This window comes from Stigmatopora nigra, chromosome 4, assembly GCF_051989575.1.
Source record: "Stigmatopora nigra isolate UIUO_SnigA chromosome 4, RoL_Snig_1.1, whole genome shotgun sequence".
NCBI lineage: Eukaryota > Metazoa > Chordata > Actinopteri > Syngnathiformes > Syngnathidae > Stigmatopora > Stigmatopora nigra.
Window position 1 is genome coordinate 2,411,764 of NC_135511.1, and position 134,836 is coordinate 2,546,599.

The following is a 134,836-nucleotide window of genomic DNA, read 5'->3' on the forward strand; positions in this document are numbered from 1 at the left end:
ACAAGATCGTGACTGAGCTGGCTTGCCAATATGAGAGGAGTAGCTCAAAAATATACACCATCCTACACAAAACGTTGCATTAAAGGGTATCAAGCCTTCCAAAGGACTAACCATCATTTTCAAGATGCGCACTGACATTCATAACGAGATGGAGAGCCTTCTTTTAATGTGAATAAAAGATAAACAATTAGCGGGACCGAGTCGATAAACTGCGAAATAGACAGCAGAATCTTCATGGACTTGAAAGCAAATTAAGCATCTCAAAATGGCGAGTCTCCGACACTTGCTGAACCCTTTGAAGCGAGTCGTGGTTGGTACGATAATTTAAAAAAATGAACTGGGATACATTCGGTCCTGAGGGATGGAGAAGCAACATTTTCCGACTCGAGAGCCGGCGTGAAATACATTAAAACCATTGGTTCGGTTATCACACAAGAAGGCCTAAGTTTAGTGTAATGTAAAACATGTTTAAGTGTGTGTGTATAGTAATCTAAATTCATTTAAGTTCAATTTAAATGTCTCGGGCGCGTTGCCGTCCGTCAAGTCTTCTGTCCTTTCTCTCTCGTCCACTCACCCCACAGTAAGTCTGCACAAAGTAATGTCACATTTTAGTATTAAAGATCATAACCATTAAATAGGTATTTGTTACTTTGTGAGTAGGTGGTGAATTACAACAAATAAAAATAAGTTTTTCCATTGCAATATTCTGATTTTGGTGTTTTTTCAGAGGGTGGGAACGGATTTATTTGCATTTAGTTTTTTCGTATTTATTTTCTATTGGAAAAATTGATTTGAGATACGAGTAAATTGAGGTCATATCTCAAAGTATTACTGTGCTACATCTGCAGCCAGGTACCCAGTTGGGAAATAGAGAAAAAGCGCAATTGCATTACTTCTGGACAAATTACAGGAGCGCAAAAATAGATTTTAGAAGTGGAATGTTGTTAAGATTAGGTTGTTATTGGTTTCCATTGCTTTCTCCTTGGGTTCTGATATTCGTTCCCCTACTCTTGTTTGTTCCTACTGTCTTGCCATTGCGCAGCTGCAAGTCATTTAAAATCTGTTCCTTTTTTGTCTATTTAAACCCCGCTGATTATTATGTAATTTTTCGGATCATCTGCCTTATTTCCCTTGCCATGTGTCTGCGCTACCTCGTTCCTCGATTCCCCGTGTTTTCCCTGGTCCGGTTTGGTTTTGTGATTTGATTTCTAAGTCTTGGTTGTTTTCCAAGATCCTGCCTAAGTTACCGTAAAACATCTATTTGAACGGCACTTCTAATAAAACGCCACCATAGTGGATGAATTGAAAAATAGAATGGCACCCTCGAATTGAAACGCACCATCTATCTGAACAGCAACAACAGTCACTACGGGAAAAGTTTGAAAAATACAGCAGCATGCTGGTGAAATCATTTTTTCTCAACCTGAGAAGGTGGTCAGACGGCGAGCGCCTCCTGGCCTGGGATTCATACCGTTGTCACATTAGCGATGCCACCAAGAGGCATTTGAAGTAGCTCCATATTTGTGTGGTCGTGATTCCAGGATTCTGCACCAAATATATACTGGCTCCCGAGGTCTACGGGAACGCCCCTTTCAAGGCCAAAGTCCTACAGTTCCACGAGAACTGGATGTTGCACGGCGAGAAGAGCTACACCAAATTGGGCAACATGCAAGCACCAAGCGCTTTCGACGGCTCGAAGGATTGCCAGATCCATTAGTTCAGATCAGACAGCCCGATTCAGACTTGTTTGCAACTTCTCCAGCAAGCGCGAGCCAATGCTGGCGACGTTGAATGTGAACTGACTGAGACACTCGACGCTGAAAGAAATATCTGAATCATATATTATATTTTGTCCATCAGTACTTATGAAATAATTCAAAATTGTCTTTTAGCTTCCTTTCATTGCTTCCCCCCCTGGTTGCAATGCTTCCAGATGTGTGTTTTCATATTGAAGCATTTAACCATTTACATTTCAGCCATTATTTGTTGCCAGGGTCAGAAATCTTCCTCAAGGCCTTCACAATCAGTTCGGCGGGCTCTGCTGCATTAAACAAGCGCCGATAATACTGGTGCTTTAACCAATCAGATTTCGAGTTGACAACACCACAATGCCTTGTCGCAAGCGTAGGGATACGTCATCGCTTTCACCAACTTTTGATGTCCAAAGCTACCAAACTGTATCTGGAGCGAGCTGCACAAGCCAATATATTGTTGTGTTGATTTAAAGCCATTTTCAAGACGGACCTTTCAAGATTGTTAAAAAAGGTTAGACAACTCCAAAGCAAGCAAATCAGTCACAACCGGCAACAAACATTTTCAGCACTAAATCGAATAAAAACGTATGCCAGAAATACAACAGGACAGGCTCGAATTTCAGCATTAGCTTCAATGGTGATAGAAAAGAAGGAAGAAATAAAGGAGGATGGATATTGTGTACAGTTAAAAAGATTTTTTGTTGAGTAAAATATGGCTATATTCCTAAATAATTTTTGAATTGTATGAGTTTATTATTGATTATTTTTTGTGTCCTAGCTGTAGATGCAGTAGAGGTTTTATAGCTATAAAATAGTTTTTGAGGGTTGAATTGAAGGCGTCGCCAGAAAATGCACGGACCGCCGCTGCTTACCAGTAATCTCCTTGTATTTGTGCCTTTTGTTAAATAAATATGTATATGTTACCTGGTTTCTCTTTTCATCCATAAAATTTACCGTATCTCAAAATTCTAACCAGCTAGTTGAAAAATAGAGCGGCACCCTCTAATTGTACGGCACTACGGGGGTGAGTTTGAAAAATAGAACATCATGCCGTTGAAATTGAGGTTTTATGGCATTAAAGTTTTGTTATGAGCACTACTTCTCTCGTCCTCGCCAACTTCCCTGAGGTTGAGTCATATTCCTCGTATCCTCGCCCCGACATCTCCCCAAAGACCTAACAATTGTATTAACTCCACCACTACCGTTCACAGATGGTGAAATGGAACGTTATACATGTTCCAGTTTGTTGTTATTTTGTCAAATGCTCAAAATAAAAATGACGTAAAAAATCTGATTTCTTTATTGCTGTTCTTTAATTTCATAAAAGCAATGAAACATAATTTGTTAATATTATAATGAAGTTAAACTTGAGGCGGCATCATACAACAGAGCAGTCAGGTAGTGAAACGTTCTCTAAGGAATGCATTCCAGGCAAAATGAACTTTTGATCATGATGCATTTGTAGCCAAGTTAGTCATTTTGATAGTGTTATGTATTCAAATGTAGACTCTCACCAGACTATGACCCTTTTGACCCAGAGTGGCAAACATGTCAGACACAAGGATAAAGAAAAATAAACTGTTAGAATCACACCCCACAGTGACCTGCCAAAACAGAACGACACACAAAAACACACAATTATATCATACGACTCGAGAGCCACGTGTTCATCACTTCTGCTTTGGATTTTACTCACATTGATCAAGTATCTTGTTTGTCATGTCACTCAAATTTTGTTTGTAATCACACTTAGGTTTTACTTCCTTACTTGGTCCTTGTTTTTTCTTTTCAAAATAGGTGTTTTTCTACAAGTTGCAATAGACGTTCCCAAGTTTTGCCTGGGGCTGGTATCGTGCCGTTGTTCTCAAGCCCCTGAGTGGGGGAGAACGGTTTAATTGCCAAGACTACCTAGCCATAGCCCCGTGACTACCAGGAGAAAAAATATTGTCCAATCACATTTACTTTTAAATTCCCCAATCTATGTGAAGTAATTGGAATAGTACTGTAAAAGAAATTTGGTATCATTGGAAAGGTCTGAATGTCCTCTATCGAGCACAGTTAATGTGATTAAATGCACTGGAGGGAGGGGGGCATATTTATTTTTACAAATGTCCTCTACAGAAGATGAATTTAAACTACTGGTAGTTAGGAGGTTAGGAAACAACTCCCGAGATGGAAGTTTCTTCTAAACTGAAACACGCCCACTGATATTCAAATTAATGCACACTTTTGCCTGCTGGAAAGAAGATATAAGCTGGGGTCAGATGTCAAAGTGATGTTCTTGCAATAAAGCTCCAGTGGACAGGCATGTACCACCCTGATTCTCAGTCTCTCCTCAGCAATATATTCTACCGTATTGTACTTTACTACATTTATTTTCTCTAGAATCCCCTTGGGTATTTCAAACAATAGATGTTGAGAACTTGGTTCATTTTGAATAGAATATATACATTAGCTTGAACTTGTCCAGACAGATTTGACAAGCAGGCTTTAAGATACACAAAGTGGTTACATAACTGTGAACAGCATTAAATTGTCTCTGAAGCCACGAGAAGAAAGATATGTGGCTTGAATGGAGTACAGAAGATATAGGGAACGTTTTTAGCTGGACGCCAAGTTGGACACTGGAAACTATTAACAGAAACTGGGAGATAATGTGGAGAATGCATAGCTACTTCAGTCAGTCAAGCTAACAGTATTATTGTTGAGCTGGTTAGCCAAAACTTTAAGTTAAGTGCTGCAAGGTAGTAGCTTGCCAAGCTAAAGGATGCTAAAGTTGGAACTAGTAGGAGCTCTGGTATGCTGCGGACAGGCCACATTTTGTCATGCAACAATGTTTCGCTTATGCTGCACGCGTCAGTAAATGCATTTTTTTGCCCAGACCGATCTTTGCATCAACAAAAAGAGAGAGAGAGAGTGAGAGAGAGAGCGAGAGAAGGCGAGAGAGAGCGAGAGAGAGCGAGAGAGAGTGCGAGAGAGCGAGAGAGAGCGAGAGAGAGAGAGAGAGAAATTATTTTGATTTATTTTTTTCTTCATCTGACTCATTTTTCAACTAGATTAACACATTCTCCACAAGAATTCTAATAGAACAGCAGGACTGACAAGAAGTCGGACAGGCGAAGCTTATCGGTCAGCATCCAAGATGGTCAGCAAGGAGGTGCCGGTCCTGATGTCACAAACTCTCCGGGCACGTGTAGATGTGCCGCGGAGCCGATGCACGGTGTTTTCCGATGTGACCCCCTCTCCAGAAACCTCGCTGCAAGGCGGCAGCAAGGATCGTATCTTGGGTAGCCATCGCTTGCGAACCCTACGTGCGTTGGTGCACATATCCGCTGCGATCACGTTCATCTCACTCTCCTTGAAGTTTGGAGCAAAGTTCTGACAGTAGACTGGACACAGAGCAATATTGTTAGCATTGCATTGATGAAGATAGTTTGTTAGCTGTGTTGGGATTTATTCATTCATTCATTCATTTACTCATCTCATCTCATTTAGTGATACTGCTTTATCCTCATGGGGAGTGCTGGAGCCTTTCCCCACTGACTTCGTTCCAGAAGCAGAGGACACCCTGATGTGGTGGCCAGCCAATTGCAGGGCACAAAGAGAAGAACAACCATTCACACCCACACTCATACCTAGGGGCAATTTTTAGAGTGTCCAATCTTCCTACCATGCATGTGTTTGGAATGTGGGAGAAGAATTTCGGAGTACCCGGAGAAAACCCACGCAGGCACAGGAGGGCCGACCTAGATTTGAACTCAGGACCCCAGAGCTGTGAGGCCGACGTGCTAACCAATCAGCCGACTGGCCGCGCATGTCATTTATTGTGACACAATAATATATTAAATTATATTTAATAATGAATAATTAGAGCTGCCTCGTGGTGTAGAGGTTCACTTGCCTGACTACGGTGCGGGCAGGCGCGGTCTCAATTCCGGCTGGTGGCGGTATGATTCGCAGTGTGGATGGTCGTTTGTCTCTCTGTGTGCTCTGCGCTGCGACTGACTGGCAAACAGTCTAGGGCAGGGTTAGGGAACCTATGGCTCGGGAGCCTCATGTGGCTCTTTTGATGGGTGGATCTGGCTCTCCGCTAACTTGTGAACTAAAATATGAAAACCAGATACTACATCTAGAGCTGCTTTAATCTTCATTTTCTTCGCATTAGACTCTTCTGGAATGCATACTGTCATTTGTTAGCAACTGCATAAGAATGTGAAAAGTAGTTTTTGTGGTGAAATTACCAAAGTCATAGGCACACATTTAAATGTATTTTGACTTTTAAATTTGGAGAATGGCTCTCAAGGAATAACATTAAAAAATATGAATTGTTTATGGCTCTCTTCGTCAAATAGGTTCCCAACCCCTGGTCTAGGGTGTAGTCTACCTTTCGCCCGAAGACAGCTGGGTTAGGCTGCGGCAACCCCCACAACCCTTTCGAGTATGGGCGGTATGGAAGATGATTGAATAGCTAATATAGTAATAAACTATGATGAAAATAAAATCACAACATTTTTTTTTTTTAAATTAAAAAAAAATTAAAAAAAATTGTAGTGAATGTATTTTAAATGAATGATTTTGTGCCTATAGAAAAACGGTGCAAGAAGATGTGGCACGGAATACGACACATTACCAATTACAATGACAATAATGTGTCTGTTAACGCAGATGCCTCACTAGCACAGGAACTGAACCGTTTCTTTGCCCGCTTTGAGACTAACAAATCATACCCAGTCTCAACAGATCCACCACCACCCTGCAGCAGTACACTGAAGCTTCGGGAACATGAAGTGAGACAGGTAATGCAAACTGTGAACACCAGGAAGGCTGCTGGCCCTGACCGAGTACCTGGGAATACCAGCCTGGTCACAAGCTGTTCCAGCTGTTGCCCTCTGGCAGACGCTAAGGTAAGTGAGGAGACAGTGAGGAGGTAAGTGATCTGTTGTTTGCTGGCATCTGCTAAGCAAACGTTTTCTGCAGTCGCCGGGATTTGGTTGTGCTCAGGGGAAGCTTGGGTTGAATAACTTTATAACTTCATGTGATGTCTTTACGCGATGTGTCCATCACAGCAGATTGACAACGAGTCTGAAATGAACCACCGGGATCTCCGTGGATAGTAATTATATCATAGATTAGGTAATTTAGGAATTGTTCTATTATTTACCTTAGCAGGATGTGATTCTTATATTTTATATTTTGGCCTTTTGCCGGGAAAGCGCACTTTGTGGAGAAGCACCACCAATTTCGTCATATGCAGCTGGGTATGATAACAATTAGGCTTTTGACGAGTCAATGATGATGACAAAGCCTATGTCTGATTATTAATATTATTATTTTTATCTAAGATGACGCGGTTCAAGCGGGAGCCGGTGGGAGTAGCTCTGTACACTCTTATGTTTTTCATGTTTTACAGCCCTTCTATCTTTTTTTAATTACATTTTAATATTTCTTAATACATTCCTTTTTACTTTACTTTGTACTTTATACTTTTTACTTTAATGTTTTTACAACTTTCCTTGTTCTGTTAGCCTGGCTTAGTTTGGCTACTTAATTTTTGGAACCAGCCAGCCATGCCTACACTGTCACACATATGGGACTAGCTGTTACAATACGCAGCAGAAGGAGCAACACCTCGGTGCCGCCGGAGTTTCGGAGCTGGACAAAAGTGCCGGGAGAAGAGGCAATGCTTCAGACCAACCATTCCATCGTGGGATAGGATGGAAGAGCTGTCGGCGCTTACCAGCAATGGAGTCGAGGAGTTCTGCCCTGCTGCTCTTTTCTTCAGCTTCAGACTACTGAGGAACTGTGCGGATAAGCTTGGAAGAGCGACTCTGCACATTATCCACCTTGGTCACAGTCTGCAGAAGTTCTCCATCTCGTGGAACACTTCCTGTGTGTGGTTACATTTTTTGTCCAACTTTGCAACGTCTTTTGGAGTCCGATTTAGCTACCGTAACCAAAATGGCGCTGTTTAAGCGGCAGCCGGCGGCCGCGGTAGCTCCGTCCACTCTTGCTCGTTTTGTGTTTTTTCTGCTTTTATGTCTTAATGTTTTGATGATTTTATTTACTTTGATTTGCTTTGTACTTTGTGCTTTTCCTTTGCTGTTCTGTTTAATCACCCTCTTGCTACTGCCACAATGTAATTTCTCGAATACGGGATGAATAAAGTTATCATAACAAATCCAATTATTATTATAATGTTCAACGGGACACGGACGTTTGGTAGAACGGACGTTTGGTAGAACAGACGTTTGGTAGAACAGACGTTTGGTAGAACGGACTTTTGATAGTACAGACTTTTGGTAGAATGGACGTTTTGTAGAACAGGTTCAAATTAAGCTCTAAAACCAGCTCTCAAAATTGTAATCATGAGGGAGAGTGAGTTTACTTTCTAAATATCTACTGTTGAAACCAGCTCTCAAAATTATAATCGTGAGGGAGAGTGAGTTTAATATCTAAATATCTACTGTTGAAACCAGCTCTCAAAATTCTTATCATGATTGGAAGGCAAAGGGCTTCACAAATGGGAACGAAATAAAAGACCAACTAAAGGTTTCGTTAAGAGGGGAGAGATTTGTTTTTCTCGAAGAGGAAGATTTCGTTTTAATGGCAACTGCCAACAATCTCGATTTATTGGCAAAAAGTATGCACTAGTTTTGTGACGTACGTTCGATAGTGCGCCGGACAACCATCAACTATATACAATCCATGCTCTCCTTGGAGAAAATCATACGGTTACACTGTATTACAAAATCAAAAACTTAAGGAACATATAATATATTTTCTTAGATTAAAGAGGGGCGTGTTATGGAGCCAAGTTCAATAACTGCTGATTTATAAAAGAATCCAATAAGTAGTATAGAAAATAATTTTCCAAAGTCTAACTCATCAGGATGCTTTTTCCATTTCAGTCAATGCCTTTGGAGTAAAATTCAAGCATGTGGCCTACAAAATTGGTACAATGACCCAATGAATACTTTACTCATTAAAAAAATTACAGCACTGGCGTTTGTCCCAACGGAGGATGTCATAGACGCATTTATTGAATTGACTGCTTCAGTAGACGCGGATACAGATGAGGTCCTAGCAGACTTTCTCCTCTACTTTGAGAATTTGTGAAAGTTTGTATTTGTAATTTTTGTACAGAATTTGCAAAAGTTATGTCAAAGTTCAGGGCTAAAAGTATACTAAGACTTTTATTTGTTTGATAAAAATGACCATCTAAAGTATTTCAACATTGCAAGTTCTCCCAGAGAGAATGAAAGTTCATTGGATGCCTATGACAGTCAATCACAGCAGGCGATGTGTTAAATGAATGCTCTTATGAAGGTACATTGGACGCTTGAGACCGTCAATGCCAGCAGCCAATGTGTTAAATGAGTGCTCGTATTGATATTTTGATATTAGATATTTAGATGTTAAACTCACTCTCACTCATGATTATAATTTTGAGAGCTGGTTTCAACAGTAGATGTTTAGATATTAAACTCACTCTCTCAAGATTATAATTTCGAGAGCTGGCTTAAACAGTAAACTCTCTGTCATAATTTGAACCCATTCTACCAAAAGTCCGTTCTACCAAGCGTACGGGCGACCAAGCGTACGGGCGACCAAACATCCGGCGACCAAACATCCCATCAGGATGTTTAACATGAGACTCTTTGTCGCAGATATTGGCAGGGATGGCCATCGACTTAGCGGTCGTCATCCTGATAAGGCCAGGAGTCGTTGCGGAAGCAGCCGTAGAATGCTCCATCCTGACTACCAAAGGAGAATGACGAATGATTCCAGGAAATGGTCAGGTCACATTTGAATTAGGTAAAAAGTGTGGCTGTCTTCCTTATCCTGCGCAAATTTGTAAAAAAAAGTACACTGTAAGATAAAAATTGTGCACCACTAAAAAACCTGTGGATGTGCTTGGTACTCCACACAGTAAGGCCTTAGTTTTAGGACTGGTTATAAATAGATTAAGGATCTAAATTTACTCATATTTATGTTTGTCTGTCTGTGTGAATGCTAATAATAATAATAATCGGACATAGGCTCTGTCGTCATCATCAACAACAATGGAAGTAGTGCTAGGAAGTAACATAGTCAGGAACACTGACTCTTTCCAAAGTGAATTAAAAGGAGGATAGAAGTACAAGGAACAAAGAATTGTCCACGATATACTAGTAAAAGCCTGAATGGACACCTTTAGCACGTCCCGGGTTTCATACAAATAATTGGGTTTTAAATGGAAGGAAGATTAAAATGTAAATTTAGACTGACAGGTATACTACTCACTAGGAGCGATAAAAAAACATTAGTGTTGCAATTTTTAGAAAAATATTCCTCAAGTTACACCAAACAATGCGGATTGCAGGGATTTTAACTTAAAACTCATTAAACTTTAATTAGGGACAACTCAACTCAGCAGACAAAAATTCTGCAGGTGACAGTAAATTCGACAACAATTGAGGATGAAGACTTATTGGGAATAGAATTTATGTGAGGAGATTGATTTGCTTGTAATGTGATTGTCTATAAAGTGGGAAATGCATAGCGGTGTCGCAGACCTATGTGCGTATTTTGAAAAGTGATTATGGGATCGCATCAAAGTGTCGATGTGTGTTTTATCGTGTTTTGATTGTTTGTTGTGAAATGTTGTGAATTGTGCTGCGTAGAAAAGTCATATTCAGATAAAAGATGCTTTGGGACTATTTGGCAAGTTGCCTTATGTTGTTGTCACTCGGCACCTCCCCTTTGGCTTGAAGTCAGCTGGGATACGTTCCAGCACCCCCCGTGACCCTAGTGAGGATAATAAAGCAGTTACTTTATGTACTTTAAAGGGAAAATCATCGCACGTGTTATTTCTGAGATAATGTATTAATCAGATCAATATCATAAGGAAGTTAATATGCCTGTCTTTGTAAACGCAAAATATCAATTTATTTAATTTGAAAAAAGAAATAAGTCTATCTTGATGAGATCTTGATTCTTTTTGACTTTTCTAGAAGTTTAAGATGTTGTTGAAGCCAAATTGTTTTTAACGTCAAAATATCACTTTTTTTCTCGATGGTTCATGTTCCTGCAATAGTTGTCATTTTCGAACAAGGAATAGAAAGAAAAAAATCTAAGCAGAATTTTGTTTCATTTCATAATCACAAATGAATAATTTCCTTTCAAAAAGGAAGTAACGTAAGCAGAACCAGGAAGTGGTCCAGACCAGCATAGTGTTCACCAAGTCTCTAGGTGCAATAATAACATGAGATACACATTACGCAGGTATCAAGGTTGATATTTTAACGATCGACCACAAGACCTTCGATCAGCCTTAAATACTATTGGGATGTGTTGACATGGTAAACGCTTCAAATCTCTCAAGGCTACTCAAGTCTGGCCAGTTAGAGCACGTTTATTACTGCGGTGGGCTGGTGAAGCCATGAGTGAGCGAGTGAGTTTTTTCATCTTCTATGCAAGATGCGGTTGATTTTATTTCTTGAATTTAATTTATAGACATCAAAATAAATGTTGTTTCGCATTTTATCTGTTTATATTTTCTCTATTTCGAAATAAATGAACATATCGGCCACATTCCCTTGCGTTGTGGCATCATGGCTTAATGGTGTTTCATCTTTGTCATCTTGCAGTTAGGTGCATGTCGTCTTTTTATGCGCATATAAGCTGTAGCCTCGATTCAGCCATCATTTTTGTCTGACAAATGCGGCTTATATTAGAGTAAATACAGCAAATACAGAACTTGGATCCATTTCTTTGAACTCTCTAATGGCCTAACATCACTCAAACAAATATGTTTTGGTGGTGTTTTTCAGTCAATTAGCAACATGAGTCCCCTTTTTTGGGGGAATCCTTAATATGGTGGAACCCGATAAATTGAATTAGGGTTAGCCCAGCACTGGATAATCAAAGTATCTACCAACTGATCTAAGGGTATGTAAATGTTAAGTAAATGATTGGTAACAAAATCAGCCACCTGTCTGACTTTTCTTACAAGTCTTACGTTTGACGTTGTTCAGCACTCGGTTGTCCAGCGGCTTTCGGCTGGGATCGTTGGTGGAGGAGCGGATCCCCGTCCCGCAGCTATTGGCCAGGGTATTTCTAAGGATGTCACCGTAAGCCCATCAGTGCGTGACAGTGCAAACATTTCCTGTGGCTGAGCTAACCTGTCAAAGAAAGTTGCCAGCAGTCTCCTGAGCAGGACCTTGTGTTTAACCCCCGCACAAAGGTGACAGTTCATCAGCTGACCGCGCGTCATCAACACACCCGAACCTAAACTTGCCCACACACAGAAGACTTAGTCACCGTCTTAGTAGTGTTGCACCAATACTATTTTGGGTCTTTTTGACACCAGGATTAGTGCTTGTGCGTGACCGGACATTTCGTTGAAAGACAATTCGTCGCGGACTAGGGGATAGTGCAGGCATGGGCAAACTGCGGCCCGCGGGCCACATACATAGCCCGTTAGGCTTTTTAATCCGGCCCGCCGACGTTGTCCAAATGATGTTTTTTTTGAAAAATGTATTCATTTATTATTATTTTTTCCCAAGAACGCGCCGGTGGGAGTAGATCTGTCCACTCTTATTTGTTTTTTTTGTGTTTTACAGCCGCTCTATAATTTTTTTAATTACATTTAAATATTTCTTATTACATTCCTTTTTACTTTACTTTGTACTTTATACTTTTTACTTTAATGATGAGTGATGAGTTGTTCATACTTAAGTCTTTTTTCTGTTTATGTTTCATATGTACTGTTAACGGATGCAGTTTTTTATAAGTATCGTATCTTGTGCTGACCTGGCCCATCTGTCAAAATTTTAAAGTCAATGTGGCCCCCGGGCCGAAAAGTTTGCCCACCCTTGGGATAGTGGTTAAGGTTAGTGGTTAGGATTAGGGTTAGGGGATAGTGGTTAGGGCTAGGGTGATTATAATTTTCAGAGAGATTACCTGGTTGATCACTTTCAACAAATTATTCATGCAACAAAACAATTGTTCGCGAGGAAGCAATCGTTCGACAAAAACGCTCTTCGACTAAATATCCATTCGACATATCATTCGGCGACATGTCTGTTTGACGAACTGTTTGCCGACGAACTGTTGGGCGAAGAAGTGTCTGGCGATGAATATAGTCCGTCGAAAAATAGTCCGTCGACGAAATGTCCGGTCGACGAACTGTCTGGCGAGAGGGAAGTGGGATAATATATGTTTTGGTTTTATTACTATATTACCGCCTAGTTCCATTAAACGCTTGAATTAAAATCTGTGGATTGATATTAAAATGAAGTATCTTAAATATTATTTCTCAACTCATTTTTAAAAGAGTATTTTACAATGATATTGAGTCAAAACATCTGGTATTTACTTATATACCACTATTCAAGTTGATAGAACTCCAATCCATTGGAAGTGGGAGAGGTGGCAGCGAATAGACATTTGTTGGTTAACTCACTGCAAGTCCTCCTGCTTGAAATGGATTGGACGCTTGCAACTGATACATTTATTTCAATTTACGACTGATGCATGAAAAGACCTTACACCGTCCCGACCAACATGGCATCACGGCAGCCATCTTGGTAGCCATCTTGGTGATGTTCATTAAAATGATCAAAATAATATTAAACTGCTGCATAATTCCTTTAAAACCATCAATTAAAGTATATGTATTGACATGAAAATAACTTTTTCAAAAGACTAAATTATTAATGTCAAAGTTCTTTTTCATGGCAGCGTCTATAGCTGGTGCCCATCTTGGCTCAGACGATTGGCATTTGAAAGGTAGATCTCGAAAAGTACATATTGTGCAACATCTGCACGATATTTTCTTATGACTTCCCATACATATGGCATCATTTTATTGGTATTGGTGCAACACTACTTTATCGTATAGTGGTACCTATACTTACAAAATTAATTGTTTTCAGAACTTGTTTCGTTACCTGTATTTTTTGGCAAAAGAGATTAGTATTTTTTATGTAAATTATGTAATTAATTCCAAAATACTAACCAACTAAACCTTTTAAAAATTATCAGTGTCCCAATTTTGTAGGAAAGATGTAGGAATCACACGAGAGAAAATTGCACGGAAATGATTAATTATTGCATAAAAATGAATAAGAAGCTTGAAAAAAATTATATTCGTGCAAATGCATGTATAAGGAGTTAGCTAACGTTAGGCAACACACAAGGGACCATGAACACACGCACATGAACACATCAAAATACAGTCAAATGTCTACTTTAATTAATTGTTTCCAGAACTTTTTTCTTAACTTGACAATTTCATCTTTAAATGTAAATTATCTCATTCTTTCCATGGTCCTCACACAACTACCAACTAAACCCTTTAAAATTGATCAGTGTCCCAATTTTGAATGAAACATGTGAGGAAACAAACAAAAATGAGAGAAAATTATAAGGAAAGGATTTATGTCTTTAAATAAAGTATGTCTTAAAATAAATAAAGCATATGAAAATGTGCCCTGCACCGTTGAAATAGTTCCCTCTGGGGCCGTTATTATAGGAGACACATGCCCATCTTCCCATACATTTTAGACTTTTACCGGTGCCCTGTGTGTGTGAAAATATGTGCCACATTCCATTGGAGCAGTTTTTGATCCGCTTATTAAGGGGAATTGCAATCAATAATAAGGGGAGCATTTAGTCGAGACGGACCGTATGTAAGAGAGAATCTTGAAACATGAATAGTGGTTGTTGTGAGACAGCCAATTGAATTGAATGCTTTCATTATCATTATATGAGATAGAATGAGTGCGATGAAATGAGAGCCCCGTAGAGGGTAGCGAAGTTCTAAAATGAGAATAAATGCATCAGCGACAATATTTTAAAAATAATGGGTAAGGAAATGCGGTGCTCGGACGTTTGGTTGCTGGTCTTTTGGTCGCCGCTCTGTGGTCCCCGCTCTTTGGTCCACGTTGGTCGCCACTCTTTTGGTCGCCGTTAGGGTTATGGTTGTTAAATTTACTTAGATATTAAACCCTAACCCTAACGGCGACCAAAAGACTGGCGACCAACGGGGACCAAAAGAGCGGCGACCAAAAGACCAGCGACCAAACGTCCGGTCACGGGAATAGCATTTACTTTTTGGGGGATTTCATAACTTGGATCTTTTTCGTATCTTGAGTCACTCATTTGGATATAAAAGATTTTGTAGCCTGAAAAATCTGTATCTGGAGGAATTCATAAGTAGAGGCATGACTGTAACTTCAATTTATGAATTCCAAACAACATAGCATAGAGAGAAGTTGCAATCTCAGTCATAGATGGATAACAGAGCCCTCTTCTTTATTTTAGTTGAATCAGTAATTTCATATAAAGAACAAAGTTGCTTTAACCACACTAAAAAAAACGGAGGGTTGTTTATGAGAGAAAGCCAATGTGAGTATGAGGAGATCGTCAAGAAGGATTTAATGCTACTGCAACAATTTCAATAAAAAATAACGGCTACAGGAAATGTATTTAAGTTTTGGAGGATTTTATAAATTGAATCTTCTTTTTGTATATTGAAACAGTAATTTCATATCAAAGGTTTGCGTAACCTGAAAATTTTGTATGTAGAGGTACCACTGTATTTCAAATGTTGCTCAGCATCCAGTTTTTGTAGCTGTTTCTAGCACCCACCTGCCACCAACTCAAGCTTCTCTCCAGGTTCACCCTCAGCGTAGAGTGCGGGGTGGCACCGATAACCGATTTGACTGATCAGACTGGCAGGGAGCGCCACGTTGTCTCCGCCCATTATCGAACAGGTGTGCTGCTCGCCAGTCAACTGCGGACGTAATGTCTCCAGCGTCTCGGCACCTGTACTGACAAGACAAAACAAGAACAGAAGAGACAACGTTTTCTTTGAACCTACCCACTTTTCATGTCGGCAACACTCATGGGAAAAAAATATTAGAAATTTGCTTTCAAATGAATTGCACAAACTATAAATATTTAATTTCTGTGTTTGGCTTTGTATTTCACCTTTGAAAGCCTTTTTTCTTTCTGTTACCAAAGATAAAGTCCAGAGAGCTGTTGACGGGACAAAAGCTACCTATTTTGAAGCTGAGAGAAGAGTGAAAAATGAGCCGAACTATTGCACAAACATCACCACAGCCACTACAACAAAAAATAAACTACTGGCGTACTGAGCATAAAATAATCAAAAAGGAGTTGATGACAGAAACATAAAATAATCCCTCGAATATTGCAGAAAATTTAGACAAGGCCGCGATAATCGAAAAAATGCAAAGTAGCATTATCCCTATTATTAGTACCATACCACATGCCTGTACAAAAATACAAGTGAACAAGTGCAATTATCAAAAAGTGTATTTATCAAATATTAATGTTATATGCATATGAGAAAAGTGTGATGTATAATTATGGAAAATAAATCTTAAAAGAAATAAATGGAAATAATTTAAGTACTGGGCAGCCTGTGGTTAGCGTGTCGGCCTCACAGTGGGGGACCTGGATTCAAATCCAGGTCATTCCAACTGTGTGGAATGTCCATATTCTGTGTGGGTTTTCTCTGGGTACACCGGTTTCCTCCCACATGCATGGTAGGCTGATTGGAGACTCTAAATTGCCCCTAGGTATGAGTGTGAACATGAAGGGTTGTTTGAGTATTTTTGCCATGCTGACCACCAATTAGGTAAGCTCCAGCACTCGGCTCCCTAGTGAGGATAAAGCGGTTGAGAAAATGAAAAAAATGAGAGACTTTAAGTAGTGTATTTACAGAAAAATGAATTCCTTTTCGCTTGATCTAAATAATTTTAAAAAAAAGTTATTTAGAGCTTTAGTCCATGTCCTCTTCGTCAGGCTATGGATCAACAGGAGGAGCTTCATTTTGCGAGAGGTTTTTGGCGCACAAGGAACATGGCAACAAGACACTATCAAGACGTTTGGCAAATTCAATGGCTCCAACCATGTTGTCATCAATCTCTTGAACCCGTAGTTGCAAACTGTGTGCCATATTGAAGATCTGCAGATGTTTAAAAGTAAGACCACTATCTCCATCATCGTCCTTATCGTTTTCCAAAGCCTCTTCTTCACTCCTCGATAGGATCATTTTGACGAGGTCCTCGTCAGGAGGGTGGGGGCTTTCTGAGTCAACTGTTGGACAACTTGTAATTTGAGGCGTGGTATTAAATAAACAAGTATGCTAACTTCTGAGAGCAGAAGGCTCGGCTTGGAGCATGGGACGCAGACCACGTCTGACGGCTGAACCTCTCATTTTGCAAAGGCTGACAAAGAAAGCTCGAGCTTGTCATCTGTACAGGTCAACAGTCGTATTTGGGAATAGGTGAAAAGGTTCAACTCAGAGTGTGAAAAATGAATTGCATTCTTATATTTAATCTTGCACCCTTTTGTACTCTGATGTATTAAAAGTTACTAGAATAGAATTTTATTTACACCTATTCATTCTATCTGCCTCAGTGTGTGTTCCTGTGTTTGAGTTTATTGAAGTGTTGGCTAGTAGCCCCCAACATTCTGGTGCCCGAAACCCGGGAGGATTCGCATCTTGATTTTGGATCGCGAAAAATTAATCCAAAAATCTGACGTCAGCTGTCTCCCCATTGAGGAGAAGGGTTGATAGGTCTGAAAATACAACTCCAGGAGCAGGTTAAGAACGAGTGAGATCAATTTAAATAGGAAATAGGTTTATTACCGGACTGCAGGATGGTTGGAGAATGCTCCGACAGCTGTGAACCTCTCACAGCCTGCCTTCCTCGCAATTCTCTCTGAATGAACAGAACTCAGTCTTTTTATAGGAACTAAAGGGTAATATTTCTAAGACAGTGATGTAGGACAGAGCTTATGTAAACAAAACTTTGGGCTAATATGGTTAGACATTAGCAGGTTTAAGTTGTATGCGAACACGGTATTTTTATAGCACACACAAACTGCCGCAGCCTATCTTGTATTGCGCGTTTCGAACAAACAGTTCCAAAGTGAGTTGGCCATATTCCACAATACAAGGAAACAATTGCAAGGCCAGCTAGTTAGCTATCTTATAATTTGTAGTGCGAACAAACAATTGCAAGGCCAGCTAGTTGGCTTGTCCTACATTCCACTGTCCTAACAAACAATTGTACAACCAGTTTGGCCACATTGGCTGGACATGAACAAACAATTATTAAACCAGTTGGCAGGTCTACCCCAATAGGGTGATCGATTCTCCGCTGTCCAGAAGAAGGAAGCGAATCCATCCCACCGGACGCAGAGCACATCTGAGCGGTAAGGCACTTTTAAAAAAAAAATGTAGAATCCAATCCAGCATGAGTCCTCGTCTTTCTAGAGAAGGAAGATGGTCCATTCGTCTGAGAAAAAGTTGCGTATATCGTTCCCTGTGTGTCGGGGAAGCGTTCTCGGTGTGTCAGAGAAATACGTAAAGGTATACAGCAGGATCAAAGAGAGGATCCACAAATTCTGGTTTGAGAGAGTAACCAGACAGAGGAGGAGGCCGCACCAGACAGAGACAGAGGACCATTCACTCACACTCATGCCAAGGGGCAATTTAGAGTGTCCAATAAGCCTACCAGCCATCTCTTTGGAATCTAGGAGGATACCGGAGTACGCAGAGAAAACCCGCACAGGCCCAGAAAGAACATGCTAACTCTACACAGGTAGACCGACCTGGATTTGAACCAAGCGTGCTAACCACTCAATCCAGCGGGCCGCGGTGCCAATAACCTTTTGTAATTCAAGCAGAGAGGAACTACTTTCACTGTGAGAACAGTACTCAAAGCAGTTGTTCTTTTTAATCGAACCCTAGGGTTTCGGTGAGTCAGTCTCAGGGGTTCGAAAAACTGTTGGCCAATCAGTGCTGTGAGGAATTCATATTTTTAGAATTTGAAAAAAAATCTAATTTTATTTTAGACTTAAGTAGGGTTATGTGAATATGCATATGAAACTGGTGGGGTTCGGTAGATCCAACAAGATAAAGAATCACTGACTTGAGGTCTTAACATTTCTTTTGATAGATACACTATATTTATATATACATTACAATATACATTACAGTCTTCTAAATTCCTATATCTATAACCTTTAATAAATACACTTCTTGCTAATTGTATAGTCGTACCTCTACTTATAAAATTTCATAAGAAGAACAGTATTTTATATGCAAATTATTTAATTCATTGCACGGTCTTCAAAAAACTACCAACTGAACCCTTTATAATTAATCAAAGTATCCCAATTTTGTAGAAAAGCTGTGAAAACAGAAATATGAGAGAAAATTATCATAAAATTATTTAATAAGCCATTAAAATGAATAATAAACACGCAAAATCTATTCACGTTGTGTCAGGAAGCTAACATTAGACAACAGACAGAGCACACAAACACATGAACAGACATCTAATAAACTTAAAATTAAGAATTCAAAACAACATTACATACCTGTCAACCTCTGCCGATAACCGCCGATTATGATTCCCCGTATAACCCCCCAAAAAACCTTACAAACACCGTACGACGCATGTTTACTCGCGGTAACTCCTTTCTTACTAGGTGGCTCCTCCATGCTTGCTTCCACGATATTTACTCTATGTATATCTACGCATGCGCATGGCATCCTTTATCGATATTGCCGTACGCAACGCTAAAAAATACATACGATTGAGGATAATTTTTGCTGGTATACCGTGACAATAGTAAAGATCGATGACAGTAGCGTCCTTGGCTACCAGCCTACGAGACTATCTGGATTTTAGCCAAAACGGTCTTGTTGAGATCGTTTTTCATAAATATTGGCGATTTAAAAAAACAAATCCCCGTACAAAAGTCGGTGTACGGCGTACATGATTTGAAATGGTAAAAAAACGTATAAAATACGTCTAAAACGTACAAGTTGACAGGTATGACATTAAATTGAACTTTAAATCTTTTTCATTTTACGTTATAGGATTTCTTTAGCATCTAATTTTTCACCCATTTTATTTATCACCACTGCTTCTTCCTCGTCAGCCCGAATGGCCAACCCGCCACTTCTTCATGGGCTGGATCGGAGGACCACCAGATCGACGAGCCCACCTTTTCCTCATGGGCCGGACCGGATGACCGCCGGACTGGCTGGACTATAATTCAAAGCCTCACCGCGCGGTCCCCACCTGGTGATTGGGATGTCTTGTTTTGTTTTCGGTGGGATGTCTAGAATCCGTCCCTTAGGTGGGGCGTCATGTTAGGATTTAGTTATGTTATGCTTTTTTCCCTGTGTGACCTGTACATATGATTGCGCCTGGTGTATTCCATGCTTTCTACCTACTGTGTTACCCAGGTGTTTCTGATTGTCTCATCAACCCATGTCTGTCTATTTAAACCCTGTGTGTTTTTCAGTCCTTGTCAGATCGTCTGCATTGCTCTGCTCTTCTACCCATCCATGATCCTCGGTTCCCCTTGTTTCCTGTCAGGTTTGGTTTACAATTTGATTCCAAGAGTCCTTGTTATTTTCTGAATTTCCTTGCCATGTTTTATTGTAGTTTTGTGAACACACCTTCTGTCCTTGATTACTACCTCACATTTGGGTCCAACTATGCTCCTCACTTCTGCCACAAGAAGACCTGACATGCGGCTGGACTTACCGCGGTTTCCGGTGTTGTTTGGATATATTCCCAAGTGCTCCGTCTCGTACTTCACCGGGGGATGCGAAGGTGGAGAGTCTGTGGGCAGGCTGGATGCTTCTGAACAAAAGTGCCCCCTGCTTGTAAGCAAGTAGGACTCCAGGCCCAGGACCAGGCTCCCGTTTGGACCTAGGTAACAAATAGCGCCCCCTGGGGCATTTTGAAGCTCCCTTGCAAAGTCCAACCTGAGGACACATGGTATACCAGTCACAAACTGGGGCTAAGTACAGTTGTACCTCTGTTTACAAAATTAATTGGTTCCAGAAGTGAGTAAAGATGTACTTTATATGTAAATTATCTAATTCGTTCGACGGTCCTTGCACAACTATCAACTAAACCCATTAAAATTTGTCAAAGTGTCCCAATTTTGTATGAACGATGTGAGGAAACACACAAAAATGAGAAAAAAATATCAGGAAATGCTTTATTAAGGTCTTAAAATAAATAAAGCAAATAATATATAAATATATATATATACACATACACACACACACACACATACACACACACACATATATATATATATATATATATATATATATATATATATATATATATATATATATATATATATATATATATATATATGTATATGTATATATATATGTATATATATATATATATATATATATATATATATATATATATATATATATATATATATATATATATATATATATATATATATATATATATATATGTATATATATATATATATATATATATATATATATATATATATATATATATATATATATATATATATATATATATATATATATATATATATATATATATATATATATATATATATATATATATATATATATATATATATATATATATATATATATGGCGATGACGATGATGATGATGATCATGGTGATGATGATGATGATGAATCAGACTGAAACAGTTTAAATATTGTGATGATGAATTTGGCGGCATATTGGATGAGTGGTTGGTGTGTTCAAATCTAGGTCGGTCCACCTGTGTGGAGTTTGCATGTTCACCCCGGGCCTGGGTGGGTTTTTTCTGGGTACGCCAGTTTTCTCCCACATTCCAAAGACATGCATGGTCGGCTGATTGGACACTCTAAATTGCCCTCAGGTATGGGTGTGAGTGTGCATGGTTGTCCATCTCCTTGTGCCCTCCGATTGGCTGGTATGAGTGTGAGGTTGAAGGGTGTTTGTTTCTTTGTGCCCTGCGATTGAGTGGCCACCATTTCAGGGTGTCCGCCTCTGGCCCAGAGTTAGCTGGGATAGGCTCTAACACCCCCTGTGACCCTAATGAGGATAAAGCGGTTCAGAAAATGAGATGAGATGAGATTTTCACACCTAAAAGGCGCACTTCAAACGTCTGAATCGGTCAGTGCGCCTTGTTTGTGCACTAAATTCATGTATGATCTTGGCTGCTTGAGTGGCTGGTTTTATTTCTTGCCGACACATTACTTATTGTGATCAACCGAGCATACGTTCACCCGAAATCTAGCCTCCCGGTGTATTCCAAGCGTTACAGTAAATCAATTCAAAACATCCCAGGGGTGCGGCATGGCATTTGCCTTCCGTTTGCTCATAGCGGTTATAACCCTCAAAAACACTCAATACTCAGCATATTAGAGCTATACAGAGGAAATGCCTAACGTGAATGACAACAGAATGCGGGTGTGAAATCTTGGAAAATGGACTGAAGCCATGGATCGAACACAATTCAATAACAAGGAAGAATGTTGGATGGGCGCCACCATAGGAAGTTCCTCACAAAGAGAGGCAGGCAGCGAGTTACGTGACGATTTGGAATGGATTTTTGATGCCTGGGCGAAATTACCGGCGAGCACAGTAGTTTGAGCACTTGTCAAAGAAAACACTATTACGAAACCCCACGACGAATACGCTGACCCTGACAATGTTGTTACCCAGCCCTTTAAAACGAAGCGCCCTTATGTATTGACAAAAAAACAGAAAGCACAGTCTCAACTGAGACTGCCCCTTTTAGGGCGGTGCGTTTTATAAGTGTGAAAATATGGTGCGTATGGATATCAGTGGTGTGCCGTCAGGGCCTTCAAGGCCTTCTCTGCTGGCCTAAAAAATATCTAAATCACAGACTGATGTTAATTATATTTTGTCCATGAATTCAATAATTCCAAATTGTCTGTTAGCTTCCTTTCATTGCTTTTACCCCTGCTTCCGGTTGTGTGTTTACATATTGAACCATTTAACCAATCCCATTTCAGCCATTATTTGTTGCCAGGGTCAGAAATCTGCCTCAAGGCCTTCACAATCAGTTCTGCAAGCTCTGCTGTATTAAACAAGCGTCGATAAGACTATTGCGTAAACCAATCAGAATTCGATTTGGTGACACCAAGGCCTTCTCGCAGGCGTAAGGATACGTCATTGCCTTCTCGCAGGCCTAGGGATATGTCATCGCTTTCACCAACTATGATTGGCTAATCATAGAGAGTGGATTAGCCAGAGTTACCAAACTGTATCTGGAGCGAGCTGCACAAGCAAATATATTGTGTTGATTTAAAGCCATTTTCAAGACGGACTTTTCAAGAAAAAAAAGTTGGACATCATTAAGGTCGGACACCTCCAAAGCAAGCAAGCCTGTCGCAACCGGGAACGAACATTTTCAGCACTAAATTGAAAAAAAAACGTATGCCAGCAATACGAAAGGACAGGCTCGACTTAGCATTAGCTTCAATTGCGATAGAACAGAAGGAGGAAAAAAGGAGGATGGATATTGTGTACAGTTAAAAAAGATTTTTGGTGAGTAAAATATGGCTATATTGCTAAATAATATTTCAATTGTACAAGGTTATTATTGATGATTTTTTATGTGTCACAGCTGTGGCTAAAGTAAAGTTTTTGAGGGTTGGATTAATTCCGATAGAAGGCGCTACTAGAAAATGCACGGACCGCCACTGATTTATCTATACACACCATATTTTCACACCTACAAAAGGACCCCCTGCTATGGTTGTGCTAGCATGACACACAGCAAAGCACATAGCATGCATGCTAGCGTATGTTTTAAAAAGGGCAACAGGAGCAAAACTGAGGTAGATTTTGTTTTATTTTTGGAATGTGTCTGCAAAATTATAAGTCAAAGTATTCAAACATCTAGAAATATGTTTAAATCCTCATCTTGTGTATCCAACATAAATAAAAAAGTTCAGTCAAATGGGCGAGTTTGGCAACAATGCTGGGTTCCAACTCATTGTCAGAGTCAAGAGTTGTCACCGTGGGGTTTCATAATAGTGATTCCAGCTTTAACGAAACCTCAAACTACAGTGCTCGTCGGCACTTTGGCCCAGGCATCGACAATCCATTCCAAATCCATGGCTTCTGTCCACTTTCCAAGCGTTTACACCGGCATTGTGTTGTCATTCACGTCAGGCATTTCAGTTCCTCTGTATAGGCCTAACGTGCTGTTTCTTTGAGTATTGAGTGTTTTTGAGGGTTAAAAGTGCAACGAGCACAGAGATGTCAAATGCCTTTCCACTCTTGAGGGATGTTTTGAATGGAGTTACCGCAATGTTTGGAATATGCGGTTTTAGGGTGAACATCCACTGGGTTGATTGCAATATGTAGTGTGTTGGCAAGAAGTGAAACATGCACAATAGTAGTCAAAGTCAGTCCAGGAATGTTGCTGCAATCTGACCTTACGTCCTGCTCTTCCAAAGTTGTTCCCATGTTATATATAGGAGATGTGTCCTGTCGTTCCTCTTTTATACGGCTCACAGTGATCATCAGGTTTTCTGGGCATACCGATGGGGAGCCTGACCTGAGGTCTAAGGATCCCAGCTCCTCCGTTGAGGTGGTCTGTCAACCAAAAGAAACAGGGTTATCCAACATCTAAAGGAGCTCTCAGCCATCTTACTGATACTAATTACATCATGTGTTTTCAGACAAACTACCAGAACAAGGTTCCTGATCATCCTGAACTTAAACCAATAGGATTTCACATACGGAAATCAAAGTCATGATCTCACCCCATCTCACCCCAAAACACACACACTCTGAGTGAGATTTATGCAAAATTATAAAAAGCCATTTCTAGAAAAGGAATCACGTGTATTTAAATCACTGAATATTTTTTTCTTTCATTACAGTCATACCTTGAGATTAGTTATTTCGTTCCAGGACCAAATGATCAAATCAACGTTTCCCATAGGAATGAACTAAATACAAATTAATTTATTCCCAGCCTCCGAAAAAACACCAATAAACAGGATTTTACAATGGAAAAACATTTTTATTGGTTCTAATTCACCATCTACGAACAGAGTAACAACTAACTAGTGGTCATGATAATTAATACTAAAATGAGATATTATTCAGTACAATGCAGAGTTCGCGGAGGAGAAAGGGAGACAAAGAGAGAAAATTGATTAGAAATCCTAACGGGCCATATATGGCCCGCGGGCCGAGGTTGAAAAACATGTACACACACATCCGGGGGTGAGGCGAGTGTGCGAATCCCGCGGCAGCGAAACGTCCGTTCGTCCAAACGTCCGTTCGCCAAAACATCCGGTCGCCCAAACAAACGTCCGTTCATCGAACTGTCCGGTCGACCAAACGTCTTTCGGCGAATCGACCGGTCACGGGGGCACTGGTTATTTTTTTTAAATAATTATTGTCATGAAATTAAAAATGAATTCACACTAAAATATCCCCAAGTAACACTCAAACTTCGATTTTTTTTCATACTAAATAACGCTAGCTAGCTTTGACTGCTCTTGACAGCAATAGACGTCCAGTCCAGTCCAGACTGGGAGTATTAACATCGCTCAAGCGCTGTGTTCGAATGCCGCCAGCTGTCTCAGTGAAACTGTATTGGGCATCTAATGCAATCAGTGGCAGTGAAACATGATCAATCCTTATGTTGTTGGTTCCTCACACCTATCAAAAATACTTCATGCATTAAAAGGGTTGCATTAAGCTGCAGGACTGCTTTTCCCGCACCAACTGGGAACTTTTCGAACACAACAACCTCCTGGACTATACGGAAACTGTACTCTCCTGCATTAGAAACTGCATTAAAAAAGTTACTACAGACAAACGGATACGGGTTTTTCCTAACCAAAAACCCTGGATGACCAAAGAGACACAAGCACTCATCAAATGCCGTAACACCGCCTTCAGATCGGGGGACAAGAGAAAGTATAGAGCTGCCAGAGCAGAGCTGAAAAGAGGCATAAAGAAGGCCAAGGCAGCATATACTAAGAAAATCGAGGAGCATTTAAAAGAAAATAACCGAAAGAAGATGTGGCAGGGAATACGACATATCACTAACTACAATAACAATTCTGTCTGTAAACGCGGATGCCTCACTAGCGGAGGAACTGAACCATTTCTTTGCCCGCTTTGAGACTGACAAATCAGACCCAGTGACAACACTCCCACTACCACCCTGCGACAATACACTGGAGTTTTGGGAACAAGAAGTGAGACTGGAAATGCAGTCTGTGAACACCAGGAAGGCTGCTGGTCCAAACGGAATACCTGGCAAGGTGCTCAAAGCCTGTGCTGAACAGCTGGCTGGAGTCTTCACAGACATTTTCAATCGGTCCTTGCAACAATCCATCATTCCTGCCAGCCTGAAATCTGCCACCATCATTCCTGTCCCCAAAAAGCCAACCATCGACAGCTTGAACGATTACAGGCCTGTTGCTCTCACGCCTTTGATCATGAAGTGCTTTGAAAAGTTGGTGGCCTACCAAATCAGAAATACAATCCCCCCTCAGTTGACCCTCACCAGTTTGCTTATAGAGAAAACAGGTCCACTGAGGATGCTATCGCCGTGGCTCTACACACAGCACTGAGCCACCTGGAGCACCAGGGGAATTATGTGAGGATGCTCTTCATTGACTATAGCTCAGCCTTTAACACCATTAAGCCGGACATTCTGAAGGACAAACTCTCCCACCTTGGACTTTCCTCCTCAATCTGCTGCTGGATAAAGAACTTCTTGACTGCCCGACCACAAACTGTCAGACTGGGTCCACACCTCTCTTCCTCCATTTCACTGAGCACTCTTCTGTACTCCCTGTACACATACGACTGCACACCAGCCCACCAGTCAAACTCCATCATCAAATTTTCCGATGACACCACTGTGATCGGATTCATCTTAGGCGGGGATGAGTCGGCTTACAGAGACGAGGTCGACAAACTGTCTCTTTGGTGCTCTTACACTAAATACCACAAAGACTAAAGAAATAATCCTGGACTTTCGCAAGCACAGCATAGACCTGGCCCCACTCCTCATTAACGGAGTATGTGTAGACAGGGTCCAATCCTTCAAATTTCTGGGCATCCATGTCACGGATAGGGTCTCCTGGTCTACAAACACCACAGTGGTAGTGAAGAAGGCCCAGAAACGACTCCACTTTCTCAGGGTACTGAGAAGGGACAAATTGGACACCAAGCTTCTGGCAACCTTCTACAGAGCCACTGTGGAGAGCATCCTGACTTACGGCATTACAGTGTGGTATGCCGGAAGCACGGCAGCAGACAAAAAAAAGCCATGCAGAGGGTGATTAACACTGCCCAGAAGATCGTTGGCTGCTCTCTGCCATCACTGGAAGACATTGCCAACCCCCGGTACCTCAGCAGAGCCGGGATCATTGTTGGGGACCCATACCATCCTGGACACGGCCTGTTCCAGTTGCTTACATCTGGCAGACACTACAGGTTCTACAAAGCACGGACAAACAGGCTCAAGGACAGCTTTTTCCCCAACAGCCATCATGACTCTGAGCCTGCAGCAACACGAGACGTGATGACAACACAAATCCCTTCTATGAAATTAAGTCGCAGTGAAGTAACAGGAAGGTCGTTTGGCGTGGATCTGCCTTCCACAGGCTGACTAAGGGAGGGCAAGTAAGAAGACGGTGAGAGGTAAGTGATTGTGAAGTTGCTTAAAACAGGAGTCTTAATATAATGTGCATTTCTAAAGAACATCCTGTCTATAATCGCTGTCTTAATCTTATGCTCTTTCATGATGTCTATAATATCTTCTCAACTCGCCTCAGTGTTCAACTGTTGTATTTTTCCATGATGCCTACAATCTCAACTTCCGTACTTTTCCATGACATCATGCTGAAATTCAATAAAGGCATCCTTCACCTTGAAAAGATAAGAGAGAACCACCGAGCCGAGCGCGAGACACCACCTCGCGCCTCGACCTCTCTTCCGCCGGCCGGTGCCTTTAAAATATAACACAGTCTCTGCCTCGTTTTTCCTTTGTGCACGGTTGGTAATTACGTTGATCTGTTACTTCAGACCCAACAGTGATCCATCTTATTCTTGTTGGCATCGGTGAGGCAACTTGGAGGCGGAAAGCTAACAAGTATGAATATGTCATTAATGGGACTTGCCTGGGAAGACGAACTTGTGGAGAAGCACTATCCAATTTCGTCATACGCTTTGCTGGGTATGATGACTACTAGGCTATTTGTCAAGTCAATGGTGACGACAATGCCTATGTCTGATTTTCACTTCATTTTCAAAAGAACAGCGATATAAAAATCCATTTTTCTGTGGCACTAATCACAGCTATTTTGGATACATTACTAATTGTTACTTTTCCGCAGGAACATAGTATTTGAAGGTTCCATGCCACTGTGCCATGTTGAAGTGTTTAACTAGTTTTCACTGGATGTATATCAATATTCAATTATTGATGCCTTGATGCGCGTACCTTGACCAGCACTGGAGACCTTCCTCATAGCAGTGAAGTTCGATTGAGAGAGCAACAACAAATCATTATTGTGGTTATTTCTCTCCGTGTTTCAAGTGTAAATACAGAGAGCAACATTTGGAAGCACCGCTGGGATTCCTGTTCAGATGTCCGGGGTCCATGAGTTGCTCACTGAATTCTGAGCCAGCTAAATCCCCCCAAACATTACAAACCAGTTAGATTGCAGTGAGGAGAGGTGTTGCTGTTTGAGAAGAACTGGAAGTTGGCGGTTGAACACATCATCTGAGCCCAATCGGAGATCATCAGAGCGACAGTAAAGACTACGGGATGAAGTCATGTCTGAATTGATGGAACTGAAAGATAAAATATCAGATATGAAGTATGAAGTCAAAAGGGATGCAAACGAAAAACAGGGATAAACATTGGGAGACTCCAATAACCAAAGATACCTTGTCCCAGCTACGAAATGCTGCGGACTCTCAAGACCCATCCCCAGCCAAGCCATTGCTGGCGCAAGGACTTCAAAAGAGCTGGCCAAAAAGGTAAACAAGGCCAGAGGGATAAGCAGACATTCTCGAGCCTTGCTCATCAAATTGAAAAGGGACTGAATTGTCAGGCCTCAGACCAGACTGGTGGCTGGTTGCGCCTGTCAACGTATCACAGGCTCAGCCCCTAATGACTGGAGTGATGCCAGGTGCAAGTCATTACCCAGCAAACAGTTTTTAAGGCCACCAGAAACTTGGCACTAGGTTTCATATTTCGTTGTGAAATCATTGCGCCTACCATCCACAATTGGCGGGCTTTGTCGAACGAATAGATGGAAATACAAGGTAGAAGAAAATGGATGGAAGAAACAAAAAGGCCATGGACATAGTGTATTGATTTAGTAAAATTATATATTAACGTCACAACTTCAAATGGATTAACCTCATATGAAGTCCTGTTTGGGAGACCTTACAAATTACCATTATTCACTACACAATGGGAATTGGATGATGAGGCAAATCTAGCAGACTACGTGAGAAAATCTTGAGAAAAATGCACCCAACTTAAGCTACCAGAGGGAGATTTTGTTTCTCAACAGGAAACGGATGAAGTGACGGTGATTCCTGGACACTGGGTGCTGCTACGCAGCATTAAAAGGAAACATTGGAGCAACGCGAAGTGTGAGGGTTCATGTCAAGTGTTGCTAACCACGCCAACAGCTATCAAAGTAGCTGAGAGGGGAACACGGATGCACCTTTCCCACACGAGGAAGGTTGTCTCAAGTGAAACGATTCAAGGGGAAAACTCCCTAAACAAAAACAAAAAGTCATGTTGAAAAGAATTATTGCTCTTGGGGCAATGAGATTAAAGATGATTGTGATTCTATTCCTCTCCACAGTAGGGCTGTTTTTTTCTCGTTGAAGAGAAGGGCGGAGGCGTTTCAATTGAGGATACACCTTCTTACGGGAGGATAAAGCGAGCAACATTTACATTTACATTTGATTAACATTACCTACTAAATCAAATTTCCAGACATGCATTTGAGATTGAAAAATATATTTGGACTCGGCAACATCCCTGTTGCCATACGAGGGATCAACCTATGGAGGGGAATATGTGAAGTACATAACAGCCCAAAACAGAGCTTGTGAAAGCCTTGTTGCAGAAACTGGTCAAGATTGGAAAGCTTGGACTGACATATTAACTTGTGGAATTTATTTCTGAAACAGGGATTTCCCAAACGGGGGATAATTGGGTGCTGTTAATGGAGTGTAAAGAAGAGGCACAAGCACCATGTGGAGCTCCTTTTGTAAAAGGGTGGTCTCAGTTGAAACATTGAAGGGACGGGTAATATAACCTTTCTGACTTAAAAAAATGCGGGAAACACCCCAACATTGATTGGAAAGATTATTGCTCAGAAAGCAATACCATAAAACTATAGGGAACTCTTTTATATTGGGTTTGACGTCTCCATATGCAAAAGGTGAAAGGGTTTCAATTGAGACTAAACCATCTTACAAAGGGTTAAAACAAACTACCAGACAAGGGAAAATACGATCGGAATAACAAGTCCCTCAATCACCATTCTTTGGGGAAAGTGTTTTTACAAATGAAAAACGTGTCCTACTTGTACAGAAAATATTGAAAATGTCTATCCTGTTACGCAGTACATTGCAAGTCAACTTTTCCACTGTTTAATCATTTTACTTGATTAAACCTTACAGGGACTGGTCTGAAGCTGGGGGCGATAAATGAGACGTGGTGTGTCGGCGTTCTAAAACAAACTGCACCCCTGATACCACGTTCTGACCTATGGTGGTGGTGTGGTAGAGATAAATTATAAGACTCCTGCCGAAACACGGCAGGACTATGTGCTTTGGTCTCACAGCTCTTACCAGTGTCTGTTTTTCCATCTACAGTGGAGAAGATGCAATTGGCTGCTCAGAAATCTGGTGTGGTGAAGGGTCCCTCCCGACATCGTCGAGCGGCATGGAGGGAAGGAGATCCAACATACATAGATGCGATTGACATCCCCCGGGGCGTACCAGATTAGTATAAACTAGCTAATCAGATCGCAGCAGGATGGGAGTCCCCAAACAAAAATGTGGATAGGATAAATTGCCTGCATTACAATGTCCAAAAACTTGGAAATTATACTGAACAGGGATTTGTGGCCATAAAGAAGCAACTGGCAGCTTCCAGTCTGATGGCGTTCCAGGATCGCATAGTAGTGGATATGCTTCTTGCGGAGCAAGGGGGTGTGTGTACAAAGTTTGGAGAACAATGTTGCACCTTCATACCGAACAACACGTCACCCGGTGGGTCCCTCACCAGGGCCATTAGTGGCCTGCAGACCCTAAACCGCAATATGAAAAAGTATTCTGGAGTAGAATTATCCGCTTGGACAGACTGGTGGGATAAGACCTTTGGAAAATATAAGGATTTGGCCATATCTGCTGTGTTTTCTGTAGCCATATTTGCTACTACCTTGACATTGTGTGGGTGTTGTCTTATCCACTGTTTGTGCTCCTTGCTAAGCCGACTTATAACTACTGTAATTGTTTTGATTTATGGCCTTAAAGCTGTACGAGAAACGACTGCATGTTAGAATAATCTGGGACGGAGACGGTAGGTCGGGATATATTCTCATCAGAGAGGCCAATTTAATTAAATGTCAATAATTGAATCTGATGTCTGCCTGCAGTGTTTTATAATTATGCTAAAGTATGATTATTGATGAATCTAACAGTAGCCATCCACAAGATTCTGGCAAGCTTCTGGTTGAATTTTAGACCAACGCTTCCGACAGAATTGGTGCAGTTCAGTTAAATTTTATGGTTTTCTGACATGTTAGACTTGTTTCTTCAGCATTATCCACAAGTTCTCAATGGGGTTTAAGTCAGGACTTTGGGAAGATTCGGAAACCTTAATTCTAGCCTGATTTAGCCATTCCATTACCACTTTTGATGTGTTTGGGGTCATTGTCCGGTTGGAACACCCAACTGCGCCCAAGACTCGCATCTTTGGGATGACTTTAGGTTATCTTGAATAATTTGAAGGTAATCCTCCTTCATTATCCCATTTACTCCCTGTAAAGCACCAGTTCCATTGGCAGTGAAACAGCCCCAGAGCATAATACTACCACTACCGTGATTGAGGTAGGCATGGTGTACTTGGGGTTAAAGGCCTCACCTTTTGTCCTCCAAACATATTGCTGGGCATTGTGGGCAAACAGCTCAATTTTTGTTTTGTCTGCCCACAGAACTTTCCTCCAGAAGGTCTTATATTTGTCCATGTGATCAGCAGAAAACTTCAGTCGAGCCTTAAGGTGCTGCTTTTGGAGCAAAGGCTTCCTTCTTGCATGGCAGCCTCTCAGGCCACGGAGATGCAAACCACGCTTGACTGTGGACACTGACACCTGTGTTCCAGCAGCTTCTAATTCTTGGCAGATCTGCTTTTTGGTGATTCTCAGTTGAATCTTCACCCTCCTGACCAATCTTCTCTCAGCAGGAGGTGATAGCTTGCACTTTTTTTCCTGATCGTGGCAGTGACAAGACAGTGTCATGCACTTTATACTTACAAACAATTGTTTGCACTGTTGCTCTTGGGACCTGCAGCTGGTTTGAAATGGCTCCAGGTGACTTTCCTAACATGTTCAAGACAAGGATTTGCTTTTTCAGATCCACGCTGAGCTCCTTTGACTTTCCCATTGTAGCATTTGTGGGCGTTTACATCCAATGAGCCCCATTGAAATGGCCTCAGAGAAGTCACCAGCTGTTGTCACTCATAATCACTCACAAGAAGTTAGGAGGTCATGCTATGAGGCTCATTACACTGACACTGACACGGTATGTATATTTTTGACCCAGCAGATTTGATAACTTTTTCTGTTAACCCAATAAAAAGCCATGAAGGAACCAAACTTCATGAGTGTTTTTTTGTGACAAAGAAGTCTGTTCCAATCACTCTATCAGAGAAAAATCTGAGTTGTAGAAATAACTGGAAACTCAAGAGAGCCATGACATAATGTTCTTCACAAGTGTATGTAAACTTTTGACCTCAACTGTATATGTTGCTTCACATCACCTCAAATCTTCAACCTGATTTAAATGCACTTTTTGAAGCTTAACAAAGGTAAGATATTTCTCGCTAAACAAGAAAATAGAAAACAAATAAACAAACAATAAAAAGGCCTTGATTACTTGGCATTTGAAAAAATATGTTGTTACATCATTACTGGCATCCAAAGACTGTGATATCTCAAAAGAAAGTTAAAACCAAAAAGCACTTTAGTGCTAATGTTACTGAAAGAGTCACAACTGTTGCTTAATTATTTTCTGAACTTCTTTATCCTCATTAGTGTTGAGACGGGTGCTGGAGCCCATCTGACTACCCAATCAGCCTACCATGCATGTTTTTGGAATGTGGGAGGAAACGAGAGTACCCGGAGGAAATCCCACACAGGCAAATGCAACCTCTACACAGGTGGACCCACCTGGATTTGAACCCAGGACCCCAGAGCTACAAGGCTGACACGCTAACCACTCACGCCAGCAGGTGGCCCTGAAATAGAGATAAAATCGGTAAATGGGGTCAATTTCAAACTTTTGGCTCGGCTCTCCGCAAAATGTTCTGCTTGTGATTTGGCCTGCCGGAAAAAAAAGAAATGCCCAGCTCTGAGTTAGTCAAAGTTCCTGGTCTTTCCATGGTTCCAACTTTGACACGTTACAAAAATTCACATGATGCAGACTCTCTTTTGAATACATCAACCATTAGAAATAAAACACGAAAGATGCCCCATGCCAAATGCCCTAAATCAATACATTATCCAAAATATACAGTGAGGTCAGAATGACCCAAAATGTGTAGGAAGTGAGTCAAAATCAACAGAAGGTGAGCTATAGAAGTATCTAAAATTAAAAAGAAAATTCCTCAAAAGTAGAATGGGTCAAATGTAAACGGACATGAAGTCAGACATGTATGCCAAAGAGAGCAACCATGGAACACATCCTGGACTTCAGACAGAACAGGGCCGCTCTGCTCTGCTGATCTCACTTGGACTACTTATTTATTCATACATTATTTACTTATTATTTAATTTTCTGATTGTTGTCTTTTGTGCACTACATGATGAAGGCTTTAAATCTCATTAAAAACTTGTATAATAACAATAAAAACATTCAATTCAATTTAAAGTTTCCCCAGAAATTGTCGATCCTTGTGAGACTAAGTGGGCCATGATGGCTCTTGATTTAATCTTACCTGCGAGTCACAGCAGTGTGGAGATGAGGGCATGATCTTTGTCTTCATGAGTTCTATGCTCCGCTCTATGATGTTCTGAACTTGCAAGTACCCAGCTGTGTACATGAGGACCAGCTGTTCACCGGCGACCATGTCGAGACAGCCGGTGTAACAGAAGGTCAGGATTTGACCAAAACAGGAGGGAGTCACCGAGGACGGGAGCTCGTACGTAGACCGGGACCACTCCAAGGACTCGGACGAGTCTGCGCTGAAGAGGTCTCGGAAATAGAGCGAAGACGCGGCCAGGACGGCCCGGTGGGCCTTGAAGACCTGACCCTGCACCAGGATGGAGACGTCGCAGTGTAGTCCCAGAAGTCTCTGTTGATTCAGGCTCATCAGAACATTGGCGCCGAAGTCGCCAACCGTTACTTGAAGACTGGCCATGATGGAGGCAGGTTCAGGTAGGCCCGGTCCAGATCCCGGGGTTGGTGTAGCTGACTGCGGGTCTGGCATCCATGTCATGCTGGCGGCAATCCGAAAAAACAAAAGCAATTGAGGAGTCTGTCGTTGGTCAGTACAGTACTCTTTATACCAGCAGTCAGGAACCCTTTGTACCGAGAGCCATAAACAGTTCATATTTTTAAAAGTTATTCCTTGAGAGCCATTCCAAGAATTTAAAAGTAAAAATAAATACATGCAATTTTTGGAATTTTAACACTTTTAAAGCACAATAAGTATATAAATCTGTTTGCTTATATCGTTACATGGTTACTAATGAATGTGAGTATGTGCAAGGGAGCAGCACTAGAGTTAGTGTCGGCGTCATTGTGGTGTGCCAACACGAGGCACAGTAAGAATGCAACAACTATTAATGGATTTTTTTTTAAATCGATAATTAAATTAGTTGTCATCGAATCTATTATTGCCGGCACCTATCAATGTGGAGAATGGGTAAGCATCTCCTTAAATGATGGATGGTGTACAAATAGCATGGCTCTGGATAGACACTGTTTCCGGACCTCAAATTCATGTCGATGAGATGCAGACCCTTCTTTCTGCCCGAGAGCTAACCATCATTATCATGGCTGCTGTTTAAATACCACCGGATGCTAACATAAGAACCGTCCTCTCTCTCCTAATTGACACCATAAACAATCACGCCTATGCGAGTGGCACCCACATAATTACAGGAGATATTAATCAGGCAAGTCCCAACACTGTTTTGCCGAAATTTACCCAGTACGGGGAATGTCCAACAAGGGAGGATAAACTCTCAATTATGTTTACTCTAACGGCAAGTGTGTGTACAGAGCCATTCCACTCCCACACTTTGAACGGTAAGAGCACCTATCACTGTTCACGGCCCCTGCATATACCTCCGTCAGCTGACAAAGCCCAAAATCCGAAGCATTATCAACTGGCCTGACGGGGCTCTCCCCCGACTCCAAGACTGCTTTGAACAGAAACAGAGGGAGACTTTCCACCATGAGGAGCTTGGCACATTCATAGTACTGTCTTACATTAAGTACTGGATGGCTATGGTAACTGTTGAGAAGACCATCCAGGTGTGCCCAGACCGGAAATCGTGGATGACTAGCCATGGCAACTCGACAACCCTCAAATGATGTGGAGGGGCATACAGTCCATCATACAGTCCAAGGGCTATGATACCACTAATGCAAACTCAGGTGCTGTTATGATCTGCAAGCTGATGAAAGATGGATCCACACACTGCAGGAAAGAAAGAATCGACGTTATTAACAAAAACAAGTATTTATTAAACAAAGGGAGCAGGCAGGACGGCCCGGTGGAGAAAGTGGTTAGCTGGTCGGCCTCACATTGATTACTTGCTGATCGTTACTGCATGCGTCAGGCATGCTCCTGTATACCTCCTGCAATGTTCTTGTGCATGTCCATACGTAACTTCCTGCGTGACACACCATGTCACAGCAAACATTGCTACAAGGTATTTTTCCCCATACTCCGGTTCTGTTACGTTTTGGGATATTCAAGCCCTTGTTGTTTTGGAAGCCTTGTTTGAGTCATTAAAAGCTACTGTGATGAGGACAGCCCATCTCATTCTATCCTGCTTCCCAGCAAATGGGTCTAACTCCCCCCGATTGCGCCACGGCATCTCGGCGCGATCATAACACTGGGTTAAAATCCAGGTCATGTCCATCTGTGTGGAGTTTGCATGTTCGTCCCGGGACCGCGTGGCTTTCCTTCGGGTACTCTGGTTCCCTCCCACATTCCAAAAAACATGCAGTCTAGGCTGATTGGACACTCTAAATTGGCCCTAGGTATGGGTGTGAGTGTGCATGGTTGTCCCTCTCATTGTTTTCAGGGTGTACCCCGCCTCTGGCCCGGAGACAGCTGGGATTGGCTCCAGCATCCCCCCCGACCCTAATGAGGATAAAGCGGTTCAGAAAATGAGATGAGATGAGGTAGCAGGCAAAAACGCGAATATCAAGAAGAAGACCGATGATGTCGCTGCCATTGAATCTGGCAATTGTCTTGTTGTCGAAGGCCGCTGTGGGTGCATGCAACCGATCCCTCACAGGAACTTTAACCAATGGGATTTCTGCAGAAAACAAGAAACACCTGACAACAATTCACTGATCGCACTTGTAGGACACCAGATTGGTTAAAAGGTGTTCTCTTTATGGGTTGCAATGAAGACCTGCACCCAATGCGGCCCTTTGTGGAATAGAAAAATGCAGCGGCTCTCCCCGCCCAAGTTGCTGTGCTGCACATTGCATAGACCAGACCTGGGCAATCAGGTCCTTGAGGGCGGCTGTGGGTGCAGGATTTTGTTCCAACCAATGCAGCATAGAGAATTTAATACATTCGATTTCTGCAGAAACAAGAAACACATGACTGCTGACTGCAATCCACTGATTTCACTTCTAAGATAAAGATTGGTGGAAAGGTTTCCTCTTATAGGTTGGAACGAAAACCTGCATCCACATGGCACTCTTTCTGGAATTAATTGCTGAGGTCTGGCTGGCAGAGACTGTTCTTCTCCCAGAAGAACTGCCGCTTTCCTTAAGATAAAATGACAACGTTGCTTGGCAATTGCTTGTTCATCTTGTATCAGTTTTTGTAAGTATAGAAACATCGTTGTCATAAGAAAGTTGCCCCGAGTTTGGTCGTTGTTATGGAGAATTGACACTGATTAACCAGACTTCGCCCAAAGTTTGGTCGTTGCCATGGAGACTTGCCATTGATTAATCAGACTTTGCCCAAAGTTTGGTCGTTGCCATGGAGACTTGCCACTGATTAATCAGACTTTGCCCAAAGTTTGGTCGTTGCCATATAGACTTGCCACTAATTAATCAGACTTTGCCCAAAGTTTGGTCGTTGCCATGGAGACTTGTCACTGATTAATCAGACTTTGCCCAGAGTTTGGTCGTTGTCATATTAACCATACTATGCCCTGTTTTCCTATATTAAATTGATGCACTATTCATTCAGAGAGTTGCAAGGACTACAGACTGTGAGCGGTTCACAGCTGTTAGAGCTTTCTCTCCTATGCTGCAGTCTGGTAATAAACCTATTTCCTATTAAATTTATCTCACTCTTTCTTTACTTGCTCCTGAAGTTGTATTTCAGATCTATCATCGTTGTTCGTTGCTCAAAGCTCTCACCTTCCGAGATGCAAGACTGCAAATTCTCGTGTGGAGGAAGTTACCCTGACTCCCAGGAATAAAAAAAAATGAACCAGCATTGTACTGGATTTATGCCATAGACACGCTTGTGAAGCTGACATGACGACGGGACGTCAACACACTGTATGGAGCCACATGGAAGGAGACTGATGATGACATGCTGGAATCCTTTGAATTTGGCAATCGCCCTGACTATGGCAAGACAACAACAGCAATATTTGTACAAAAAAGTGCCTCTCGAATCTGACAAATAGGCCTTGGACTAAACAGGGCTGCTAACTACTTCAGAATTTCAGGAGTTTCTCCGGAAATGCAACTCAAACTCAGGGACTCCGGAAATGCAACTCAAACTCGGGGACTCCGGAAATGCAACTCAAACTCAGGGAGGCCGGAAATATTACTCACCTATACTTTTTTTAAACAACCATTTCAGAAAAGTACCAAATTTCCAATTTAAATGCCTCAAAATTTACACCATCGCTATGACTTGCGCCATCTTGATTCAACTGCACTGTAAACTGGAAGAATTCGCTAACACGAGTGCATTGTGAATCATTCGAGATACAAGTTCTGATGAATGATTTTCTCGTGCGACTTGAGCGTGGCAATCGATTCAGAATCGCTTTAAAATTTTTGATTTTGTTTTTTTACAGAGGGGAAGTAAGTATTATTAAGGCTGACTAAACCACCAGTCTTTTGTTTTAAAACAAATCCTATCATTTCCGGGGCTGTTCTAAAGGAAGTAGGCGTACACACTACTGGTAAGTCTTATCAATATGCCTCCTCAGAATAAGCGCAATTCGGATGAAATGTTTAAGAATCCAGGCACTCACAGAACTTTATTGCTTCTTATTCGACAAAATATCCCATGTTGAGGTCAACTCCAAATGGAACGATATTTGCACATTGCACAACAAGCAACTTCAGCGTGACAAATGGTGGAATTACTGACAGTAAAACCCATATAGAAGGACCCAAACATAAATATAAACTTATTTTCATTATGCTGCCCTTGTCAATAGTTTTCAAAAATACAATGTTTCAATTAATGTTAAAACATGGTAATGACAGTTTGATAAAAATTATGCTACAATTATTCTTTTTTACATTTTATATTGATTTTGCTAGAAACGCCTTCACTCTGGAAATACTCCGGAAATGGGACAAGGGTACTCCTAAAATGGGGTCCATGGAGGTTAGCAGCTCTGACAAAATATCTAATAACTTGTTTTTTATTATTTAAATCAAACGTAGAGGAACTCTTTTTTTCACTGTGAGTAAAGTACTAAAGTATTAACATTTTTTTTCATTTATAGATGGTTGGCCAGGCGGGTTGAATGGTTAGCACACCAGCCTCACATCTCTAGGGTCCTGGGTTCAAATCCAGGTCCAGCTTCCACCTCTTCAACTTGCTGCCCTCTGAAGGCACTACAGGACCTCACCTGCCAAAACAAACAGACTCAGGGACAGTTTTTACCCAAGATCCATCACCTTAATTAAGTACTGTCACTGAACTAAACGTAAAATGCAATAACACTGCCAGATGCATATCAACACAAAAGTTCTCAGACTTTTACTCCGGTCTTAGCACTGCAAATTTTTATCGTGCAATTTTTATACTTGCACTAAAACACCATAGTTTCCTCACGTGCTGCTAACCACTTGGGTCACTGATTTTACTTCGGAAGATAAATAAGATTTAATATGTGGGAGTATTAGTCAAAATACCACAAAAAAGGTTTTCTTAAGTTGGGAAACTCCTTGGCCAAATCACTGATGCGTGTAGGAGAGACCATAAAAAACGAGTATAATAAGAAAGATGAACACAGGAAGGCCCTGTCACGGACTAAGCAAGAGGAGAAAGCAAGACACTGCCTTATCGTCTCAGACGGATGCATATCAGATAAACCAGTTCTCATCATGGATGACGGGATGTTAACGGCCTGCAAACGAGTTGGAGGAGGATGGGTCTTCTTTTGTTCTCAACTAATGCTTAAAAGACAGAAACTTTGGCATTCTATTACATCTCTGCTAAGGCTAAGATAGAATAGATTCTTCCAGTGTGCTGTTTAGCGCATAAGAAATTCTTCGGCTTAGAAAAAGTGGCTCTTGCTCTAGTTCTTATATGGAAATGAACACGTACGGAACCTTGAGAAAAGTTAACAGGTGATCTTAAATGCAGGGTTCCAAGACCTGACTTCATCTTTAATGGATACTATAAATCTTTTAATGCCAACTTATTTATGTGTGCACATTATGGTGGAGCTTCCAATCTCATTGTACTTATATAATGACAATAAATGCATTCAATTGAATTATGCTCTTCCTAATCAATGGTTATCAATGAGAGTGTGTATGCAGATACGTTTATTGAAAAAAAAATATGATTAAAGCGGGCGGTAGAGGTAGTGTGACATGATGCTCTTATTGGTGCGTTCGGGACTCGGCTATCTCACAAGTGGTTTCCATATTTTACCTCACAGGTTAGCGGAGAGACATAGGTTTCCGAGACCTGCTCTAGACTATAGTGTGCCAACACGACTACAGTGATGTGGAAATGTGACCCTGCTTTTGGTGCGAATGGCATTCAGCTCTCTCTCTAGTAGGTTCCACATTTTAGCTTACAGGTTAGTGGCGAGCCATACACACCCATCAATAGAGACATTTATGGATTGTCAGCCATAGATCCCAAACCCCTGCGCTATACTGTATGTGGCCATCAATGAAAGCTCACGGACTACTTAACTCTTTCAAGGAGCAACTAAGATTTTTTTTTAACATTCACACAGCAGTGAACTAATTGACGACCATTGACGACATTAGCCGTTCAATCAATTTTGACAGGGAAGGAAAATTTAATTCAATTGAATATTGTCAGTATCAGGTATAATGAGATGTAAAGGTTCACCATTAAGTTTACAAATAACATCAACACAAATAAAATAACAAAATGAATAATAAAGAAATAATCAATAATGAAGTAGTCAACATAATAAATAGGAAAGTGTACAAATAACAACTAACAAACAGATAAATAATCAATATATGATAATAAACAATAAATAGGTGACCTGGCGACTGAGTGGTTAGCGAGTTGGCCTCACAGTGGGTGACGGGTTCAAATCCAGGTCGGTCCACCTGCGTGGAGTTTGTATGTTCTCCCCGTCCTGCATGGGTTATCTCCAAGGACTATGGTTTCCTCCCACATTCCCACATGTGAGCGTGAATGGTTGTTTGTCTCCTCGTGCCCTGCAATTGTCTGGCCACCAATCAGGTTGTCCTCCGCCTCTGGGCGGAAGTCAGCTGGGATAGGCTCCAGCACCCTCCTCGACTCTAGTGAGGATGAAGCAGTTTAGAAAATCTCATCTCTGAATCGGTAGCTAGCCTATTGCAGGCAACAAGGAGACAGACAACCTTGCACACTCACACCCATACCTAGGGGCAATTTAGAGGATCCAATCAGTCTACTATGCATGTTTTTTTTTATGTGGGGGGGAAACGGAGAATCTGGAAGAAACCCACGCGGGCCCGAGGAGAACATGCAAACTCCACACAGTTGGACCTGGATTTGAACCCAAGACTCCAGAGCTGCGAGGCAGGCGCGCTAACCACTCGGTCCACCTGACCATTCGGTTCAGAAAATGAGATGAGAAATAATCAATAAGTAGTCAACATAGATAGTCAACATGAATAAGTGCTCACATAAATAGTAGGTACAAAAAGTGACTAAAGTGGTTAGCAGCTTATAGAGTTCAAGAAAGGAAATTAGCCGCAACTCACTTCTTTGCGGTTGCCGTGTCGCACTTCCTAGTTTTGCACCAATCGCACGTCATTAGGCGGGACGAGCGGTGGAACGCTGATTGTTTAGCGTCGCGACTGCGCTTTCTGCTGTGTCGAGGTCAGGCTAGTCCGAGTTTGTAGTCCAGCTTAGTCCAAGTGATCAAAACTATTAGTCCTGGACAGTTTGCTGCTGTGCTTGTGTCGAGGATGCTCACCTCTCTCCTCGCCGTCGCGGCACAGTCTTACTCACACACACGCGCTCTCATAACGCTGTGTCTCGTGGCTTGTGTGTGTGTGTGGGGGGGGAGGGGGGGGGTGCAAACAGACAAGAAGGGGGGCAAGGGTAGGGATGGGTCATTTGAGGACAGCGAGGGAGCGTGAGCCGCCATCAACTTATCTGGCTAACTGTCCTGCAGTTGATGTCAGGGAGGCGGGGAGTTTAATACCTATGCGTGTGCGTGCGTGCGCGCGTGGCATGACTAGTCTAATCACACAGCACTGCATTGCAGCAGAGACATTTGGCACGCGGACCGCATAAGCGCACACGCAGCAGTGGATTTGGTACCCATCTCATCTTATCTCATTTTCTGAACCGATTTATCCTCATTAGGGTCGCGGGGGGTGCTGGAGCCTATCCGAGCTGACTCCGGGCCAGAGGCGGGGGACACCCTGAATCGGTGGCCAGCTGATCACAAGGCATAAGGAGATGGATATTCATGCACGCTCACACCCATATCTAAGGGGATTTTAGAGTGTCCAACCAGCCAACCATGCATATTTTTGGAATTTGGGAAGAAACCGGAGTAGCCGGAGGAAACCCAGTCAGGCCCGGGGAGAACATGCAAACTCCCCACAGGTGGGTGTGACCTGGATTTGAACCCAGGACCCCAGAGCTGTCAGGCCGACGCGCTAACCACTCTCCACCGGCCCACCCGCAGAATCTGGCACTCCCGAACCCAAATTTGCCAGAATTCCTCTCTAAATATTTGCTCACCTTTGACATCTTTAGGGTTTCCTTAGCTAAGCAAAGCTCTTTCATTCATCTTCCACACCGCCCATCCTCGAAAGGGATGCAGGGGTTGCTGGAGCCTAACCCAGCTGTCTTTGGGCGAAAGGCAGACGACACCCTAGACTGGTTGCCCGTCAGTCGTAGAGCACATAGAGAGACAAACAACCAACCGCACCCTCAATCATACCACCACCTGTGGGAATTTAGCCTGCGGCTGCCCGCACCAAAGTCAGGCAAATGAACCACTATACATCACGTGGCGGCTCAAAGCTCTCATATATACATTATTGACGATACTACGTAGAATTAGCCAAAATCATGAGGTGAGCAAAAAATCAACAAGAAATTACCCAGAAATCATTAGGAAGTGACCTGAACATGCCTAAACGTACAACAAATTGCTCCAGAATGAATAGGAAGTTCCTCCAAAATAAACAGGTAAACCGTGACCGGACATTTGGTCGACGGGCGTTTGGTCGACGGGCGTTTGGTCGACGGATGTTTGGTCGCCGGACGTTTGGTCGCCGGACGTTTGGTCGCCGGACGTTTGGTCGCCGGACGTTTGGTCGACGGACGTTTGGTCGACGGACGTTTGGTCGACGGACGTTTGGTCGACGGACGTTTGGTCGACGGACGTTTGGTCGACGGACGTTTGGTCGACGGACGTTTGGTCGACGGACGTTTGGTCGCCGGACGTTTGGTCGCCGGACGTTTGGTCGCCGGACGTTTGGTCGACGGACGTTTGGTCGACGGACGTTTGGTCGACGGACGTTTGGTCGACGGACGTTTGGTCGACGGACGTTTGGTCGACGGACGTTTGGTCGACGGACGTTTGGTCGACGGACGTTTGGTCGACGGACGTTTGGTCGACGGACGTTTGGTCGACGGACGTTTGGTCGACGGACGTTTCGTCGAACGGATGTTTGGTTGATGGGTTCTTCACCGGAATTTGGTCGAACAGGTCTTTGGTCGCCGGGTTCGCTCCCTGTCAAATTATAATCATGAGAGAGAGACAGAGTTTACTGTTGAAAGCGATCAACCAGGTATTCTCTCGCTCTAAAAATAATAATCACATGAGAGAGAAAGAGAGAGTTTGCAATTGCATTGACAATGTAAGAGCATTGATATCTAAATATCTAATATTAAAATTATCAATAAGAGCACTCATTTAACCCATTGGCTGCTGCCATTGACGGCGGTAGACGTCCGATGAACCTTCATTCTCTCTGGGAGAACTTGCAATGCAGCAGGGTGTTGAATATCAAAAATATCAATAAGACCACTCATTGAACACATCGGCTGCCATTGACAGCGGTAGACGTCCGATGAACCTTTATTCTTCTGGGAGAACTTGCGTCGACGAAACATCCGGGTACCCCCGTATACGACATCAAACCGCAGGTAATGACATGGAAAATGCCCCGAATCACAGCGAAATGGTGACCGGGAACTTACCCAGAATCCTTGGTTGGTGGGATGAACTGTCTTTTCTTCTATCAATAATTGAAATGAGTTTATCATAAGGAGACATCAAATCCATTGGAAAAGGGCCCAGATGAACGTGTGCTCATTCGCAGCCAACCCTCCTACTTACAATGGTTTGGATGTACAACAGCCTTACAAAATTACCATATTTTGCCGATTAATATACCCAGGTATATTAAATGATTATTGCTTTTTTGAGCCTCCCGTTTGTGTGCCATTTAATGTACCCCTGACGTTTAATAGGTGATGCGATGTATCCATAACGGCAGAATGCCAAATCAGAGTCTGAAATTAACACTTAATTGGGTCTTTTGTCGAGAAAACGCACCTTATGGAGAAGCGCTAACAATTTCGTTATACGCAGTTTCTGGGTATGATGACAATTAGGCTTTTGTTGTTGATGATGACGACAAAGCCTACGTCTGATTATTATTATATTATTAATATTCCCGGGTATATTAAACGGCAACTCAGCTTTTTTGGTAAGATTTGTATGGTGTTCATTGGGGGCATAATTATAGATGCTTAAGTTCCTTAAAATTTCCTAGTCAGACTTTTTTCAGCAGTAAGTAGTTTTAACCTGAGCAGCAAGTAGTTGTAGTCTGCAAAACGTTGATGCACCCCATCACGGCACAAAGAGTGCGTAGTGGATCGCATCTTCCCATGTATGAGCCATTTAATATACACCTCCCGTTTAATGTATATAAAATGGGGGGGGGGGGATATATTAAACAACAAAATACGGTACCCGGTTTCCAAGATTTGTTTCATAACTTGGATTTTTCATAAATAGAGCAGTCAGTATTTAATATGTAAATTCTCCAGTTTGTTCCAAGGTCCTTAAAAAAAATACCAACTGAACCGTTTGAAAATTTTGTATGAACGATGGGAGAAACACACCAAAATGAGACAAAATTATAAAGGGCTTTATTAATATATTAAAATTATTAACATGCAAGAAAAAAACATTTTCTATTTGTGCAGGTGCATAAGTATGAAGAGGAAGCTAACATTAGGGAACAGAAAATAAATAAATAAATCACACAATGTGATAATGTGATAAGATTTGCAATGTCCATAGCAAAAAATCAATGGAGTGAATGGTTATTTCTGAATACTTCTAAATATGAAATATCCATGTAATCAAAAGCTTTGATGCGAACCATTTTGTCCCAATATATGAAAGAACAACTTGTACATTTACTTATACATTTCCAATGTTATTTTGAAATGGACATGGTAGAGTTGCTTTCCCATTGACTTTCACCGAACACCCCACTGGCCTCCCATTCCAAGAGACGCTGCGTCTCCATGATGTCGGAAAGAAGGTTAGATTATGTAGCTTGGGTGATAGGTTCACCAAAAAGCATTTCCAGTGTTCTCTGCCTCAGTCCCAGAGTCAGCTGGGATAAGCTTCCACACCCCCCATGACCCTAATGAGGATAAAGCGGTTCAAAAAATGATTTATTTTTCTCCCTCGGTTATCGCGGATATTGGGGACCGGGACCACCGGCGATAAGTGAATTTCCGCGAAGTAGGGATTCCCCTTCAAAAATGCTTAATTTGAATTGAATTCCGCAATTTTTTTTTTTTTTTTTTTTTTACCCCCCTGTATACAGTACACCATATAGAATACGGGTAGAGAGAGTGAAATTATTGTTATAACAAAATAACTGTAAAATATGTTGTTTCAATGTAATATTTGTATTATTATTATTTTTTTCCCAAAAAAATCTGCGAAGCTCTGAGTCCGTGATAGCTGAACCGCGAAGTAGCGAGGGAACACTGTACACGTACAAGAGTCCTCTGGTCTATAATTTATAGAATGCAGTTCATGCTAGACTTCCAAGAATCTTCATAACTGCCACTTGCTCGTTTTTTAAACTTTTTTTCTGATGGTGGCCGGCCTCAGGGGAAAAATTATGCTTACTCTTGTCCAGCTTCTCAGTTCTACACCATAGGGGCTCCGTATTTTTTTTATTATTATTTCAACAGTCCCCTGGTCATCTGTTGAGTCACAATGTAACCAGCTTGGATGCATGGACAATATACATGTTATATTTAGATATTAGTACATATGTATTTTCATATGCTTATAACTGCAGTATTTGATGAATACACTTCATGATAATTGTGCTTGTGTACTTGTATTTTTGTAGAGGCGTGAAAAAATGTATAATAGGAATAACAGGGTTCATCCTTCTTCGCAGTTTTTCAATTATTGGGGCCATGTCAGGTGTACATTATCCGTGATATTCGAGGAATTACTGTATTTTTTTTTTGCATAGCCTGACCGCCAGCAGGAAAAATATCATTAATAAAAGAGCAAGCGGCAGTTGGAGATACGTGGAAGTCTCGCGTGAACTTTATTCAAAAAATTCTAAACCAGAGGAAACTTGTACACATACTTGTCAATAATTTGACTTAATGACAGGACTATTTTGCTGTCATATCTCCATATGTAAATAAAACTTGATTTTGCTGAATGGAAGTGTGTACATGACCACAGGCCCTCCCGTCTACATTTTGAGGATCGCAATCCGTGCGAGACATACAAGTATCTCAATAACTGCTACTTGCTCAATTTTTTAAAATGTTTTTTGATGCTGGCGGCCAGGCAAAAGATACTATCTTGATAACTTTAAATCTGTAAGTTTGTTTCAATCTCATTTACAGCACATTCTGTTAGCTGCAACAATTTGCAAAAGTTGGGAAGTTCTGTGTAAAAATGTTTCAGTCATTTGACTGTGATCTTCACCTTTATTCAATCAGTAAATGTTTGAACATGAATGTGACCTGAATATGCCAGTGTGGTAAGGAGTTTATTTTATATTTGCTTCAAAATATTTGATGGGTCCCCACCTCCACAGTTGATTGCAGGTCTGAAAATGTCCATATGACATTAGGCTGAATATTGTACTGATTTATGTTCGTAAATTATGCTTACGTTGGCATAAAAATGTACTTTCAATTAACCCAAAAAATATTATTTCTATGTGCATGCTCGTTTGTTGGAGAAATGCAGTTGTGGCCTGATTAAATGTCTGACCCCTGGCCCCGTTCCTAAGGTTTGATACAATCTCAGTGCTTAATATTTATGCATTTACACAAGTTATATTTTCGCAAATTGATGTCTTGTGCCACACGTCACTGTCGGGACCAACTACGCTCCGGCGCTGAAAGATGTTTGGAATACAAGAAGATTGCTTTGGGTTGTATTTCTGTACAAGGTTTTCTCAACCATGAAGGAGCAAATCTAATTCTTTTTATATTTCACATGACTTTAACAGCCAGGAAGTAAGTAGCTGCTGGAGCCGGAACCCTGCCTCATATTCACTGAACAGAAGAATGTCGGAAAATCCAAGTCAAACAGAGACGAAAAAAAGGATGATGGGAGAATAAAGTCTTCAAGATTTAAGTCATAAGATGACAAGAATTTGTAATACTTCAAAATCAAAGTCGTAATATTACGAGAATAGTCATACGTTGTAACATTGAGGAAAGTGCATATATCTGATAGGTTCACCAATAGGTATGCCCAAATCCACACACAAATAAAACAGACATCTGAATCATCTCATCATGTCTTGCAAGAAAGAATCGATCCTCACGGGCCTTCGGACAAGATCATTCTGCCGAATCGACGCATCTCTTGCTTATTTATTACATAAGATTTACAACACGCATCTCAGTTCTCAAAACAATTGAAGGTCCGCTGAATTTTCCCAAGGGAGCGCTGTGAACAACACTGTCAGAAATCAAAACAATTGAAAGTCTTCCGGATCTTCCCAAGGGAGCGTTGTGAACCACACTTCCAGAAGACGATGTTTCTCAAAACAATTTTGAGATCTCCAGCTGGAGAGAGGAGCGACCTTCCCATTGTTTGTGACGGTTCCAAGCAGATGTACTAAAAATGACTTATATAATGTTAATAAGCTAAGTAAATCAAAGTGTTCTTCATTGCGAGCAAATATATAATAAATGTGAGACCAATGACCCTAACAATATCTTGATGAAATATTCAGAGAATAAGGTCTTAATGTTACATAACATGAGAAATTTAACTCAAGAAAATGACACACTGCAAGATTCTGAGATTTAAGTTGCAATATTACTAAAATGAAGACATTGAAATCCAACAAGTCACAATATTATGAGATAAAGAAATACACCGTATTGTCCCCACTATAAGAGGCACCATAACTAGCACTAAAACTCTCTCAAAAATAATGGTGCGCTTTATAATCAGATGCCCCTTATATATGGATCAATATTGGATAATTGTAGTATGACATTGCCTTTAGTGCAGCATCATTTAGTGGATGCATAACATAACCAAACCACTACTTTTAGTATTTAATTAGCTTTATAATGCTACCAATCATTTTTGGAAACAAGTTTTAAAATAGGCCGTCTATTGAAAGTGCACTTTGGGTGCGGCGCATATTGCGGCAATTACATAAATAGAAAAAGACTAAAGTCGGGGCTACGGGCATGCTACTATTATGTAGTATTTTAAAATTAAATATGTAATATGTACCTCTTTGAAATATTACAAGGAAAATCTCAATTTTACCTAACAATGTAAAATCATTTAAATTACATAATATTACATGTAAAGAGCCACCTTGTGTTGTAGAGTTTCACTCGCCTGACTTAGGTACAGGCCCAATTCCTGCTGGTGGGGGTATGATTGGGAGTGCGGATGGTCATTTATCTCTGTGTATCCTACGACTGACTGGGTGGAGAACAGTCAGTAGTCTGCCTTTCGCCCAAAGACAGCTGGGTTGGGCTCCAGCAACCCCCGCAACCCTTTCGACAATGCATAATATGGAATATAAACTAATTACGAGATAAAAGGGGTGATCACATATCACACAGAAAAGATAGCAATGTTACTTAACATGAGTTTACATTACGAGATTAAAGTCCTCATGTTAGGAGAATAAATGCGGCAAAACCATGAGATTGAATTCCTTAAACTCCTAATTTTATAGTTAAGAAGTGTAAGTTTTGTTTCACAGAGTGTCTGACTTTTGGCCTACACACTGTCTGGTCTGTGTCAATAGAAAACTGCTGTTGGCGAGAAAAGAGCTGTAGCACGATGGTGTAACTTCGCGGTGAACACAGTTTTGTGTTAATTATTGGAAAATTAAACTAACAAAGAAACCCAACCATATTAGAAAAAACATGAATCTTACAGACATTAAATATTTGTGAGTTTTATCGGTAACTTCCGTTCAACTCCGGGAGTTCAGTCTGAGTTTTTTTGTTTTTTGTTTGCTTGTTCCTTTTCCATAATTTTTATCGGAAGAGGAGGTAGCTGCGCGGCAGGCGTCCGTCTTTACTGGAGAGTGCGGCCTGGATGTGGTCATAAGACGGCAGCTCTGTCAAGTCACCCAAGGCGGCCACGGCCGGCTTGCTGCGCAACATCTTGGCCGTCACTCGCTTGATATCGCTGGCCTTCACGGAGCCTACGAAAGATAAAAAAAAACAACAGCAGCAGCTTTGCTTAGTAATGTGGCAATGTCCAATATGTATTCTTTAATAAAGGTTCTGTAAGCTTTATTAAACTGAATAAATTGTTGGATAGGGCCAAAGTATGGACTTGTAAACAACCCGGACAAATTTGAATTATGTTTTTAAAAAGTGGAGGTGCTCGGCGCAGCAAGCTCTATTTAAAATAAATAAATAAATCCATCCTCACTTAGGCTCCGGATAAAAATGACAGCCACCGCCCACTGCGGAAGACAGGGAAGAAACGGTGGCCTGACTTCCACCATTTTTTATCGCCTGTCTTCCGTTTGCAAGATTCAACATGAATTTTGACAACTTTTATATACTTAATATAAAAAAACTGCATCACCTGAAGCTGCAAAGTGGTGAGAGATGAGAGTAATGTATTAATTTTAACATAATCAATATAAAATAAATGGGAGCACGCCACGCATTGCCTTGAATAATGAACTCTGGGTTGCGGTGGTGGCCCGGTGGAGCACGTGGTTAGCGCGTCGGCCTCACAGCTCTGGGCTCCTGGCTTAAAATTCAGCTCATGCCCATCTGTGTGGAGTTAGCGTGTTCTCCCCGGGCCTGCGTGGGTTCCCTCAGAGTACTTCGGTTTCTTCCCACATTCCAAAGACATGTATGCTGGTCTGATTGGACACTCTAATTTGCCCCTAGGTATGGGTGTGAGTGTGCGTGGTTGTCCGTCTCCTTGTGCCCTGCGATCGGCTGGGCACTGATTCAGGGTGTACAACGCCTCTGGCCCGGAGACAGCTGGGATAGGCTTTTATGAAGATTATATTCCCTTGCAGTGAGCTTAATGTACAAGGCAACATCTTTTTCCACTCACTTATGAGGGCACAGAGTTCGTGCGGCAGCTTCCTTTTTCCCGTGGAAAGGACCTGGCGGCCAACATCCTCAAAGATGACCGGCCGGGCCTCTAGGTTCATCATCAGCATGGACTTGAGCTGTGTCTTGGCACGCTCCAACTCCATCTAGACCCCGTGTGCATCAGTTCATTGGTAGGAAAAAGCTATTTAACATTGTGGCGTGCACTGGCAAAGGCACAAGGGACCGGCACTCCTGCATACCTCTCCCGCCGTTGCTGTCATCTGAATGAACTCCCGTGTGATTATCTCTACCATATCACGAACCTGACGGGGGTCAGCACTGGCGTGGATGCACAGCAGGCCACTGTCCTCGTAGCTGTGGTGGTACGACGTGGCGTTGTACATCCAGTGATGTCTACCCGGAACATGCCAATACTTGAGCGGCAGTGGAGAAACGTAACAAATTTGTTCGGGCGAGTTGTTTTTGAGCTACCTGTTGAGGACGTTGAGGTAGAGGCGTGTAAACATGCCTTTGCCAGGACCGCCTGCCGAGAAGGAGCCGCCGCCACCCATCATCATATTGAGCACCGCCAGCGGGATGAAGTCGTCCTCCTGACCACCCACCAAAATATGAAGGAAAAATAAAAAAACTTGTCATTAGTTGACCAAAAAAATGCATAAGGAGCAACATTTAATTTTACTTTCTAAAAACTAAACAAGCATAGGCAAAAGTCAGTAATTTTTTGAGAACTTTTCCCCGTTAAATGAAGTTTATATATCTATATCTATCTCTATCTCTATCTCTATCTCTATCTCTATCTCTATCTCTATATCTATATATCTATATCTATATATCTATATATATATATATCTATATATATATATCTATATATATATATATCTATATATATATATATATATCTATATATATATATATATATATATATATATATATATATATATATATATATATATATATATATATATATATATATATATATATATATATATATATATATATATATATATATATATATATATATATATCTATATATCTATATATATCTATATATATATATATATATATATATATATATATAAAAATAAATACACACACATATATATATAAATAAATACACACACACACATATATATGATTTGCTGAGAATCTCAATTCAAATATTAATCTCAATGTTTTCTATGCTAGTGTAAATTACAGTATCTAATGTTATAACTACTTTTTTTCTTCTGTCATTATAGGACTTACTGTTATGACTACTTGGCCAAGAATAATTGCCCTTGTTATTCTAAATGAAAGTTGTTATCTGTAACTTGTTATTCTAAATGAAAGTTGTTATCTGTAACTTGTTATTCTAAATGAATGTTGTTATCTGTAACATGTTATTCTAAATGAATGTTGTTATCAGTAACGGGCCATATATGGCCCGTGAGCCGAGGTTGAAAAACTTGTACACACACGAGGGTGCGGGGCGAGCACGTTGGCAAAATGTCCTTCGGCTAGATAGTCGGTCGGCCAATTATTCCTTCGGCTAATTCTACGTTCGGCCAGATGCCCCTTCAGCGAGTTGGCCTTCGGCCAGACGTCAGTCGGCTAAATGTCTTTTGTAAAGTAGACCGTGCGCCCTCAAATTGGTCGTATGTCAAGGTACCACTGTACTAATTTTTTTCCCCGTGCCATTGAAATGATCAAAAACGTATAAAATACACGAAAAACATACACGTTCACTGGTATGACGTATCAACACATGCATGCTCAGACGTCTCGCAAACTTGTGTTTTCAGCCCTCCCCTTATATGTGATTATGGCCCTTGAATGTAATAAAACACCAAAAAAGACGTGTTAGGTCAGAAACGTGTTGGCTTTCTCATTGGCCGTTCTCCTTGCAAGTAAAAATTCCAGAAGTCTGTCTTTTTCTCTTTATCTGTGCTTGAATTTGGGAATGTCTAATGGCGAACCTGACAGTAACCATGTAGGACAGGGTGACGATAAAAATAAATAAATAAATAAACGTACCAGGAAAGAACAGGTCTCTAGCCCGATCATGATGTGTGTGAGTTCAGGAATGGGCGTAGGTCCGAGGCTGACGTCCGACATGTCCTTCTCCATCTAAAACATTCACACACACAAACACACAAGTCACAAATTTCTCACTTACGCCAACGCCCCGAAAAACAATCATTGGATTCACCTTGACGATACCACCAGTGTACTGCGCCATAGATCGGTCGACCGGTGGCGGGTCAGAGTTACCCCAGACGGGCCGAACGTCCAGTAGGTAGCGGCGGGCGCAGTCTACCAGCCGCTCGTGCTCCACACCCACTCCAGCTAGCACCATGCGCTCGGGAAGGTAGTAGGCAGACAGATAGCTGTGAAGTATCTCCTTGTCGATCTTGTCCACATTGTGCTGTGGGCAGAAGCGTGGAAGGCCCACCGTGTTGCCCCGATACGCCGCCTGCCATTACAGCCCCCCAAAACAAAAACACGAAAACACTTAACTAGTAGACTGCCATTGATAGCGAGCAGCATGTTTCTTCCATTTGTTCTTTGTGGAATGGGAGCAGACACAAAAACGGCAGATACCAAATGAACACAAAAAATGAAATACTAAAACAAAACGCAAGTACAGTAAAAATCTAATGAATGCCAACAAATAAAACAGTTTCACTAACAGCAAAGAGACTGAAAACCAAGTGGATAAGCAAAAGACCCAAACACATGAAAAAATAGTAAACAAAGCAAAAATCCAACTAATACACCCAAAAACCCCAGCAACAAAAATAGGAGAAAAAAAAGTACAAAAAAAGCCTCAACACAAAAAAAAGTAATGTCGCGCTCATTCAATGACAAAGAAATAAATACCGTATTTTCACAACTATAAGGCACACAAGTCTTATATTTTCTCCAAAATAGCACTCGTTATTGACACTGCGTCTAAAAATATGACGCACCGAATAGTCGTGAAAATACGGTACACGCCCACACACACACACCCACCCACACACACTTCCCAACTTTCTAATCTTACTTTTTGGAAATGGCCATACGTGAAGTAAAATTACACCTTATTTTTGTGAAGCTGAGAATAGTATGCTGGCCAAAGTTAATTATGTATTCAGTTGACCATTTTATTTATTTTATATTGCACAGTAACTTTTGGATTGATGGCAAATTTATAAAAATAAAAACGCTTATCAAAAATTCGGCAAGTTTTATCCTTTCCTTTACATAATGTAAGGAGATTGTCTTTTTTTGCACAAAAAACAACAAAAATACTTTTTAAAATGATCATATTTTATATTTTTTTAATTAAAGGGTGTGTATGGATGTCATCGTTTACCTTCAACATGCACAAGGGACTAAAGATGGAAATATATTTATATAGATATGAATGTTCATTAATGTGTGCTCTCCCTTATTAAATAAATCAAACTCAAACTTTCATAATTTGATAAAGAGGAAAGTAGTTTATTCATAGTTTGAAGTTTCAAATTTGAAAGAAAAAGATGTGTAGTTAGTGAGATTATCAATAGAATAATATTTTTTTAATCAAGATAATTTGTGTCATATCGCCCAGCTCTAATTTGAAGTTGTCTAAACGGGTGTTTATGTGCACGTAGTCGTGTGCTTTGTCTGTTGCCCAAGTATAGCTTCCTTTTTACCCGTATGCCCTACAAGAATAAAAAATGTTTTTGCATGCTTCTGATTCAATTTAATACATTACATACATTGGAGGGGGGCTGAATCCCATCTCATTATCATCATAGGGGGCCAAAATGAAGCCGGGATGCGGTAAGTCTCTATAGTCTCAACATCAAAGGAACAAACAACTCTTAACAAGCAGCTTTGAAAGTCCTTTGTGTCGGCAGCACACTTCAGATCTTGATCAGAGCCTAATGATTGTTAAATGAGTCGCAATACTAAATCCAACCAAAGCTTCAATGAACTCAATATCTTCCTCCCCGTGGGAATGTGCGGGGCTACAGCACCATCATGCCAACCAGCTTTCCACGTGCACATGGTAGTTTGAGCATGAATTTTATTAATTTTTTTCTGAAAATGGTTTTTATGTTGGATACAAAAGAAAATACCGCTATGTACTGAAACTATAAACTTTGGGCCGTGAAATCGTGAGGGGTGCTGTAACTCTTTTGAAAATGCAATCGTAACCAATGGATGACCAGGTCTGTTTGTTTACGTCTCCTAAAATTATTTTGCAACACAATTAATGTGTTATCCGATCACTCAGTTATTCGAACTGAGTGATCAATACTCGAATGAGTTATTTCAATCGATAGCTGCAATCCTATATCAAAGTACCGTGACAACAGTACGAAAAACACTCACAGCGTGAATCATCTCGGTGAGTAGAGGCTCAGGGTCGGGACGCATATTCAGGTCCTCCAGCTCGAAGCGAACCGCCATCCTGGTCATCTCCATCTCTTCGTCTAGACGTAAAGGCACAGTCACAAAGAGCGGCCGGCAGCGCCCATCTCACAGGCAGCCACTCACCCAGCAGGCGAGGCTGCAGGACGGCGTCGGCCAAGAGGCTAACGACCGTGTCCAGGCCCTTGACCTCGGCCGATACTGCGTACATGGTGGTATCCCTGGAACGTGGTCACTAACACGTTTACAAACACTCCGTCGACTGTGTTAAAAATTGACTGCCCGACGATACCTGGACGTTTGGCAGTCGCAAATCCCGCCATGCTTTTCGAGCGTGAGTAGTATCTCATCTTTACTCCCATACTGAGCTGTGGACTACAAACAGGGACAGAAAAACTGCATAGGTAAACTGTGTGTATATGTGTGTGTGTGTGATATCAATCACTTCACAAAACGTTCACTCAATATCATACGATTTTAGATTCACGTTTTACAAATGGAGGTTTTCAGCATTTTCTTGGCGTGTTTTTGGAGGCACAACGTCCCATGTGAACAGAAAAAAACGTGTACCGTATTTATTCGAGTAAAATGCGGAAAATTCTGTACCAAAAACTGAACGGAGTTCAGGTGCGCATTATACATGAAGCCCGCTCCGCCACAGTTGTGCATAATGAAAGATGTAGAACCTGTCTTTGGCCACCAGATGACGACAATCTATCTTCTTTAACAAAAGCCAGCCCTCTCCAAATAGCGTTCGGCAAGTTTATAGGGGCAATAGTAGGAATGAAATTTTTAAAAAGTTGCTCCAGGGAAACAAGTCCACCCAGGGCGCACTTTCCTTTCTCAAGAAGCATGGAATCAATTGTTTGGCGAATCGGATGATGATCAATAAGACTTTGAAATATTCTAAATATTATGATGATGAATTTGACTTTAAGCAATTAAAATTGTAAATTCCAATTGAGAATTAAGTTCCCATTAGTAGTAGTTTGGGTTTCTGTAACATAAGTTGTGAGTAAATGTTTTGTTCTGGCAACATGTGTTCAGTGTTTTCCAGTTGCCAGTACTGGTGTGAGCTGAGGAAAAACTATTTTTTAAGAATTCCCAATTTTTTTTGTCACATTTTATGGGTACGCAGTAAACAGACAGGTGCGTGTCATACTCGAACGACTACAGTACATCAATATTTACACCCACACTTATTCTAGATTAAGAAAATACTTACGGAAAAAGCTAGTTTTTCCAGAAAGTGAGCGATTCCGCTGGGGTACTTTGCTTCATGTCTGGATCCAGAGTTAACCAACACTACAAAAAAAATACATTTGGGCTCATGAAGACCGGTCATGGGAGTAACGTGAGTTGCAGCAACGGTCGCCAGTGCTTACGTCCGACTGTGCAGAATTGTCCAAATTTGTTTTGCGAGGCCACCTTCAGCCCATTTTCTAAGGTGGTGATCCTAGTTTCGTACTTTTCATGCCCGTCCACAGAAGCAAAGACCGGTTTGGGGATTCCAGGCAGCGGAGAAGACAGCGAAATGTTGGGGTAGCCGCCACCGCTGCTGTACTTTCTGTACGCCACTAAACCGAACCTGGGTAAACAAAAACTGACAGTAAAACTTCTTTCACGGAAATTGCTATTCTCAAGAATTACCTGTTTTGAGTTGTAGCGTGTGCACTTATTTTATGCAATATTACCATGTTTGAAAGTATATAGAGCACACTTAAGGGTAAAATATATTCTTCTTCATACATAGTGTAGGAGTACTGTGCAAAACAATATCCGTTTGACGCACGAAAATGGCACCTGCAGAGTGTGAGGCACGTGGAGCAACATGGAAATCGAACTGCACCTCAACATAAACAAGTCCATGGTTCGCATGTAGAGGAAACTGGAAAATCAGGTTCGACAAGTCCAAAACCAAAAGCTAAGTTTCCATCGACGTAAGGCGAGTTTGGCGTAGTTGAAAGACCGACCTAGAGTGTTTTAATTGAGATGGATGCGAGGAGATGTGTGGAAAAAGCCATCCAGTCACAATCCCTGCTAATCTGTGGCTCCATGCGCGCCCATCCCAGGTCCGAAATGTCCTGTATATTAACTCCGAGCTAGCCATCATTCCAGGAGGCTTGGCAAATGAACGCCAACCGCTGGACAATGGCACAAACGGCACAATCAAAATAAAATTGCGAAGGGGTTGGGAGCAATGGATGTCTGATGGCATACACAGTTATACAAAGACTGGCACGCAGCGTCTGCCGCGTTAAGGCCAAGACAGACTGGAGGCAACATTGCTTGCATTCAATTCATTTTCTGTGGCAGAACTGCGATGTGGCGAAAATTGCATCCCTCTCACAGAAAAGTGGCACAATAAAAATGATGTGCGCGTGTGCAGTTGTACTTGAACTCACGAGACTGCGATGTTAATACACTAATCACTCATTTTTCCTGAAACTCTGCATTGTATTAAATGTCCCATTTTATAATTAAACATCATAACAACTAGGCATTTGTTACTGTTAGTAGATGGTGAATTACAACCAATAAACACACGTTCGTCCATTGTGATATCTTATCTTATTTTTGGGAGTTTTTTCAGTTGATTTGAGATACGAGTAAATCGACATACAAGCTCAATCTCAGAACGCATTAAGCTCATATCCCATGGTATGACTGAATAATGTATTAATATCTAAATAAAATAAAAAATATATAAATACTTTAAGTACCGTACTGTCAGTGAAAATAGTTCCTCTCTGCTTGAATTTAATAATAAAAAACAGATAATTGGAGCTTTAGTCCAAGTCCTCTGTCAGATTCGAGACATTTTTCTTGTACAAATATTGCTGTTGTTATTTTTATCTTGACTTTGTCAAGACCAGGGGTGGGGGAAAACTATTCCACAGAGGGCCGCATTGGGTGCAGGTTTTCATTACAACCCATAGAATACCTTTTCACCAATCTGGTGTTCTACAAGCCCGATCAGTGGATTGCAGTCAGGTGCTTCTTGTTTTCTGCCGAAATCTCATTGGTTCAAATTTCTTTGAGGGATAGGTTGCAACAAAAACATGCATCCACAGCCTTCGAGAACCGGTTTGCTCCCCGCAGGTCAAGACGATAGTCAAAACTCTCTATGTTGCAAGGTTTGGACAAACGTAGCGAAATAATCTAAACATAAATACACACACACTCACACACCCAAAATCAAGTTTTATAAGGATTATAGAGGAATGGATTATTGTTATTAGCACTTATTTCGTTCAATAGCTCCCAAGACATTTGACATACTGACACAAAATGTACACAAAAGATAGGTAATTACCTTTGATTTAACGAATACCTTTTAGATTTTCAACAACCCAGTCTATTTATTAAATATTAATTTATTACTATTATTAGCACCTAATATCTTCAATAGCTCCCAAGCAATTTGACGTATTGGCACCAAATTTACATAAAGGACAGGTAATTAACTTCTGTTTAAGGAACACCTATTGGTTTTTCAATAACACATTCCATTTAGTAATTGTTAATGTATTATTCTGTTCAACAGCTCCCAAGCCGATGGACGTATTGACCCCAAATTTAAAAGATAGGTAATTACCTTGTAAAATGCTTTATATTCACAGGTTTAATGAGGACTGTTATAATTAGATACAGCCATATGGGGAATGCAAATGTTTTATTAGAGTAAATATTTCCAAGGAACAATGTGACCATAATTATTAAGGGTTTGTTTTCTATTTATATAATGTTGGTCACGATTTCCAAGTTAATAGTTTATAAGGAAAGGTTTCTACATATCAATTTAAATGATGTTGTTTAGATTTTTTCCCCAGACTTCTGATTGGTGTTGTAGGCTAATTATTATTTTTTTGCCTTTTTCTTTCCCTCTTCTTTTGAACTTTACTGACTTTGGGTTCATTTTGCCGTTGGTAACACTTTTACAAAGCTAATTCATTTATCACAGTAGGGATGCCCATTGGTGTTTTTTTCCGTGACTGCCGGGACAGGCAGATGGGGATCCCAAACTAGACATTTGCATTTATCCAAAATGATTTGATATGCAAGTAACTAAATTACCTGGCAATGAATTTCTGAAATGAACTAAAAATTGTTTTAACTGTTGATGTTGAAGTGGGTAATGGGTAGCAGTAAGCACATATTTAATTTATGCGTAAATAATGAACAAATATTGATGAAGAAAGTTTTATAGGAGATGATAGACAAACTACAATGACTGTACTGTTTTTATTTTTTTACAAAAAAGCTAATAGATTGGGATATTTTTAATTTCAAACAACTGAGTTTAATATGCAACACGATATACATTATTGAATGAATTGGGACTTCTTGATTAGTATGCATTTTACATGTAATGGGCTTTAATTGCTCTAAAAGGGCACAGATAAGTAGTTAGGCTTAAGATATTAAACCTGACGAACAAGGGGTGGTTCAATTTTAGTGGTTTAATTATATTAAGAATTATAACTGTATACATTTGTTTCTAAATATTAATTGATGTGAATGTAGCTATGGCAGAGAACGAGAAAGGTGTTTTCCTGAGGAGAAAGCAGCCCAGTTAGCCTTTTGTATTTTTCCTATTTTAGTATGTTTAGTTAATTTGTGTAATTGCAGAAAATAAAAAAAATAAAAAAGTTTTCGATCTTAACCAGAAAGTAATGATCAAAAGTAGAATACCAGCTAGTATATTTAATTTTGACTGATTCGACATTTAGATTTTCACAAGATATAGTGATGGAATAAGTAAGATTGTTGTGATTTTTGTCTGTTAATGAGTTAAGACAATTTGAATTAAGAAACACGCAATTTTTATTTAAGTGACCAGACATATTATTCTCCAAAATTTGAAATGTCATGTACTCCATTATGACCAGTGATACAAAGGAGAAATGGATAAATGAAGGAATGTACTTTGTTATTGTGTTATTAATATGACGAAAAGGACTGTTATTTTTGTGCAACAATGATTTGTTACATTACATGTTATAGGAAGACAGCTGCAGTTTTGGAAGGGTACGACACTGTTAGAATACAATTAAGAGAGATTGATGTTTTGATTTTATTTTTCGTATGAGATAAATGTTATATATTCTTTAGAGTGTGCATTTTTAATCATTTGCTTACTTTTATGCTAAAGGATCCGAGGAGTGGAGGATCTTGTGTTTTTTCACAGATATGCGTGCGTCTTGATTAGTAGTTTATCTATCTCGAAGCAGACTTTAATACATTTGAAACGTTATAATATTTGCCCGCACCAGTTTTAGCGTAGCAACGCTGACAATTGTTAATTAGTAAAGATAAACGGCTAGCATTTCAGACGACGACACATACATGACATACGCTACGCGTGTACCTGGCCGCGTATGTATTTATACGCTTGATCAAGTGGGTTAGTTACCTTTGAAAGCGATTCCATGTTCTACAGCGGGACATGTGGGCCGCCATCTTGACTTCCCCGACGACTAACCTGAACTCTGAACTGGGATGGCTTTCTTCTTCTCCTTGAGGAGAGTTGGCGGCCAATATACTGGCGCATTAGCGCCCACTATCTCAATTCACAGGCCATAGCAACTACTTTTCCTAAAATCCTTTCCTCTCGTCAAGTGCAAAGTGTCATTTTGTGTGGCCTGGGAAAGTAAATCATGAGTGCCGACTTTCTGTTTTAAGATCAAATTAAAATGAAGAGTATAGATGTATATTACATTTCCCGATGTCACCCCTTTTAAATCAATAATTGTAATTTTTCAAACATTTTTTTCTGTTTGTAGTTTAAAAATCCTTTTGAAAAATCTAAAACTATATGTTTTTAAAAAGTTCAAATAAACATTGTTTTAGATATATACACAAATGAATATTCAGGGCTTTTTATCCAGTTCTTTTAATCCATTTATATAAAAAAAATCTTATTATATCTAAAATGTTCCGGCCCACGTGAAATCAAGTTGACGATAAAGCGGCCCGGGAACCAACCCGAGTCTGGCACCCTTGCTCTAGTGCAAGGGTGTCAGAGTCGGGTTGGTTCATCGGCCGTGTTTTACAAAATGATTTTTGAACTAAAAACACAGAAAAAAATGATTACAAAATTACAATAATTTCTTTTAAAAGGAGGAAAATCAGGAAATTTGATATACATCTCTACTCTTCATTTTGATTTAATCCTAACAGAAAATCGGCACTCATTATTTACCCTCTCGGGCCGCACAAAATGATGCAGCGCGCCAGATTTGGCCCCCGGGCCGCCACTTTGACACCTGTGCTCTAGTCCATCATCTCATCTCATTTTCTGAATCGTTTTATCCTCATTAGGGTCGGGGGTGCTGGAGCCAATCCCATCTGTTTACGGTCCAGAGGCAAGGGACACCCTGAATAGATTCCTCTAGTCCCGTGCCATTAAAAAAATCGCATTTTAAGTAACTATGTAAAAGAGAGTTGCAACACTTACTGATCTCGCTGCTGGGTGGTGACGTGGTTCACGGAGTCCCGCAAAGTTCTAAGAACAATCAGTCATTAGATTGGAGTAGAGGATCTCTAAACTCATCTCATTTTCTGAACCGCTTTACCCTCACTACGGTTGCAGGGGGTGCTGGAGCCTATCCCAGCTGAGTCCATGGCAGAGGCAGGAGACACCCTGGATTGGTCGCCAGCCGATCGCAGAACACAAGGAGACGTACAACCATGCACACTCACACTCATACTTAGGGGCAATTTAGAGTGTCCAATCAGCCTACCATGCATGTTTTTGGAATGTGGGAGGAAACTAGAGTACCCGGGGAAACCCACGCCGGCCCGGGTAGAACATGCAAACTCCTCACAGTGGTCAGTGTGCTGAGGGAGTTTATCTGTATGCCCAGACATATAAAAAACTACAGGGAAAATTATTTCACAAATTTCCATTAAAACATTATTAAAAAGACCATGTGGAGGAGGAATGATGGGAGGATCATACATAGTATGGTTGTCTATCTCTCTGTGTGCCTAACAGCTGACTGGCGACCAGTGTAGTGTGTAGTCTGCCTATTATTATATAGTCAACTGTGATAAGCTCCAGTAATTCCCGCAACGCTTGCAAGGATGCGCATTGATGAGTTGAGAACGAAGTCATCTGAAAATGATCCAAAATGTAAAAGAAATAAAAGCATCCCTACATAACTTTCCCGAAAATTGCATCTTATAGTTTTAACTGTAGTCATTGTTACTATTACTCACTACTAGAGATTGAGCATCTGCTGTTTTGGTTGAAGCCACTTCGTTTGATGTCGTCTTCAGGCTGAGCTAGCGTGTCGTGTTTTACCTTTGTTCCTCTTTAATTAAAATTCACACTGGGGCGGCAGAATCCCATACAAATGGCTGCATTTGTGCTTCCAATTTCCATGCTATTATGCAAAACAAATCAGCGGCCATCTCCATTTTCAAGGTGGCGACACAGACCAGTGTGACAAACAATTCTTTTGAAATATTTCTTCCTTCTTTAAAATTGTTACATCTATAAATGTGATGAACCTGAACACTTCTGTAACTGGGCTAAGGATTCTGAAATATGTCCTGTCCAGGGCCCCTCTCAGATGAAAATTGGAAGTGACTGATTTATTTTAAAGTGTATTTTCCTTCGAACTGATATACCACATCTTTTAACATTTTGTTTCAACTTTTTATTTTTCTAGGTGTACACAAGATCACTTCCAAAACTTGCTTCTTCATTCGCTGTTGGCTTTCAATGAGCACCCACAGTTGTGTGTGTGTGTGTGTGTGTGGGGGGGGGGGGGGGGGGGGGGTGAAGGGGAGTGGGGGGGGGGGGGCTTTGGGATTCATGTGCGGCAGCTGTTTATTGGCACGGTCTCAATGAGAGAGTACATCAAGAGCGGACACACACACACACGGGAACGTTATCAGAAATTAGTAAGTATTGAAATACATATCGACTTTATTTATTAAGATGACCAATGCTAAAATAAACACTCGGTGACTTGCAGGCTCTTGAGCACACTTGTCTTGTGAGTCACCGAATGCTGTTTTAGAAGGTGCTGCCTTCATTATGCATTCACCCACGCATTTTTCTATTGCCCATTCGTCTCGCTACTTCATCCCGGTTTATTCATTTACCTAATGATGTCTTCATGCTTACCCCATTATGCTTGCACCCGTCTACTGGTATGTATGGACCCCACTCATTACAGATGTGTTTGTTTTATCCAACAATTTATTCATTAGTTCACTCACTAAACAACCTTTAATCCGTCTATCCACGTGTTCACTCATTATCCATCCTTCTACTTCCTCAGTTGTTCACTTACTCATTTTCCGCCCATTACAGATGCACTTATTGCTCAAAAGGTTCAGTTAAATTTACTCCATCCATCAATTTATACTGATGTATTTACCCACTTATATCATCTATCCATCCACTTACTTGCCCAGCCATACCTCTACTTACGAAATTAATTGGTTCCAGAACGTTTTTATAAGTTGAAGATTTCTTAAGTAGAGCAGTACTTTAAACGTAAATTCTCTAATTCGTTCCCCACTCCTCACACAACTACCAACTAAACCCTTTAAAATGTGAGAAACACAAAAATGAAAGAAAATGATTATGAAATTATTTAATAATGTTTTAAAATAAATAACAAGTACACAAAATTTACCCATGTTGAAACATGGGAACAAGAGAAAGCTAGCTTAGAAATATCACAAACAAACACAAGAACACATTTAATAAACACAGCCTTAACAATTTAAACAACAATGTTGACAACATTAGTTAACAACAAACATGAACATTTTATGATTTGTTTGAAATTAAATTTTTCACCCATTTTATTAGCCGCTACTTGTTCATACCTGTTTGGATTTAAGTTGCCCTTCTGCAGTGCTGGTTGGCGGACGTTTTGAAAAAACAACTATCCAAAGACGATTATTGCCTTTGACAAATTTTAATAAAGCTACTTTAATGCAATGGACAAACGTCATCAAATCATCAAAGTGGGCGATTGCACAACTCATGAACGGTTTTCTGGATTTTTTTTCTATGATGAGAAAAAGTTTGTGAAATTTCTCCAGCATTTCTTCAATTTTTGCTGCTGGAATGCTCACTGCTTCCTCCTCGTCCGCTTTCTTGCTGAGTGTTCTCATGGAGTTTGTTTTTATGCCCCTCGACAAACTCGTCATTGTCCTCCATGCTTACCACTTCTTTTCATTCACACTGGTAATTTTCTTGGGAGGCATGATGATAAAAACAGAAGCAGCTGCTTTGTCCACACTTGGAAAAATTTAAGAAAAAACACTGTCATAACTCCGTGACGATAAAGGTCAAAAGTAAATTAGAGAGAATATTGAAGCATAGATAGTGGTTGTTGTGAGACAGCCAATCAATGTTCCCTTTAAGCTAAGCGCATGCGCACTTGCACACTACTCTTGTCTTCTCTGCGCAGTAGCAATCATATGGCGTGCAGTAAATAAAATTGCTTTATTCAATAATTTATTTATTTATTTATTTTACCCCTTTCCCCATGATGGCGCTGTTTACGCGGCAGAACGGTACTTGAGAGAACGGTGCTTGGCAGAACGGTGCTTGGCAGAACGGTGCTTAGCAGAATGGTGCTTGGAAGAACGGTGCTTGGCAGAATGGTGCTTGGCAGAACGGTGCTTGGCAGAGCGGTGCTTGGCAGAACGGTGCTTGGCAGAACGGTGCTTGGCAGAACGGTGCTTGGCAGAACGGTGCTTGGCAGAACACTGCTTGAGAGAACTGTGCTTGGCAGAACGGTGCTTAGCAGAACGGTGCTTGGCAGAACGGTGCTTGGCAGAATGGTGCTTGGCAGAATGGTGCTTTGCAGAACGATGCTTGGCAGAACGGTGCTTGGCAGAACGGTGCTTGGCAGAACGGTGCTTGGCAGAACGGATTAACTGTGGGTGTCGGCACCTGGGTATCATGACTTAACTGTGCTGGCAGCCCAGTGCGACGGGCTGAGTGGTGGGAGGGCGTAGGGGTGGGTGGAGGATCAGAATATGCTCTACGGGATTCCTGTGTTGCAAATACGTCCCTGAGATGCCTACCCCACTGCGTGTCCATTATAAACTCTCCACATGATTTTGAAGGGTTTCAGATTAAAACCATGTGGTCGGGGGGCTTCAAAGAGGATGGCTGGCGTCGACAAGCGTGTCGGCGCGAGCGTGGCTGGCGTCCCGTGGTCGGATCGATCTGTTCTCATGGTGGATTGGTTTTAATAACTCAAACAAAGTTTACAAAAAACAAACATGGGCTCGACTATCCCAAAAGCAACTGAAACGAAGCATGTAGTAATATACCATGTAGCGCCGTAGGCTATGTCTCGGCGTAGCGTGCAGGAAGTTACGTCATCATAACCCGAAGTTGATTGGATTGGATTGGATAACTTTATTCATCCCGTATTCGGGAAATTACATTGTGGCAGTAGAAAGATTAGACAGAACTGCAAAGCAAAAGCACAAAGTACAAAGCAAATCAAAGTAAATGGAATCATCAAATCAGAGTGGACAGAGCTACCGTGGCCGCCGGCTGCCACTGAAACAGCGCCATTTTGGTTGCGGTAACTGAATCGGACTCAAAAAGACGTTGTAAAGTTGGACAAAAACTGGAACCCCACAGAACAGCAAAGCACAAAGTACAAAGCAAATCAAAGTAAATGGAATCATCAAATCATTAAAAATAAAAGCAGCAAAACGCAAAACGAACAAGAGTGGACAGAGCTACCGTGGCCGCCGGCTGCCGCTTAGACAGCGCCATTTTGGTTGCGGTAACTGAATCGGAGTCAAAAGACCTTGTAAAGTTGGACAAAAACTGGAACCACACACAGGAAGTCTTCCACGAGATGGGGAACTTCTGCAGACTGTGACCGAGGTGGAGAATATGCAGAGTCGGTCTTGCAAGCTTATCCGCAGTTACTCAGTAGTCTGAAGCTGAAAAAAACAGCAGCAGGGCAGAACACCTCGTTTCCGTTGCTGCTAGGGGCCGACAGCTCTTCCATCCCATCCCACGATGGAATGGTTGGTCAGAAGCGTTGCCTCTTCTCCCAGCACTTTTGTCCAGCTCCAGACCTCTGGTGGTACCGAGGTGTTGCTCCTTCTGCTGCGTATTGTAACAGCTAGTTCCATGTGTGTGACAGTGTAGGCATGCCCCCCCCCCCAAAAAAAAAGAAGTGGCCGAAAGATGCCAGGCCAACAGAACAAGGAAAGTTGTAAAAACAATAAAGTAAAAAGTATAAAGTACAAAGTAAAGTAAAAAGGAATGTATTAGGAAATATTAAAATGTAATTACAAAAAAGATAGAAGGGCTGTAAAACATGAAAAACATAACGGTCTGACACCCTTGGTGCAGAGATACTGCCACAGGCTCCCGCTTGAACGGCGCCATCTTGCATCATCCCCCCATGACTAACACTACTGTAGCACTTAAATAACTCAGGACGTAAACAAGCAATTGAACACAGCTGCAATGAAATGACGTCAAGCCAGGAGGGGCAAAAGAGCCGCTCTTGACATAAACGTCCGGCAACCAAATGTTCCGAGTACCGGGACTGCACCATCTACTATTAATAAAAACAGCTAGTCCCCCACCTTTCTTCCTACCTTTTTCCTTAGCATCTCTGTCCGCCCTCACCAGCTGAAAGCCATCCAAGGAGAGGAGAGAGTTTGGTATTAGCTCATTCAGCCAGGTCTCCGTGAAGCACGTAATACAGATTCTCCGATATTGTTGTTGTTGTTTGGTAAGCGCCGTTAGCTCTTCCATCTTATTGAGGAGAGATCTTACGTTCCCCATAACAAAAGATGGAAAGCTGGGTCTGCGTCACTTTCTCTCCAGACATTTTCGTCCAACTCTGCATTCTCTTCTCTTCCTCTTTAACTCCGTGGAGTGGTCCAAGTCCAGGGAATGCCAGGTGTTGTGTAGCGCTAACAGCTGATCCTTTGTTTAAAACAGCGCAGGCATGGCTGAGTGGGTAAAAAATGTAATGTCCAAAATTTGAAATTTGAATTTGAAAAGATAAACTAAACTAATAGATCAAAGACTGCCTCCCGCACTGCTTGAGTCTTGGAGTAGAGTCTTGAAAGTAAAGTTTTAGAACATTAAAGTATCAAATATAATATATAAAGTAAAGTAACAAGTAAAATATTAAGAGACAATAAAACATAAAAATAAAGGATAAAAAAAGCTGTAAAAAGCTGTAAAAGCACAGAATACGATTGAGGGTTTAGGGAGCTACTGCAACAAGTAGCCGCGGTGAACGGCGCCTATGATGTGATGATCTTAAATATATATTCCTTAGAATGAATATAAATATATTCATTAATATGTGCTATCCCTTATTAAATAAAGCAAAGCAAAATCATGGAAGAATATTGCATATAAATGGAAACTTGACTATCTCAAGTGACACGTTCAGCAGAAAAGTCATTTGAACGAGAATGAGAAGTGAGGACAGATGTCTAAAATAAGGTAAAATTTAAGTTGGATTTGTGCATATTCTAATGGCATTCATGAAGATATTTTATTCATAAATATTTTTTCATTCATTTTCTGAACCGCTTTATCCATTTTATCACGTGCGGGGGTGCCTGAGCCTATCACTGCTGACTTTGGGCCAGGAGTCTATCCCTGCTGACTTTGGGCAAGGAGCCTATCCCTGTTGACTTTGGGCCAGGGGAGGGGGCTGTATCGGACAGCCATGCACACTCAGACCCATAACTCGGGGCAATTTTAGGGTGCCTACAATGCATCTTTTTGGGTTGTGGGAGGAAAACTGAGTAGTCAGACAAAACACACGCAGGCCCAGGGAGAATATGCAAATTCAACACAGGTGGACCGACTTGGATTTGAACCCAGGACCCCAGAGCTGTGAGGCCGACGCGCAAACCACTCCTCCGCCGACCATTCATAGATATTAATTATTACATTTTATTATTACTAAATCATTTATGTGTAGTAGACATGCACCTGCTTATGGCAGGTGTAATACTGGTGTGTGCCCTTAGCGAGGAATGATGATGTTGCTCACACTGGTACTCACTGTGCTCAGGGAGGTTTTCTTTCTGCCCAGACAAACAAAAAATTGGGGAACATTGTAGCCAATGAGAGCCCAGTGCAGTGTAGCGAGGTTCTAAAGTGAGAATCAATGCATCCGCGACAATATTTTATTAATAAAATAACAGACAAGGAAATGCTGTCACTTTTTGGGACTTTATTGGACTTCGTAACTTGGATTATTTTCATATCTCGTGCCACTCATTTGCATATAAAAAGCTTTCGTAAGTTGAAAATTTCATACCTAGAGACATTCGTCAGTAGAAGCATGAATGTGTTTATTTATCCACCATCATCCACTTACTCATGTGTTCACTTACTATCTTCCATCCATCTCCCTACTCCTAAATTGACTCGGTTATCATTCATCCACTCATGTTCACTTACACATCATCCCAGCTTCCACTTTCTTATCAATTATGGAACTCATCATCCATCCAATTATTCAGTACAACGGGGGAGAGAGAGAGAGACTTCACGGATGCGCTCGTAAGAGAACATAAACTTACACACATAAACCTATTGGCAAGCCAGCTCAATCACACACACGTTTTTCGATTATTCTGTGCTTAAAATCGATTGTCATCATATGCCTTTTCTTCGCACTACCCTTCATGGCACCGTTTTGCTTTGGACCGTTTGTGCATCCAATGTTTGTCTTTGTCATTGTGCTACGGAAAAGCAGGGAATTATTGGTCTGGCTGGTTTGCGTGTACCGTAAAAATGTAATATGACATAAAAAATGTAAATTAATTTGTATTATGATGCAGACACACTTAAAATTAATTGGAATTGAACTTTACATTAAACTTAATTCTAATTTTATTTGACATTTTTATACCTTTTGTTACATCCACGGGAGACGTCGAGGCGAGGTATGGGGAATTAGGACTCAGTCGTATGGAAGCAGGTGAGGAGGGAGCAAAGAGTGTTCATAACCAAAACTTTAATAACTTGGGAGGGACCTTACAAAATAAGGACTCAGGAAACGATACGCGAAACCAAACCGGGTAACGTGGAGTTGGATGCATTGTAAGGGAATTTAAGCAGATGATCCAACAATGACATTAAACTCAGTGGGGTTTAAATTGACACATCAGAGACTAATTCCGAATCACGTGCAGGTGCGCAAACACAACAGCAAGGCAGGAGGGACGAACAAGAGTCGGGAAAAACAATAGCAGGCTACTCCTAACACCTTTCTTCTCCCGGCTGGGTTGGCTCTGTTTGCCCCGCCTCCAACCTGACATTAACTATCGATGGGCTGTTTGCTTTTGTATTCCCTTCAAAATATTCAGAAAATGATGCACAAAAATGTCCCCATGATAGGATAATGCACGACCACTTGCCAACGAGAAGTAATATATACTCCTCGTAATAGTGATCGCTCCGTCATTCGCGTGACGGGAAAAAAAAACATTGAAAAAAAATGCAACGCTCCAATCAGTGCTCGTAGATATCTGTTATACACGAAAGAGATGCGGCAAAAAAAAAACAGTGTGCTAAAATCATAAACAGCCTCTCATGTCTTGGTCACCTGGCTTTCTCGTGTCTCAAAATGTGTCTCCTATCTAGAGATAATCATTTGCTCGAAATTTTACTCGTATTTTGAATTGCTCGTATGACGGGGTGCTCAAATGTCGAGGTGCCACTGTAGGTTGTCTTTGAGAATGCACTCCAAAATCAAGGGTTTTTATTCATTCTTAGTACGAGCTTAATGCGTTCCGAGACTTTAGCTACGTGCAGCCATTGACCTGGAAAAAGATAAGCTGAAAATGTTTGCTTTAAATAAACAATAACACGCACACACATGCACCCTTACACACACATTTGCAGAAATAGTAATATGTATGTATATGTATATACATCCACACACACCTGAACTACTATATCCATTTGATCAACGGCTGCCATCGGTTAAACAACATTGTTGAATTATTTTTGAAGGTGTGCAAAATGGCTGAAGCCATGGATGGCTTTTCTGTCGCCTTCAGTGGAGTTCAGCAATAGGATGCCGGTCCACCCCCCACAAAAGCTTGGCAGCCTCTTCTTAGTTACCCTGTTCAGCATGGTAGTCTCATCCTGGCTGGGTGAGTTCAGTTGCATCCTCAGCCAAAGCGGCCAATCCCCCAATGTGTGGTGTGATGCCGTCTTCCCGATTGTAGTTCCAACATCGTTTTACTTAGATGTGAAAGGATGGTTGGTGTTTTATCAGGTCTCGAGGAGGTCTTCTTCAGCCCAGGAGATCAAAGAGTAAAAGAAGGAGAGGAGGCCTCCTTCCACTGCATTTCTGGCGAAAGTTCGTCCCCTGCCATGATCATCTGGATCAAAGATGGAAGCTTGGTCACATCGGGCATACAAACCCAGGTACAGAACATCAAACTCATTTTTGTAGTTTTGGTTTCCTTCGGGGGGCCAACTAGGGTACACTGTTGTTAAAGCGCTCCAATTTTCCATTGACCACCTACTATTAAAACATTTTTGACTCGTTCCCTGAAATCAACTCAAATGGATCGTCCATCTAGTGCCGTCAATGGCAGTTAAAGTTCACTTACAACATATCTCATTTTCTGAACCACTTTATCCTCACTAATGTTGCGGGGTCTGCAGCCAAACCTAGCTGACTTCGGGCCAGAGGCGGGGATATTTTGAATTGCTGGCCAGCTGATTCGAGGGCACAAGGAGGCAGACAACCATGCACACTCAGACTCATACCCAGGGGAATTATTTTAGAGTGTCCAATCAGCCTACCTTGCTTGTATTTGGAATGCGGGAGGAAACTGGAGTACCCAGAAGAAACGGCGCACGGTCTACTTGCAGAAAGACATTTAGCCGATTTACATCTGGCTGACGGACAACTCGCCGAAGGGGCATCAGGCCGAACGTAGAATTAGCCGAACGATTAATTGGCCGACCGACTATCTAGCCGAAGAACATTTAGGAGACGCGCTCGCCCCGCCCCCGGTCGTGTGTGTGTACAAGTTTTTCAACCTCGGCGTGCGGCCCGTTACTGATAACAACATTCATTTAGAATAACAAGTTACAGATAACAACATTCATTTTGAATAACAAGTTACAGATAACAACTTTCATTTAGAATAACAAGTTACTGATAATAACATTCATTTAGAATAACTAGTTACAGATAACAACATTCATTTAGAATAACAAGGACATGACATGATAAATCCTTAACATCCTGTTAATATTCTTCATCGCGTTTCGGGTCATTTCCTGTTTATTTGGGGCCATTTCTGTGTCACGATTTCTTGATTTAGTTCTCTTTCTGTTCATTTATTTATCGTTATCTCTAGAGTTTGAGGCATTTCTTGCTCACTTATTGCTAATTTTGGGTCACTTCGTGTTGTTTCTGGGGATTTCTTGATGACTAACTTGAATTTGGGTCTTCTCATGTTAATATAGGAGCATTTTCAGGTCACTTTCTGTTGATTTTGGATCATTTCCTGTTATTTTGAGTCAATCATGTTGATATTAGGTTCACCTTGTGTCTATTCTCGAGTATTTCTTATATTTCTTACCTTGGGTCACTTGATGTTAATATGGGGTCATTTTTTGCTGAATTTAGGTTCATTTCCGGTTAATTTTGGATTACTTCCTTTTATTTTGTGTCAATCATGTTGAATTTATGTTCACCTCGTCTATTCTCGAGTATTTCTTGGATTTCTTATATTGGGTCACTTAATGTTAATATGGGGTCACTTTTTATTAATTTTAGGTTCACCTCATCTATTCTCGAGTATTTCTTAGATTTCTTATATTGGGTCACTTAATGTTAATATGGGGTCACTTTTTGCTACATGAATTGCCAATTTTTTGTTTCTTTTGGGACATTTCTTGCTCGCTTGCAGTTTTTCTGATGTCACTTCATAATTATATTGGGGCATCTACAGGCCACTTCCTGTTGAACTTGGATTACTTCCTTTCATTTTTGGGTCATTTTATGTTGATTTTGGGTCATATGTAAAAAAAATCCTCTCTATTTTTGAAAAAAAAACAGTAAATTTTTTCTGACAACGTACCACGAAGCATGACTTCCGCAGACTACACTAAATGCTGCAGGGGCCTGGAATTTAACAATACAATGATTAATGTTTTTTGTATGTGCATTTCAGGGGGAATACGGCGGCGGCTGGCAGAAAAAAACGTCAGGAACTCTTCGTTTGGTCAATGTGAGCTTGGCAGACGACGGCATATATATTTGCCAGACCATCAACCTTTTGCTGAATATCAGCAGGAGGAGCAGGCCGGCTAAACTCACTGTCCTTGGTAATAAATGCTTGTTTCGGTGCCGTTGACAGCGCTAGACGTGCAATCATTTTATTCATTGGCTCTTCCCAGTTCAAATTAATTACATTTTACCGCCGTCCGTCACAGCTAATGAGTCCAACGATGCCCGGAAAAGGGTTAAATTGCACATATGTGATTGGTTGGGAGGGTTGTTGTATATGGAGGACTAGGGGAGAGAAAATGTAATAAACATACACATCCACAATGAAAATACATGATTGGATGTGTCATTCAAAGGCTTCTATTTCAACATTTATTTATTCATATCGATTTTTACTTAAATATTAAGGGGTGTGGGAGCCTATCCCAGCTAACAATGGGCACCACGCAGTGGACAACCTGAATCAGTGGCCAGCCAATCGCAGGACACAAAAAGATGGACAACCATTTCCCGCTCACACTCATACATATGTTCAATCAAAAAAGGAACTCTGAATTTTCCAAAATCAACACGACGTGACCTGTAAATGCATAAAAAATAACAGGAAGTGAGCCACCAGAGAGAAATTATGCATATTCAATTGCATAATTCGTCTGAAAAATGTTATTGGCATTAGAAAATCTGTCCTGATCAGGTGGGAACCAACACAGCATCATTCATGCATGTACCGCATATCTTTAAAGACCCCTCTTTAGTTGGATTTCATGCAGGACTAACCTTTCCTAAAACCGATTCCGGTGTTGTTCACATTTTTTTCCGCCTAGCTGCGCCTTTAGTAACCTTGTGGCCACGCGCCCTAACGGTGGCACTGGGGGACCGGGCATCTCTGCAATGTGAGGCATCGGGCGAGCCTCCGCCATCCATCAGCTGGCTCAAGAAGGGACTCTCCAAACAGACGGGGGCCAAGTTGATCTCAGGGTGAGTGTTCGTCCCCGTGCCAAATCCGAATATATAATACTTGATAATCCAGCGGGTAGTTCGATATGTGATTTTATCTCATAACTGGGCGGCGCCGCATCAAAGTGGTTCGCGTGCCGGCCTGACAGTTCCGGGGTCAGTGGTTCTCATTATGTGGTGTTTGGATGTTCTCCCCGGCTCATGTAGGTTTTCTCCTTGTACTCCAGTTTCCGCCCACACCCCAAAAACTGCAGGGTAGGCTTATTGAACACACTAAATCAGCGGTCCCAAACCTTTCTGTCACCGCGGACCTGTAAAGCTCTTCGTATTTTCTCGCAGACCGGCGTTTGTGGTGGGCGACAACTCAAGACAAAATCGTGGATGGTGCACGGATGACAATAGCAAAAAGAAAAAGCAAGCATAATCTGAACTATTTATCATTATTATGATTATTAACCACTTTGCGGCTTCAACTTCCACGGCTTCAATACATTGCAGATTTTATATTAAGTTTAAAAAAAAAAGAAGTCAGAATTCACACTGAAATTGTAACCGGAAAAGTGGGGATGAAAAATAGTGGAAATCATGGTTCAGCTTCTTCTTTGGAGCTGAATTGGGTGCCACTCAGCACCAAAGAAGAAGAAATGCAAGGCAGAAGAAGAATGACACACCGAAGAAGAAGAATGACACACCGAAGAAGAAGAACTCCACTGCAGAAGTAGAATGACGCGGCCTACATTGAAAAAGGCTGAGGAGTACAAACCCTTGCATTGTCTGTTTTGTTGCGAATGAATTTCCCTTTGCGCACATTAGATTAGATTATAACTTTATTTCATTCCGTATTCGTGAAATTCCCTTGGTTACAGTAGCAAGACAGTAGCAAGCACAGACACAGAAGACATTGTAGACCTAGGTAAAAAACTGGAGCCACACACAAGAAGTCCACAAGGTATGCACAGTCTCTCAGTAGTCTGGAGCTGATCATCTTCCTTGCCTAGATTCTCCTAAACTGTCATATCACCCGATCAGCAACAACAAAGAGGCCAGCAGGGGGCTTCAAAGCACACAAGCACCCAACTCTCCTGTTGCAGCCCGGCAAGCACCAGCAGCACCTCCATCTGACCGAGGACATATCTCACATTCCCATAACAATGATAGAAGGCTCAGTCTGGAATGTCGCCTTTTCTCCCGGCACTATTGTCCACTGCTCACAGCTGATCCTGTGTGCACAACAGCGGATGCATGGCTGATTGGCTCCAACAACGTCTAGCACAAAGAAACCAATCCATGTAATGAGTGAAGTTGAGTGGCAAAGGTTGCAAAAAGCACAAAGTTCAAAGCACTTGGATAGAGTCAATGCTGAGGCTTTTACAGCTTTGTTTGGATTTTGAATTTTCATTTAAAATGCCTCCCTCGTGGCTTGTGGAAGAATCGTTACCGGAGCTTTAGCCGCCTCTCCATTGCGGAGCGGGGATTTAGGCTAAAAAGCGGAGCAAAACAAGAAGATAACCTTGCCTCTTTCCTACTGGATGAGCAACCAGAAAGCCTGGATCACAAAAGCCTTCACAAACTTTTTCACAAACCTTGCTGAAAGGGGGCTCCCGTTCAAAGACTTGGACAAAAACTTCCATTGACCTATGTTTTGGATTTATATCAAGCGCAGAGGAACTATTTTCACTGTGCATAGTGCTTAAAGTATTTATATAATGTTTTCTTTTCATATGATTATAACTGTAATATTCAATAAATACACTTCTTGATAATTGTTTTTGTGTACTTTTATTTTTGTATAGGCGAGAAAACATGTAGTATGGTAGTAATAATAGGGGTGATCCTACTTTTTTTTCGATTATCGCGGCCATGTCTGGCCTGCATTATCAACGATAATTACTGTATAACAACTTTAGTCATTTGGAGTAGGAGAGCGAGATTGAAAACTGTACACAGTTCCCTCGCTATTTCGCGGTTCAGCCACTGCGGACTCAGAGCTTCGCAGATTTTTTTTGAAAAAATAAATAAATAAAAAATACAAATATTACATTGAGACAACATATTTTAAGGTTTTTTTTTTATATGACCCGTATTCTATATGGTGTACTAAATACAGGGGGGAGGGGGTATTTTTTTTTAAATTAAATTCAAATTAGCATTTTTGAAGGGGAATCCCTACTTCGCGGAAATTCACTTATCGCGTGTGGTCCCAGTCCCCATTAACGGCGATGACCGAGGGAACACTATTTACTTCTCTGATGGACCGGTACCAGGTGGCTCACGGACTGGTACCAGTTCATGGACCAGTGGTGAAGGACTGCTGCTCTAAATTACCCCTATGTATGAGTCTGAGCATGAGGGGTTGTTTGTAGCTCTTGTCCCCGGCTGGCCACCGATTCAGGATGTTCCCGCCTGGCCCGTAGTTAGCCGGGATATGCTCCAGCACCTCCTGCGCCCCTTGTGAAGATATGATGCTCAGCAAATGAATGAATGAATGAATGTATGTATTCAAAGATGGAGGAACGCCACACTGATCATCGAATCCACTCGGAGCTACGACCAAGGAGTGTATATGTGTGACGCCTCCAACGCGCTCGGCCACAGTCAGGCCACAGTCACACTTACCGTCACAGGTACGTCCCTGAAAAATCTTCTTTTTGAAAGAAAATCAATCATATGAATTTGGGACACAGATTATAGCTCAATGTTGGAATTATTCCTTGGATTGACTTCACAGTGAGTCCTGTCATAGTGAGCGAATTGGTCAAAGTGACTCGCGAGCTTGGGGAATCGGCCGTGCTCCCCTGCGTGGCCGTTGGGGTCCTGCCCATCCATTACACCTGGACGAGAGACCGTGACGCAAGGAACCCCGTGGTTAACTTTGAAGGGAAACACGTAGATGGTGAGTGTCATTGTGTCCACTTGCACTGATACCATTTGCCTCATGATACTGATTCAAACAGTGATTCTATTGATAAAGTACGTTGAAAAAAAATCTATTTTATTTTAAATCACAACTTAGTGGTTCACCTGATTTTGGTGCGTGACATCAATTCTCACTCGGTGGCAATGTGATTATGAATGCAAATGTTTGTCCATCTGTGTGTGTGCCCTACAAGTGACTGGTGACCAGTTTAGGATTTAGTCTCCCTTTCGCCTGAATATAGCTGCAGTATAAATTACTGCATACTATCTTGAATGCCGCCTTGTGGTGTAGAGGTTCACTTGTCTGACTTCGGTGCGGGCAGGCACGGCTCAGTTCCCGTTGGAGGCGGTTTGATTGGGGGTGCGGATGGTCGTTTGTCTCTCTGTGTGCCCTATGGCTGACCGGTGACCTTTTTAGGGTGTAGTCTGCCCTTCGCTCGAAGACGACCAAGTTAGGCTCCAGCAAGAAGATTTTCAAATGAATTTGATGACATACACATTTAAATTTACTGCAGGTGGATAACAGACAATTGGAGGTCTATCCTCAAAACATCCTCTGGGTCTAGGCATTACGGATTTTGTTAAGTACAATCTGACTGCTTATGATATGCCGAACCTCTAGAGCAGTGGTGGCGAAGACGTGGGTTACGGCCAAAATGAATGCGGTTCTTTGCTTCCTATCATATTTTGTATTCACTCTTTCCTTCATTTCATGTTTCTTTTATTTATATTTTCTCTTAAAACACACTCAGATTCATCAGGGCCCATTAAAAACAAATAATAAATTATATTTTAAAAATAATTTGGCGGATTGGATTTTTTTATGCTGCTTCTGATGTAAGGGACCACCAAACATTTCTGTGTGGTGTTGGTTCTTTGACTCTGACAGTTTAAAATCTCTGCTCTTTGTGTCAAACTTGTTCACCACCCTTGCTCTAGAGGATGGATCTCTACATTTTCCCAGCGTGCAAGAATCCGATGCAGGGGAATACTTTTGTATGGCGGAGAACCGAGCTGGACGACAACGGAGACGCAGCCTTCTCCTGGTCACAGGTAGGCTCACTTAAGTCACCTGACTTTGGCTTGAAAATGTGGTTTTCAACCAGAACTTGTGCTTCAAAGCCTTGTTTAAAATATTGTTGGTGTCAAGCAAATAAAACTTTCAATACTCACAAAAATGCTCACTACTTGATACCATTTTCAATGCCACATAAATAGAAAACCCTATTCTTCTTGAACTCTTTCAGTGTCTAGTGACCATTATTATTTACAAAAAAATGCCACAAATTTGATTTTAAGTTACCTGGCATGCCCCCAAATAAACAGGTTCTTCAAATGAATTGGAAGTCACCCAAGGAATGCTCCAAAATCTAAAGGAAGTGACCCAAAATATGACAAATATACTTCAAAATCAACAGAAAATAATGCCAAATATAGAGGAAATGACTTCATAATTCCCCCAAATGTACCGAAAGTGTCCAAAAATTAGTAAAAATGAACCAACATTGAACCCAACATGTATTTGACTTTCATCGACAATCTGAATCATTTAAATTTGTAAGGCTGTGAATACTTCTGTTTCAGTGCTATTAACATCATAAACAGAATCTACATGGCCAGTCTTGTTTTTGAGCCATAGGGTCCTCATGTAGTCTATGTGTTTTATTCTATGTTATATAGTCTTCAATGTTATGTTCTATGTTGCTTCCTTGCGGTTAACTTCTTTTGAGTTAGCTTTTGGCCATAAAAAGCTACTGCTTAAAATGCTCCTTTCAGGTTGCTCTTCAAGCTCACATTGTGGCACCACATCAAAACCACGACATAAGATGACCGCCACGTCTCCCAGCACCGCTCCCGCCCAGGATTCCCCCACTCAGATTCATCCCCTGATGCTGCCATCTCCACCTTTCCATGACTTACTCATGGAACTTTCTCCTTCTTTTGGAGACCAAATGGACAATGTCCCTTCTTCGGAAGCCTACACAGATGCCTCTCTCAGCCAAACAACAGAATCTCCCCTGGTCCAGCTCCAGAGCTCTCTTCAAAGGCCTTCTTCCTTCCGGAAGCATCCTCCTACTCCGGAACCTTTTGCAGTCCAAGGACTGAATGTTTCCATTCCTGAGCGGGCATCTGAAGCGGGAGATGAGCAGGGGAGAAACACTTTGCAGTCACCCGAACCCGGGAACAACACTCGGTGGGTAGACACAACACAGAATTTTAAATTGTCGTATTTTCCGGACTATAAGTAACACTTTTTTTTAATGGTTTGGCTGGCCCCATGCCTAATTCTGGCATGTGACTTGCGTTGTTTTCCAAGCTGACGAGCCTTATTTTAAGGCTAGTTAGCTGAAAAACTATTATGTTAACAAATGCATATTTAGCCTGTTGTTCTCTGTATTATTATTGTTGCTTTAATATAGGCTTGGGCGATATGATAAAATTTGTTATCAGGATAAACAAAAGATAAGTCTATAGACTTTTATCACAATAACTATTACATTTTTTTCAAATTTGAAACTTAAAACTTCTGTGAATAAGCAAATACAGTAATCCCTCGAATATCCCGGATAATGTAGACCTAACATTTTTTCATTAGTGTTCATAGTATTTATGTTCTGAAGGGTTTTTTATTTGGAGAGGCATGGACACAAACATATAATGAAGGCCCTTCAGGGTCAGTTCTCCCACCAGCATTCTTTATTTGAAAAGATAACCTCTGATAATCTGACTGCCTTTAATAAATGATTTTCCATCAGGCAAAAGTGGGCATTAATTTATATATTAGTGGGGAAGGGTTCAGTTAAAATGGAATTTCTATATAATAAATAGGTAGATATTATGTTAATTAACTTCATTTAGCACCTAGACTTGGCAGGATCTTTCAGGCTCTCATCTCTCACTCATTTTCAAATTCTGAAATCCTCACTAGGGTCGTGGGGAATGCTGGATCCTACCCCAGCTGACTTCGGGCTAGAGGCGGGGGACACCCTGAAACGGAGGCCAGCCAATCGTAGGACACAAGGAGACAGACAACCATGAACAGTAACACCCATACCTAGAGGCAATTTAGAGTCTCCAATCAGCCTACCATGCATGTTTTTTAAATGTGGGAGGAAACCAGAGTACCCGGACGAAAACCACGCGGGCCCTCCCCCACTATTCTATAAAAATGCGAACTCCACACAGGTCGGCGTGACCAAAAATACAAGTACAATTATCAATAAGTATATATTACAGTTATAGGCATATGAAGATTGTAACATATTTATATCAAAATATATTCTATAAATAAAAAATGTAAATACTCTAAGTACTGCACTCACTAACCCTAACCCGGTCCCCATTAACCGCGATAAGCAAGGGAACACTGTAATACAAAAACAGGTTATTGGGAATTTCAAGTCCTCTTGTCAGATTTCAGAGGCATTGGATCGTCGATGGAATGTTCAGGGGGCGCCGTAGTGCAAACAGGAGGAGTTTCTTTCTTCAAGAGGTTTTTGGTGCACAAGGAACATGCCGACAGCCATTTCTTTTCTTGTACAAATATTGCTGTTGTTTTTGTCTTGACACAGTCAAGATGATTGGCAAATTCAATGGCTTTGACCATGTTGGCATCAATCTCCTCTTGGTGTCTCCTTCTGATTGGCCCCATGCAGTGTGTTTGTGTACTATTGTCATGACGGCTTCACGGCCATATCTATGGCGTAAATCCCTCTTATGCTGGTTAGTTGGAGGCGGGGTGTCTTAGTGCACATGAGAAAACATTTATTTTTATTTATTCGCAGCATACAGATTGCCACAACAACGTGCATCTAAACCGCACGATGGAACCTATTAACAATAACATGGTTCTTACTATGTTAATTTTGTACAAAAGCAGTGGTCCTTAAACTTTTTCTCACCACGTACCAGTAAAGCTCTTGCTATCTTCTCGTGGCCAGGGAGTGTGTCGAGGTGGGGAGGTGCTTGGATGACCTCTGCGACAGCAAAAGATGTCTCAAACATAATAACAATTACCGTATTTTCACGACTATAAGGCGCACTGCATTACACGGCGCACCCTCAACAAATGGCACATTTTATTTTTTTTTCAATGCATAAAATTCACTGGATTATAAGGCACATTGACTATTTTGGAGAAAATTTCAGACTTTTAAGTGTGCCCTTTAGTCATCAAAGTACGGTATCTATTATTATTATAATTTTTATTATTATAACAACTTTTCTCAGTTCAAGTAGGAGGGCGAGATTGAAAACGTTAATATTTATTTTTCTGACGGACTTGCACTAGATGGCTCGGTACCAGTCCATGGACTGGTGGTTTGTGACCGCCGTACAAAAGAACTCCACCATAAAGATTCATTTATGCCCCTAAGGCATGCAACCTGTCAGGTTACTAGCCAACCTGGCTAGACTTGTCACATAGGTGCGGCATCGATTATGGAGGGAGTGGAGTGCTCTAACAAAAACTTTGATACTTTTAGAGGGATATCCAGAAAATAACAAGGACTTTGAATCAAATAGCAAAACCAAACCTGAGACAGAGGTCATAGGGAAAAGGGGGACTTGGAACATGGAACATGACATAGAGATGCAGAGCAACACAGTGTAAAGCTGACAATGCAGATGGTCCAACCAGGACTGACAAACGCAAAGGGTTTCAATAGACAGACATTGGTAGACAAGACAATTAGGAACACCTGCGTAACACAAGAAAGAGCAAGCCGGGGATATACAAGGTGGAGAGAAATGACAGGTGAACACAATGGGCATTCACATGGACAGGCCACACAGGGAAAAAGCACAAGAGAACCAGATCCTAAAAAGACACAAAAAACATTCATGAAGTTTGGTTCTTTTATGACTTTATTATGGATTAACAGAAAAAGTGATCAAATCTGCTGGGTCAAAAATATACATACAGCAACACAAATTAGCAATTTTGGTGACTTAGAAAGTTGTGTCAGTAAAATGAGCTTCATACCATGGCGTATTAACTTCTTGTGAGTGATTACGAGTGACAACAGCTGGTTACTTCTCTGAGGCCATTTAAATAGGGCTCATTCGATGCAAACGCCCACAAACGTTATAATGGGAAAGTCAAAGGACCTCAGGATGGATCTGAAAAAGCGAATCCTTGACTTGAAAAGGACAGTAAAGTCACTTGGAGCCATTTCAAAGCAACTGCAGGTCCCAAGAGCAACAGTGCAAACAATTGTTTGTAAGTATAAAGTGCATGGCACTGTTTTGTCACTGCCACGATCAGGAAAAAAGTGCAAGCTATCACCTGCTGCTGAGAGAAAATTCGTCAGAAGGGTGTAGATTCAACGGAGAATCACCAAAAAGCAGATCCGCCAAGAATTAGAAGCTGCTGGAACACAGATTTCAGTGTCCACAGTCAAGCGTGTTTTGCATCTCCATGGACTGAGGCTGCCACCCAATAAGGAAGCCTTTGCTCCAAAAGCGGCACCTTAAGGCTCGACTAACGTTTGCTGCTGATCACATGGACAAAGATAAGACCTTCTGGTGGAAAGTTCTGTGGTGAGACGAAACGAAAATCGACCTGTGTGGCCACAATGCGCAGCAATATTTTTGGAGGAGAAAAACTGAGGCCTTTAACCCCAAGTACACCATGCCTACCTCAAGCACGGTGGTGGTAGTATTAAGTTGTGTGGCTGTTTCGCTACCAATGGAACTGGTGCTTTACAGAGAGTAAATAGGATAATGAAAAAGGAGGATTACCTTCAAATTATTCAAGATAACCTAAAGTCATCCCAAAGATGCGAGTCTTGGGCGCAGTTGGGTGTTCCAACAGGACAATGACCCCAAACACATTGAAAGTGGTAATGGAATGGCTAAATCAGGCTAGAATTAAGGTTTTCGAATCCTCCCAAAGTCCTGACTTAAACCCCAAAGTCCTGACTTTAACCCCAAAGTCCTGACTTAAACCCCATTGAGAAGTTGTGGACAATGCTGAAGAAACAAGTCCATGTCAGAAAGCCATCAAATTTAACTGAACTGCACCAATTCTGTCATGAGGAGTGGTCAAAGATTCAACCAGAAGGTTGCCAGAAGCTTATGGATGGCTACCAAAAGCGTCTAATTGAAGTGAAAATGATATGAAAATGTTACCAAATTTAAGCGCTGGTGTGTGTATATTTTTGACCCAGCAGATTTGAGCACTTTTTTTCTGTTCACCCATAATAAAGTCATAAAAGAAGCAAATTTCATGACTGTTTTTTTGTGACAAAGAAGTATCTGTTCCAATCACTCGATCAGAAAAAAATTTGAGTTGTAGAAATAACTGCAAACTTAAGAGACCCATGACATTATGTTCTTCACAAGTGTATGTAAACTTTTGACCACAACTGTATGCAAGCAGTGTACTTCCACGTCTATAGTGCCTTCCTTGACTACTCTTTTATCCTTCCAGTTATAACGTGACGCCGGAACCACCGTTGTGGCTGCCCATCTTGGAGAAACATGACGTGCCCATTGTGGTGGGCGTGGGTGTTTCTTTGGCCTTCATCTTCATCACTGTAACCTTTTACTCTGTGATACAGAAGAACCAGCCAATAGCCACTGGACGTTCAGGTCAGGAATTGTAGACGTTTTCCCATGGTTTGTCGGAGGGGAGTGACAGTAGGGTCCGATTATCGTACGCTTTATACCTCCACAGTACCAAAAAGAGCTTAAAAATTCTCAGGAATTTACCAGCTATTTAAGATGCCCCCCACCTGGTGCCGGAAATCAGCTGGGATAGGCTCCAGCACCCCCACAACTCTTGTGAGGATAAGCAGTAATGAATCAATGAATTCTCAGAAAGTAAGCCAATATCAGTTAGGTTTATGTGCTTTTTGTGTTTTATGTTGATTTAGTCGGGTGGCCCAGTGGAGCGAGTGGCTTCGGCCTCACAGCTCTGGGGTCCTGGGTTCAAATCCAGGTCATGTCCATCTGTTTGGAGCATGCATGTTGTCCCCATGGGTGAGGTTCATCCGGGTACTCCGGTTCCTCACACATTCCAAAAACATGGATAGTAGGCTGATTGGACACTCTAAATTGCCCCTAGGTATGGGTGTGAGTGTGCATGGTTGTTCGTCTCCTTGTGCCCTGCAATCGGCTGGCCACTGATTCAGAGTGTTCCCCGCCTCTGACCCTGAGTCAGCTGGGTTAGGCTCCAGCACCCCCACGACCCTCCCGAGGATGAAGCGGTTTAGAAAATGAATAAATGAATGTTTATTTAGTCTTGGATCTTTCCCTGTGTAACTTATTACCCATTGCATGAACCTGTTGTCACCTCCCTATGTGTCTCAGCCTGGTATCATTAACCCATGTGTTTGTATTTAAGTCCCCTTTGTTTGTTCACTACTCGTTGCGACCATGTCAATATCCCCTCAGTGTTTGGTGCGAATCCCAGGTATTTTTGCTCTGGATTTTGTTTCAGTTTTGTAATTTTGGATCCGTTTTTGGTCTTTTTAATTGTCCTGACTTCCCTATTTACCTGCGATTGGGTCCATCCCCCTGTTTTCACATCTGCACCCCAGCACTACAAAATTTGAAGTGATCTAGAAATGTCTTTAAATTAACAGGAAGTTACCCGATGTCAAGCACAGGTGACCAGACCGGAATTAGAGAATTTAAATTCACGAAAAATGCAAGTTACGAAACAAGTTATGGAATCAATTAATTGCGTAAGTAAAAGGTACCACTGTATTAATATTTAGATTTAAAATCAGTTGCCCCATAGAATGGGTTAAATAAATTATTAAATATTTGGTGAAGAGAAAACCAGAAAAACTGGAAACATTACTGGTCTTCCAAGCAGATTATTTTCAGTTTCTGCGCTGACGGCTGCCAGTTGTCAGCCAACATGTTTACGTTCTGGTCTTGCCACATAAGGACGGTCCTTTTCATGCTCTGCGGATGCTTGCTCATTTTGCGCGTCATCAATGCAAAAGTCGACCCCGAGACCACCTGCCAAAGCTGCCTGCTGGCAGCAAACACCCTCGAGAAGCACTTGCAAGCGACCAAACCCCGAAAACGACAGGACGCTCTGCGCCATTTCTTGTTTGAAAAACAGGTGTGCAATGAGCTACCTCCTCGTGAGGGATTCTCCACGCAAGAGCTGACCGACGCCTGTCTGAATCACTTTGATACCCACCAGGAGGACTTCTACTTGGCCACAGTGCGACGCCCGCCACGCGGCTTGGATGTCCTTCTTTGCTACGAGAAGTCTGATGCATGCGTCGGTGTGGTAGACCTGGACAAGGACGTGAAACGAGCGTCTCTTCGGAACGTCAAAAAGGACAACAAGAAATACAGACGTCATGCTCAGCCTATTCTGCCTGTCTCAAGAGATGAATTGTGAAGAATTCAAACTTGTAGTGAAGCAGGTGATCAGTATATTAAATATTTTCCCGAGAAGTTCTAAAATCATTCAATAAAATTTAGATTGTCATTATAGTGTTCATCTTTTGTTGTTTATTTTTCAAATTGTTTGAATTAATTGTGTAAAGGAACATTTTTTATTTTTGTTAGTTTTTCAAATATACTTTAATGAGATTGAAACATCTTTACACTGAAAATAACCTTTTTTCAACACTCAACTTCCATCATTCATTTAAACAAAGTAAAGAATGTCTGATACATCAGAACTTGTAATATCTCCACCTTTGCATTGGAAAATAAAAAATATATTCCAATGTAATTTCTTTTCAATGGCCAGCGCAAGGTCGATCACAGTGGTAAAATCTAATAATGATAGTGCTTTTTTATAACTTGCAGGCGCCAAGGTCACGTCCTGTTGATTTTGGATCAATTCCTGCTATTCTCAGGCATTTGTGGTCACATCATTGACCGTTTCCGGGTTATTTTAGGGTATGATGTCTAAAGGGGTGTAGATTTCCATTCCGACCCATCAAGAGGATACCTTTTCACCAATCTGGTGTCTTACAAGTGCAATCAGTGGATTGCAGTCAGGTGCTTCTTGTTTTCTGCAGAAATCTCATTGGTCAAAGTGAGCTGGATTGGTTGGAACAAAAACCTGCACCCACAGCAGCCCTCGAGGATTGGTTTGGCCACCCAAATTGGGGAATTGCCAAACTCACTTCCCGTATATTTTTGATCATTTACTGTTAAAAGGTATTTCCAAGTCACTTCCTGTACATTTTGGGACATGTGCAGCTGACTTCCTGTTGTGGAGACTCAATTTATGTTTTCTTTGGGTCAATTGCTGAAGATTTTGGGGTCATTGCTGGGTAATTTTCTTGATACTTGTTTTACCTGCTGTTAGTTTTGGGGAAATAGTTCTTTTTTGGGGGTGCAAATAAAATCATTAATGGAGATGTTTTGGCAGGTCGCACTCAAAAATCACTATAAGTGAATAGAAATGTTGAAATTAATGTTTGTGCTGTTATTTGAAGTTTTTGGTGAGAGCATACTTGTTTACCTCAAAATTGGCTCCTTGTGCATCTCAATTTAATAAAAAATCTTTTGGATGCAGAAATGAAGCAAATCAGACCAAAACTACAGGACAAGGAGTGCTTTACACAAAAAGTAAACGACAAACAAAATGCATATAAAGGGTTAATATGCAAATAGTACTGTCAGGAATAGCTGAGCGAAAACCAGAAAAACCTGAAAAATCTCTCGTCTTTGGAGCCTAACGATTTCCAGCACATGCATTGGTTGCAGGTTCCAGGACAACATGTACGTATTCCAGTCGATGATACTTCTCACGTTATGTGGATATTCGTTCTTTCTGTTTATACATGGAATAGAAGTGGACCGCAAGACGTACTGCGAAAGTTGCCTGCTCGCCGCCAAAGAGTTCCAAAACGCAATGCTCGCTCCTTCCACTCGCAAACAGCGGCAAGCCATCGACGACCTAATTATTGATAGCGATGTGTGCAACAGACTGCAAGGAGGCAAAAGGTTTTCTAAAGAAGAGTTGAAGGAATCCTGCAAGAAACTCATAGACGCCCACTACGACGACTTCTACGCTGCGATGAGGCCTCGCAAATTGGAGCGAGTGGACATCCTTCTTTGCTACGAGAAGTCTCAGGCTTGTATGGGGGTGAAAAAACTGAACAAGACGGTTAGCCAGCCCAAGCCCAAGGACCAGCGCAAGAAGAACAAAAAGAGGGGGAAGGAGCAACGCGAGAATGAGCATGTTAAAAAAGATGAGTTGTGAAATAAACCTGTCAGATGTTTGCCTCCTGGTACATCAAAACTTTTTCTTCATCCTAATTCAATGGAGTACATTACAAAGCAAAACAAAACTAAGTGCTTTAAAAAGGACATACAGTAATACTTTGATCTTATTGTGTTCCAGGGCCATGCTTGTATTTTGATTTAATTGTATCTCAAATCAATTTTTCCTATAGAAATGAACTACCGTATTTACTTGCATATAAGCCGCCCTGCACGTATAAGTCGCCCTCATACAATAATACCTTGAAATACAAGCTTACTGCCTTCAAGGACCAACCTCGTATTTTCGTAATTTCTCACGTATAAGCCACCCACTGATTCACAATTTTCACTTCCATATTCCTGTATTTTAATAGAGTACAAATATGTTGCTTTGAAGGGAAAATGTTAAGAAAAATCACCCCACGTGGTATTTCTGAGATACTGTGTGAATCAAAATCAGATGATTGGGGTCAATATCATGAGAAAGTTAAAATGCCTGTCTTTGTAAATGCAAAATATCAAATTATTCAATTTGAAAAAAGAAACAAGTCTTTCATGATGAGAACCTGATGCTTTCTAATTACCGAAATTACAATTTTCTTACCAGAGGTTTAAGATGTTGTGGCAGCCATATTGCTTCCAATGGTAAAATATCTCAATTAATTTGATGGTTCATATTACTGCAATAGTCACTTTCGATCAAGAAAAAAAAAGAAAAAAAATCTAATTGGGATTTTGTTTTATTTCAAAATCAGGGATACTCACGTCTGGCCAGTCAGAGCACGTTCAATTAGGTAAGACGGCAGTGCCCTAGGTAAGATGGCAGCCCTAGATAAAATGGCGACGCCCTGAGCGAGCAATGACAGGCATAAGTGAGTTTTTTCTTTAATTTCATTCATAAACGTCAAAATAAATTTTGGTTCGCGATTTATATGTTTATGTTTTCTCTATTTTGAAATAAATTACCATATCCGGCGCATTGTCTTGCATAATGGCGTCATGACGTTATGTGTTATGGCGTTGTTACCTTGCAGTTTCTTGCATGTCGTCTTTTTATCCGCATATAAGCCTTACCCTAAACTTAGACATAATTTTGTTGTCCGACAAATGCGGCTTATATGGAAGTAAATATGGTAAATACAAATAATCCGTTTCCACCCTCTGAAAAAAACAGGATACAGTGGTACCTCGACATACGAGCAATTTGAGATACGGGTAAAATTTCGGGCAAATATTTATCTTGACATACGAGACAAATTCGAACATGAGGGCTGCTAATAAGAACATCCTGGGAGCTGTCTCTTTCCACGCAACTCCCTCGTGTAATGTCTCTGTGAGCACTGGGCGGAGCGTTGCATTTTTTCAGTGTTTTTTTTCACGTTAGTGATTGTGAATGGAGAGGCAATCGCTAATACTAGAGTTATATACTACTCGTTGGCAAGTTGTCGTGCGTTATCCTATCGTGAGGACATTTGTGTGCATCATTTTTGGAATATTTTGAAGGGAATACAAAAGCAAACAGCTCCTCTTGCACCTGAAAGTCAGGGTGGAAGTGGGGCAAATAGAGCCAACCCGTCCCTAGAAGAAAGGTATAAAAATTAAAAACTAAATTTGTATATGTTATGTTACGAGCACTTGGCCATGCAAAAAGTCACTCCACTCACCTCGTCTCTGCCCCTCTCTCTCTACCCTCCGTGAAATTTGTTTAATTTTAGTTCTATTACACACATTTAAGTACTATTAAACCACTAGTTATGTGCTACTTTGTTAATAGATGATTAGAACAAATAAAACCTTTTTTTCCAGTCCTGTTCCAATCCTGTATTTGGTGTTTTTTCAGAGGGTTGGAACGAATTAATTTGTTTTTAGTTTATTTCTATGGGAAACGTTCATTTGAGTTAGAAAAAAATTGAGCTCGTATCTCGAGGTACCACTGAATTACAAAGGCAAAACATCTGTTTTATTTGTTCTAATTCACCACCTACTCACAAAGTAACAAATACCTATCTAGTGGTTATGATGTTCAATAGTAAAATTTGACGAAAAACTCCCCCCAATTGCCTTATCATGATGGTGGAGTTTGTGTGTCCCAGTGATCCTTGGAGCTTTGTTGTCTGGGGCCTTGTGCCCCTAGTAGGGTCACACATGGCAAACTGGTCTAAGGTGAGGGACCAGACAAAGAATGGCTCATAAGACCTCTTATGATGAGAAAAATTATTAGACTGCATATTCCCTTTCCCAGACATGGGTCACCGTGGCCCCACTCTGGAGCCAGGCCTGGAGGAAGGATGCAATGGCAAACACCTGGTGGCCGGGCGTACACCCATGGGGCCCGGCCGGGCATAGCGATGACGCGGGTTCCCCTTCACATGGGCACACCACCTGTGAGAGAGGCCAATGAGGTCGAGTGCATCGACAGTTGGGCAGCAGCCAAACATGGGATCCTTGTTGGTCTGATCCCCAGCTGCAGAAACTGGCTCTTCGGACGTGGAATGTCACCGCTCTGGTGAGAAAAGAGCCTGAGCTAGTGGGACCTGACAGTTGTTTGTCCGTATGCACCAAACAGCAGGTCAGAGCACCAACCCTTTTTGGAGGGATGCTTCAGGGGGCTCCCTCGTTCTGCTAGGGGAATTTAATGCTCACGTGGGAAATGACAGTGAGATCGGAACCCGAGCGGTGTTCAGTTGTTGAATTCCTGCGCTCGTCATAAATTGACAATAATGTTTGACCATGTTCAAGCATATGGGTGTCTATATGTGCACTTGGTACCAGGACACCCTAGGCCACAGTTCGATGATCGACCTTTTTCTCGTGGCATTGGACCTACGGCCGCATGTCTTGGACAATCGGGTAAAGAGAGGCGTGGAGCCGTCAACCGATAATCACATGGAGGTTAGTTGGCTCTGATGGTGGGGGCAGATGCCAGTGTGGCCCGGGAGACCCAAACGTTTATTGAGGGTCTGCTGGGAACGCCTGATGGAGTGCCCTGTCACAAGGAGTTTCAATTCCCATCTCCAACAGAGCTTCTCTCAAGTCTGGGAAGAGGTGGGGGACATTGAGTCCGAGTGTACCATGTTCTGCGCTTCTATTGCTGAGACAGCAGACCGGAACTGCGGACAAGGTGGTCGGTGCCAGCTGGTGGACACTAGTAGTAAGGGATGCCATCGGCTGAAAAAGGAGTCATATCGGGCTATTACCGGGTGGCCAAGCAGTACACGGCTCTGGTCGTCTCCGAGGCAAAAACCTGGGTACGGGAGGAGTTCGGTGAGGCCAACAAGAACTAATTTTTTCTCTTTAAAAAATATTTTAAATAAATTAGGATTAAAAAAATGTAAAATTAAAAGAAGAGAATAGCAACGGTTTTCCTTTTTTTAATAATAGAGGAAGAAGTTGTAATGAAAACAATATTTAGAAAAATTGAATATTCTGTTTTTGCTTTTTCCAATGAAAGCAAAACATTCTCTTTTCGAGCTTCCCTTTAAAGAAAAGCTGGTATTTAGAAGTATTTACCTGTCAAATAAGGAGTTCTTGTAACTGTTGAATCCCAAAAAACTGCACCATTTTTCTATTGTTTTCAACAGCGCAGCGGAAACTCGGAGTTCCCATGCGTCATACGGAGCGCCAAGCTACAGGGCGACCCTACGAAAACCGGTGTGTAGTGCAAAATTACATCCTCACTACAAATGTTTTGCAGAATTGTTTTTGTTTTGCCACTCAATTAGAAAGACTCTTGGCAAAAAAAGCAGTAACAGACAAAACAAAGTCCATTTAAAAATGGACTGTTTTTACATTGAGTAAAACGTAACTTTGGCAGATTACCATTTACAACCATCAAATAATATAACATTGACTGCCAGTGACGGAACTAGATGTATAATTTATTTGACTGAATGATACTTTTGCCAATTAAATCAAAATAAATTTGCCGTTTTTCATTGCATCCACAACCTTTCTGTCTATCTGAAATGCACAGGGGCTTCGAAGATGACGAGTGTACAGACATAGCGGAATACAATGCTCATCTTTCGGACACTCTAGCCAGACCTCCAGGATTGAGTCTTGTGACGGTACAGATGGAACCCACGAGTGAGGAACCCCATTCGGTCACGGTGGAGACTTATCCCGAGCCTCTTATAGATACTAAGGTACAACGTGACATAGGGGGAGGGGCTGGCAGCAAATGAACAAACCCCGCTTCAAATGGATTGGACATCTGCTCGTGACAAATCAATTTCAATCGACATCAGATAAAGGGAAAAAAATGGCCTACCAAATTGCAAAATGGCTTCAAAGCAGCCATGCGTTTATGTTCCAATCCAAGTCAATCATTGAAATTGAAATGAAGTCAAAAGTATCTCATTTTTACAAGATGTTTTCATTGTCATGGCATTACTGCGTGATAGGTTCACCAAAGGGTATATCCAGATACACCTTAAGATAAGAAAGACATCTGACGCATATCCAGCTTTTTTTGCAAGAGAGAATCGATCCTGACTCGTCCTAGATCATTCTCAAGAATCGAATGCTCTCCTACCCATTTATTTTCATAAGAGTTGACAAACAAGCAGGCATTTATTCAAAACAATTAAGGTCAGAAATCAAAACAATTGCATGTCCCTTCGGAGGACGAGCGGTATCGCCACCTGGGGCGGAGTCTAAGTCAAAACAACCTTGCTTGCGACCTGTGAGAAGTCAAGGTTTCAAAACAATTTGGAGTCCTCCCGGATCAGTGTGATCAGTCAACTTTGATAAGTCCAGCTGGATGGAGCGACCTTCCCGTTGATTATTTCATTGCGAGCAAATATATAATGAATTTGAGACTTATAAACCTAACACTGCGTTATTGACTGTGCTAGACGTCCAAGACAAAATGTTAGAAAATCAGGTGACCAGAAATCAAACAGGATGCGCAAAAATGAACAAAAGGTGACATTTTAATGCCCTAAAATCAGTAGAAATTGACCAAAAATCAACGGAAAAGGCCACAGGAATTCTTTTAAATCATCAGAAAGCTGTTCATTTTTAATACTATTGCCCAAAATGAACAGGAAAATACCCTCAAATTAGTTGACATAACATCAACAGGAAGAGACTTATAAAATCCTGAAAAATCACCAGGAATGGATTCAAAATTCACAGAATGGCCAAAGTGAACCGTAGGTGATCATGAAATGGCCTAAACTCAGCTGGAAGTGATAAAAAATCAACAGAAAATGACAGGGGAATGATCCTAAATCTGGGATCCTTAAACCGGTCCTCACCGCTGTGTTCCTTTAACCAATTATGTTATTTGCTAAAACAAGCAGCACCTGACTGCAATCAAATGATCACACTTAAGTTGTTGTCTTGCTTTCTTGGAATGAAATCCTGCACCCGCTACGGCCCTTTGTGGATCAGGTGGTATCCACTGCTCTAAATCAACAGGAATACATTCATAGTGAACAGAATGGCCAAAAATGAACTGGAAATGGTCCAACATAAACAGGATGTGAGTAGGAGTACCCCAAAATCGACAGAAACTGAGCCAGAGATGCCCTATAGTGACCACAATGAATGAAATTGACGGCCCCAGATGTTCCATTAATTTGAAGTGAGAGACAGGCAGGGAATGAATCAATAAATGGCAGTATTGGATTTACTTGTGATGAACTCAGTGAAAAGACAGCACATGATTGGACATCTAACATTATAGTGGAAAAGCAACAATCACTCCTTTTTAATATAGCGACAGCAGCTGCCAACCATCGTCAGAAGGAAGAGAGGTGGTTTTAAACTAGATCTCTATAAATTGCTATATTGGTATTGTAGTATCAGTGTGATATGGTATAGCAACACTCTTAAAATTCTCATCTCATTTTATGAACCGCCTCATCCTCATTAGGGTCGTAGGGGGTGCTGGAGCCTATCCCAGCTCACTCTCGGCCAGAGGCAGGGGACACCCTAAATCGGTGGCCAGCCAATCGCAGAGCACAAGGAGACAGACAACCATGCACACTCATACCTATAAATGGGCGCAATTTAGACTGTCCAATCAGCCTACCATGCATATTTTTAGAATGTGGGAGGAAACTGTATTACCTGGAGGAATCCCACTCTGGCCTGAGTAGAACAAGCCAACTCCACACAGATGGACCTGACCAGGATGCCAGAGCTGTGAGGCCAACGTGCTAACCATTCGCTCCACCGGGCCGCCCGTCGCCCATAAAATTATTTGAGAAAATAGTTATTAAAAATATTATTAATGGGGTCGGCCCGGTGATGCGAGTGGTTAGGGCCTCTGCCTCACAGCTCTGGGGGTCCTGGGTTCAAACCTAGGTCGACCCACCTGTGGTTTTCTCCGGGTACTCCGGTTTCCTCCCACATTCCAAAAACATGTGTGGTAGGCTAACTGGACACTCTAAATTGCCCCTAGGTATGGGTGTGCGTGTTTCTCCTTGTTTCTGCTTCTACCCTGCGATCCGCTGGCCACCAATTCAGGGTGGCCCTGAGTCAGCTGGGATTGGCTCCAGCACCCTCACGACCCTGATGAGAAAAAGGGGAGTCCGAAAATGAGATGAGAATTTTAATGGTATGAATATGACATGGTTTATCACCTAGATTGATAAAATACAATATATTTTTCTATATGATGCCAAACTTAAAACTGTCTAGCTTGACTTTAGCACTGCCGTTGTTGGATTCTAGGTAGATGATGGCGAGGTGCAAAAGGAGGAACAGAAAAGCAGCACTCCTGCCACCCCTTCCAGCTTCCAGTTGTCAGAAGAGGAGTGTCCTAGGACGGCAGCAGACAACCGAAGCCTGTGCCGGGAAAGCTTTCCCTCGTTGTCCTCCTCACCTCGGTACCCCGACACCGGCCTGCAGTCTTCACTCACCTTGCGAGGGGCCGAGGCTCTGGCGGCCCCCATCCGCCACAGTCTTAGCGTGTCTCATGGAGGAACCCCTGTGTCTATTTCGCACCATGTCTCAGTCGGGCGTGCCAGCGTGGCAGTGAACATTCACTTTTACCCAGCGGTAGACCCTTCCACTTTGGATAACGAGCAGGAAAATGGTTAAGGCAGGTATACCAAACTGTCAACAACCCATTAAAAAAATATCTACATACATATATTACCAGCTGTGTAAAATATTTTAGTTATATTATTTCAATGTTTTTTTTTTACTGTAACAAAATGTCTTAAGATAATGTGGTTTATGATTACGCATCAAAAGGCCAGAAAATGCATAGTTTCAATCATGTTTAGAATAATTGTAAAAAGATCAAAGGACATCTAAAATATCTGTTATATTCTGAGCACTGAATTGATCTATTCATTTTTCCTACTGTGTATCCACACAAGAGGTATGGGATTACTGCAGCCAATCTAAACCAAACAATGGACACTAGGCGGGAGACATCCTGAATCCAGTGGTGGGCCATGCTTTTCACACATTGGCCTTCAGAAGTGATACGTCTGAATCAATCCAACCTTCTATTTTACTATTTCATGGCTATAAACCCTTTACTGCAGCTACAGCTGTGACACATGAAAAAGCACCAATAATAACCTCATAATAAAAAAAAAATCTTTTCCCGCTTGTGACAGGCTTGCTAGCTGTGGAGTTGTACGACCTTTCTTAATGATGTCCAGTTTTTCTTGAAAAGTCTTTCTCTGGCTTTGAAAGTAAGTCTGCAACCAAATCCATTTCTTCTCCCCCATCAGCCATTGTGGGTTGACAAAACTGATATTAAATCAACACACCAATATATTTGCTTGTACAGCTCGCTACAGATAGTTTGCTAGCTCTGGCTAGTACTCTATCACTAGCCAATCATAGTTTGTGAAAACGCAGATGTTTCCCTACGCCTGCGAGAAGGCCTTGGTGTCGCCAACTCTAAATCTGAATGGTTAAAGAAACAGTTTCATCAACACTCATTTTATGCTACAGGGCCTGTAGAACTGATTGTGAAGGCTTGCAGGTAGATTTCTGACCGCGGGAAACAAATATTGCCTAAAATGTGATTGGCTAAATGCTTAAATACGAAAATACACACCTGGAAGCAGCGCAACCAGAGGAAAAGCAATGAAAGGAAGCTAACAGACAATCTGGAATGATTTAATAAGTATTCACACACAAAAAATAATTAACATCAGGCTGTGATTAAGATATTTTCTAGGCAAGCCGAGATGGCCTTGCTGATTCACAACATCGACCCATCCCCACTATACACTGTGTTGGAGGATCACAGCTTCCCCTTCATGAGACATCGGATGTTGGACCAAAATTTCCTTGAAGCCACCCGGAAGTCGCTCTCCATGGCCTCACCGAACTCCTCACATGATACGGCCAGATCCGCCTGCGCATGGCCACCCGGTACCCGTCAGCTGCCACCAGAGTTCCGTGGGCCAAAAGGGCCCGATAGATTAGATTAGATAATTTTATTCATCCCGTAGTGGTGAAATTTCACTGTCACAGTAGCAAGAGAGTGAGAATAACGATACAAGAAAGTAACACATTTGGACTCCCTATTAAAACCAAGAATATGGAGGGGAAAATTGTGAATCAGCCACCACGTGGTGTAGAGGTTCACTCGCCTGACTTCGATGTGGGTAGGTGGCGTGGGCTGGATTCCCGCTGGTGACCAGGACTCTGAATTTAAGGTAGCACGGCACACAATCCCTTCTGTGTAATAACTTCGGGGTGAGGTAACATGAAGGACGTTGGGCGGTGATCTGCCTCCTACTGGCTGACTGAAAGTACAGTTGTGGTCAAAAGTTTACGTACACTGGTGAATAACATCATGTCATGGCTCTCTTGAGTTTTCAGTTATTTCTACAACTCTGTTTTTTCTCTGATAGTGATTGGAACAGTTACTTCTTTGCCACAAAAGTATTAATAAAGTTTGGTTATTTTATGACTTTATTATGTGTGGAATATAGAATGCATTCTTTATACTTTTATTTAGTGTAGTCACTAGGATAGAATTTTGCAGAGCCTAGTGGAAATTTCCATCATGACACCTATGAGTTAGGGGCACGTCATCTACCATGACACGCCCATTTCTTTGTTCACCTGTGTCACATGATCTTTGTCAATAAAACTAGAAGACAGAACTGTGTCTGTAAATGTGCCCATGTTCTTCAAAGTTCTCATGGTGGAAAGTCTCACTGTTTATTTGTTAAAGGCAGTCTTGGAGATGGGGGAGGGCATTGTCAGGCCAGGTCTTCAGATTACATGTGGAACCGCGCACATCACCTGTGGAGAAACACTACGAATCTACAGTGCATTTTACTAATAAATAAGCCAACATTCAAAAGACGGCCACAATATCTTTTCCAAGGTCAATAAGCAAGTGGTAACCACTATGAATAAAATAACCAACGTTATAAGGGCTTTACAGTTATATTGAGAAATATAGCCATGAAGCTGGGAAGACAAGAGGACATAATCAATGCACTGCTAGATATAATCAGAACCGCCTCAACTAATGAGGACCTCGTTGAAATTATCCCATTGGAGTGTGAGGGCAGCGGACAACGACGAGAATGAGGATGAAGAACGTGGTCTTGCAGTTTGCAACAATGGGTCCAGGTGTTTGATGACAACATGGTCGTAGCCATTGAATTTTGCAATTGTCTTGAGAGTGTCATGTCCTTCTACAACAGCATATTTGTAAAAGAAAAATGGCATCGCTTCTTCTTCAGCGCTGAGTTGGGTGGCACTCAGCACCAAAGACGCTAAATTTCACTGCAGTAGAAGAATGACGCGCCGAATCATATAAAAGGCTGAGAAGGACAACGATTTTCCTTTTCCTCTTTCGTTTGGATTGAGTTTCCAAACACACACACCGTATTTACCCGCATATACTCCGTTTTTGTTGGAAAGAAAATGATGATTGAATCGAGGGTACGGCTTATATGCACATAAAAATTCGACATGCACAAAACTGCAAGTTTACAACATCATAACACCTTACGTCATGAGGCCATGGTGCAAGATAATGCGGTCAATACGGTCATGCATTTCAAAATACAGAAAATATAAACAGGTAAAACGCAAAACAAAATTCATTTTGACATATATGAATGAAATTAGAGAAAAACACTCACTTCGCACGACCATCTTTCCTAGCGCGGAGCGCCGCCATCTTACCTAGGGCGGCGCTGTCTTAACTAGTCAAATGTGCTCTGATTGGCCAGACGCAAGTATCCTTGATTTTGAAATAAAACAAATTTCCATGTTGATTATTTTGGTTTTATTTCTTGTTTGAAAGTGACAACAACTGCAGTAATACATCGAAATAATTAAAATATTTTGACACTAAAAGCAATATGGCTGCCACAACATCTTAAACTTCTGGTTGTCATTTTTAAGGGTTGGCAGTGTGGCAAAGTTGAACCTAAGATACAAGAAAAGGGGGTGAAATTGCTGGTGCAAAACTTGGGCTTTTTCCCCCACAAAAACTGAGAATACAAAAGTGACAATATAAACCAGGAACATGCATACCAACAAAAAGAGCAAAAACATGACTTACTGGACGGGACACACAAAGTAAAGGTAGATGCCAGACGTCTCCAAAAACTCACCTTTGAATGTTCTCCCCAGGCCTGCGTGTGTTTTCTCTGGGTACTCTGGTTTCCTCCCAAATTCCAAAGACATGTGTGCTAGGCTGATTGAACACACTAAATTGCCCCTAGGTATTAGTGTGGGTGTGAATGGTTGTTTGTCTCCTTGTGCCCTGCGATTGGCTGGCCACCAATTCAGGGTGTTCTCCCGCCTCTGTCCTGAAGTCAGCTGGGATTTGTGATTAGTGAGGATAAAGCGGTTCAGAAAGTGAGATGAAATTTTACGCTTTTTGTGGGAAGGAATGGAATTTATGTGGATTTTCCATATAATCAATGCGTGGTAATTGTTTTGCGTCCGCTAGATGGCCTCATTGTTCATTCTCTCATTTCAAATGGCTTCAGCCAGGCAATACCTTTTTTTGCATTTCATTCATTTTTCCGACCCGTTTATCTCCTCCACAGGGGTCGGGGTACTGGTGAATATACTAGCTAACTACTCGCAAACCACTCGCCCACCGCGTCCAGACAAAACCTGCTTAGTGGAAACTAAAGAATGTTTAGAAATCAAAAGTAAGGGATGCAAAATCAACAAGAACTGACCTTAAATCGAAAGGAAGTGGACTTTGTGGCGGAGCTTTAAATGTCATTATACTGTATTATGACAACAAAAGCATTCAATTCAATTCAATTGTGTTTGCGTGTGTGTGTGTGTGTGTGTGTGTGTGTGTGTGTGTGTGTGTGTGTGTGTGTGTGTGTGTGTGTGTGTGTGTGTGCCTCGATGCCTCATTCAAACTTTGTTCCGGGGGTGGGCTGACATTTCAGATAGCAAAAAGATCCAGAGGCAGAACAGTGTTCATCACGTGAGGAAGTTGAGCAGCTGTTCAATTTGGGTTTACAGTGACGTCGGTCGGTTTCCTCCGTTTTGATTGGCTCGCACTTGTGCAACTGCGTGCACTTGTATCTACTCTGGAGGCAGCCAGCCTCATAAGCAGCGGCGGCGGTGGCTGTAGCTTTTCATCCTCCTCCAACTCCTGGCATCGGGCCGTGCCTTGCCGACCTTCTCCAACTTTTTTTCCCTTTTTTTCCCCTGGTAAACAAATTATGCAACGCTGCGCCAGATCGTGGGGCGCCCTTTCGGCCAGAGCCGTACGGACTGCGGAGCGGAGCCCCCCACAGCGGGGCTCCACAGGACTCGGAGCGTCCCTGGCAACGCGCGGAGTCCGGACGTCGGCGGCCGGTTGCTCTCGGCGCATCGAGCGGATCCTCCCCCGGCACGATGACTTCGCCGAGCGGCACATCGGGCCAGGTGAGCGGGAGAAACGGGACATGCTGGACACGCTCGGACTGAAGGTAAAAGAAGTGACTAACAAGAAAAGCGGGACGGCACTTCCGCCACTTTTTCACGTCCTTTTGAGAATTCCCTGCCGTTGTTTGATGTTTCAGTCGATTGCGCAGCTGATCGAGAACACGGTGCCGTCGTCCATTCGCATGAGGCAGAGCTTGAGGTTGGACGACCCCGTCTGTAAGTTTCTATTTTTTATCTAAATCATATGTTTCATTATGATGGCCGGCCGATAGGCCGGCAAGAGCAAAGTTTCTAGTCCCGTCCCAAGTCCAGTTTAATCTGGTTCCAGCGGCCACATTACATCACAGGCGAGGGGGCTCCTAATAAGGTGACATGGATGGATGTCATCTGCCCCGTTGTCACTCCCCACTCCAAAAAAATAATAATAATAAATAAATAGAGTAAAAACAAACATTTCTAACCAGTTTGAACCAGTTTCATTCCAATGAATACATTCAATGCAGTATAAAATAATACATGTTATGGGACATTAATGCCATTGTAGTTGAGTTTTTGTAAGGTGTCTTGGATTTAAAGAGACGGATCGAATTTTCATTCATTTTTTTAAACTGCTTATCTTCACAACGGTCGCATGGGGTGATGGAGCCTATCCCAGCTGAATTTAGGCACCCGGCAGGGGCTGCCTTTAATTGGTGGCCAGCCAATCGAAGGGAAAAAGGAAATGGAAAAGCATTCACGTTCACACATGCCTAGGGGCAATTTAGCGTGTTCAAGCAAGCCTACCATTCATGTTTTTGGAAAGTGGGAAGAAAATAGAATCCCACACAACCTGGGGAGAACATGCAAACTCCACACAGGGGGCCCAACCTGGGATCAAACACAGGATCCCAGACTCAGCTTCCGGGCCACCTGAGATCAAATATTGTAAATGTAAATTATAAAGCCACCAAAAATGTTTTTATTTTATTTTGTTAAACAAAAATGACAACACAAAATTAATTCATCTAAGAATAGATTCTTTGGTCTCCTAAGGGGGAATTCCTTGTTAACTCATGGGATGTCCTTGACGGTGTGAGATGTTCAGTGAACATTCATTCATTCCCCCCTCACCGTTAAAATGGATTGGATGCCAAGTGCTCTCAATGGCACTAAAAGATGAGCATTCAGACCCAGTCTTCACTGTTCCAATAAGAATTGGATGTCTAACAATGTCATTGGCAGGCAATTAGTCACTTAGATCACTATTATCTTATTTGTTCATTTCAGGGTCATTCTGTACATTTTACAGCATTTTATTGGGTTTTTGGCCAATTCCTGTTTCTAAAAGGGCATAGCCAGGTCATGTCTTGTTTCATTTTCTGTCTTTTTTGGATCAATAATAATTACCATCAATGGAATTCTGTTGTTCTAAATTAAAGTGGGATGAATAGAAACATTTTGGTGACAACTGATTCCTGTAGTTTTCATTAGTTTTGGTATTTAAAAAAAAAGGTGATTCGAAACCCACCAGTCAAGCAAGATGCTGGAGCCATTCTCAGCTAACTTCGGGCGAAAGGTAGACCACACCAATGACAGGTTGCCGACCAGTCAGAGTCATAGGACACACAGAGAGACATACAACCATTTTCACTCACAATCATAGCAACGCCAAATGTGAATATATCCCACACTTGCCCGAACTGACTGCATTAGGTGGCTGCATTGTTGAGTATAAAAATTGAATTTATCATATGATACAAAGGTAAAAAAAAAAGTGCTGAGTGGTATGATTGAGGACCGCTTGGTAGCACCATTGTTTTCCTCTGGTTTTGCTTCTATACAAGGGCTAAAAAGCTGAAGCGGCAAAAAGGTACCGCGCCTCCCCTGTCCCGACCAATAGACCGCCACCTCTCGCAATGTTATTCTGACAAACTTGGTTAATCATTCCTGCTTTTGTATTTATGGCCCATACAAAAACATACTAGTGTCAGCACTCGTGCAAGCTCATCAGTAGATCATCAAGCAGCCACTGTATACAATTGTGTAAACAATGAGGGGATTACCTCCAGCAAGTGTAAAACTAGTAATTGGAGGTTTGAAGGAATCATCAAAACGCTAAAAATATTTAACCCCAAAAATTTATACGAATACTGCCTGAAAATAACTTCATGTCTGCTTTTTGAGTACACGACACAGCCCAACCGCTTTTGACCGTTCTAAATATAACCAGTTAGTACCCTGAAATCAACAGGCATGTAACAACTACAATTCTACAAAAATCAAAAAAATGTAACCAAAAATAGTCATAACTATAATTTATAATTACCAGGAAGTGAACTGTACATATCCTAAAAAGGAAAAATAAGGAAATTAAATCATTAAGGGTCTGACCTTGGAATGCCCCAAAATCAATAGAAGAGTATGTGCAAGAATCAAACAAAAAGTGACCCAAATTCAACCAGAAGTGATCCAACTTTGCCCCGAAATCAACAGGAAGTGATTCAAAATGAACACGCGCTGACGCAGGAATACCCCAAAAGTAAACCTGTAAACACTAAATGTTTTAGGACCACAAGAGCAAGCAAATTCTCTTTAAATTACATTTTCTCATCCATTTGAACTGATTTGGTATGATCGTCAAAAACCAGCCCATCAGCTTTAAGGTGTAAGAATACCGTCAGAAACGTGGTGTATTTTTCCACTTGCAAGCTCCGAAATTATTTCAGAGAGGGGGAATGTAGAGAGACCCCCTGCTGATTGGCCAGCAGTGGATAATAGAAAACAACTGCCTTGCACGGTGTGACATCAGCCTATTTATCGCAACGGCCTAAAATGAACCCACAGAGGACAAACTCTCCAAAGCCAGTTTGATTCACTTTGTTTATCACGAGTGGGCACGCGGCCCCTCAACAGATGTAACTGGTGACGTTCGGTGCCTCGGAACTAACGTGATTTTCAAAAGCTGAAGATTAGAATGTAGGCGAGAGCGGGGAAAGTGGGACTTATTTTGTTTGCAAACATCTAGAAAAGAGCACAGCGGTTCTATCGCCCCCTCCTCATTTGACCAAAGCTGTGCCAAAGCGAGCCCTGAGATTCCTCCGGTAGCCTAGCAACAGCCAGGAATGGGACAATGGCACCCTATCTCAACTACTATTGGGGAAAAAGACACCCAAAAAGCGGAGATCTGTGGTTGCTTTGTCGTCAGGATTACTAAAACCTAGGCCTAGTCGAAACATAATACCTAAGTCATATAATTTTTTCTTCATTAGTTTTTTAAAAAATCATAATTCACTTGGGAGTCACTTGTTCTATAAAGGGTTAAACTGGGTAGACTCACTCGTGGCCCAGAATGTACAGGAAGTACAGCCCCAAAATCATTGACCCAAATCAACAAAAAGTAAAAACTGATTTTTAAATCTCATTATACTTGTATAATGACTAAAACCATTCAATTCAATTCAGTCCAAGCCCTCCTGCATGGTCCAAATCTTGAAGGGCAGCCCCCTTCAGCGAGGTAGAGAGTCACATTCAGAATGAAAGTTTGTAGAGGCTCTCCGGTTGCTCATCGATTAGACAGGCAGCAAGCCAGTTATTTCAACAACTCTGATTTTTGTCTGATAGAGTGATTAGAAAAGATACTTTGTCACAAAAAAAACATTCATGAAGTTTGGTTCTTTTATGACCTTATTATGGGTTAACAGAAAAAGTGATCAAATCTCCTGGGTCAAAAATATACATACAGCAACACGAATTAGCCATTTTGGTGACTGAAAAAGTTGTGTCAGTGAAATGAGCTTCATAGCATGGCCACATAACTTCTTGTGAGTGATTATGAATGACTACAGCTGGTGACTTCTCTGAGGCCATTTAAATCGGGCTCATTGGATGAAAATGCCCACAATCGCTACAATGGGAAAATCAAAGCTCGGCTTGGATCTGAAAAAGCGAATCCTTGACTTGAACTAGTGAGGAAAGTCATTTGGAGCCATTTCAAAGCAGCTGCAGGTCCCAAGAGCAACAGTGCTAATAATTGTTTGTAAGTATAAAGTGCATGGCACTGTTTTGTCAATGCCACGATCAGGAAGAAAATGCAATCTTGCACCTGGTGCTGAGAGAGAATTGGTCAGGAGGGTGAAGATTCAATTGAGAATCACCAAAAAACAGATGTGCCAAGAATTAGAAGCTGCTGTAACACAGGTGTCAGTGTCCACAGTCAAGTGTGTTTTGCATCTCCATGGACTGAGAGGCTGCCATGGATGGAATGGTTGGTCAGAAGTGTTGCCTCTTCTCCCGGCCCCTTTGTCCAGCTCCTTTTGCTGCATATTGTATCAGCTAGTCCATTGTTACCAAATATTAGCACTGATGTAGGTATGTGTATTTTTGACCCAGCAGATTTGATCATTTTTTTCTGTTCACCCATAATAAAGTCATAAAAGAACCAAACTTCATCAATGTTTTTGGTGACAAAGAAATATCTGTTCCAATCACTATTAGAGAAAAATCAGGGTCGTAAAAATAACTGGAAACTCAAGGGAGCCATGACATTATGTTCTTCACAAGTGTATTCCTCCTTTCCACTCGCTCTCTCTGCCTCTCCCTCAAACTATTTTGTGGCTATAAAAACTACTGCATCTACAGCTGACACATTAAAATAATCAATAATAACCTCATATAATTAAAATTTTATGCAGGAATATAGCCATATTTTACTCCTCAAAATTCCTTTTTAACTGTATACAATATCCATCCTCTTCTTTCTTCCTTTTTTTTTCTATCGCCACTGAAGCTAATGATGAATGTCGAGCCTGTCCTGTCGTATTCCTGGCATAGTCCGTCTTGAAAATGGCTTAAAATCAACACAACATAATATTTGCTTGTGCAGCTCGCTCCAAGTGCAGCTCTCGTAGTTAGCACACTGAAAGTGGCGGACACACCCTTTTCCCAGCTGTATAAGGCTTGCTAGCTTTGCTAGGAGTTGACTTCCCTTTCTTAATGATGTCCATTTTTTTCTGGAAAATAGCTTTGTGAGCAAATCTACAACCAAATCCATTTGTTTTCCTCTGTTGGCCATTGTGGGTGGAGTTTGTGATCTCTTGTGGCCTTACTTTGGCTTTGGTCCACCTACTCTACTCACTAGCCAATCAAAGTTGGTTAAATGCTTCAATAAACAGAAAAACACATATCTGGAACAGTGCAACCAGGGGGAAGAGCAATGAAAGGAAGCTAACAGACAATTTGGAATGATTTAATAAGTATTGATGGACAAAATATAATACATGTTTAAGATATTTCTTAGGCCAGCAGAGAAGGCCTTGAAGACCCTGACACCCTCCACTGATATGTATATATATATATATGTATATAGATATAGACCTAGACATAGATCGATAGACATAGATCGATAGACATAGATCGATAGACATAGATCGATAGACATAGGTCGATAGACATAGGTCGATAGACATAGGTCGATAGACATAGATCGATAGACATAGATCGATAGACATAGATCGATAGACATAGATCGATAGATTGAATGCTTTTATTGTCATTATACAAGAATAATGAGATTTAAAGCTTTCACCACGTAGTGCACAAACAACAACAAACACCAAATAAATGATCAATAAATAAAAAATGAATATATAAATAGTGCCGGCGCCCGGCGGCCAAGCGCCCGGCGGCCAAGCGCCCGGCGGCCAAGCGCCCGGCGGCCAAGCGCCCGGCGGCCAAGCGCCCGGCGGCCAAGCGCCCGGCGGCCAAGCGCCCGGCGGCCAAGCGCCCGGCGGCCAAGCGCCCGGCGGCCAAGCGCCCGGCGGCCAAGCGCCCGGCGGCCAAGCGCCCGGCGGCCAAGCGCCCGGCGGCCAAGCGCCCGGCGGCCAAGCGCCCGGCGGCCAAGCGCCCGGCGGCCAAACGCCCGGCCAGGATTCATGACACAATACATTGCCTACTACATATAGGCTGCCCGGCGGATTGGTGTTTAGCGCTTCGGCCTCACAGTAGAACACCTGGGTTCAGATCCGTCCACCTGTGGGGTTTGCATGTTTGCCTGTGTGGGTTTTCTCCAGGTACGCCGGTTTCCCACATTCCACTGATTTGCATTATAGGCTGATTGGACACTCTAAATTGCCCCTAAGCATGAGTGTCAGCGTGAATGGTTGTTTGTCTCCTTTTGCCCTACGATTGGCTGCCCTCAAATTCAAGGTGTCCCCTGCTTCTGGCCCGAAATCAGATAGGATAGAGATCAAGGTCTAGCATTGTTTGCCGTTTGACAACAATAGACATCTAATTCATCTAAAGGGGACGGACCAGCTGCAAATGCTGTTCATTCACCCCAACCAGTCTAAATGGATTGGATGTCTTGTGGCCTTAATGGCTGACCAACCCTGGACAGCGTTAAGAGCTTTTCCTTTTTTTTCTGTGACGGTGATCATTTGTTCTAGGTGAGAATGAAGTGCTGGAGTCTCTGCAGAAGATTGCGTCCAAGAACAAGGTGTGGCGTTCATATATTGGCATGGGGTACTACAACTGCTCGGTGCCACCGCCTATTCAGCGCAACCTTCTGGAGAATGCCGGATGGTGAGTGCGAGGATTCTCAAAATCTCAGAAAATCAGATGACTGATTGAGTCACTGTCTGAGTTTGAACATTTTTGAACAGACTTTCCCTCATGTTACATAATAACACATACACACACATACACACACATACACACACATACACACACACGCACACACACGCACACACACGCACATACACGCACATACACGCACATACACGCACATACACATACACACACATACACACACATACACACACACACACATACACACACATACACACACACACATACACACACATACACACACATACACACACATACACACACATACACACACATACACACACATACACACACATACACACACATGCACACACATGCACACACATGCACACACATGCACACACATGCACACACATACACACACATGCACACACATGCACACACATGCACACACGTGCACACACGTGCACACACATGCACACACATGCACACACATGCACACACATGCACACACATACACACACATACACACACATACACACACATACACACACATACACACACACATACACACATACACACACATACACACACATACACACACATACACACACATACACACACACACACACACACATACACACACACACATACACACATACACACACATACACACACATACACAACATACACACACATACACACACACACACACATACACACACACACACACACATACACACACACACACACACACACACACATACACACACACACACACACACACACACACACACACACATACACACATACACACATGCACACATGCACACATGCACACATGCACACATGCACACATGCACACATGCACACATGCACACATGCACACATGCACACATGCACACATGCACAAATGCACACATGCACATATTCACACATACACACATACACACATGCACACATACACACATACACACACACACATACACACACATACACAAACATTGGATTGGATAACTATTCACCCCGTATTCGGGAAATTACATTGTGGCAGTAGCAAGATGGTGATTAGACAGAGCAGCAAAGCAAAAGCACAAAGTACAAAGCATATCAAAATAAATGAAATCATCAAATCATTAAAACATAAAAGCAGCAAAAACAAAAAACGGGCAAGAGTGGACGGAGCTACCGCGGCCGCTGGCTGCCGCTTAAACAGCGCCATTTTGGTTGCGGTAGCTGAATCGGACTCAAAAAGACGCTGTAAAGTTGGACAAAAACTGGAACCACACACAGGAAGTCTTCCACGAGATGGGGAACTTCTGCAGACTGTGACCAAGGTGGAGAATATACAGAGTTGCTCTTCCAAGCTTATCCGCACAGTGACTCAATAGTTCACATGTATTGGATGGGGTGTGAATGCTGCTATGGTTCACTGTAAATGGTGCTGGGGCTGGTTCAAATATGTCAGCGGGAAGTAAAGTCAATTTGTTTTTTATATTGTGTAAATTACAGTGCACCCTGGTAAGAGAATATCGTGGTCTCTTGGATTTGTGACATCAATTGTGATTATGGGGAAAACACCCTTTCTTACCCTGTCCAAGGTGTCGTTGAACTGAAGACTATCTGGCCACTGGGAGTTCACATCTGGCTGAAAAAACACACTCGTGCCCTCTTTAAAAGATTTGTCACCTATATGACACTCAATCTGAATAATGGTGTGTTTTGGTCCTAAAGTCCTGTTTTTCTTAGTTCTCACTACATACTGGTCTATCTGTTCCGCACTGACAGCCTGTATAAAAGTCCTCACCTCGTTTCTTTTGAGACTTGGGAAAGGCCTCCTCACAGAAGGTACTGTTGATGCACTTCAGTCTGTGCCAGGATGTGTTCGATACCATTAAAACCAATAATGGGATGGCAAAGATGACACCCACTTGTCACAAGCATTGGAATGATTTTTTGAAGTTTTTTTGTCCTGTCCACACCTGGCACCAAATGAAATGTTGTCTCAACCCACCCAATATAAGGCATCTCAATCCCATTTGCTGCAATCAGTGTCAGATCTGCAGGTGTTTTTAATATTTCTGAGACATTTCTCAGTTCCACGTCAAGTAAATATTCATCTTTCCACCCCATAATGCTTGTGGTTGGTGGCCATTTAGATAACACTGAACAAGACCTTGCCTTCCAACTGGGGGGGTAATTTTATGGTGATGACCTATTGCTGCCTGGGGTTGCAGATAGGGCGTGCCTTGGTCTCTGCAAGTAACTTCCCCACAGTCAACATCACTTTGCAGGTAAGTGCAATTGTGCTCATGTTCTGTCCAGTGCTGTTTTTGGCAAGGTTTGGATTGTCTTAGCCCTCCAAGTGAATCTCCACTGCCACAATGTATAAATAGTTGGGACTTGTCTCCGTTCATGGTTGAAACTCGTCCCAGGGGCAACCACTAGCCATTTAAAGGGGCTTCTCTTTGTGGTCTGACACCTGATTTTACATCCATCTTGGAAATGTTCTCTACTCCCACACTGATAAAAGTGTGTGCACTGTACATCTCACACTCCCTGCTGACAAGCAAAACACCTCCTTGGGACATAAATAAGGGGTGGCTACTGTTCCAGTGGGGTGCTGGGGGCTGGCTGTAGTATTTTTTTGTGCAGAAGGTTGCAGGGGGTCCCTAACTGGTCTTCTAACTGAGGGTGGGAGGTAGGAGTGAGGCTGAAAGATAGACTTCTGTAGTGTCTCTTTGATCTGAGCTATTTCTGCACTGAGATCATTAAGAGAAGCCACATTTGTCTTAAGTTCAGTCAACTCCGCTAGTCCCTCTGGGGACACTTTTGGTTTTTCTCCTACAGGGCAATTGGTAGGTTGTAGGTTAAAGGTGTCAAACTCGGGTTGGTTCGTGGGCCACGTTTACGTCAATGCCATTTCATTTTTTTTTTCTAAATTGGATTATAAGAACTGGATCAAAAGCCCCAAATAGTCAGTTTTTATAGATCTAAAACAATGTTTATTTGAGCTTTTTTTTCTCTTAGTAATGGATAGTCTTTTAATCATGATTTTTTTTTATTTCAAATGGAAACAGAATTTTTTTAAAGTGAAAAACTGAATTTTCACTTTTCGCAGGGGGTCCAACCCCCCCATTAACCTTGATAAATAAGAAATAAATTATCAAATAGTCCAAGTGAGGTCCGCAGAGTGGAGTGGGGTTGTTCGGTCTGAAATTCAGGATGAGTTCCAGGGCCAACTTGTTGAGAGCGCACTAGTCGATGCATGCGTCTATGGATACAACAACGAACAAACAAACAAACATATGATTTATATATTGTGATTATCAATAAACAATCATTAGATAGTAATAGATGAATAAGTGGTCAACATATAAAATAAGTAGAATAAGTAATAGTAATAGATCTTGATTAGGTTTTAGCTTTTGGGAGGAAACTGTCCTTGAGTCTGTTTTGTCTTGGCTCTTGTTGCTCTGTAGCCCCTTCCAAAGGTAAGCAGTTTGAAGTGGTGGAAGCCGGGATGCATATTGTCTCAATGCTGTTCACTATTCCTGCACTAACAAGAACAATTGTTAAGACATCGCTTTAACCACGGACATATATTGCGAGCTGGGCAGTGTCTGTGATATCTGTGGTGTCATCAAGAGCCACTGAATATACACTGAAACATTGTGCTTTCTCACACAGTTGATCATAAATGTCATTTGACAGGTCAGAAATGCACTCTACCACAGTGTTGGGAGAAAGGCTGATGTGGTTGAACTGACTTTTCTTTCCCATGCTAGTAACTGTGATCGAAATTTCATGGTCACCCAACCTCAGTCAGCCTGAGTTCTTTATTCCTTCCAACTGGCCCTGCTCTTTTTCACATGCAGGGTAACTCAGTACACCCCCTATCAGCCTGAGGTGTCCCAAGGGCGCCTAGAATCTCTGCTCAATTACCAGACCATGATCTGCGACATCACCGGCCTACCCATGGCCAATGCCTCACTGCTGGACGAGGGCACAGCGGCCGCTGAGGCCATGCAACTCTGCCACAGGTAAGAAGAAACGAATGTGTCACTCTTCTTGGAAAGCTCAACTCTGCTAAAGCATCTCGCTTTCTCCACCCAGACAGAACAAAAGAAGGATTTTCTACATCGACCCTCGCTGTCATCCTCAGACCATTGCAGTGGTGCAGACCAGAGCCAAGTAGGCAGACACACAAAAATCTTACAGGCACCCGTTCGACATGGGCGCCCTGGTTGACTGAGATCTTCCAGCTACATCGGCGTCGAGACAGTGTTGAGGCCGCCACACGAGATGGACTTCAGCAAGAAAGACATCAGCGGCGTTCTCTTCCAGTACCCCGACACCGACGGCCGGGTGGAAGACCTCACCGCCCTTGTGGATAAAGCGCACAAAGGAGGGGTGAGACCCTACGTCGGTTGCCATTGACTGGTGATACACGACTCAGACTGTGCTCTTTTGACTTTGACAACTCTTTATAATAACTTAGCCAAATTACAACATACAACCCTGGACGGAACAAGGACATTGAATCAACAAGCTTCCTACTGTTGTAATGGCGTCATTGTTATTTGATAAAATAACCAATTAGTTCTCATTGGAATCCTGTCCATTTTGATTAGGAAGGCTTGTAGCAATGGAATGATATTATGTAGGTGATTGTCACTTTGTGGTCTCTCACAGTTGATTTGGGGACATTTTAGGTCACTTCCTGTTTTTGGTGTTGTCCCTTCCTGTTAATTGGCACACATTTCTGGGTCACTTACTGCTCATTTTGTCATTTCCTGTTGATTTGGGGATATTTCAGAGTCACCACCTTTTGAATTTGAGTCACTTCTTGTTAATTTGGGGACATTTCTGAATCACTTCCTGTTGAATCGGGGACATTTTTGGCTACACTCCTGTTGATTTTGTGTCACATCAGGGTTACCAGCTAACTTTTATTAATTTTGGGTCACTTCCCAGCCTTTCTTTGGTCACATTTTAACTCTTTCAATGTGACTGATATTGATAGTGATACCATCATCTGGCAACCAATCAATCTGTTTCAGTGAATCTCAACAAGTTTACCATGCTTAGATGATTTTGATTTTAACGTTTTGAAAGAGAGTGACATTGACGGATGTCAATCTATTAGAATTGGGAGGTCTGTTAACAAATTAATGAATATCCCTAAAATCAACTGGAAATAATCATTTGATCACTGACGTACCCATCCTTTTAATATTGGACATCAGCCAATGTGTGTGTCCGCCAACTCGTTAAAATCAATTGCATCTCCGTGTGTCCAAAGAAGCCATTTTCATCTCTTTCTGAATGTTATGAATGGATCTGTCATAGGCTCTGGCTTGCTGTGCGACGGACCTACTGGCCCTGTGCGTGCTGCGTCCCCCTGGCGAGTTCGGGGTGGACATTGCGCTGGGGAGCTCCCAACGGTTTGGAGTCCCACTATGCTATGGGGGTCCTCACGCCGCCTTTTTCTCCGTCAGAGAAAACCTGGTCCGAATGTTGCCGGGCAGAATGGTTGGTGTCACTAGGTAGGAGATAATTTTCCCCGTTATAGATGAGTTTTAGTTATAGATGAATTTTAACAAAACAGTGGAAATAGCGCACCTTTGTTTAGGTTTGATTGGAGTGATTCAGAGTTTGATTTTCTAGGGACGCCACAGGAAAGGAAGTTTTTCGTCTGGCGCTGCAGACAAGAGAGCAGCACATCCGTAGAGACAAAGCCACCAGCAACATTTGCACAGCTCAGGCAGGACGTCGCACACCGAACGACTTCTGAGAAGATATATCCATCTCTTAATCGGGCTCTCGTTTCTCTCCCGTGGTCAGGCTCTATTAGCCAACATGGCAGCCATGTTTGCACTCTACCACGGCCCCCAAGGACTCAAACACATTGCGGAGAGGACACACAACGCTACTCTGATCCTCGCCGAGGGTGAGTTCCTCGCACAATTTTGGGCGTAAACGGGACCACTAATGTCACTTTTGGCCTTCCAGGTTTGAAGAGGGCGGGACATCGGCTGCACAGCGAAATGTTCTTCGATACGTTGAAGATCAGCTGTGGCGTGACGGCTAAAGACATCTTGGAGAGAGCTGCCCAGAGGAATATCAACCTCAGGATCTACACTGCCGGGGTGGTGAGGACTCTTTTGGTCGTATCCTTGTCCAGCTAAGCGGGAACAGTCAACGAAAGTACACCTGAAACATAGAGTGATACCTCAATTATCACGGTTGATGTAGACCAGACATAATCGAAAAACCGCCAAGTAGGCTCACCCCTATTAAAATAAAATAAATTTATTCTTCAGTGCTGAGTCGTAGTAGCAAGAGGGGCTTCTGGTTATGAGTTTCACATTTTTATGAACTCAAAAAAATATAATAAAACTGTTTTAAGAAGATGTAGTGAAGCCGAAAAGTTGAAGCGCAAAATGGCGAAGTATTACCGTAAATGCAACTTCTGCAGACATTGCCTAGGGGTGTTTGTTATTCTGTACCCAGAACTGCCGTGGGCATATTCACAGGTCACTCCCTGTTGAATATGGGTCACTTTAGGTGCATGTAAGGATCACTTTTGATTTTGGGTTACTTTTTCTTACATTGTGGGCATTTCATAATCCCATCCTTTTGATTTTGGTTCACTTCCTGCTGATTTTGATGTTTTTACAGCTCATTTACTGTTGATTTTGGCACACTTACACATTCCTCTATCACTCCGTTTAGATTCTTGGCACTTTCTATGAATTTTCACTTCTTGATGATTTTTTTTTTTTTTTGTATTTCACTTCACTTGTTGCTTTTTGGGTTAATTATAACACACTATTATTTTGCCTCATTTTTCCCACTCTGCGATTGGGTTAAATCTAATCTACTGCCCATTTATTTGCTAAGATTGGCTCCAGCAACCCCATGTTTTTTTGTGTGAATAAGCAGAGCAGAAGATGAACTTATTACTTTTTGTTTATTTGCAGTTGGGCGTATCATTGGATGAGACGGTGACTGAAAGGGACTTGGATGACTTGTTGTGGGTCTTTGGTTGCGAGTCCTCCGCCGTATGTTTACACAAGGACAACTTTCTACCCACTGTTTCTTTTTCCGTTTTTGTGGAGGGGAGGGTTAAACCCTGCTCTTGATGTTTTATCTCCTTCTTAGGAACTTATAGCAGAGAAGATGGGTGAGCGGATGAAAGGCATCATGGGGAGTCCTTTTAAGAGAACTAGCAAGTTTCTGACGCACCAGGTCTTCAACAGGTTAGGTTAACTAACAATGTATTTTATATTTGGAATGGAATTCTAGCAAGATCCAATAGCCACCAAGATTTATCCTAAATTTATTGCCCACTGATGGAGGGGGTAGACATCCAATCAGGCGCCTGTGAATGGTGGTTCCACAGAGACCTTTGAATGCTCTGTTGACACCAATCTAGCTCAACTCAACTGTGGTCCGAGCTTTCAGGAAAGCAGAAATGACTGACTCGATTAATGATGACTTTGGTGAGACTTAAAATATGTCATTCATTGTGGGTGCGCTTTATAATGCGTTGCGCCTTATAGTCGTGAAAATACGGCACATCATACCTTTATTCCTGTCAATAACAGCAAATGTGTTTACTTTTCATCGGGTAAGTCACGATCTGGAAATCCAAATTCAAAGCCCAAGTAAACTTTTATCAGTCATGTTCTTTGTTAACTATTAGCAGCAGTTCAGTAAGTGAAATTTTTTTCGCGCCAGCAGTTAGCGTTTATTAACTTTTATCTTTACTAGGGCAATAAATATTCTCGACTTGGCCTCTAATATCTTTGAGTTCTATCATATATCATTGGTCTGTTATCTTTTGCAAAAGCGTTAACTTGAGATGTAACACTCGAACCTTACTGCTCGAATCTGCTTCGAGCAAATGAAGCAGAGGCGTGTTGAAACAATGTACCGAGCACTACGTCAGTCTATCAAATTACGTGACCATTGCAGACGAGGCCTCGTATGTCACCAGATGTGTCGACAAAACACATGGTTTCATGGGAATTTGAAAACTCAGGAACCTTATTGAACATATATGTAAAGGCTAAGGATCATTCATTACATGACAGCGTGGAATGAGGCTTTGAGGACTTTGTTAAAAACAGAAATATGCCTATCCAGCAGATGGAGATCTTGCACAGGGAAAAATTTCTCCAGGTGATAATTGATTTCAGGGCTATAATCTAATACTGGTTCATATTTTGAAAAAGCCATGGTTTCTCTATGCTTAGCGTTAACATTAGCACGTTGCAAAGTGTCTTGCATCACAATATCACGTTGTTCAACTTTTAAAATGGTTCTAACGTTGCATGTTGCTAAGTGTTATACTTTGGGTCTTCCTCAGTTACCACTCGGAGACAAACATTGTGCGCTACATGAAACGATTGGAGAACAAAGACATCTCGCTGGTCCACAGTATGATCCCGTTGGTGAGAAGTCAACCATAAGCCTACATAACTCATTGGCTGCCATTGACGGTGCCAGAGCTTCATTGCGTTTGTCCCTTCCAGTCAAAAAGGAGGCGGTCTAGCACGGTCAATTGCAGCCAGTAATTGAATTGAATCACTCTAATAGTTAGTAATAACCTGGGCGACTGTTTTAGGGTTCCTGCACTATGAAGCTAAACAGTTCTTCGGAGCTCATGGTAGGCCACTTGTAATCATATAGATTTGTTTTTCATGTAAGACAATTAAAACCTTTTATTTTTAGCCAATCACGTGGAGAGAGTTTGCCAACATTCACCCGTTCGTCCCTCTGGATCAAGCTGAAGGCTACCAGAAGCTCTTCAAGCAGTTGGAGAGTGACCTCTGCGAGGTGACAGGCTATGACAAGATCTCCTTCCAACCCAACAGGTTAGCCGCTTCAAATTAAAGGTATTTTTAATAGTGCTCCAAAAAGTGCTGCTCCAAAACCAGAAGCCTAGAATGGGGTGATAGAAAATATTTGTTCATTCGCTCCTCACCCTCCCACATCAAATGGATTGGACTTTGAGAATGAGCAAAAAATCTTTTGAAAATAGGATTTAATTTTAATGTCCATGCTGCTGCCTTCAATTTAAATTATTTTATTAATAGTTCATCTCCAATCTATTCTAAACGGAAGTGGCAGCGAATGGACACATCTCTGACTTCAAACAGATTGATTAAATTGTCTTAATTATAACATAGTAAGCTATAAATTCTAATGTCAATGCAAGTTTGGTGGAAATGTTGCCTCAAGGCGGCCGTGTTGGTCGGGGCGATGGATGGTCTATTCATTTCTTTTTTCCATGAAAGGAAATGAGTTTATCACTAGTGGACACCCTATGCATTTGGGGTCACAATATTATTGGGACACTATCATCTGAAACCACACAGCCAACTATTGGAATAGGTATAGGGACCCAAACAAGGGTGCAATTCTAGACACAAAGATGTAAGTTAGCTTCACATGTAAACACCAGTTGAATGTGAATGGTCTGTTTATTTGTTTGTTTGTGTTCCAGTGGCGCTCAGGGAGAATATGCTGGGTTGGCAGCCATTAAGGCCTACCTAAATTCAAAGGGGGAGAGCTCAAGAAGTGTAAGTGGCCACTAATGTCACTACTTGTTTTGGTATTATTAATTAAGGTTGGCAAAGGCACCATCAATGGCAGACGAGAACCTTTTAACTAGAAACAGTTAAACCCGGTAAAATGATTTTTTTTTTTTTGCAGTCTACTGCTACACCTTCAACAATCCTTTCCTTTTGTAAGATCTCCAATCTTTATCACTTATATTCCTTGGTTGCACAATTGGTCAACATGACATAACAATTGCGAATTGGTCACCATGTCCAAGATAAACCTCCAAGATTAAGAAAAAAAAAAACAACTGACTGGACTCGTTTGCAACTTTACATCTGCCGGTGTCGGTCTTGATGTTTGCGTTTCTTAGATAGGAAATAGCTTGAAAGAGTCAAAGTCCGAATGGAGGAGATTCCATATTTGGCGTTTATGTTTGTTTTTTTGCGGATGCTTTTGCGCAATGTAATCCTTGTTACCCTAATAAGGCAGCAGATCATCCATTATGAATGTGGTGTTTAACCTTCTGCATGAGGAAGCAACACAATATCGTAGTTTAATTTTGCAACACACACAACTTCTATTCTCTTGCGATAAATTGTATTTGTCTCTGAGTTTGTAACTCGTGGATGTCCAATTCATTTTGACTTTGAAGTCCAAAATCAACAGGTATTAAACTGAATTCAAATGGACGTAACCTGAAAAATGCCTTAAAATCAACCTCTAAGCGACCTTTAAACAGGAATTACACTAATACCCTCAACAGGAAATGACTGGATGTGACCCCCGAAGGCCTCAAAATGTACTGCTAGAAGTGACACAAAATTGAATAAAGTAACTATTTGCCTGCCATTGATAACAACAGATATGAAATCTACTTAAAACTGGCTGTGAATGCTCATCTTTCAGTGCCATTGACGGCGCTAGACATCCAAACCATTATGTCTGTGAGGAGCACATGAATGTTTGTAGCAACATTAATGGCACCCAAAGATTGAAAACAAAAGGATATGCATTTATATCCTTTAGATTTTGAATAGGCTGCTTTTTGTGTGTATTTGTAGGTATGCTTAATTCCAAAGTCTGCGCATGGCACAAACCCGGCCAGTGCTCAAATGGCAGGCATGAAGGTGCAGGTGGTGGAGGTGGACAAGGATGGCAACATTGATCTCTCCCATCTCAAAAGCCTGGTATTTTAAACACACCATGTCATTCTAAAGGGAGTTTCCACAACTGTGCATTTTCGTTCCTCGTTCTTTCCAGGTGGATAAGCACAAGACCAGCCTAGCGGCCATGATGATCACATATCCGTCCACGTTCGGCGTCTTTGAGGAGCAGATCCAGGACGTGTGTGAGCTCATTCACCGGCACGGCGGCCAGGTCTATCTGGATGGCGCCAACATGAATGCTCAGGTGCGTACCAGACCAAATACCACAGCAAATTTGGAGTTGGCAATATTCTGTTGCCCTCTGGTGGCCACAGACAGAGTGGAATAAAAAGGGATTTTTGAAAGGTCTTATTAATTCCTTAAATTTGTTCAGATTTGAAAAAATAACGTTTCACCTTTAGTTTTTTCTTTAAAGATTTTCTTAAAATAAACAATCACTTTCTTCCCAATAATGCATTCGGTGCCATTCACAGTGCTAGATTTCTAATTACAGTCATACCTCTAATTAAAATTTCCTCTAGGTATGAAAGTTTAAGGTTACAATTTTTTTCATATGCAAACGAGTGATCCTAGTTACAAAATCCCCCAAAAAGTAAATGCATTTCCTTATCTGATGCTTTATTTTCAAATCCCCTTATTAAGCAATTAAAAACTATACAAATGCAATGTGGCGCATATTTTCACACACATGGGGACACACAAGTCTAAAATACGAAAATACGGATATTAAATTCATAACAGCCGCAGAGGGAAATATCTCAGCAGCGCAGGGCACATTTTCATATGCTTTATTTATTTTAAGACATTAATAAAAAAATCCTTATAATTTTCTCTCATTCACATCTTTCAAAATTGGGACACTGGCCAACTTTAAAGGGTCTAGTACTCTAGTTGGTAGTTGTGTGAGGACCGTGGAACGAATTAGAGAATTTATATATAAAGTACACCTATTTACAAAATTTTCAAATTGTGAAAAAAAGTCTTGGCCCCAATGCATTTTGTAAGTTGAGGTACAACTGTAATATGAATAGAGAAGACTGCCTGGAATTGTTCTGATCAAAATGAGATTATAAATCTAAATGCAGGGAAATAAACAAAAGTACTTGTGGAAAATGCTTTCCAGGTGGGCTTGTGTCGTCCCGGGGATTACGGCTCGGACGTGTCTCACCTCAACCTTCACAAAACCTTCTGCATCCCACATGGTGGTGGAGGACCTGGCATGGGCCCCATTGGAGTGTGAGCCTTGTGACGACTACCCACTCATTTGCAGTGCTTATGTCTAAAACGCTTACTCCTCGCCCCTTCCAGGAAAGCTCACCTGGCCCCATTCCTGCCTAGCCACCCGGTGGTCTCCATGCGCTCAGTGGACAGCGGCAGCTCTCTGGGCACCATTAGCGCCGCGCCCTGGGGCTCCAGCGCAATCCTGCCCATCTCCTGGGCCTACATCAAGGTTGCTCCAACCAAAATTCAAAAAGCTCACAATTACTGCACACTGTACAATTTAACAAGTTACACAAAATGTACATGAATGCATCCAGAAAGTGAATCAAAAGTACACCAAAACCAACGAGGCATTAACGCAAATCAAGTGGAAATGCCCCAAAATCATTAGAATGTGACCTAATTTAAATAGTGTTTCATAATTGCCCCAAAACGAACCACAAGTGACCCAAAAATGCAAACCATGTCTCCCTCCACCCACACACCTGAATCCTTTAATCAGGATTGTGATCAAGCTGCTGTAAAGCTTGCTGATTAGTTGATCATTTGATTGAGGTGTTGTTGAGGAAGGAGATAAGGAAAACACACTGGATAGGGGCCCTGGAGGACTGGAGTGGGAGACCCCCTGCTTTAGGACCTAAAGCAGTGGTCTCAAACCGGTTCCACATAGGGCCGCAGTGGGTCCTGGTTTTTGTTCCAACCGATCCAGTGCCGACATTTTAACCAATCAGGTGTCTTTAAAATAAGTAGCACCTGACTCTAATTAACTGATTGCACTTGCAAAAGGTATCCCTGTTGAGTTGGAATGAAAAGCTGTACCCACTGCGGCCCTTTGAGGGCCGGTTTGAGACCACTGACCTAAAGCAACGACACCAACAAGAACTGACAAAGTCAACCAAGAGCAACAGGTTGTGACTCAGAAATGGCCCCTAAATGAAGATGAAGTGACCTGTAAATCATTAACACCTGTAGATGTCCCAAAACAGATGGGAAGTCTGCCAAAATCAACAGGAAGTGACACAGGAATGCCTCCAAATTATCAGAAAGTGACCTGCAAATGTCCCAAAACCAATAGGAAGTCAACCAAATATAATATAAAGAAACTGAAAAAAATAATTTAAAAACAAATTAGTGCGACGCTATTCTAAAGTCTTGAATTGAGGTTGCTGCGAGCTGTAGTAAGTGTATGGGGCTGGATTGAGATTTTTGCTGGAAATGTTGACAGTGAATTGTTTCCCCTGGAAGATGATGGGCGCCAAGGGACTGCTCCATGCCACGGAGGTGGCTATCCTTAATGCCAACTACATGGCTAAGAGGCTGGAGGGACACTACAAGATCCTTTTCAGAGGAGTCAAAGGTACCTACCTTCCCCTTTCTATGCTTTATGCCACCGCTTAAATTTAACCAATATAGATCAAAAAGGATTTGGGGGAAGTACACAAGTACAAATAGTATGAGTGCACTATTGCTTTGTCTGCTGTACCACTCGTCCTCATGAGGGTTGCAGGTGTTAGGGCAGGGGTAGGGAACCTATGGCTTGGCAGCCATATGCAGCTCTTTCGATGGTTGTATATGGCTCTCCTAGGTCAAACATGGAAACCCCCTGGTGAAAGTACCGAGTCCACATTCTAGCAGTCCAAGAGGATTCGGCCTCCCTGTTGTTTAGTCTAACTAAGAAGTAAAGGATTTACTTAATTGCAAGTAGATGTAGACTATAATAACTTTTCTAATGTTAATGAACCAAGTAAAGCCAAGTGTTCTCCATTGCAAGCAAATATATAATAATAATAACCCTAACATTCCCTAATCTGAGTGAACTAGCTCTGAATCTCGTTTGTTTATTCTCTCTTCCCAGTCAAAATGAATTGGGCATGTAGTGCCATTATTGGCCGAGTTTACCTATGTGGCCCCCAAAAAAGAGCTCCAGCACACACGAGATCTAATTGGGATGAATGTGGCTTGCGAACCATGATGAGTTTGACACCCTTGATCTCATGTCTGATTTGATTACATCAAAAATATTAAAGAGAAGTTCAAGTGATTTGTTCATTGTCAAAGTTCCAAAACGCCAGCTCTTTTGCTCAACAGGCTTTGTGGCGCATGAGTTCATCCTGGATGTGAGGCCCTTCAAGAAAACAGCCAACGTGGAGGCAGTGGACGTAGCCAAGAGGCTCCAAGATTATGGTGAGTTCCCACCGCCCCCTAGCGCAGTGTATCCCAATCTTTTTTGAGCTGTGGCACACTTTTTGCATAGAAAAAAATCTCCAGGAACAAAAAAATGTTGTGCTCACACAGACTTGACATCCTCTAAAGTTGATGCCGTCAAAACCAGATTTCTTCCAGTTTATGTTAGAGAAAAATAAGCAACAAAATGAATGTTTCACAATTTGAATCTTGTAATATTATAATCTATAATTCAACATTTATCATGCTTTGATATTAACCTTCTAATTGTTCAATTTTAATCTCATTATACTCATATTAATTTTTCTCTCTGAATATTACAATGTATGACTTCTTGCAATTTCCCATGGCACAGTGGTTGGGAAAAATGCCATAGTGGCGTCCGCTATACCTTTTTTTTTTTTCTTCTGTCACGGTCAGGCTTCCACGCGCCCACCATGTCGTGGCCAGTGGCAGGAACGTTGATGATCGAGCCCACCGAGTCGGAGGACAAGGCGGAGATGGATCGCTTCTGCGACGCTCTGCTGGGTATCCGGCAGGAGATCGCAGATATCGAGGAGGGCAGAATGGACTCGCGTGTGAACCCGCTCAAGGTTTGTGTTGGCCATAAGCGTAGCCCAGACAGACGGACATTGACACCGTCTCACCCGCATTTGCACTTTCAGATGTCGCCTCACTCGCTGGCCTGTGTGTCCTCGACCAACTGGGACAGACCTTATTCTAGAGAGTTTGCTGCCTTCCCATTGGTTAGTTTTCTTTCCCCATTTTGAAGGTTATCTAACCCAGACCTTGTTTTACGTAATCCGCCAAAGTAAACATAAAACATTTGAATACAATTGGAGTACAGCGGTACGTCTGCTCGCGAAAGTCTCTAAATACAAAAGAATTCAAAGTTATGAAAATCAGTGGCATTATTTATATTATTTTATTTAAATTGGTGTGACAGAGTTGCCATTTTAAAACCCAGCTGGCCTCCAACTGGCTGGAGGAAAGTTGTTTCTTTATGTGCCTTTGACTCTTGTTTGTCACTTAGTTCTTATAAAAATAGGTCATTTCTGGTGCGATTGAAAAGAAGTGGGGTCTCTTATCAAGTGTTCACAAGTCATAGTTTGACATGTGCCTTTGCGCATTTCAGGAAAATTATGAAAAGTCGTCAAAGGCAATTGTCGTTGGAGCTCTCATCTACCACCAACTTCATTTTGCCCGTTCACCTTTCCACCACAATGGAAAGTCTTTTCATGTCTTATTCATTTTATTGACCAGATAATTATTTTCTTTTTCTCAAATATTTCATGCAAAATTTGTATTCTTTCTGAATTTTTCATGAATTTAGAGAGTAGTATATGGATCTTGGAACAGATTCAGCCATTTACATTAAAATGCGACACTACTTACGAAAAATTTAGGATGAGAAACCATGTCTTCAAGAATTTCATAAGTAGAAGTACAGTGGTACCTCGACCTACGAACACTCTACCTACGACATGCTCTAGATACGATGAAAATTTGGATTGAATAATTTGCCTTAGATATGATCAAAATTTCAAGATGCGACCAAGCCAGGTGGCCAGGGCACTGTTTTGCCGCATCTCTTTCGTGTGTAAAATATATCTACGAGCACTGGGCGGAGCTTTTGCATTACTCCCCCGCCCCCGTTTTTTTCCCCCACGTAGGTCAATGCATACTACATTTTACATACAAAGTAAACAACAATAGATCGGCAGAGTTTTGCAAAGAAAATGGGACCGTTGACAATCAACAATAAGCGTGAAATAATTGAAAAATATGACAGTGGTGTACGTGTCGACGAGCTTGCTCGGCAATACGAGAGGAATACGTCAACCATATCCACCATCCTTAAGCAGAAGGATGCAATTAAGGAGAGGAGTCCTTCCAAAGGACTAACTATAATTTCCCACTGGTGCGGTGACATTCATGACTTGATGGAGAGCCTTCTTATTGCCTATTGCGGATAAAAGATAGTTCCAATTTGAAAGCCACGGTGGAATTTATCAAGACATTTTCCTCGATTATCACCCAAGGATTTTGTAGAAAAGACATCCCCTGACAAGCTGGCAACTGGTTGCGCGTTATCTTATTGGGATGACATTTGTGCACGTCATTTATCAAATATTTTGAAGGGAAGACAAAAACAAACAACTCCTTGATGCGTTCGTTTTGAAGACTCCGGCTGAACGTTTGGGTGTAAACCTGTGACAAAAGTAAAAAAGATTAAAACAAAATAGAATTGTGTTTTGTGTAAAGTTACATTAAACGTATTTTTGAGTGTGTATCTATATATTAATCCAAGTTAATATACATTTGTTTCCATTACGAGTGCATTATCGTGGAAAGATAAAATGTCCATCTTTTATTTTTCAGCCTTACATACGGCCTGAAACCAAATTTTGGCCGACCATCTCGCGAATTGATGACATCTACGGCGACCAGCACCTGGTGTGCACCTGCCCCCCGATGGAGGTCTACGAGTCCCCATATGAGGAGAACAGGGCTTCTTCATAGGGATTTTCCTTTCCTTTTTTTTAGCACATTCCATCATTTCTCAAAGGCTCTGTCAAAAAGCCCTCAAATTATTGTGAAAAGTCATATTAGTTGCATCATTTATTCCATAGTTAGTTGGACACTGGGATTGAGGCTTAATTTTTTTGTTGCTAATTTCAGATACGGAAGCGTATTGGTGCCATACCAATTTAAAATAAAACCCACTATCATGTTGTGATGTTGAAATGTGAAATGTAAGACCCTGGATAAAATGTGATTGTATTATGGAAAAAAACTCAAATATGACATACTTCTAATACAATGTGTCATGATTTTGCTTAATGCAACTTTATTCTTGATTTTTCGTCATGGGCCCCAACCAAGTTATTTCTGGTGTGATTGAAAGTGGGGTCTCTTATCAAGTGTTCATGCTTGAAAAATCCCAACTGTATTTAAACATATTTAAGACTGTGTGCATGTATTTCTCAAAAAGAGTGACAACTCACACTGGTCAATAATGTTTTTGTCCAAGGTAAAACAATCAATTTCGTCCAAGAATTTAAATACACAGGTATCACTTTTGACGACAACTAAAAAATGACAAAAAACACTAATAGAATCAAATGTAATTTGTCCAACTTTAAGTTCATTAGTAACAAGCTAACTCCTGCTTCTGTAAACTATTTTGACTGAATGATCATATCACACATGACTTGATGCCTAACGAGCAACCCATCACTAAAACCAATTGAAGCATATATAACCAACTCTGAAAGTAATGGACAGGAAACCAAAAATGTACCATCACTCTCAGATATTTAAAAAACTTACAAAAGCCTGAACTGGGATAATACTATTAAATATTCTGTTGTCATCTTGGTTTACGAAATTTTCCATCAGAAAGGTCCACCATACCAAACATTTGTATAAAAAAAACAAAATATGCTACGATAGCATCATTTTTAAACTCATCATCCTAGAATCTTAACACATTATATATATTGTTATAAAACATTCCACGTCCATGGTGAAGTAAGTGATGCAAAAAATGCTCACCACATGTTTAATATTGTAATCTACAGCTATGGCATAAATACACGTTTTTTTTTAATTGAGTCAATGGTCTTTGGGTAGGAGAAAAAAATGGGGAAATTGCTAAAAGTCTTTCCACTTTATTTTTTTCCTTGAAATAAAACCATATCCTGATTTTAAGTCCTATGGAATCACACCGACCTACGCTTTCAAATCGCAGGCAGCTGCAAATTGATTTCTTTCATCAGATTCTTTAATGTCTTGTCGTCAGTTTGTATTTTCTACAGGACGGCGCTTGCTACTAGAATAGATAGAAACACGCCCACCACATCACCGGCCTTCTTGGTTCTCAAGATCAGGCTTTCTTGGAAAACATGTTGATGGCTAATTATAGATATTTGAAACCATCGTTCGCGTCGGCTAGAGAACAGAGGTCGCAGGGATCGGCTTGAAATTGATTCAATGGTATTGAAACAAAAACATGGCTCCTCAGGAAGCCTTTAGGTTTTTTTAATTACATTTGATGAAAAATATGTTGAAATAATATTTGATAGTCAGCATTTTAAAGAACAAATATATCGAGTTCTTGGTCAAGGTATGAGGTTGGACTTTTATCTCCACAACACTCTGAAAGGTTGACAATTGCGACATGTTTATAAGACGTTGTTTTCAAGACATAATTTAACAAAATCTATATACAGTGAGTTAACGGTTAACAAATGCCAAATCATAACTTGAGTCCGCTATACGGGTTGTACTCATAGCCAAAATACAATTCACAAGAGAATGCAAAGACAAATTGTCCATTAAGTTGGACGGGTCTGATTTTCTCCTTCAAAGCAGTCAATTTCGCCACACCTTCCCGCGTCGAGTAGGAGTCTAACTCCATAATCAAATTTGTCGATGAGACCACTGTGGTCGGACTCATCTCAGGAGGGGATGAGTCGGCCTACAGAGATGAGGTCAACACTGTCTTCGTGGTGTTTGGGGAACAATCTCGCACAAAAACCACGAAAACTAAAGAAATAATCCTGGATTTTCACAAACGCAGCTCAGATTTGGCCCCACTCCTCATAAATGGAGTATGCGTAGACAGGGTTCAGCCCTTCAAATTCCTCGCGGTCCACGTCACGGACAAGCTCTTCTGGGTACTCAGGAGGAACAACGTAGACACTAAGCTTCTGGTAACCTTCTGTAGAGCCACTGTGGAAAGCATTCTGGCATACTGCATTACAGTGTGATACGCTGGAAGCACGGCAGCAGATAGAAAGGCCATGCAGAGTGATGAACACCGCCCAGAAGATTATCAGCTGCTCTCTGCCCTCAATGGATAACATTGCCAGCCCCCGCTACCTCAGCTGGGAATATTATCAGGGACCCATACCACCCTTGTCACAACCTGCCCAGCTGATGCCCTCTGGCATACACTACTGGTCTCACAAAGTACGGACAATTAGACTTAAGGACAGTTTTTTTCCCACAGCCATCAGGACTCTGAACTTGCGTTAACACAACACACAATCCCTTCTGTGCAATAACAATGTGCAATATCTTAGATTGTGTAGTATTTTATAATTTAACTTGCCAGGATGGGATTTTTTATATTTATTTATTTATTTATTTTGTTTCTTATTTATGGTTTTTTTTTTACTGGGAAAAGGCACTCTGTGGAGTAGCAATGACTGCAATGAATTGGCTGCTCTCTGGCCTCACTGGATGACATTGCCAGCAGAGTCAGGAACATTGTCAGGAACCAATACCACCCTGGTCACAACCTGTTCCAGTTTCTGCCCTCTGGCAGACACTACCGGTCTCACAAAGCACGGACAAATAGACTTAAGCAGTTTTTTTTCCCACAGCCATCAGGACTCTTCAATCCTTCTGTGCAACTTCGGGGTGTGCAATAACAATGTGCAATATCTTAGAAATCTGTGCAATATTTTAGAATCTGTGCAATATTTTAGAAATCTGTGCAATATTTTAGAATTCACCTTGCCGGGATGTGACTTTTTATACTTTTATACTACTGCATGTTTTATTTTTTACGGGTAAAACAATATACCCAGCTCTGTATGATGACAATAAAGACAATAAAGACATAAAGACAATAAAGATATAAAGATATATAGATATATCTATATCTATATCCATCCATATATATATATATATATATATATATATATATATATATATATATATATATATATATATATATATATATATATATATATATATATATATATATATATATATATATATATATATATATATATATATATATATATATATATATATATATATATATATATATATATATATATGTGTGTGTGTGTGTGTATCGACATTCGATTGCCCCGTCATAAGAGCAATTTTAGATAAGAGTAAAATTTTGAGCAAATATTTATCTTGAGATACGAGATAAATTTTGATATACGAGCAGACAGCGGACGCAAGAGGCTGATCATAATAAGAACATCAAGGGCACAGTCTCTCTCCCCGCAACTCCCTCGTAAGTCAGTGCAAATGGCGTATATATACTACTTCTCGTTGGCAAGTGGTGGTGCGTTATCCTATTGTGAGGACATTTGTGTGCATCGTTTAGGAAATTTTTTGAAGGGGATACAAAAGCAAAAAACAATAGGTTGCATGTGAAAGTCAGGGTGCAGGCCGGGCAAATAGAGCCAACCCAGCCGGCAGAAGAAAAGGTATCAAAATTTAAAACGAAATTTTAATTAAGTTTAGTGTAAGGTTTGATTACATTTATTTTTGAGTGTCTGCATCGTTATCCAAGTTCTTTTAAATTTGTTTATGTTACGAGCGCGTTGCCCTGCAGTCAGGGTGTAGGCGGGGCAAATGAAGCCAAGCCCGGAAAAGAAAGGTATCAAAATTTATAAATAAATTAGAATAAAGTTTGGTGTAAGGTTAGATTACATATATTTTTGAGTGTCTGCATCGTAATCCAAGTTAATTTAAATTTGTTTATGTTATGTTACGAGCGCGTTGGTGTGCAGTCAGGGTGGTTTTGGAGAAAATGAAGCTAAGCTGGGAGAAGAAACTACTTTGTGACCCCTAGCGCTACAATAACAAAAGTGTATCGCACCTGCAAACACCACCAGGAAAGACCCAGAGACAACACCTGGACGTTGGTGCCACTATAACGAAAGGGCAGATTTCCAATCATTAACATTATCGCATACTTGGCCCACCCCTACATCCTGTAATTCAACATCCATATCAAAAGAATATAGCACCTGCTCCACCGGCACCCTTGAAAATGTATTATAGTATTACCAACTTTGCATTAAATGTTTACGATGTATGTATCCAAAAAAGTTAAGATAATTATTAAGCCATGAATAAGAAATGCTAAGACAATGGGGGAATTGCAAGTGGTAGCTGAGAAAACATACGTACACATGCACTTAAACAGAACTTAAAATTATGTTACCTACTGCGCGACAAACGAGGATTGAAATTACATTAATCAAAAACTCACCGTCGGCCAGAGCTGCTCCATAACGGTCCCAGAATAAGTGCCAGGAAAAAGGTCACTCACAAACTCTGCCGGTGGCTGATACCCCATTTGGGCCGGCTCAGGCATATGCCTGGAGTGTGTGTTTTCTGGGTCAGACTGGTGCAGTTGCCCTGGACCTGGTGATTGGTACTCCTTCACAGGGCGGCTCTAACATCCGTCTACAGCGCACTAACCTCAGTTATGAAATCAAGAATACCCATCTATTTCCATAATGTGTATGTTTTTTTTCTGGTACAATCCCAGAGTTCAAGTCTCTGCCAGGTTTTCCAAGTTCCATTGTCAAAGTTTAAAATATTTAAAATATATACAATGTCCTCGATTCCAAAAACATCCAACAGAAACTGTAGTTAGTTGGATCAATTCAAAAATTGGAGGTGCCGGAGGTGTAAACTGTTTCAGTAGTGGAAAAAAAAAGAGCCAAGCTGGTGGACTTTAAATCTGTGGTCCTCTGTTTCCGTCTCTATTTATAATTCATCCACTGTAGAGAGGCATGGAGAGATATCTAGCTTCTTTCTACGCAATGGGGTCCAGTGAGGTGTTGGGAGAAGTGTATGGGAAAGTAACCAAATTTTCTAAATAATATACAGGATACAGGAAGAATTTTACATTTTGGGAATGTTTGACCTCGTCTGACGTCTTGTTTTCAGATGCATTCCAACATATTTGTTTAAAGGTTTCAAAAACATGCTGAGTATGATTGTTTGTTTAACTGCAGGAAGCAATAAAAGATGACCATTTATCAAAAAGAAGGTTCATTTGAAGCAATACAGGGTGGCAGGCAGTACTTCAGAATTAGGAAAAAATATGAATTTATGTACAGAACTATATTTGGTTGGTGTCTATACATATACATTGAAATCATTGGCTGCTATTAATGGCACTAGTTGCCCAATACCTTTAGACTCAAAACAAGATGCCAGGTAGGTGGAGAAATGCGATGGTGGAAGCTAGCCCTGCTAGCATGCACTCACGCACAGACAAACGATGCTCTTAAATTTTGAAGCAAAGTCTGTTTAGTCCAGAATCTTGTGATATTGAGCAAAATAATTGAGCATCTACAATTCGGATAAGTCCCCCCTACACACACGTACACAGACTGGTCTTCAGCATAGCTAGTGGTTCAGTTGGCGTCCTGCAGGAGGTCAATGCGCAGGCCTAGCTCATTGAAAGATGGTCGCAGGCCTGATTGATTGTCCCAGCACTCCACCATGATCTCGTACACCTGCGGACACCAAGGGCGGTGACGTCAGCACTTATTGCATTTAAATATTTTGAATTGGAAAACAAATACAATGGTTCCTCGAGATACGAGCTTAATGCGTTCCAGGACTGAGCTCGTATGTCGATTTTCTCGTAACTCAAACAAACGTTTTCCATAGAAATTAACTGAAAACAAATTAATTCGTTCCAACCCTCTGAACACCAAAACTGAATATTGGATTGGAAAAACATTTTTATTTTTTCTAATTTACCAAAGTATCAAATAACTAGTGGTTAAGTTATTGAGTGCTATAAATCCTTTATGATGAATAGTCTGCTTGCGAATTGTGATGTTGTATATTTGTCGTATTGTCCAGCTCTAATTATACTTGTGGACTTGTATTTTTGTATAGGTGTGAAAACATACCGACTGTAAGGCGCAAATCTTCTACTTCACAGAAAATAACCCAAAGAAGATGTGGCAGGGAATATGACATATTACCAACTAAAATAACAATATTATGTCTGTTAACGCAAATGCCTCACTAGTGGAGGAACTGAACCATTTCTTTGCCCGCTTTGAGCCTGACAAATCAGACCGTGAGTCTACGTCACAGATAAGCTCTCCTTGTCTACAAACACCACGCTAGTAAAGAAGGCCCAGAAACGACTCCATTTTCTCAGGGTACTGAAGAACAACAACTTGGACACCAAGCTTCTGGCAACCTTCTACAGAGCCACTGTGGAGAGCATCCTGGCATACTGCATTACAGTGTGGTATGCTGTAAGCACGGCAGCAGACAGAAAGGCCATGCAGAGGGTGATTAACACTGCCCAGAAGATCGTCGGCTGCTCTCTGCCATCAGTGGAAGATATTGCCAGCCCTTGTTATCTCAGCAGAGCCGGGAATATTGTTGGGGACCCATACCACCCGGGCCACGGCCTGTTCCAATTGCTACCCTCTGGCAGACGTTACATGTCCCAAAAAGCACGGACAAACAGGGTTAAGGACAGCTTTTTTCCCAACAGCCATCAGGTCTCTGAACCTGCAGTAGCACGACACAGACACACAAATCCCTTCTATGGAAAAAATTTGGAGTAAGGTAACATGAAGGACGTTGGGCGTGGATCTGCCTTCTACTGACCGACTGAAGGTAAGTGAGAAAACAGTGAGAGGTAAGTGATCCATTTTATTCTTTGTTGGCATCGGCGAGGCAAACTTGCAGTCGCCCGGATTTGGTTGCGCTCAGGGGGTGATGCGATGTATCCATCATGGCGGAGTGCTAACGAGTCTGAAAATGTCATTTATTGGGCCTTGCCTGGGAGGGCGCACTTGTGGAGATGCACTACCAATTTCGTCATACGCAGCTGGGTATGATGACAATTAGGCTTTTTGTCAAGTCAAAGATGACGACAATGCCTATGTCTGATTTTATTTTATTTATTTTTATGTATTTACATAAAAGTATTTTTCTCTAAAATAGACAGGGCGCCTTATAATCCAGTGAGCTTTATATTTGGACCAATTCTAAAATTGTTATCATGACAAAATAAAATAAATCAGTCGATAGGGTACACCACTACTACACCTCTACAGCTCTCACAACTACGGCAAGCAGCCCCAACTACTATTTTCCCATAGAAAAAGTACTGCGCAGTGACTGCTGGGGTATGTAGTTCTTTTGTCAATACACCCAATGGATTGTGGCCTGTATACATCAACATCAACACAGCTTGAAGAAGCAGCGTTGGGAAAGTTACGCTAGGTACCAGCTAGCCACTATTTACAAATCGATTGTGGCCTGTATACATCAACATCAATACGGCTTTATGAAGGGTGGCAGGCAGCGCTGGGCTAGTTACGCTAGCTACGCTGGACATCGGCATTAACACAGCTTTACGAAGGGTGGCAGGCAGCGCCAGGCTAGTTACGCTAGCTATTATTTGTGAATGGATTGTGGCCGCCTGGACGAACATATAAAACTCAGCGTTTTTGATGGACAATTGTTCAATTCGGGCACAAAAAATGAGGACTCAATAAAGTACAACCAAACTCAGTTTTGTTTCCGTTGCCTTTTTAAAAATGTGTTTTTAGCGTGTGGGTGTAGCGTGAATGTTTTGTATTGCCATGCCTGGCTGCGTCTATAAAAACGGTGCATCCTTTGTGTGTAAAATACAGAAATAGCACTCGTGATTGATACTGCGACTAAAAATATGATGCACCTTATAGTCGTGAAAATACGGTAGTATGTTAGTGATAAGAGGTGATCCTACAGTGCGGCTTTTCGATTACTGCAGCCACGACTGGTCTAAATTATCAGCGAAATTTGAGGGATTACCGTAAGCCATAGTGAGCAGTTTTTAAAAAGTTTTGAAACTATTCGCAATTTCTGTATAGACAGTTGGATTTTGGCCATGCTCGGTCACTTAACTTGCGCAAATACTAGAGGATCGACTGTTAGTCCACTTTAAAGCCAGTTAATATACCTGGGTATATTAAATGGCAGGGGTATATTCAATGGCGCACAAACGAGAGGCTCAAAAAGGAAAAAATCGTATAATATATTAAACAGCAAAATACGGTAGATTTTTCTTTACATCTATCTATGATAATAATTGTAACATTGTCCATACAGTTTAACCTCATAAGGGTCGCAGCTAATGCTGGAGCCTATCCCACCTTGACACCTTGAATTGGTGGCCAAGCATTTGTAGGGTAAAAGGAGACGGGTAACCATTCATACTCCTCACTCATGCCTAGAGTCTACAACCAGCCTATAATGCATGTTTTTGGGATGTGGGAGGAATACCCATACAAGTAAGAACATGCAACATCTACGCTTGAAGGTCAAAATGTAACCCTCGTTCTCAAACTGCAAGAGAGACAAAAACCATGCAGTCCCTAGACAATTTATAACAGATTAAATCTAATATTAGTATTATATTACAACGTATCACGTAACACTCGCACAGTCGGATAAACTTCCAATCTGCTTGGACCAGGAATAGGGCTGAGTCCAGTTCATCGGATCTCCAACAGAGTTAGAAAGCATAAAGATATTGGAAACGGCAGCACCTGATCTATTTGGCCTTTACCTCAGCTGGACAATGAAGAGGCTGTGGCAGTCTGCTGCCCGACTTTAGCAGCTCCATCAGGTGGTACACAATCAGCTGGCCTTGCTTATCATTGCCCATTATGGACATGAATATCTAACCAGGAGAAGAAAAACAAGGATGCATTATTTATGGGCAGCAGAGTACAGGCGCTCATGTGGCAGCAACTTACGGCCGGAGGGCTGCAATTCTTCTCACTGTGCGTGAAGAGCTCGTAAAGAACTACCCCAAAGCTCCAGACATCTGACGCTACGGAGAACCTGCTTTCGCCTAGCGACTCAGGAGCATACCAAAAAATCGGACTTTCTCCAGGGTCCTTTACCATGTAGTATTCCTTGTCTTGTGGGAGAACTTTGGTCAGGCCAAAGTCCCCGATCTTCACCTGCTGCTCACTTTCCACCAGGATGTTCCGCGTGGCCAGATCGCGGTGAATGTAGCGCTTTCCAGACAGGTACTCCATGCCCTGCATGCAAGCGACACATTAATAAAGATTGCAGCGTGAGATGTTTTGTGAATGGTGGCAAGTCTTTAGGGACCTTGCAGATCTGAGAAGTGTAGCGCATCAGCTTCTTGTGGTCAATCCTCTCCTTGTTCTTCACTAGGTAGTCTCGCAAGCTTCCAAATGGAAGGTACTCCATGATCAGCCGCAAATTGTGTCGCCCTGTGTGGAGGAAAAAGGCCATTTTGGATCAGCTTGGAAAGGGATTTTTGTTTGGGTTGGTGTTGGTCGTGCATTTTTATTTCTGTGACTTTAAATGTTATTTTTTTTAAGTCAAGGTTTTTTATCAGATCTTTTGTGGAGTGTTGGACTGAATTTTTGTGGTCACATTGTGGGTAGTGTATTAATAGGGGAAAATGGGGTGGTTGTTTCTTGTGCGTTAATTTTGGTGACAGAAATATTGGTCAGGATTGTTTGTTAATAGTTTTAGTAGGACCAAGTTTTTTGTTCGCATTTGTCACGTTACGGTCCTAGATTTTGTTTGTGATTCTTGATTATTTTTTTAGCGCCTGAATATTTGTATAATTTAATTCATTCTGTCATCCTTCACCACTTTGAGGCTTCAACATTCGCAACTTCAGTTCATAAAAATGTCAGAATTCATGCAGAAACTCGCATGCGGAAGACGGGATGAAAAAAAAATGGTGGAAATCATGGCACCGCTTCTTCGGCGCAACATTTCACCATACAAGAATCCCGCGTCAAATAATATAAAAGGCCAAGACATCTGGCTTTCTCCTGTTTTGTTGCAAGTGAATTTTAGTCGCCAAAAATGCCTCCTAAGCGTCCTGGGCCATTTAAGGCATCCAATGAGCGCGAGAAAAAATTTGACATTATGACAGTGATCGGAAAAGTGACGTTGCTACATGAGCTAAAGGCATAGCATGTCATTGCAGAATAAAATAGCCGCCCGTTGTACCAAGAAAGAAGAGAACATTCAGAAAACACCAACCACCAGGAATAAAAAGATGGATTTTTGCCGATAAAGCTGAGACATGACGCGGCCGTCAATACATCGAGACCCAACGTAAAAAAAAAATAATCAGAAAAACGATTTTAATCTCATAATATTAAAATGTATGACATAATTATTGTTATACTACAACTTCAATCTTGTAATCATCCCAACTATTCTCTCCGAATATTAAAATGTATTACTTGTTGGGAGATAACTTCCTACGGCACACTAGACCATTATTCATAGAGGTTGGAAAACAATGATATAAAGAATCTAAAAAGCAAATTTTGCTAAAATTGAGATTGTAGTTTTATTTGGAAAAAAATGTGTTATGATCCTTTTGTCATATTGCTCACCCAATCTTCTTACCATGAATTAAACTGTATTATGAATATGTTGACAGTCAAGCAGTCCACTCAAACAGAACCTTTCAAGACATTAGGTGAAAAATCTTCAATTTTGATATTGTGATATATATCGCAATATATTGGAAACACCAAAATCATCCCAATGTTAGTTATTTTTCCCGCGATATTGTTTAAGCCGAGTTAGGATTTTGTGCGATTATAGATTTGTCTCCAAGTCTCTCTTTTGTATTTTTTTTGTCTTTTTTGGGCGCTTACCGGCACTGTAGCAAACGCCCTTGTATTTGACAATGTTTTCGTGCTGCAGAGACTTGAGGATGTCGATCTCGCGTTCGAATTCGCGGATGTGCTCGGCCGTGCTGTGCTGCAGCTTCTTTACGGCCACTACCTCGCCTGTGTTATCCTGCAGGGGGTCATATCGGCACATTTCGACGCTGCCGAAGTTACCCTGAAACACATAATTGAAATAAGTTTGTCATTAGTAGTTTTCCAATCTATTCGAAGTGGGTGGATGGAAATGAATAAATACTCGCTCATTCACTTCTAATCAGAGCTGCCAACTACTCCGGATTTTCAAAGAGTTTACCCGGAAATGCAATGCAAACTCCGGGACTCCAGACAACTTCCCTCATCTTGTGCGGCTTCAGCGCCTATCGACTTTGCGTGAATCGCATTCACTCCGGATAAACACCGGAAATGGGACAAGGGTATTCCTTAAGTTAAACCGTAATGCAACACATTGAAATACTATAAAATTAAATAAATGACTATCGGCCACATTGTCTTGCGTTATGGCGTTTTGTCTTTGTCACCTTGCAGTTTCGTGTGTGTCGTCTTATTATGCGCATATGAACCGTACCGTTGATTCAGACATTTTTTTGTCCGACAAATGCGGCCAATAGGCGACTAAATACGGTACATATTTTACTAATTTAAAATTCAACAAATGCAGACATGACACAAATATTGTCAAATCAACAGGAAGTAACTCCAAATGTACACGGAGCAATCCACATATATCCTAATATTAACTGAGTCAATATCAAGGAGTGATGTAAAAGTCTTAAAACAAGCATGAAGTTACCCAAAAGCAGTACCTTTCCGAGCAGCTGTAAAAATATGAGGTGCCTCTCTTCAAACTGGGTTGGCTCCTGACTCTCAAAGCCTCCTGTTGTCCAGGCAGCCGTTCGGTTGGGAAGTATGTCGCTGTCCACGATCAGCTCATAGTCTAGCCAGCCGACACAGGGCCAAAGTTGAGACCTACGTCAATGGGTTGGGGAGGAAAGGTTCGAGCGTATCAACGAACCAGGCGTGAAGAGGCTGTTGAGGTCACGGATGACAGCACGAAACGTCGGACGGGACGTTGGCTCGTAGTCAGTGCAACTGGTGATCAGATTGGCCAACTCGGTCCACTTTGGTGAGGGAAGATGGTGCCGGTCTTTGTAGAATAGCCTTCTCTTTAGCGGCAATAAAACGGAAGCATCAGAACACTTTTAGATACAAACATTTTGTTGATTTATTTTGGTCGTTTTTTGAGGTTGTTGATTGGTTTTAGCCACATTTTTCATCATGTTTCAGTAATGTTTTTTAGGGAAAGGTTGCTTGATGTTTTTTTGTTTGTTTGTTCATTATTTCAATGAAGGTAAAGAGGTTAACTTCTTCCACGGCAACGCACTCTAACAGAACAAATTCAAATAAAATCGGATTAATATATACAGACACTCAAACCTACGTTTAATGTAACTTTACATAAAACTGAATTCTAATTTTGTTTTAATTTTTTTTTTTACCTTTGTTCTCCATATTGACTCCACCCGGACGTTCAGCGGGAGTTTTTAAAAGGAACGCGTCAAGAGTTGTTTGTGTTTGCCTTCCCTTCAAAATATTTTGAAAATGACGCGCATAAATGGCCTTACAATACGATAACGCGTGACCACTTGTCAGCTTGTCAGGGTGCCTCTTTTCTAAAAAATCTGAAAACTCTTGCCACTTCGCTAGGATGTCTTTGATATCCTTTGTAGCCAGGTGGCCTCCCTCTTCCACTGACTCCTCGCTACAGAGTTCCTGCAACACCTCCAAAATGTTCACTCTCCCGGAGCTCAATCAAATCCTGTGTCATCAGTTCTTTGTGGTGCTCGGCAATTAGATCATTAACATCTGCCTCGTTAACCTCCTGCCCCAAGGAATTTCTAAGTGACATGATATCATCCATGACAACGAGCAAGCTCTGTGACACGTTCCCCACTCTCATGTTTTTCAATTATTTTGCACTTAATGTTGATGGTCAACGTTCGCCTATTCTTTGCACAACTCTTTGCCCACCTGTTTGCTTTAGATCCATTGTTGTTCACTTTGTATTATGTATTGATTAACGGGGAAAAAAACTTTGGAAATTGTCCAGTGCTCGTAGATATCTGTTATACACGAAAGAGATGCAGCAAAAAAGACAGTGCGCTACAATGATAAACAGCCTTTTATGTCTTGGTCACCTGGCTTTCTCATATCTCTATTTTTTTCTTGTATCTAGAGATAATTATTTGCTCGAAATGTTCCTTGTATCTCGAGCTGCTCATATTTAGGGGTGCTCGCATGTAGAGGTACCACTGTTAAAGGGAAGAGGTGACTACATTTTGGGGCAGTGAGGTCAATGGTCAGAGAGAAATTTGTTTGTGTGCAATAGGATGGATTATTATTAAATGTACAGAATAAATTTGCAGCATAAGTGATAGGATAAGAGAAAGATTGCTGACATTTTGTGGCCTGTAAAACAGGGAGTTTCAATTATTTTAAATATGATTGTGCTTTGAATGCGGCAGCTTGGGCGAATATCTGCTGCATAACAGTGCTCCTAGGGTTGGTTAGTTGTTTAGGTCATTGTTTTGTTTTTTAAATGTTTTTGGTCACAATTTGTGGTCATTTCTCATTTGGCAGAGTACTTGGTTATTCAGTAAATAGCTCAAGCTAAACCAGGATTCACCTTGCAGTCATCCAGTGTCGCTAAGGGCCTATCTCCACCGCTGCAAAGCTCCCACAGTGTGACGCCATAGCTCCACTTATCTGCCGCCAGGCTCTGGTTGCCGGGGTCCTCGATGCACTCAGGGGGGACCCAAGGGATCCTCTCAATCAGAACTGGGCGTAAACACAGGCAATTGACGGTTGCTTACGGCTAATTCATTTTGTCACCAAAGTGAATGTTTTGAGATGTAGAGAAGTGGTGACAAACAGGCGGGTGATTTGAGAATACAATTTATATTTATAGAAATAAAATTTCTATAA

General features: G+C 41.5%; 5 protein-coding genes and 1 long non-coding RNA gene across 13 annotated transcripts in view; 3 read left to right on the forward strand and 3 right to left on the reverse strand.

The window, feature by feature from the left end:
- Positions 1 to 3,036: 3,036 nt before the first annotated feature.
- On the reverse strand, positions 3,037 to 41,557 carry LOC144195590 (nucleus accumbens-associated protein 2-like). Of its 4 annotated transcripts, none has more exons than XM_077715327.1 (9): positions 41,478 to 41,557; positions 41,263 to 41,408; positions 33,836 to 34,337; positions 24,044 to 24,204; positions 20,342 to 20,565; positions 15,390 to 15,566; positions 11,918 to 12,023; positions 11,755 to 11,852; positions 3,037 to 5,143 (listed from the first exon to the last, which is right to left on the reverse strand). In XM_077715327.1, the coding sequence occupies exons 2-9, from the start codon at positions 41,313 to 41,315 to the stop codon at positions 4,878 to 4,880; spliced, it is 1,587 nt and encodes a 528-aa protein (XP_077571453.1). In that variant the 5' UTR covers positions 41,316 to 41,408; positions 41,478 to 41,557; the 3' UTR covers positions 3,037 to 4,877. The 4 variants fall into 4 exon arrangements, 3 of the variants coding, with proteins under 3 accessions (XP_077571453.1, XP_077571454.1, XP_077571452.1); XM_077715328.1 differs by adding an exon at positions 38,842 to 38,924 and having other exon boundaries at positions 41,263 to 41,555; XR_013326105.1 differs by adding an exon at positions 7,492 to 7,641 and having other exon boundaries at positions 5,042 to 5,143; positions 41,263 to 41,555.
- A 5,839-nt stretch (positions 41,558 to 47,396) lies between these two features.
- pmpca (peptidase, mitochondrial processing subunit alpha) lies at positions 47,397 to 60,055 on the reverse strand. Of its 2 annotated transcripts, none has more exons than XM_077714862.1 (12): positions 59,910 to 60,055; positions 55,879 to 56,081; positions 55,719 to 55,798; positions 54,786 to 54,868; positions 54,620 to 54,714; positions 54,455 to 54,549; positions 52,299 to 52,562; positions 52,124 to 52,216; positions 50,582 to 50,700; positions 50,350 to 50,503; positions 50,109 to 50,253; positions 47,397 to 49,230 (listed from the first exon to the last, which is right to left on the reverse strand). In XM_077714862.1, exons 1-12 carry the CDS (start codon positions 59,954 to 59,956, stop codon positions 49,061 to 49,063), a joined length of 1,548 nt encoding a protein of 515 aa, XP_077570988.1. In that variant the 5' UTR covers positions 59,957 to 60,055; the 3' UTR covers positions 47,397 to 49,060. The 2 variants fall into 2 exon arrangements, with proteins under 2 accessions (XP_077570988.1, XP_077570987.1); XM_077714861.1 differs by having other exon boundaries at positions 54,455 to 54,555.
- On the forward strand, positions 53,982 to 94,581 carry LOC144195314 (uncharacterized). Of its 3 annotated transcripts, XM_077714859.1 has the most exons (14): positions 53,982 to 54,128; positions 69,507 to 69,649; positions 69,775 to 69,926; positions 71,693 to 71,846; positions 72,573 to 72,726; positions 75,211 to 75,329; positions 75,434 to 75,598; positions 76,561 to 76,674; positions 77,398 to 77,815; positions 82,055 to 82,121; positions 82,185 to 82,215; positions 89,397 to 89,466; positions 89,789 to 89,960; positions 92,500 to 94,581. In XM_077714859.1, the coding sequence occupies exons 1-14, from the start codon at positions 54,049 to 54,051 to the stop codon at positions 92,866 to 92,868; spliced, it is 2,208 nt and encodes a 735-aa protein (XP_077570985.1). In that variant the 5' UTR covers positions 53,982 to 54,048; the 3' UTR covers positions 92,869 to 94,581. The 3 variants fall into 3 exon arrangements, with proteins under 3 accessions (XP_077570985.1, XP_077570984.1, XP_077570986.1); XM_077714858.1 differs by having other exon boundaries at positions 82,055 to 82,215; XM_077714860.1 differs by lacking the exon at positions 53,982 to 54,128 and adding an exon at positions 62,304 to 62,407 and having other exon boundaries at positions 82,055 to 82,215.
- On the forward strand, positions 82,866 to 84,084 carry LOC144195685 (uncharacterized). The gene is made up of 2 exons (XR_013326135.1): positions 82,866 to 83,701; positions 83,786 to 84,084. It is a non-coding gene; the product is annotated as an uncharacterized LOC144195685 (long non-coding RNA).
- Positions 94,582 to 97,316: 2,735 nt separating the features above from the next.
- On the forward strand, positions 97,317 to 121,199 carry gldc (glycine dehydrogenase (decarboxylating)). Of its 2 annotated transcripts, XM_077715029.1 has the most exons (25): positions 97,317 to 97,709; positions 97,803 to 97,881; positions 104,088 to 104,223; positions 108,087 to 108,251; positions 108,325 to 108,402; positions 108,474 to 108,621; positions 109,561 to 109,757; positions 109,879 to 109,975; positions 110,056 to 110,161; positions 110,224 to 110,363; positions 111,195 to 111,275; positions 111,376 to 111,473; positions 112,586 to 112,670; positions 112,844 to 112,885; positions 112,951 to 113,093; positions 113,726 to 113,801; positions 114,846 to 114,971; positions 115,045 to 115,194; positions 116,074 to 116,186; positions 116,259 to 116,400; positions 117,417 to 117,528; positions 118,260 to 118,355; positions 118,776 to 118,948; positions 119,021 to 119,101; positions 120,738 to 121,199. In XM_077715029.1, exons 1-25 carry the CDS (start codon positions 97,461 to 97,463, stop codon positions 120,876 to 120,878), a joined length of 3,054 nt encoding a protein of 1,017 aa, XP_077571155.1. In that variant the 5' UTR covers positions 97,317 to 97,460; the 3' UTR covers positions 120,879 to 121,199. The 2 variants fall into 2 exon arrangements, with proteins under 2 accessions (XP_077571155.1, XP_077571156.1); XM_077715030.1 differs by lacking the exons at positions 118,260 to 118,355; positions 118,776 to 118,948; positions 119,021 to 119,101; positions 120,738 to 121,199 and having other exon boundaries at positions 117,397 to 117,529.
- A 4,960-nt stretch (positions 121,200 to 126,159) lies between these two features.
- The window catches only part of jak2b (Janus kinase 2b), a 34,289-nt gene continuing 25,612 nt past the window's right edge, over positions 126,160 to 134,836 (reverse strand). Inside the window, exons 16-23 of the mRNA XM_077714808.1 lie at positions 134,538 to 134,689; positions 132,867 to 133,017; positions 132,658 to 132,788; positions 131,819 to 132,008; positions 130,275 to 130,399; positions 129,911 to 130,201; positions 129,721 to 129,834; positions 126,160 to 126,646 (exon numbers count right to left, since the gene is read on the reverse strand). Of these exons, the coding sequence (XP_077570934.1) occupies positions 126,545 to 126,646; positions 129,721 to 129,834; positions 129,911 to 130,201; positions 130,275 to 130,399; positions 131,819 to 132,008; positions 132,658 to 132,788; positions 132,867 to 133,017; positions 134,538 to 134,689 (1,256 nt within the window). The 3' untranslated portion in view covers positions 126,160 to 126,544. The remainder of the gene's footprint in view (positions 126,647 to 129,720; positions 129,835 to 129,910; positions 130,202 to 130,274; positions 130,400 to 131,818; positions 132,009 to 132,657; positions 132,789 to 132,866; positions 133,018 to 134,537; positions 134,690 to 134,836) is intronic.

Excerpts from the sequence above, each read along its gene's own strand:
- LOC144195314 (XM_077714858.1), top strand. The coding sequence starts at position 54,049 with ATGAACTCAATATCTTCCTCCCCGTGGGAATGTGCGGGGCTACAGCAC. Across the intron at positions 71,847-72,572 it reads GGCTAAACTCACTGTCCTTG|CTGCGCCTTTAGTAACCTTG; the intron begins GTAATAAATGCT and ends TTTTCCGCCTAG. Across the intron at positions 77,816-82,054 it reads GAACCCGGGAACAACACTCG|TTATAACGTGACGCCGGAAC; the intron begins GTGGGTAGACAC and ends TTATCCTTCCAG.
- pmpca (XM_077714861.1), bottom strand. The coding sequence starts at position 59,956 with ATGGCGGCCCACATGTCCCGCTGTAGAACATGGAATCGCTTTCAAAG. Across the intron at positions 54,715-54,785 it reads TGCGACTGCCAAACGTCCAG|GGATACCACCATGTACGCAG; the intron begins GTATCGTCGGGC and ends ACCACGTTCCAG. Across the intron at positions 52,217-52,298 it reads ACACTGGTGGTATCGTCAAG|ATGGAGAAGGACATGTCGGA; the intron begins GTGAATCCAATG and ends TGAATGTTTTAG.
- LOC144195590 (XM_077715327.1), bottom strand. The coding sequence starts at position 41,315 with ATGACGTGCGATTGGTGCAAAACTAGGAAGTGCGACACGGCAACCGCA. Across the intron at positions 34,338-41,262 it reads GACACGGCAACCGCAAAGAA|CATGACATGGATGCCAGACC; the intron begins GTGAGTTGCGGC and ends GATTGCCGCCAG. Across the intron at positions 5,144-11,754 it reads AGTGCTGAACAACGTCAAAC|TCTACTGTCAGAACTTTGCT; the intron begins GTAAGACTTGTA and ends CTCTGTGTCCAG.
- gldc (XM_077715029.1), top strand. The coding sequence starts at position 97,461 with ATGCAACGCTGCGCCAGATCGTGGGGCGCCCTTTCGGCCAGAGCCGTA. Across the intron at positions 108,252-108,324 it reads GCCATGCAACTCTGCCACAG|ACAGAACAAAAGAAGGATTT; the intron begins GTAAGAAGAAAC and ends TTCTCCACCCAG. Across the intron at positions 116,187-116,258 it reads GGCATGGGCCCCATTGGAGT|GAAAGCTCACCTGGCCCCAT; the intron begins GTGAGCCTTGTG and ends CGCCCCTTCCAG.